This window comes from Stenella coeruleoalba (assembly GCF_951394435.1).
Source record: "Stenella coeruleoalba genome assembly, chromosome: 20".
Taxonomy (NCBI): Eukaryota; Metazoa; Chordata; class Mammalia; order Artiodactyla; family Delphinidae; genus Stenella; species Stenella coeruleoalba.
The window spans coordinates 44,181,067-44,325,245 of record NC_137166.1 but is presented as its reverse complement, the minus strand read 5'-3'; the positions used below and the strand labels follow the sequence as shown (position 1 = coordinate 44,325,245).

Genomic DNA, 144,179 nt, shown 5'->3' with positions numbered 1-144,179 from the left:
GAAAAAGCCAACTTTTAATTTCTTTGATTTTTCTATTTCTATTTCTAGTAAAAAATATCTCTGCTCTAATCTTTACTATATCCATCCTTCTTCTAGCTTTGGGTTTTGTTCTTCATTGTCTCGTTCCTTGAAGTGTAAATCTAGTTTGGGTTTTGTGGGGGTTTTTTTGAGATAGTTCCTCTTTTTTAGGCATTTATTGCTATAAACCTCCCTCTCAGTACTGCTTTCGGTATTTGGTATTTTTGTTTTGTGTTTGTCTTGCGATCGCTTCTAATTTCCATTTTGATTTCTTCTTTGAATCTCTGGTTTTTCAAAAGTGTGTTTTAAAATTTCTACATAGTGAATTTTCCATTTTCCTTCTGTTATTGATTTCTTTTAATCTATTGTCAAAAAGAAAAAACTTACCAAACCATAGTGCAAACATCATGTACAGGAAAGTAACTGAGACAACCTTCTTAACTAAACTGCAGACCTTATGGCAAATTCACCATTTTTTCACTAATGTCCTGTTCTCTGTTCCTGGATTGGCATACAAGTAGGAAGTAATATCTCCTCAGCTGCCTCCAGCCTCTAAAATTTCCTCAGTATTTCCTTGTCCTTCATGACCTCAAATTGTGTTGATTTGGTGTTAAGAAGAAAGGCTTCCTAATGAAAGAATGCCAAAATTCTATGGTGTCCGTTACATCAGTTTTCCTTATCAGCATGTATTTCTGAATGACTAGCCAGGTGTCCCAGTTGATATTCTTACCTCATATAAAGGAACTCGGCTTCCATACCAAATCAAAGGTCTATATATAAATCATGAGATGTATATGCTACACCTAGACTGTCCTTCACCTTCTACTTCATCATTATTTCTTTTTTTTTTTTTTGGCTGCATCAGGTCTTAGTTGCGGCACACGGGATCTTCATTGAGGCATGCGGGATCTTTCATTGAAGCGCACAGGCTTCTCTCTAGTTGTAGTGTGCGGGTTTTCTCTCTCTAGTTGTGGCGCACAGGCTCCAGGGTGCATGGGCTCTGTAGTTGTGGCACGTGGGCTTAGTTGCCCCGCAGCATGTGGGATCTTAGTTCCTTGACTAGGGATCGAACCCGTGTCCCCTGCATTGTAAGGTGGATTCTTTACCACTGGACCACCAGGGAAGTCCCCTGAGTATTTCATTTGCAATTTCCTTTCCATTCCTCAGTGGTAGAGTTACAATTCCACTTTACCTGTGTGTTCTTGTTCATGAACACTTAATCTTTTGGCTTCAGCTGATCTCACTGAGAAGTTAAAATTCAGAGATCCTTGAGATGAGGTTTGCTCCTTTGAAATCACTCTTATTGCTTTTTCTCCTCACACACATCCCCTCCCCAAGCCGCTCACATATTGGGTTGGCCTTCAGAGCATTTCCTCTGTGGTCCTGGTTATGGTTTTCATTCATGACAATTGTTGGGGTCTTAGGGGGATTCAAAGCATGGCTTGGGGTCATGGTTGGTCCAAGGATCCTCAAAGCTGTGTCTGAAGCACACTTGTTCCTCTCCATTGTCTATTCCTTCTAGGATCCCAGTTGGGCATGTAAGGCTTACATTTCTGTACCTCTTGCATGTATTCCTCTTCACTGTGTTCCCATTGCCCCGGTCCAAGGAGGAAGGTGCTAGAAAACTGGTGTGCCTGACCGGCAGGAAGTAATGCCCTCCATGGCCAGATCCCCCACAATCATGCCCAGGTGGTGGTAGTGGTGGGGGGTGGGGTGTGTTGGGGACAGGCGAGGAGGGGGAACTTTGAACATTCTCTTGGAAGGCATTGAAAGAGGCAGGGAACCGTCCCCTGGGGTATGGCGCTAAGTCAGGGGCCTCCTCGGCCCACAACTAGGGGAGGTACTGGTAACAGGGAAAACGGATTTTCGGTGGATACCATCACTTTCACTGGAGACTCAGGGAACTTAATTGCCCCCATCTCACCATATTCCAGCCCTCCCCATTCCACTATCTGACAGCATTCCCACCCACCCCGACCCGAAAGTGCATCCACAGAGGTGCCTGGTGTGTCCTTGTCTAGCCACTGAGGCCAGCCGCCACCACGGTGGCTGTGGTGCTGGTGGTGGTGGCAGCAGCGATTCAGATATGTGAGATCTCGGTAACCTGAGTAGAGGAAGGTGAGCACACCCTCCCTATCTACTCGCCATCCGCCGCCCCTCCCCCGCACTACTCCACCCAGCCTCCCAGAGTTGCACCGACCCTTGAACTGCGCATGTGCGAGCAAGGAGTGCTGTGAGCATCGCAATGACCACCAAGGTTACTAAGCTAGAGTCCTCCAGGCTGTGTGGGAGCAGGATTGCCCTCTGGCAGAGGCCAGGTGCAGGCGCAGGCTGTGAAAGTTTCTCCAGTGGGTGCCAGTGGCCTATGTCCTCCAGTGGGTCCAGCGAATGAATGGAGGGAAGGACAGATATATGGATGGAGGTATAGAAGGATGGATGGATATTTAGGACTCTTGAGAGTGGAGGAAGGCAAGGCCAGGTTGACCAAGGGGATCAGAGGCCTAGCAATGGTAGCGTTTCCTCATGATGGTGTTGAGGGTATACCTGGGACTGTCTTAGAGAGGTACTGCTCTCACAGTCAATGGATTTGGGGTTGACACTACCATCACATTAGTGGGGAATCAGGGATCTTCGTTTCCCCCATCTCACCAGATTTCATCACCCCCTCCCCCATTAGACTCCATTCCCACCCACCCCAATCTGGATTTGGCCATACCCTATTTCCATTTCTTTGGTTTGCTCCATTTTGTCTTTAACCTCATCAAAGAGACTCCACTCCCTGTCCAGACTGAGCATTTCCCTTCTGTGTCTTACCTATGATGAATGTATGTTCTTCCCTCCCTGCACCTTTCAATGAACTGTCTTTCATCATGATCCACATCAAATGAAAGGCACTGCTTTTCCCTTTGGTGTGTGATGAATTTTAGCAGATGTACCGGCGGGGGGTGTACTGCCACCACCAGAACTTTGAACATGGGAGGGGATAGAGCCCAGAAAGCCTTTGAAAGAGCTGATGGTGAAAATCACTGGGGCCTGGAAGAAACTGCTTATTCCTCACTGTGGTTCCTTCAGGAACCATTAGCGACCTTTTCTTATGATCACCATTGTGGAGGTGACGATGGCCTGACACAGAATTTCAGTCAGTGACCCAAGTACCCACCAGTGTACATGTCTGAGCCAGGATTCAGAAACAGCTGTCTTCAAAGTCTGGAGTCCTGGCACATCACCACCAAGCTCTTCTGTCCATCTTAAGACACACCTAAGACTAAGATGCCTTGCCCTGAAATAAACACAGCAGGTCAACCTCCAAACACACTTAGTTCTTACTACAGTGTTGGACTCATATCTTGCCTCCAGATACCCCTGCCCGTCTCCCTTAACACTGGGCCCCCAGACACAGCCAGTTACCATGTGTGCCCACCTCTCCAAATGATGTCCAGGTCACTTCCTGACAGAAATAAGTGGCTGCAACAAGGCCCTGTTTGCCAACTCTGGTCTGGGGAGGAGGACCAAGGGTATCTCTCTGCTGGCTGGTTCAGGCCAGGCCACCCTTCTTCCTCGGCAAAACACAGCCTCACATCACAGCTTGGAGTTTTCCCTCCAGGAGGAGGAATATCCTTGCCAGGACAGAAGGCCAAGAAAGGCTTGCCCAGGGACTTCTCTGGTGGTCCAGTGGTTAAGAGTCTGGGCTCCCAATTCAGGGGGCACGGGTTCAATCCCCAGTCAGGGAACTAAGATCCCGCATGCCGCAGGGAACAGACATAAAACAAACAAACAAAAAAAATTGAGAAAAATATAATAAGCCTGCCCATGTACCTATTTCTCAGCTTTAGCAATTATCAATCTTGTTTCGTCTATTCCCCCACCGACATTTTTCCTGGAATAGTTTAAAGCAAATCCCAGATAACATTTTTAAGATAAATTCTTCCATGTATCTATCTAATATGTAAAAACTTAAAAATACGTAACTAAGAAACCTTAATACACCTAATAAAATGACTTTTTAAATGTTGCATAATCCCTTCCTTTCCTCCCATTTGACACTATTCCCATTCACCATGATCCAGATTTAGGTCCACAGAGGTACCTGGCGTGACTGCGTCTGGCCACCATGTCTAGTCACTGATGCGGTAGAGATCTGGGTAACCTGAGGAGAGGAAGACTGGCGCACCCTCTCTACCTCCCACCATCTCCCTTAAGTCCTCTCTCTCCTCTCCTCCGACAACCCAGCTTGTCAGAATTGAAGCCCACCCTCCCATATGTGGGATGTAAGCCAGATTGCAGCTGGCTTCACAATGATAAGCACTATTGTTGCTATGCACCCAGTCCCCTGTGCTCTGGGCGTGTGCTAGGTGCAGACAAAGGCTGTGTCCTGTGCTCTATTAAGGGCCTGTGACCTGTGTCTTCCAATGGTCCAGCGGATAGATGGAAGGATAAATGATGGATAAATGGAAAGATAGATGAATCGATGGATGTCCTGGGATGTCAGTAACCTGAGGAGAAGGCCAGCACACCTTCCCTACTTCCCACCATATCTTCCTTCTGTCCTCTCTCTCCTCCCTACTGACAACCCACCTTGCCACAGTTGAACCCGCCCTCCAACTGCGCAAAAGGGACCAAGCGCCGCTGGCTTCACAATGACAATCGCCACTGCAATGCGAAGCTCCGATAAGCTCCGATGGAGCGAGAGCGCCGTTTGACGGTTGGCAGGGTTAGTGTTCCGTGCTCTTTTTTTTTTTTTTCCCGTGCTCTTTTAAAGGGCCCGTGGCCTGCGTCTGCCAGTTGTCCAGTGCATAGATGGAGGGATAAATGGATGGATCGATGAATAGAAAGATGGATCGTTGGGCTCCCCAGAGTGGAGGAAAGCCCTGCTTTCCAAGGCTTTCCAGGCTTACCAAGTAGGATTAAAGGGGGTGGAAGAGGTTGGGGCTGGAGAGGAAGAATGGCACTGCGAGAGGCAGGGACCCTTGCCCCGTGTGGCGCCAAGACGTGGGCCTTTTCTGTCCATGTCTAGGAGAGATGCAGCTCTTGAGGGTCAATGAATTTTCGGGCGACAAGGACCAACACTTCAAGCGGGGACTAGGGATCCTCATCGCTTTCTGCCGCAACAGATTTCATTCGCCCCACCCCCCCCCCCCCCCGCCCCGTTCCTTCCATTTGACACCATAACCGCCCACTCCAGTCCGGATCTGGGTCCACAGAGCGTCTCACCCCCAAGTCCAGCCACCACCCTACCTCCCACCACCTCCCCTCTGTCCTCTCCCTGCTACCCTCTGCAAATGAGTTGTTGAAACTCAAGGGTCTTCATCTCTGTCTGCCGATGAGATTGCATCTCCCCTTCTTTTTTCATTTGACTCCATTACCACCCACTTAGATTCAGATTTGGGTCCACAGAGCCTCTCCTCACAAGGTCCAGCCGTCACCGTGGCATCGGCTTCGTGGAAGATGACGGCACAGACTCAGAGATCTGAGATGTCGGTAACCTAAGGAGAGGAAGGCTGGCACACCCTCCCTACTTCCCACCACGTCCCCTCTGTCCTCTCACCCTTACCCTCTGACAAACCAGCTTGCAAGTGTTGAAGCCCGTTCTCCCACTGCGCATGCGCGGGACATGAACGTGGCTGGCCTCACAATGACAAGCAGTTGCTATTGAACTGGTCCACTAGGCTCTGGGGGAGCGTGAGCGCCTTTTGGCTGTTGGCAGGTGCAGGGGAAGGTTGTGTCCGTGCTCTGTTAAGAGCCTGTGGCCTATGTCTTCTAGTGGTCCAGCAGATAGATGGAAGGATAAATGGATGGATGGATAAATGGAAAGATGGATGGATGAATAGATGGATAGATTGTTGAGGCTCCCGCCCAGGCCAGGCTTACCAAGCAGGATGAAAGGGGGTGGGGGAGAGATGTTGAGGGGTGGGGGAGGAAGAACGGCTGGGAGGAGGGGCTTTCAACAGATTCCTGGAAGGTACTGGGAAAGGCAGGGACTCCTGCCCCGTGTGGCACAAAGGCATAGGCCTCCTCTGCGTATGTCTAGGGGAGGTACCGCTCTCAGGGTCAATAGAGTTTTGGGCGACAGGGGCCATCACTTCGAGCGGGGACATGGGGATCTTTTTTTGCCGTCCTCAGTACTAGATTTCATGACAACTCCCCCCCCACACACACTTCCGCCCATCTGACAGCATTCCCACCAACCTGGATCTGGATTTGGGTCTACACAGCATCTCGCCACCAGGTGCTGCTGCCATTGTGGCGGTGGCAATGCCAGCGCAGGCAGCGTCAGAGATGGCGACATAGATACAGAGATCTGGGATGTCGGTAACGTGGGAAGAGGAAGGCTGGCATACATTCCCTACCTCCCACCAACTCCCCTAATTTCTCCTGTCTCCTCTCGCCTCAGACTACCCAGATTGCTAGAGTTGAAGACCGCCTTCCAACCGCTGGTGCCGGGGACAGAAACACAACAAGACCGGTTGCTATGCAACAGGTTGGCTAGGCTCTGGGAGAGCGCCACCGTGGCTTCGTGGAACAGACTCAGAGATCTCGGCAATTGGCAGGCCTAGGCGAAGGCTGTGTCTGGTGCTCTATGAAGGGCCTGTGGCCTATGTCTTCCAGTGGTCCAGGGCACGGATGGATGGATAAATGGAAAGGTGGATGGATCGACGGATGGATGAATAGATGGATGGATTGTTGGGCCTCCTGAGAGTGGAGGAAAGCCAGGTCAGGCTTATCAAGCAGGATTAAAAGAGTGGGGGAATGAAGTTGGGGGGCTGGGGAGGAAGAATGGCGGGGAGAAGGGGCTTTCAACAGATTCCTAGAAGGCACTGGGAGAGGCAGAGTCCCGCGCCCCATTTGGTGCTAGGGCATGGGCATCCTCTGCCCACGTCTAGTGGAGGGAACCACTCTCGAGGTCAACGGATTTTCAGGCGACACGACCATAATTTTGAGCAGGGACTTGGGGATCTTTATCGCCGCCCGCCACACCAGATTTCATCCTCCCTCTCTCCAACCCCAACTGACTTCATTATCATTCATCTAGATCCGGAATTAGGTAGACTTTGCGTCTCGCCACCAGGTCCAGCAGCTACCGCGGTGGCGGCGGCGTCAAACATGGCAGCACATACTCAGAGATCCGGGATATTGGTAACCCAAGGAGAGAAAGGCTGGCACACCCTCCCTACCTCCTATCCTCTCCCTTATGTCCTCTCCCTCTTACTCTCTGACAACCCGGCTTGCCAGGGTTGAAGCCCGCCCTCCCACTGCGCATGCGCGGGACACGATGACAGCTAGCTTCGGAAGGACAGGCACAGTTGTCATTGGAAGGGTAAGCTAGGCTGTCGGGAAGCCGGCGCGCCGTTAGGCTGTTGACAGGGCCAGGTGAAGGCTGTGGCCTGTGCTTTCTCAAGGGCCTGTGGCCTGTGTCTTCTAGTGGTCCAGCGGATAGATGGAAGGATATGGATGGATAGAAAAATGGATGGATAAATGGAAAGTTGGATGGATGAATAGATTTTATGGATTGTTGGGACCCCGGAGAGCGGAGGAAAGCCCGGCCAGGCTAGGCTTACCAAGCAGGATTAAAGGGGGTGGGAGAGAGAGGTTGGGGGAGGGGCTGGGGAGGAAGAATGGCGGGGAGAAGGGGCTTTTAACAGATTCCTAGAAGGCACTGCGAAAGGCAGGACATGGGCTCCCTCTGCCCATGGGGATGTGCTGCCTTTGAGGTCGATGGATTTTCGCCTTACAAGACCATCACTTTTGCACTAATGTCTTTTTTAATTTCTGACCCAGGATCCACTTTGCATTCAGCTGTTATTTCTCCTTAGCCTTTTGCCATCTTCCACATTTCCTCAATCTCTCCTTATCTTTCATGACCTTTATGCATGTTTATTTTGTGTAAGTTGTAGAAAAAATAAAATGAAATTATAATAGAATTCTTTATTGTCATTTAAATCATTTTTTGTCACCAACATATATTTGTTTCTTCTGGGACATGCTATTGTCATATACGTCTCTGTTGACATGCTGTCTTTGTACAGAATTAATTTTTGTTTCGATGCAAAATCCTATTTCAGCTTGCTTCACATATCAATACAATGGGATGAAGCCATGAATTCTTGGTTCTTCTTGGCCTTTTTATTCCTGTTGTCCAGGGATTTCATTTTCAATACGACCATTTTTCATTCTTAGATATATCCAATTGTGTTTAACTCTTTGCTTTTGCTTATTAGCACTTTATCTCATGGCTTCTACTATTTTTCATTAAGCCCATCCTAGGGAATTCCCTGGCAGTCCAGTGGTTAAGACTTGGTGCTTTCACTGCTGGGTTCAATACCTGGTAGGGGAACTAAGACGTGGCAAGGCAAAAAAAAAAGGTCCAATGCAATGGAATTGGTTCAATGTTTGCTCCTTTGAAGGCCATTCTTATTTTTCTGGAAGCTTCTAAGATCTTGTTTTTTGCCTTCAGCAAATTTCCTTTTTACGATCCTAGTTAGCAGTTTTGTTGTTGTTAGTCCTCTTGGGGTTCTAAGTGCATCTTAAAATTGTGCCTTGGTGTCATCTGTCAATTTTGGAATCTCCAAAAAGTCTGAGCTTTCTCTGTCTTGTTACCTTTTAGTATTTCAATTTCAAAAATGTGAGACTTTTACAAGGTACTGTATACCTTGTGCTTGTATTAGGTCTTAATTCTCTATCATTTTCTCCTCATACTCTATTCTGGAATTCATGTCATCTCTTCCACTTGGCTAACATTTTTTCTCTCCCATGTCTAATCTCTGTTCAACCTATCTGTTGAGTCCTTTCTTTCAGTTATTTGAATGTCATGAAAATCCTCATTTGGATAATTTTTCTTCTATAACAGCTTCCTTTGCCAAAACTCAAATCGTTTATATCTTTTTATATACTAGGTGTAGTTACTTTTGTATCCAGGCTGTATGCTTTAAATTAGCTTTATTGTGGTATGACTTGCATAAAATAAAAAAAAATACACTCATTTTTAAGTATGAAGTGTGATGATTTGGGATAAACATAACTGGAAGTGGGGTATGGCCATAATAAAAACTTAAAATGTGGGAGTGGGCAGCCTTTAAGGATCTTTCTTTTTCATTTTGTTAACATACTTAATAACTATGTCAATTTAATTATTATAACCATTTTAAAGATGCAGAAACTGTGGCACAGAAAATTTAAGATGATTCCCATGTGCTCAAATAGTTTGTTTTTTAAAAAATATTTATTTATTTATTTTGGCTGCGCCGGATTTTAGTTGCAGCACACGGGGTCTTCATGCGGCATGTGGGATCTTTAGTTATGGCATGTGGGATCTTTATTTGCAGCACGCAGACTTCTTAGTTGCAGCATGCACATGGGATCTAGTTCCCTAACCAGGGATCGAACCCACGCCCACTGCATTGGGAGCGCGGAGTCTTACCCACTGGACCACGAGGGAAGTCCCTCAAATAGTTTCTTATTTACTGTTTCCTGGGCCCTTGGCCATATGGATGGAACCTGAGAGTGGCCTCTAGCTGCTGAGAGTGGCTGCTGGCTGACAGCCAGCAAGGAAACAGAGATCTCTGTCCTGCAACCATAAGGACTAAATTCTGTCTACAACAAGAATGAGTTTGGAAGTGGGTTTTCCCTCAGACCCTTCAAAATGGGAACTCAGCCTGGCCACCACCTTGATTTCAGCCTTTTTTTTTTTTTTTTTTTTTTTTTTTTGCAGTCCGTACGCGGGCCTCTCATTGTTGCGGTCTCTCCTGTTGCGGAGCACAGGCTCCGGACGCGCAGGCTCAGCGGCCATGGCTCACGGGCCCAGCCGCTCCGCGGCATGTGGAATCTTCCCGGACCGGGGCACGAACCCGTGTCCCCCGCATCGGCAGGCGGACTCTCAACCACTGTGCCACCAGGGAAGCCCCTATTTCAGCCTTTTGATACCCAGAGCAGAGAACCAAGCATGCCATGCCAGACTTCTGACCTACAGAATTGTGAGCTAATATATGGATATGCTCTTGAGCTGTTAAGTTTGTGGTCGGTTATGCAGCAGTAAAAAACAAATACAGCTTTTGGTGGTGGCTTGCCTTCCAGTTAATTAATTATGCCTTGGCTCCCATTTGATCAAAGAGATGCCATTTTTCATTGGTTTGGTCCAATCAGTTATCATCTAATTGTTCCCTAAGATAATTTTGTTTCAGAATCATGTAATTTCATTTTTAAAATTTTAATTTTTTAATTTAAGTATAGTTGATTTACAATGTATTCGTTTCAGGTGTACATCAAAGTAATTCAGTTTTTCATATATATATATATGTATATGTATACACACACACATACATACATATACACTCATATATAGATAGATAGATGTTCTTTTTCAGATTCCTTTCCGATATAGGTTATTACAAGATATTGAATATATTTCCCTGTGCTATACAGTAGATCCTTGTTTATTTTATATATAGTAGTGTATATCTGTTAACCCCAAACTTCTAATTTATCCCTCCCCCTCTTCCCCTTTGGTAACCATAAGATTGTTTTCTATGTCTGTGAGTTGTTTCTGTTTTATAAATACGTTTATTTGTATCATTTTTTTAGATTCCACATATAAGTGATATCATATGATATTTGTCTTTCTCTATCTGACTTACTTCATTTAGCATTGTAATAGGGGCAGGGCGGGCGCACAGCCTAGAGTAGATGGAACTGTTTATACTGACTATTGTTTCTGCAGGGTCTCACTCATGTGGTTCTGTTCCCTTGCATGACTGATTATCTGTGACAGCTGGCTGGTCCCTGTCCCTGAAAACATTATGTGTGGAGGCATAGGCGTAATATAGGTATGCCCTCCCTCAGAGTGTATTCTCATTTGCCCTGCAAGATACTACCCATCAAGCCCACCTCAAACCAAGTTCATAGTGTGAAGTTCCTGAATTGACTGATTCGGGTTGTGAGTCCATAATGTCCCATATCTGATAAACTTCACAAAGGAAAAAAAAAGAATAAAGAAAAAAAGAAACTTACCCCAGGAAAAGCACGCCAGAATTGCTGAGAGTGGATCCCAATCATTAGAATTTTAAAAATCTGGGTGAATTTAAGATGTAGCTAGAATTGACAGCCCCTGGACTTGGGAGATGCGCAGGGTAAAGGAACCAAGTCGTAAAAGAGAAACATATTTAAACTTAAATATTATGTCTAAACATGAGCTTTAGCTGTGGTCACTGGTACATGGCACTGACCATAAGCAAAAGACCAGAATCTACTGTTTTTTTCTTTTTACCTTTTAATATAGAAAAGAAAAATGAAAAGCAAACATACACAAAAATAGAGAGAAAAGATTAATCACCATGTATTCATTACTCAGATCCAACAATTATCAACATTTCCCCAATTTTGTGTTAAGAAAAATTATCAAAGGAAAATATCCTGTGTGCCTTTTCAAAGTCATGCTAGAGCATGGTCTAACAAACCCACCCAAAGTCTAACAAATCATTTTAGAGAAAAGTTCCCTAAACTCAGCACTGTTCACATTTTGGGCCAGATAACTCTTTTTGTGCAAGGTTGTCCTCTGTATGGTGGAAAACATCCCTGGCCTCTATCCACCACATGACAGTAGCACCTCCCCTCCCCCTAAGTCATCTCCAGAGATTGCCTAATGTGCCCAGGGGATTAAAACTGCAACAGTTTGAGAACCCACTGCTCTAGCAGAATGTAACTTTGTTTGATGGGCTTTTTACTACTAATTAGGATGAAGACTATATAGATAAATGTTAACTTGGAGACAGTTGGTACATTTCATATATTTGTCTGTTATAGATGCAAACTGATTCTGTGAAGAGAAGATAACCTTAAAGGTTATGGTTTTACTGCCGTGTAGGACATTAGTTTTGTATCTAACATTGCAATCTTATTCCAAGAGTCTTTACTCCACTGACTAAATACTTACTTACTTTGAACCAAATTTCCAATCCTGCTAGTTCCCTCATTAGTAAGTTAAGTGTATCTCTGAATATCTGTAAGAACTCTAATTTTCAACTTTTTGAAAATTATACTTTGAGACTTGTATCGCCAGTTACCACCAGCACCACCATCCCTGGCTCCAGACAGGACAGGATGGGGTGCAGCCTCAGCTCATGCCAGGCTACTCTCAAGATCTATCTTGATCCAGGGGACAGTCACATCCGTCACATCCTATCTAGATCCGGAACAGTCTTCACTCATGCAAGGGCAGAGCCCTATTCCTACTCAGGTCAGGGCACAGTCCTTTCTGCTCCAGAACAGGGAAGAGCTATGCCTCCTTTTAGGCCACATTTGGGGCCCGGTATCCCTTTAAATGATGACAGTGTAGAGGGCCACCACATCTGGTTCAACAGGCTGAGACCTATCAGCTGAGGGAATAAATAAGAGCTGATGGTCAGTGCAGGCTGGGTTAGCCCAGAGCCTTTAATTTGCCAAACCACAAATCCTTGAAGGCTCCTTTCTCTAATTCCTCTGCCTAGAGGGGGCACTGCCAAAAGCCATAAGTGTTCATGATGGCCTTGCCAGGGTCTCATCTTTCCACAGACTATAGTAAAGTGCTGTCAGTTCTTCTTCCATTCCTCTCTCTTTTCCCTAGACCACACGATCACTCAATACCCTGAACACTCTTTTTCTTCAAAAATTTAAGGTACAATTTACATATAATAAATGCACAAATCATTAAGTGTTTAATTTGATGAGTCTTGACAACTCTTGAAACCACCACCCAAAACAACATATAGAACACTTTCTTCACCCCAGGGAATTCTCTTCAGAGAATTCAACAGTCACTAGAATCAACTGCGTTCTGATTTATAACTCAACAGATTTGTTTTGCCTGTTCTTGAGCTTCACATAAATTGAATCCTACAGTGTATACTCTTTTGTAAACACTCTTCTTTTTCCCATTTTCTCTTTCCTTGTGTACTCCACCCCCCACCAGACCTCAACATCTTGAGTATCCTTTATTTTTATTGGAGACCTCAGTCTTCTCTTTGTTCCCTAATTCAGTGTCTTAAATATACTGAAGTAAAAAACTTAACAATAATGGTAATGATCCTTTACCTTCGTATAAAATAGACATACCTGGCTCAGAGTCCTTCTTTTTTACTTACTAGCTGAGTGATTATGGATTGGACACCTCACCTCTATAGTGCATTTTCTTTAGGATGGTGATGATAACATTGTTCTCATAGTGTTTGTGGACATCTTTAAGGTTGTTCCTTAAATATTTCTAGCTCTCCCCATTCCAAGCTTATGGTAAGATTGTATTTCTATCATGTGGTTGGGTGACTACTCAGTGAGCAGTGAGAGGAAATGATACGTGTCATTTCTGAAACAGAGCATTTAATTCCCAGCATAAGACATTCCAAGGCTCTCTTTCCTTCTGCCTTTATGACTGGTGCTAGAATGAGGGTAGCCCTTGAAGTGAGAAGGCCAGCAACAGGCCAGGCATGTAACGGGCACTCTCTAAACGGTCATTTTTGTTAATTACTATAATCACTTCAAGGCACTGTCACATAAACCACTTGTATTAATTCAAGTGAAGCAAGACTCTTAAACTCTTTGCTAAATTTTAAGTATGTAGCAGAGCCATGGGCCTTTAATTTCTCTATCATGCAGAAGAGGAAATTGCTAATAATCCCCTCTGATTTGAAAGAACAATCTCACAAGTTTAGGAACTTGTTTAAGGAATCCAGAGACGTCAATTATAGCATTTTTACCACAGCATCCAAGTTACCGATTGCTGCATAACAAGTTACTCCCAAACTCAGCAGCTAAAAACAAATATTTAATAGCTTACACATTATATGAAGGTCAAGGATCTGCTAGCTGGGTGGTTCTGAGTCCCTCATGTGGTTGCAGTCATCTTAAGGTTTAACTAGGGTACAGGATCTGCTTTCAAGATGACCCCTTGATACAAGAATGCATCAGTTCCTCCCTGGCTGTTGGCAGGAGATCTCAGTTCCTTGCTACATGGGCCTCTTCATAGGCTATCTCAGTGTCCTCAATGACATGGCAACAAACTTTTCCAGAGTAAGTTATTTGAGAGAAAGAGCATGAGCACCTCCAAGACAGAAGCTGAGGTGTCATTTTAATCTCAGCAGTTATAAGACATCACTTCTACTGTATACTATTAGTCTCACAAATCTGCCTTGGTACAAAGTGGAAGGGGACTACACAAGGGTGTGACTACCAGGAGGTAGGAATTGTTGAGCGTTATTTTACAGGTCAGCTATTATACCACTTGGTAAGACCACCAAATAGAATTTTTTTTAAAAGCTATTTTCATAGGACAAGGCAATCATTTCCAGAGATGTTCCAAAACAATGCCTGTGATGTGCAGAGCACTGCTTTGGATGCATTAAAAACAGGACTCTGGTGAATGCTGTCTCTACCCCACCACTTTGCCTGGGCACTCACCATGCCCATATGCTGATGGCTGGCTTCTTCCCAACTACAGACTCTGCCTCAGATCTGCCCATGAGGCAGGCTGAAAACGCTACAGCTTTAAGGCCCTTACAATAGCCCTCAACATTGAGGAACCAGAGATGACATATAACTATCTCAGCTTCATCAGCCCTTGAGTGGGACAGTTTGGAGGTGATTTCTACACAATCTCCCAGAGTTCCCCACAGGACTGAGCCACCATTGCTCACAGGGGTACTCTGGCTCATGGATGCACTCTGTGTTGGTTTCCATCCCTCCCCTGTCTCACTTACCCATCCTCTACCTGTCAAATAAACTGCTTGCACTCACACCAATATTTCAGGTCGTCTTCTGGAGCGCGAAAATAAAGGAAAACCTCACTCAAATGGAGTTGGGCGGCCTGAAAGGGGAGCTCTCAGGCAGTACCACTCCATGTCAATTACAGGAAAAACTGACCCCAACAGAAGAATCGACAGGAAAGAATCATCAATCACAGGCCTCAACAAGAAGAGATGTGCATTGCTTCTCCTACAAGAAATCCAGTACCCCAGCAACTCAGCCAATGAGAAACTCTCATCGCTCTGAGCTTTCATTTTTCTCCAAAGGACTTTTCTTCAAAACAACTCCTCCCAACTACCTCCTTTTCCTCTATAAAATAACTGTTCCTCTCCTTTGTTTGGTGGACTTGCCTATGATTTTTGCTGTAGCTTGCCCGTCCGGAATTGCAATTCTCTGCTATTCCAGAATGAACCCATTTTCTGGTATTTCATTTTTAATGTCAAAAAGCGTCAATCCACCTAAGATAAAGACTCGGCTTTTGACGTATTCTTTCAGTAGCCGGCTAAGGACCTCCTACTTGCCCTCTCTTGCAGCTCCGCCCCCCTCCGTAAAGTATCGCGGGGGCCTCTGCCTCCCCAACAGAAGAGCCTCTCTTCGCTGTTCTCCAAATTCTAGAGCTAGCCCAGAAAAGGTGTCACCTAGCTTTACAGACGTTCCTCCTGAGAGATGGCCGCGCCCATTGCACGTAAAAAGCGGTATAAACGGACGCGGCCATCTTACCTCACTGCCTGCGCAGCTGGAGACAAAGAAAACTCAATTTCCAGGTCAGGGAGCCTCTATATTGGTCTCAGGAGGTTTGGGCTTTTGAGACGCTAAAATTAGCAGTGAAGTCTGTGTTTAGGGACCCCGGAACACTTGCCTCTCCCCGCCCTAAAATAGCCTAATCGTCTAACAAATGGCCTAGTCATTCGCCGTACGGCACAGATTTAAACATGGCCGGCCCCAGCAAGAGGTTGTCAAGCAGGCGCGGCCATCATACCTGCCATTAAAATTCAGAAACCCAGAATCCTGTTCTCTGGAAGGTTGCCAGGTGGCGGCCGACAGCCTCAAAGTTGCGACTGAGTCTGCGCACGGCCACTCCGGATGGGAAATGCTCATACCGCGGAGAGGCGGCGTGGTGCGGCAGTTTCAGGTTATGGGCGCGGATGCGGGGAAAATGGGAAAGGTCAGTGTGAGAAACAGTCCAAATTCAGGACCTGTGTAGGAGGGCGACCAGACGGCTACGGTGGCCCAACTGGGTCAGTCATGGGAACCCGTAAGGCTCAGAGACTGAGGGTACTGAAGGGTTAAGTGATTGGGCGTCCGAGCCTCTTGGGGGAGGGAGTCTGGGGTGACGGGTTTGTGTGAGTCGGTGTCAGAGTCTGTGAAGAAGATGGATTGGGAGTATATGGGAATCAATAAACGAGGGTTCTTGATTGAGAGAGTGCGTGGGGGTCAGTTTATGGTGGTCTTCAAGGGTCTGAGGCCAAGTGGGTTTCTTCGAAAACACTGATTTGAACGGCATTAGGGCTCAGTGATCAGAAGCCTGAGGGGTCAGTGATTGGAGGTTCTAAGTTCTGTTTGGGTACCTGGAACTGGTAATTGTGGAAACTTCGGGGTTCAGTTCTGAGGGTGGTCAGTGAGGATCAGTGTTTGGAGAAATCTTTAGGCCATCAGTGATGAAGATTTCCTTTAGATCATCGATGGGGGTATCTGAGGGCATCAGTGACTGGACTTTTGTATATCAGGGAATGGGGAATAGAGGGATCAATGTTGGGGGGGAGGTGTCAGTGATTGGGACTGTTAGTAAGTGTAGGGGGAGGTAGGACAGTGGGAGTCCGCGATTGATCCCCAGTCTTTGGGATAGCATTGGAGATCAGTGTGGGTTCGCCATCAGGGATCTGTGTAATTCACTGTTTCACTGTTCGGCAATCAGAATGGATCAGTGAGTTTTGTAGTCACTAAGTGGCCTTTGATGGTCAAGTTTGGCATTCCGGGATATCTGTGACTACAAGGACCTCTGGGAGTTAATAGATTGGAGACACCGCGTGTGTCTGTGATTAGGAGGCTTAATGGGGGTTGGTGTTGAGGCTTGCAAAATGCAGACGTTGGGGATGAGAGAGTCAAGGATTTGAGACTGCAGCCCTGCACAGTGGGAACACACTTCACCCATGTGACATGCCCCAGCTGATGAGCAACCAGTTCCATTCAGTTCGTTAGGGTGAAAGCCCACTTCAAAACTCTTTTTGAAACCTCCCTCTCTGGGAATTCCCTGGCGGTCCAGTGGTTAGGACTGTGTGCTTTCACTATTGAGGGCCCAGGTTCAATCCCTGGTCAGAGAACTAAGATCCTGCAAGCCACGGGGAGCAACCAAAAAAAAAAAAAAAGAAACCTTCTTCTCCCTTTTTTACTGTTCCCCACATGAATGAAAGTGCTTTGAAAGGATCAAGTGTTAGAATTCTCTAAAGTAACATCTTGTTAAAAATGCATATTTCTCCTAATATTTCCTTTAAGGTTCTTTCTGGAAAATGTAATGACGTGTCCATCTGTGACAGCATCCCAAGGGTCAGCCTGGTTTCTGGAAATCTATTCTGACTCCATGGCAGCTAGGATGGATGTAACTTTGCCTGTGGTTAGAAAACGAAGGGTTTACTGAGTAAGTATCTAAACTGATGTAAAAGATTTTGCTGAAGGAGCAAACCTTGAGAGCATTCGGAAAATACTTTTATCTAGGCTTAACTTAAAAATAATGTTCCCACCACACACACACACACACACACACACACACACAGACACACACACAGACACACACACACACACACACAAAGAAAGAAAAAAAAAGTTATTATGTGAGATGATGGAGATGTTAACTAACCCTGTTGTGGTAATCATTTTGCAATGTATACATGTATCATATCAGGGCATTGTACACCTTAAACTTACACAGTGTTATATGTCAATTATATCTCTATAAGGCTGGGGAAAAAAAGATGAATTATGGAAGGAAAAGAAACTGGATCTAGAAGTTACTGTGTTCTAAGAATTTTTTTGCTTCGTTCTGTGTTTTTTAGGCATGGTACGTTTGACCTCTGTGAATCTGTGCCATATAAAATCCTGGTAGAACAATTCAATAAACGTAAAACCACAATAACAAGCGCAAAAACAAAAGTTAAAGCTACTTTTAGAAACTGTTCTTCCCTGAAATTAAAGTCAAACTAATGGTGATTAAGATGGACTGAGACAAAATTACAGATGAAATGCAAATATGATTTTGACCATTAGCTTAATAAAAGGGTGAAATGCTGAAACAGTATTTTAATTGATTTTATAAATATTACGTTCAATCCTTATGTAGTCTTTAGACAAAACACAATGAGTATATCACCTTAAGGAGCAAAGGAAGTTGAGAGTAAGGCAGGTAACATCTTTCAGAAGCCATACATGTCAAGCTTTCATTTTTAGAGCAGACAGTCTCTGAATTTTCCTTCCACAGAATCAAAGATACAGACCACATATGCAAGGGTAAGGAGTTAGGGCATTTTCTTTTTCTTGTAGCTCTTTTCCTTCATCACCTACACTGTGCTCAGTGCCAGGTGTGGGAGCAAATACTTTTTCTTTTTTAAGTTTTTATCATAAATCTTTTATTGAGTTATAAAATGCATAGAAAAATATACATACAGCTCAATGAATTGTCACAAAGAGAACACCCCTGGGTGTTCAGATCACAAAACAATGTTCTAGCACCCTGAAATTCTCATGATACCCCCTCCCAGTTACTACCCTGCCACGGGGAACCATTCTCCTAATTCTAACATTACAGATTAATTTTGTCTGTTCTTGAACTCTAATTAAATGGAATATCTATACCTGATGGGGTGGCAGTATGTGGCTCTATGTGAAACATTTTTTTAAGTTTGAATACAGATTGTTTCATTTTATTTATGCAAGAAACATTTTTCCAGATCGTTTCCAGATCTGGACACAGATACACAGACAGTCAAATGTTCTTATGTTAAGGCTACAGCTCAGTGAATTTTTACATTGCAGAGAACTGTGTAAACACAACGTAGATCACGATATACATCATTTCTAGCATGCCGAAGCCTTCCTTATCAGTCAATACCCACTGCTGCCCCTGGGTCTAATTCAATGGATTAATTTTGCCTGTTTTTGAACTTGACTTAAATGGAATCATAGAAATAATCTGAAGCCAAAACATTCATACAATGTGGAAGTTTTGTCTGAAATTCTGAAACCAGACACACGCCAGGACAAAATTCTGTTCTATAGCCCTGGCTTGGCCATTTGAGATTGCCTGTTTTCTGTTATTCCCTCTGGAATCCAAAAACAAAAACATTTAAGTGAACCCTGCAGTTTGGGGTGAATTTGGAGTCAGGATCCTGTTAATGAATTTGGAGTCAGGATCCTGTTAATCCTGTTAACAAGTTAAGGCTGATTCTTCTTTGTAGGTAATTTGGAGGGGGACCTCAGAGCCCCCTGGTCAAAATCTCTTAGCCTTTGGAGACTGACCATTGGCTGCAGAGACTGAATAAGGCAGCTTGAAAAAGAGCCTGCAGGGAATTCCCTGGCGGTTCAGTGGATAGGACTCGGCACTTTCACTGCCGTGGCCCGGGTTTGATCCCTGGTCAGGAAACTTAAGATACTGCAAGCAGCGGGGCATGGCCAAAAAAAAAAAGCCTCCATGTGGTTTCCTGCCTCCATTTGACAGTAAGTTGTAGACATGATAGCCCTTTTTACCCCTAATGTGAATTTTCTGAGTACAAGAACATTTTCTTATGTGACCACAATATAATTATCAAAAGCAGGGACGTTAACATTGCAACACTATTATTATTTAAAAATTTTTTTTCACATCTTTATTGGAGTATAAATGCTTTACAATGTTGTGTTAGTTTCTGCTGTACAACGAAGTGAACCAGGTATATGTATACAAATATCCCCATATCCCCTCCCTCTCAGGCCTCCCTCCCACCCTCCCTATCCCACCCCTCTAGGTGGTCACAGAGCACCAAGCTGATCTCCCTGTGCTACGCAGCAGCTTCCCACTAGCCATCCATTTTACATTTGATTGTGTATATACATCAATGCTACTCTCTTACTTCACCCCAACTTCCCCTTCCCCCTCTGTGCCCTCAAGTCTGTTCTCTACGTCTGCGTCTTTATTCCTGCCCTGCCACTAGGTTCATCAGTCCTGCTTTTTTAAATTCCATACATATGCATTAGCATACTGTATTTGTTTCTGACTTACTTCACTCTGTATGACAGATTCTAGGTCCATCCATCTCACTCCAAATAACTTGATTTCGTTCCCTTTTCTGGCTGAGTAATATTCCATTGTATATATGTACCACATCGTCTTTATCCAGTCATCTGTTGACGGACATTTAGGTTGCTTCCATGTCCTGGCTATTATAAATAGTGCTGCAGTGAACATTGTGGTACATGTCTCTTTTTGAATTATGGTTTTCTCAGGGTATATGCCCAGTAGTGGGATTGCTGGGTCATATGGTCGTTCTGTTTTTAGTTTTTTAAGGAACCTCCATACTGTTCTCCATAGTGGCTGTACCAGTTTACATTCCCACCAACAGTACAGGAGGGTCCCTTTTTCTCCACACCCTCTCCAGCATTTATCGTTTGTAGATTTTTTGCTGATGGCCATTCTGATACCTTGTTGTGGTTTTGATTTGCATTTCTCTAATGATTAGTGATATTGAACATCTTTTCATGCATTTGTTGGCCATCTGTATGTCTTCTTTGGAGAAATGTCTATTTAGGTCTTCTGCCCATTTTTGGATTGGGTTGTTTGTTTTTGTGATATTGAGCTGCATGAGCTGCTTGTACATTTTGGAGATTAATCCTTTGTCAGTTGCTTCATTTGCAAATATTTTCGCCCTTTCTGAGGGTTGTCTTTTCTTCTTTTTTTAAAGTTTTATATTTTTTTGCGGTACGCAGGCCTCTCACTGCTGTGGTTTCTCCCGTTGCGGAGCACAGGCTCCAGATGCGCAGGCTCAGCGGCCATGGCTCACGGGCCTAGCCGCTCTGTGGCATGTGGGATCTTCCCGGACCGGGACATGAACCCGTGTCCCCTGCATCGGCAGGCAGACTCCCAACCACTGTGCTACCAGGGAAGCCCCCTGTCTTTTCTTCTTGTTTATGGTTTCCCTTGTTGTGCAAAAGCTTTTAAGTTTCATTAGGTCCCATTTGAAACAGTATTATTATTGTTATCATAGTAGCATCAAGTGAAAAAAAAATAAAAAACAAAACACACAACATAAGAGCTGTGAGTTGAGTTTTATTCAGTGTCTTACTGAGAACTATAGCCCAGGAGACAACCTCTCAGCTCTGAGGAATTGCTACGAAGAGGCAAGGGAGAAGCCAGTATGTATATGATTTTTTTTGACTGGGAAATACATGTAGTCAAGCATAAAAAGATTATTGCTAGTCACAAAGAATAGACATCTCAAGTTAATGATTTTAGTGCTTTTCTGTGTATGGAAGAATTTGGGGTGATTGAAATTCTTCCTTAGATATGCATCTTAACTATCTAGGTGCCCTTCTATTGAAAGCACAGAGTGCCTCCTGTCTTTTCCATTCTCAATTTCCCTCAGGGCACACTGTCAGTAGGCACCCACAGTGGCTAATGACTTGATACTTGTAGAACTGGAATGGTGAGCAACATTTTTTGTTTACAGCTGTCTCATCCACAGACCTTATTTAGATTTCTTGAACTGTCCCAATAATGTCCTTTATAACAATTATGTCTTTCTGGTCCAGGAATCTAATCCAGGATTACATGTTGCATTTATTGTCATGTCTCTTTAGAGTCCTTTAATTGGGAATATTTTCTCAGTCACTTTTTGCCTCTTTTGACCTTGATGTTTTGAGGAGTACAAGCTAGTTATTTTTATAGATGTCCTTCAATCGAGTTTTTCTGATTTTCCTTATGAAATATGTACATTTCTGATTGCTAGTTGGAGTTATGGTGTGTCCTCAATGTCCCATATCAGGAGATGCATGATGTTGGTTTGTCATATTGCTGATAATGTTAACTCTGATCATTTGGTTAAGGTTATCCACTGTAACCTTAATAGTGGGTTGTCTACCATAAAGTTATGTTAATAAGTATCTTATGGGGGCATTTTTTGAGACCATGTAAATAACCTCAAACTTTCATTCACTAGTGTTAATATTATCCTTTAATGATTGTTGCCTGAGTCAATCACTACTGTTATGGTTGCCAAACGATGATTTTCTAATTGTATCATTCCCTTATATTGATTAGTTGGAGATTTCCCTTATCCCCCATGTATTTATCAGTATAAATATAATAGTGCATCCTAGTTACATACAAAACAGGAGCTACACATTAGAAACTTACAAGCTGTTTACACTGTTGAGTTAGATCATGAGCCAGAGCTCAAACCTTCTAAATCTCAAAGAAAGCATCTTGGGAGATTGACTAGTTTACAGAGAAAGAGTTGTCAGATCATGTGACAAATAACCCACATAGACAGGAAACCTCTAGGGTCCCACTCTGGCCAGATAGATTTCTAAAGTGCTGTCACAATGAGGGATTTGGGAGCTAGAGAAGGAAAAGAAACAGACTGTCAGAAATGTAGCAGAACTGTCAAAACCTGATGAAATGATCCATACATATTGTAAAACCCAAGTCATGGTTTTGTTGATTCTGTGACAGTATATCATATTGTATTTTTAAAAACTCATGGTGGAAAAGGTCAGATGAGATTATGTGGGATAGTTTCTTCAATTGAGTTATACCAAACTGTGGGTAGTTTTCTGTGGTTTTATTTTCTGTCTTGATTAAATGTTTAATCAAAGAAGTTAGAAGATATATATGAAAAGTGGAAGGAATCATATCATCTCACACCGATCAGAATGGCCATCATCAAAAAATCTAGAAACTCGTGGGTTTGGTTTTGTTTTTTTTCTCAGTTCCCTGGCCAGGGATTGAATCCGCACCCTCAGCTGTGAAAGCCTGGAATCCTAACCACTAGGCCACCAGGGAACTCCCATGGGTTTTGTTAAAGGAGGTAACTTTTGGAAAGCCCCGAAGGATGGGCTTCTTAAAATTACCATTTATCATTCCTGTTTTCACAGATGAGGAAAATGAGGCCCAGTGAAGTGAGTTGTCTGGACTAGATCCCTTCAGTCAGTTAAAGGAATCACTGGCTTCAGACTTCTGTCTGAGTAACTCTCAGGCTCAAGTTCTTTCCAGAAGTTCCCCCTGCCCCAAACCCGGAGCACAGCCATCATTCAGATATGTCTACTGCCCAGTCTTCTGCAGGCTTCTTCCTCTTAGGCCTCAGAAAGTATTTGGGGAGGGTCTGTTTGATGACTCTCACCATGGGCTCTGCTTATCTTCAGGTTTCCTGAGTGCCCTGTACACCTTTGGGTCCCACCACCTCGCTGGACAGCAGGGCTCTCCGTGGGGCCCACAGGACCTTGGACACGTCTACAGAAAGCCCTGTCAGCAGCTGCAGCTGAGGGTGAGTTACTGTTTTTTAAAAATATTTATTTATTATTTGCCACGCCACAGACATGCAGGATCTTAGTTCCCCGACCAGGGATTGAACTCTCACCCCCTGCGTTGGAAGTATGGAGTCTTAACCACTGGAACCCCAGGGAAGTCCCAGAGGATGAGTTACTGTTGAGAAATAGAGCTGTGAGAGCCTAGCAGACCAGGTAAAAGACTCTCTGGTCCAGGAGATGGGAATTTGGGACAAAAATCCCCTTCTGAAGGAGTCACCTAGTATCCAGACCTCTTGCGAGAGCAAAGATTCCTACATAACAGGAAATATCATCATCCCTGAGCCAGAAGTTTAGCAAGACTCAAACTGTTGTCTCTCCTTCTAGGGACCCTCCATGGCTACATGGTGGGAGAAGGGTTGGCCCAAAGATTCAGAGAGACAGGCAGAAGTGAAAGGAGAGGCAGGGAAGGCCATGTTCTCTCATGTGATAGGCATGTTCTCTCAGGGGAAGGGGACATTTGTGCAGCCCAGTGCATTCTGCCATCTTGTAGTGTGGCATGTGGCCAACCCACTCCCTTATTTTTTTCTGGCCCTGTCTGGACTCTTAGCTGCATAGCCATGGAGACCAGGCTAAGGCTGAGTAGCCAAGTCCAGGCAGGTGAGGGAGGGAGCATAGTGGCCCAAAGCTGAATTAACTGCCCCAGGCCTTTCCTGCCAGCTCAATTCCTAATGGACAGTTCAGTTCTCTCAGAGAACCCCGTCCCCTTTTCGAACCCTCCTGTGACTTCCCTCATAATGAAAAAAGGCAGTGGGAAAATGAATGAAATATGTAAACAATGAAATGCATATGTGTTACAGTTACAGATTAGAGTAAGAAACATCTGCCACCCAAATCGAGCCACTGATAATATTTTATTGTATTTCATACCAAAAGTTTTTCTACATATATATTTCTTAAATAACAGGATTGTGGGGTTTTTTTGTTTTTTAAAACTTGAGATGTAACTCACATAGAGAATAACATGTAGCTTTATGAATTTTTCCATATATGCACCTTCATGTACAGCCCAGATCATGATAGAGAATATTTCCATCTCCTCAAAGGCTTCCCCACTTCTCCCAAGCAGTGCCTGCCCAAAGCCATCACTTAGGTCAGGGTTGCCTGTTTCTGAACTTCATATAAATGAAATTGAAACAAGTTGATCATACCTTGTTTTTTAACTGCTTTTTTGACTTACAGGTATAACTTGATTAATATATTATTTAAGCAAAGAAGTATCTGTATTTAACATTCAAGAAAATCACTTTTTATTTCTTCTGTATAAGAGACAGGAATCTAAGTAGTTCATTTTAATACCATTGAGGCAAATTTGTTATATCTTGTGAACAGGATGCTCCTTAACAAAAGACACATAAGGGAGCTTTCTGGGTGATGGAAATGTTCCATATCCTGATTGTGTGGTGATTACATGAGTGAATAATTTGTCAAAACTTATCGAACTGTACAGTTAGAATGGGTTCATTTATTATGTGTAAATTATACCTCAGTAAAGAAAAAACATTTTTAAGACACAGTAAGCTCATTGCTCAGTCTCTTCCACTGCTGATACGATAGTTAAATGACACTTTCACACTCACCATGCTTTATGACTTATGCTTTATGACCTGTACAGTATTTCAGTGCATTTAATGGATATTTATTGTCCATTAAATAAATGATATTTATTGTCCATTAAGAGAAAAGTAAAACATTAACTCACTTAGCACTGTAGTGTTAGGAATTTTTCCATATATGTACCCTCATGTACCCACCACCCAGATCATGATAGAGAATATTTCCTGCACTTTAGAATTATTCTCTTTTTCAAAAGATGATATGTCAGTAGTTCATGAGAAAGAACTTCTGTAAAACAAAGCAAGGAAAATGTATTCATTTGGAAACAATTTTTTCCCTTAAAACTAGTGTCTTCTGCCAATCACTAAACTAATTGGAAGCTGTTCACTTTCCTTAAAAGGAGAAATTCATAATTTTATTTACATTCTTTCAGAGGTTCAGAAGGGCTTCTAGAATTTCCTCCTCTCAGAGAATCTTTATTTTTTCATAGTAACAACTTGAACAGTTCCTCATCAACACTATTGGAATATATAAGTAAAGCAAACAATAATTTTTACCAACATTATTAAGATATTGTATAAAATTCTTCCTAGCTTTTGAATAATTTAGTAGGTCTGGACCTTAGGTGACCTTGAGGCCTCAGTCTTCATCCTGAGGTAGTTTGACCCAATGAACCCTCTGTATTATTAACATTTGGCATGCCTGGGCTATTTTACCAAGAAAGTTTACCTTCACTTGTCCAATTAGGACAAGTATTATCTCAGTTCGAGGATGATAATATTATAGGAATTTCACCTTCAGTGCTAAGCTCACCATGTGGGCAAGCTTAATATTTAGGGACACTGAAGTCCTTTTATACTTATGTGACATTTGGAATAAATCATTTTTAAATTCTCAGGCTTACTTGACACATAAAAGTATAAAATTAAATAAAGTCTGTTCTTCCAGCTGTGACCAGTTCTTCTCAGTCTCCTCTGGTTAATTTTCTTTGATCTCAGAATTGACCAACTGTAAGACTAGGGCAGTCACTGATTAGTGTTGGAGGGATTATTCATGATTATGTAAAGAACCCTCAGGACAGTAATTTGCTAGACGTGTTTTTACAGGAGAGAACATCAGGATAGTCAAATGGTGTGAATGTCACTATACTCAGGAAAAGCTCTTCTCTGTCCTGTAGGAAAATTAGTCTCTTCTTTTTGCAAAGGAGAGATACTAGTTGCTCTGTTTTAAAGGTTGTCCTCCTAGACTGTTTCTCAGTGGGCAAAGCCTGGATCTGGGGGGAGTCAGCTGTGGGGCTGACAAAGTTGGAGTTGTCATCCATCAGGGCCACAACTCAAGAATGCCGATCAGGAGACAAACTCTTGTAGCCCCACAATGGTGGGATGGTTTTCCTGCCCTCAAAGGCGTGAATCAGTTCTGGTGGATGTAAGACTTATTTCATCTGGGCCTTGCCTTTTGCTTTTTGCCTTTCTTTTCCTTTTCTCATTTACTGAGGTATAAAATACATAGAGCAAAATGTACAAATCATAAATATACAACTTGATGAATTTTTAAAATACATATACACACTCATTTAACCACCACTTAGATCAACATTTCCATCACCTTAGAGCTGGGGTTGGCAAACTCTAACTCACTAGCCAAATATGGCCTGCCGTCTGTGTTTGTAATTAGTTTTATTGGAATACAGCCACACTCATTCATTTACATATTATTGTCTATGGTTGCTTTCATGCTACAACAGCAGAATTGAGTAGTTGTGGAAAACTCCATATGACCCCCAAAGCCTAAAATATTTACTGTCTGGTCCTTTAAATGAAAAGTTTGCTGACCTACCTTAGGCTCCTTTCTGCCCCATCTCAGTGACTCATTCCCTTCCCCCATTCTGACTCTGTCACCATATTATTCGTTTTACCCATTCTGGAACTTCCTAGAAATGGAATTATACAGTATATTCTCTCCTATGTTTGACATCTTTCATTTGGCATAATGCCTGTGAGATTTATCCATGTTGTTGCACGGATGTCAGCAGTTCATTCCTTTTTATTATTGAATAGTATTTCATTGTATGGATGCATCACAGTTTATCTCGTTCTCCTGGGCAGTTTGTAGTTTTGACTCACTATGATCAAAGCTGCTATGAACGTTCTTACATTAATACAAGTCTTAGTTGAACAATATTCATGTATTTCTCTAGTATTTCTCTAGTATATATCCAGGAATGGAACTATGTTCAGCTTCAGTAGATATGGCCAAATGGTTTTACAAAATGGTTGAACCAAATTACAGTCCCCTCAGTCATGTGTGAGAGCTCTTGTTGCTTCTGGATGTGGATTTTCAATTCCAGGCTGTAGATTATTGGCAAAGTATATTCAGGCCTATTTATAAGGTTTCTCACTACTGTGAGTGAAAAACTTAAAACATTCTTAATCAATGTTTGGTACAAATTTAGTTCCATATTTCCTAATACGGTGGATGTTTGTTCTCATCTGTTAAAAATTATTTTTTAGGGAATTCCCTGGCGTCCAGTGGTTAGGACTCAGCGCTTTCACTGCAGTGGCCCAGGTTCAATCCCTGGTCAGAGAACTAAGGTCCGGCAAGCTGCACAATGCGGCCGAAAAAAAAATTATTTTTTAATGACAATACTTAATAAACTGGTGGGTGAATAACAAGGTTTAGCCTTTCAGTAATTATTTGTACCACACTTTAAGTAACCATTAGTTTTATTAATGTTACACAGTTATTTTACTTCGCTTTGAGTTTTTTTGTAATATTTTCATTACAGATATGGAAGCCCCTTTTCCAGAATATACTTGGGGCCAGTTATTTAAGTTTTAAGGATTTTGTTTTTTAATAACTTTCAGTTCTTACTTGGTAGCAACTTTCGTTTCCTGGTAAGTCTCCTCTGTGCATCCACATTCTGAATTGAATGGCAACATTTTTTTCTTCTACCCCAGTGATCTAAAGCATGGGTTTTTGTCCAAGATTTACAGGGAATTTGCAAGTTCTAAAACAAGCCTGGTCCCTCACAGCTCTGTTCTCTTTCTCCATCCTCCTCCCCACCCCCCCATCTCTGTCTTCACAGGCCGCAGATCTTTTTCCAAGGACAACAGAAAATGATCGAGTACCAGGTAAGTGTGACATTAATGAGCCAACTTTCGGGACTTCCTTGGCGGTCCAGTGGTTAAGACTCCATGCTTCCAATGCAGGGGGTGAGGGTTCGATCCCTGGTCGGGGAACTAAGATCCCACATGCCGCACGGCGTGGCCAAAAAACAAACAAAATGAGCCTACTTTCCCTTCTTGGGGAAACTGTTCTAGAAAAAAATATATGCATTTCAACCACATATGCCTTGTCATAGGCTGGGTTCTCAGGAAAACAAACTTGGGGATGGAAATTTGCACACAGAAGGTTTACTAGGGAGGCTCTTGGAACACCTGTAAGTCAGTGAAGGAAGCAAGGTGGGCAGAGGGAGTTGTTGAACAGAGGCATCAGTTGATCTTATAAGATGCTCTGGAGCTGGGATGGTCCTCAATGTTGTCCTGAATGGAGGCAAGGAGGCCTTTGTATTCTGAAATCAACCAGTCATTGGTTGTAGGCTGCCCCAGGGAGGGGACATAAACTTGGGTGGGGTCGCTCCCTTTGGCCAAGGGAAATTCTCTAAAGGCTTCACGCCGGCAACAGCCAGCCATCTCCTAGCAGCTGGGAGAAGTACCTCGGTACTGCAGGGAGATTTGGGTGGAATACCACAGCCTCTCTATACACATAGACACAATGGCCAGATACTTATTACGCATACTACTCTACCCTTTTTTCCCAATTAAAATATCCTAGAGATTGTACCATATTAGTACTAAGAACCATGCCTTTTTTTAAAAAATAACGTACATAATGCTCCATCATATGCATGGAATACTTAACCCATCCCCCATATTATGGACATTTCGGTAGTTTCCAAATTTGATATTTTAAGCAATGATGCAAGGAACATTCTTTGTTGGAATGCAGATGTACAAGGGGAGAGTCCAGTGAGAGTCAACTGTGGACTTCCTGGTAGCCCAGCAAAAAGGCAAACACAGCCCATGACTTGCATTGGCCATAAGGAAGAAGTGTATTGTTATTTCCAAGAGAAAACTAGCTTTCCAGGGCACTTCTTTTTTAAGAAGTGTCTTAGACATTGATGTTCCTGTGGTTTTGAACCTTCTCTGGGGCCTCTGGAGGTGGTTTCGTCCACTCTTAGGTTGATGCTGGTGCGTCTGCAAGTGACTCCCACATCCATACCTAAGCTGAGGCGTCCTCTGAGAGCTTCAGACCCCTTTGCCCAACATCTGCACCTGGCTGCCCCAGAGCACTTCAGATTTAATGTGTACAAAGTTGAACTCTTGATTTCTGTCTCCTCTTCCCTGTTTCTCATCTCAGGAGATGGTACCATCCCACCAGGCAAGCCAAGACCCTGAGATTTTCCCTTGACTTCTCCCCACCTTCCACCTCTCACACTCAGTCACCAAGTCTTGCTGATTTTACAGCCTCAGTGTTTCTTCCATCTCTCTCCTCTTCATCCCTGTGTTTGGTGAAAAAGACATGGCCTTTTAGGTGCAGGATTACGTCTTTTCTGCTTTGCTCTGTTCTATTCCCTCCCATTCTGTTTCATCCTATCCTATCCCACTCCACCCCATCCCACCCCATTCCAGTTAGCTCTTTTTGGGAAATACTGCCCAGAACCTGTCGCTGAGCCAGGTCCTGTGCTCTGTGATGAAGCCTGACTGCTGCTCACGCACTACCACAGTACGTTGTTCTGGCATCAGAGAGGGAGTCTAGTTGGTACCTCCTTTGCGTGGGTCTTCGGGTCTCACGTGCCAGCTTCCATGGCCTCCACCCTGGTTTTGGTCCTGCCTTCAGATCCATCTGCCTGGGCCACTACTCAAGTGCTACTGTTGCAGGAAAAAAGAGTGGGGTACGAGAGGGTGGTCACATCCCAGGTCTCAGGTGAGTCCCTGGGATGGCTGTCAAGTGTGGATTCTTGGCTTCACGCAGGAAAGAATTCAAGAGCAAGCCACAGTAAATTGAAAGGAGGTTTATTCAGGGAAAAACACACTCCACAGACAGAGTGTGGGCCATCTCAGAAGGCGAGAAGTGCCAGGGTATGTACGGGGACTGTCAGTTTTTATAGGGGTGGGTAATCTCATAGGCTAGTAAGTGGGCAGATTATTCCAACTATTTTAGGGGAGGGGCAGAGATTACCAGGAATTGGGCCACCACCCACTTTTTGGCCTTTTATGGTCCACCTTGGAACTGTTATGGCACCTATGGGTGTGTCATTTAGCTTGCTGATGTATTACAATAAGGTATACTGAGGCTCAAGGTCTAGTGGAAGTCAGTCATCCACCATCTTGGACCTAGTTGGTTCTAACCAGTTTATGTCGTGTCCTCAATAGCTGTCATTCTTTTAAAGGTTGTGCCCTGCCCCCTTCCTGTCTCACCACCTTAGGACCCAGCATTCTTCAAGGAAACCTACAGCCTGCTGAGAGTGGAGAGTGGCTGCTCTCAGCCCTTTCACCTCTGTGGGGCCCTATCAATGCTTCTTCTCTCCAGCCACTCCCAGAGATAGTGGGCCAGTGCCACTGGCACTGTGCGGTGCACTAGGGCTCTCCATCTCACTGACACCCAGGCACAGGTCCTGGGTGTCCCCCCCCACCTTTTTTTCTGTCCTTTAGAATTGTTTTCCCATTCTTAACAGATTTTTAAATAATGATTTACAATCTTTTTCTACTTAAAATAGGTACTTTTATATTGTGCTGTCATATGCCAGGCAAAGTTTATAAAGGCTTTACACATGTTAACTCATTTAAACCTCATAATATAATAACTAAGAGACACACACTATTATTATCTCCATTTAACAGATGAGAAAACTGAGGCACAGAGAGGTTAAAGAGCTTTCCCAGGGTCGCTCATTTAGTGGCTGAGCCTGTATTTGAACTCGAGCAGTCCTGCCCCAAAGTTCATACTTTTAACTGATCTGCTCCATTGCCTCTTGCGTCTGTCAGTGACTGTAAAGCAGTGGACAGCAGTCCACAAAACCACCCTCACTTCTGACAGCAACTGTAAGTTTAGAGGTTCCCAAGACCCTCGGGTTTGATAATTCGCTAGGAAGACTCACAGAATGTTATATTCACAGTTAGGGTTCATTACAGCAGACGTATATGGATTAGAATCAGCCGAGAAAAGAGACACTTGGGGCAGAGTCCAGGAGAGTTCCACACACAGGACTTCCATGTGTCCTCTCCCAGTGAGTGTGGACAGTGCAAAATTCTCTCAGCAACCATGTGTGACAATACAGAGTATTGCCAACCAGGGAAGCTCACCTAAGCCTTGGTGTCCAGAGTTTCCTTTGGGGGTTGGTAAACTAGACATGACTGACTGCTGACTTCAGTTTCCAGCCCCTCTGGAGGTTGAGCTGATTGATGTCTGTGAGCCAAAGCTTCCCCTCAAAATCATGTTGTTAGACTATCTGGTGTGGCCCAAGGCCCCCAGGTAAACAGAGACACTCTTACCTAGGAGGATGTTACAGGGGCTTAAAGATTAACTTCTAGGAACTGAGGGCAAAGGTCAGACCTCTCCTTGGGCAAGGTTAAATTCTCTACTATACAGTCACTTGAAGATAATATCTTAGGTACTAAAGAAAAAAGTGTTTACTTACAGGAGTAGAAGTTTTTTCCCCACACCAAACAATTCTCCAATTCTATGCAGACCATACAAGTTAGGGGGTCAGTCTTACAAGACTGCCTCCCACTTCAGATGCCTATTTGATAACCCAGGTGGTCACCTGAACTTCTGAGTAGCCAGCTATAAATTGGGGGTTCCCATGACCCCCTCCTCAGTTTTGATAATTTGCTATAACTCACAGAACTCAGGGAAACACTTTACTTACTATTACAGGTTTATTATAAAGGATATTATAGAGGATACAAATGAACAACCAGAAAAAGGTACGTAGGGTAAGGTACAGAAGGGGCCTGAACACAGGAGCTCCTGTCCCCATGGAGTTTGGGGTGCACACTCTCCTGGCTCTGTTCACGAACCTGGAAGCTCTCCAGGGTTTTTATGGAGATTCCATTATTTAGGCAAAATTGATTAAATTATTGGCCTTTGGTGATTAGCTCAATCTCAAATCCCTCTCCCCTCCCCAGAGATTGGGCGGTGTATGGCAACAGGTTCCAACCATCTAATACCTGGGTGGTTCCTCTGGCAACCAGCCCCCATCCTCAAAGAGTTATATCATTAGTATAAACTCTGAGATGATTGACACGGGCTTGTTACTACTAATAAAAGACAATCCTATTATTACTTCTGTCGCTCTGGAAGTTACAAAGGTTTAAGAAGCTCTGCGCCAGGAATCAGGCAAGAAGATCAAATATATATATATATATATCTTTATTTATTTATTATTTTTGGCTGAGTTGGGTCTTCATTGCTGCGCACGGGCTTTTCTCTAGTTGCGGCCAGCGGGGGCTACTCTTCGTTGCGGTGCACAGGCTTCTCATTGTGGTGGCTTCTTTTGCGGAGCACGGGCTCTAGAGCACGGGGGCTTCAGTAGTTGTGCCACGTAGGCTCAGTAGTTGTGGCTCATGGGCTCTAGATCACAGGCGCAGTAGTTGTGGTGCATAGGCTTAGTTGCTCCGCGACATGTGGGATCTTCCCGGACCAGGGATCAAACCTGTGTCCCCTGCATTGTTGGCAGGCGGATTCTTAACTACTGCGCCACCAGGGAAGCCCTAATATATATATATATTTATATATATATATATATATTTCTTAATATATATATTTCTTGATATATCACAATATCACAGATGCCTTCTTAGGTTAGTACCTGTGGGTCCTTCAGCAGCTATCTGGTTCCGGGGCACTGGGCTCTTTGGAGAATTTGTTCTCTGTGCCCTAAACCAGAGGACTGACTGCCCGGACAGTGTAATCTGAGGCTTGCCAGGCTTTGGAGCCTCCTTTCCAAACTTCCTCCTCTGGGTCTCCAGCTGGACTCTTCTGCCATTGGCCTCTTGTGTTTTAGTGTCCCTTGGGGCTCTGGCCTGAGTACTCTGCTCATCCTGTCTCCTTGCTGAGAGAGACCACACTGTGTGACAACTTTAGCTACCACTTCTGTGCTGATGGCTCACACAGCTTTAGCTCTGTTCCTGTTCTTGTTCCTGACATGACTCATGTCCATCCTGCTGCCTGCCGAGTGTCTCCCCCTTTGTGTCCCCAACACACCACGTCCTCTTTACTTTTGCAGTTTTTCTCAGCTGCAATTGAGATTGGTGACCAGTGTCACCCAGTTGCCTTTGAGATACCACAAAGGTAAGGGTGTTACCCTTACGCCTTCTTCACACCCCACAACCAGTTAAGGTACAGGTTCTGCTCTTCTTTACGTTGGTCCTTCTCTATCTCACTGTTTCCGTCTTACTTGTGAGCATCATCTTCCACCTAGGTTAGTACAGAGTCTTTCCTTTCTTCTCGCTCCATGTCACCCACCACATTTCTCTTTCCATCCATTCACTTTCAAACTATCTGTGAGTTCTGTATCTCTTGTAGGCAGTATTACTTTTTTTGTTTTGCAGTACGCGGGCCTCTCACTGTTGTGGCCTCTCCCGTTGCGGAGCACAGGCTCCGGACGCGCAGGCTCAGCGGCCATGGCTCACGGGCCCAGCCGCTCTGCGGTATGTGGTATCTTCCCGGACCGGGACACGAACCCGTGTCCCCTGCACTGGCAGGCGGACTCTCAACCACTGCGCCACCAGGGAAGCCCGGCAGTATTACTTTTTTATCCAGTCTAACAATCTCTGCCTTTTTGGAGTGTTTAATCATGTATTAAATAACCTTATAATTTAATATAGTTTAATGTAATTATTGGTAGGATTGGATCTATATCTTTTTAGCATTTAGTTTTCTATTTGTCCCGTCTGCTTTTGCTTTGTTTCTTTTCTCTTGTGTGTGTGTTTTTGTGCGGATTAACTGAATAGTTTTTAGAATTTTATTTACTTCAATACACCTCTTTGCACTGAGTTTAGTGATTACTCTAGGGAACAATGTCCCTCCTTAACTTTTCACAGTCTGCTTAGAGTTACCATTGTACAGCTTGACACGGAATGTAAGAAGCTCACCACATGCCTTCTAGAGTGTGCTTTCTACACACCCCACTCCCTTGACAGATTTCTCATTGTCTTAAAGTCCATCATTTCATCACTCACAGGCCTCTGTACTCTCTCCTGTAACTGAGTGATTTGCCATCCTTAAAATCACTGTTTGGCCCCCGTGCCTTTGTTCATGCTGCTCCCTCTGCAAGGAAGGCAGTTTTTCCATCTCTGCAGAGAAGATTCAGCTGCACATATCCCTTAGCTCTGAAGCCTAACTAGACCCTGATAATTTTAGTGGACCATTCACTTCTCTGCGTGCCATAGCCCAGATGTCCTGCTGTCACAGCTCTTGCCCTTTCACCCTGAGGGCCTTACATATTGCTCTCCCTGCCAGGCTGTGAGCTCCTTGAGGTCAGGTGCCACCCATGACTGTGTCCCCAGCAACCAGGACTGGGTCAGACACAGTCTTCAGTCAATATGTGTTGACCCAAATATAAATGACAGTGGCTTCCAATCCCATCATATATAGTCCAAAGCCAGGAATATAAAAGGCATCCTAGATAAATGATCATAATAAGCTCTGACCTATGAACATTATAAAAAGTCAGAACCATCCACCTCTGCCTACACTTTCCCCACATGACTCAATGTCATTTCATCTTCAGCAGAGACCTGTGTCATTCAAGGATGTGGTCGTGGGCTTCACTCAAGAGGAGTGGCATAGGCTGAATCCTGCTCAGAGGGCCCTATACCGGGATGTGATGCTGGAGACCTACAGCAACCTCGTCTCAGTGGGTAAGAACAGCTCTGCCACACAATCTAGATTATGCTTGAATGACCACCTTTCCTTTTTCAGTTGCTAAAAGTAACTGAAGTACCTAGAACCTCTGAAGTACCAAATAATTTCTATGTCTCAGACACTGTTTTAGCCACTTTTAAAATATTAGCTCATGTAATCCTCATAAGAGCCTTATGAGGTAGGTACTGTTAGTACCACTATTTTACACATTTGGGAACTGAGGCAGAGAAGGTGAAGTAACTTGCCCAGTGTCACCCATGCAGTACATAGCAGAGCCAGAGCGGGATTTGAACCCCAGCAGTCTGGCTGCACAGTGTGTATTCCTAACCCTTATACTGTGTGCTTCCGTGAGCTTGGCTTGAGTTTCAGTGGTCCTGGATTACTGCTTCCTTTTGAGTTCTGGACAAAGTGTGTGTACAGTCTCCTCCCAAGTACAGTGTCTGTTGTGTAGCCTTTAATGCTGCCTGAGAAGACCAAGGAGCTCAGTCCAAGGCCTGGATCATTTCCCTGGAACAGGTTATGAAGGCACCAAACCATATGTGATCCTCAGGCTGGAGCAGGAAGAAGCACCATGGATTTGTGAGGCATCATGCTCGGGCTGCCACTGTCGGGGTAAGTGTGATAAATCCAGCAAAAGACATACTAAGGGAGGCTGGCACCTTTGGGATTTTGTTCAGGGTCCAGCTTTTAAAAGCCTTAGAGCTTTGAAAGCCGCTGGAGACATTTCTCTGAGAGCTTCAGCCTTCTTGGTGACCCTTCAGCCTCCATACATCCCACCTCCCTGTGTGCTTGCTCCATCTCCTTTTCTCCAGAATCCTTGGCCTCTCTCTTGAGGTTATCAGTACACTTTCTCTTTCACATTCAGGCATTCTTACAAATAAGCTGTGATTCTCTTGTTCTTGCCGATTCCTTCCTATTCTCTATTCTAACAGTTTTTGGGTAAAATGCCCCAGACCTGCCTGCCATACTCAGAGTCTCACTTCCTATCCTTTCCTTAATCCCTTGTTATCCCTGAGTCCCTTAATTTCCTAAGTCACAGACGAGGAAGCAGTGAATTCCAGGAAGTGAACAGGGACAGTTGGGTAGTGAAGGAGACGCCTGAGTTTGGTCTGTCTTAACCACTTCTATTTAATTTTCAGAATAACTGCCCCTCTCCCGTCAGCTCTATAAAATATCTCAACAATAATCCGTGGTATCCTGAGTGTTGGTAACCTACTCTTTAGAATGCCTCTGGACTTCTGCTTCTCCAATAGAGTTATGAGTTTAGCAAGAAGAGTCAGTGCCATCTGTTTCTGGATCTCTTTATGCCATTTGTACTTAGTGTTATAATCACATGATTGAATTAAATATTATATAAACCCCAAAAACATTCAAGTCATTTCATGCTTCTCCCCAAAATAATGTCTTTGAGATTACCACCATCCAGCTTTCACTGGTTGTAGTAGTAGCAGCAATAGCATTAGAATTTCTGGCCAACACTCAGTGTGTGCTCACTTTGTGCCAGGTCTGTTCTCAGTCCTTTACATATATCAACTCATTCAACCCTTACAATACCTGTGAGGTGTTTATTACCAGCCTTTATTGCCCCATTTACAAATGAGCAAACAATCACAGAAAGGTTAAGAAACTTGTCTAAGAACATATAACAAAGTAAGGGACCAAATGGGGATTTGAACCCAGGTGGTCAGGCTCTAGAACCAGTATTCTTTTTTTGTAATTTTTTAGCCATGCCGCGCGGCATGTGGGATCTTAGTTCCCCAACCAGGGATCGAACCCGCTCCCCCTGCAGTGGAAATGCAGAGTCTTAACCACTGGACTGCCAGGGAAGTCCCTAGAACCAGTATTCTTAACCATCACACTCTGATGCCCTCTGAGGTGAATTTTGCTTCATGAAACTGCTCGTCAACCTTCCTGAAACCATTGTAACCTGGCTATCAACTGCTTTTCTTTTCCCTCTTTCAAGAATTTTATATAATAACTGCCAAAAAATAGTATCCAGTCAGCTCTCCTTTCTAAGTTCTCTGTATCCTCTATTTCCCTGGCTGCAGCCCAGCCTTTTCCTTCCAAGGGACTACTGCATTTTCTGTTTTCCAAACTTGATTCTCTTCTCAATGGTGTAACTCCCTAAAGAAGTCATCCGTTCTGAGACCATATGATGCTCACAACCGGCCTCTTTGACATTTTGCCACCTTTTGTCCGCCTTGTACCACCTAGGATCCCCTACCCCCCATTTTACCAGTCTGGATCATCTCCACAGTTATGTCCACTTATTCCTGTTTTTTGTCGAGCAAGAACTGAAGTCATCCTCTTTTTTGCTTGCTATCTCCCCTCCACCCCACATGCACACAAGTGCATGCATATATATACCTCACCTTACTTTTCATTCCAGAGTTTTGCTACCATGAGCTCATTTTGAAGCTTATGTCTCTGTCACCCTAATTGTTCTATACTTATGTGCTAGTTTTGTTGGTTTTCCTTTGAGAAATTACTTTAAATCTTCCTGTCTACTTTTCATTTCCCACTGACATCTCCTAAAATTGGACCCAAATTACCTCATGCCTGAATGTCTTTAAGTTAGGGGTTCTTAATCATTTTTGTGCCATGGAACTCTTAACCATTCTGGTGAAGCCTAATAGACCCCTTTTTTACATATTAAAAAATAATAAAACCCATAAGATTACATGAGATACAAATTACTAAAATACAGTAATTACTAAAATAAAGTTAGAAAATGCAATATCAAAACACTAATGATGTTAGTGATATTAATGATAATAGTAGATATACTTCCTTATTTATATATTAAATTATGAGATCTCCCGTCAGGTCAAATAATTGTCATGATCTCAAAGTAGTGATGATTGTAAACATATTTTGAGAAATCTGTGACAACTATAGTGTGACATGAAAATACCTTATTCACAAACTAGGACAGTTACAGGAGCTAATACTAATGTTTTGTTGTTCACATTCATAATCAAAGGAAATGCTCAGTTGTAGTTAGAACAGATTTCTATATACCAAGTTAAGAGCTCCTACTTTAAATTCTAGTTAGCTTCATTGATTCCTTCTTTTATCTAGTTCATCTTAGAGCCCTTGCCATTTATATTATTACTAACTAGCTCAACATAAACTCTCTGACTGCTGTAACAGTGCTTGTCAAACTCTTAATATGATAACGAAGCATCTGGGCAACTTGTTAAAATACAGATTCTGATTCTGTAGGTTTGGGGGTGGGGCCCAAGATTCTGCATATCTGCCTACATATCAGTTCCCAGATGAGGGTGATGCTGACCATTGAGAACCATGCATTGGGTAACAAGGTGCTTTATGACATTTAAACCCCTTTCCTCTGTAACAGGGATCAGCAAACTTTGGCCTATAGGTCAGCCACCTAATTTTCTGCATAAACTTTTATTGGAACACAGCTGCACCATCCTTACATTTACATACTGGCTGTGTTCTCACCATACAATGCAAGAGTTAAGTAATTGTGACCAAGACCATATATCCCACAAAGCCTAAACTAGTCGCTGGTCCTTTAAGAACATGTTTGCCAACCACTGCTCTATAATATCTTCTCATCTTCAAAATTATTTCTCTCTATCATCTATGACATGTTTCATTACATTTGTGCCAGTTTCTGAATCTTCTATACTCGTATTGGTACCTTTAGTTATGATTCATGCTCTCTATTCATATACTGTGCACCCTTTAAACTTTTAGGGCATTTCTCAAATAGTTTTATTCCAGGTCATAATAACAGATTCATAAGGAAAGGTTTGCTGTACCTTCTCCAGAAAACATTTGGCAAGGTAACGTCCAGAAGAAAAGACGGCAAGACATGCTTTTGAGGCAAGGTACATTCATCAGCAAGAAAACGTTGCCCAAGGAAAGAAGCCATGAATGTAATAAGTTTGGGAAAATATCACATCTGAGCACTGATCTTTTTCCTTCAATTCAAAACCCTAATAACTGGGACTCTTGTGGAAAGAGTGTGAACCATAATTTAGACTTGAATGGTTTTAAGAGAAACTATTCAAAAAAGCAAGATGAGTGCTATGGATATGGGAAATTATTACAACATACAAAGCATGATAGAAGACCTAATGGAGAGAAATTCTGGGAATGCAGTCACTGTGAGAAAGCTTTCAGCCATAACCCAGCACTTATGTATAAACCAGCAGTAACCAATTCTCTTGTGTACAAACGGAAGAGGGTTCCACCTACAGAGAAACCCCATGTCTGTACTGAGTGTGGGAAAGCCTTCTGCTACAAGTCTGAATTCATTAGGCATCAAAGAAGTCACACTGGGGAGAAGCCGTATGGATGCACTGACTGTGGAAAAGCCTTTTCACATAAGTCAACCCTCATTAAACATCAGAGAATACACACTGGGATAAGACCCTTTGAGTGTTTTTTTTGTGGGAAAGCCTTCACCCAGAAGTCACACCGCAGAGAACATCAGAGGACACATACAGGAGAGAGACCGTTTGTGTGCAATGAATGTGGGAAGTCATTTGGTGAGAAGTCATACCTCAATGTACATCAAAAAATACACACAGGAGAAAGACCCTATCGTTGCAGAGAATGTGGAAAATCCTTCAGTCAAAAGTCATGCCTCAATAAACATTGGAGAACTCATACTGGAGAAAAACCCTATGGATGCAACGAATGTGGCAAAGCTTTCTACCAGAAGCCAAACCTCAGCAGACATCAGAAAGTTCATGCTAGGAAGAATGCTTATAGGAATGAAAACCTAAAAATTGTAGAAAAACCTTGAGCAAGATATCCTATTTCATTATATGTGGAGAAATTCATCCTTAGGAGAAACCTCATTGACCTAATAACCATTTATCATAAGGCAAGTCATGCTCCAATTGTGACAGAAAATTTTATACTAAAGATTATAGAAAATATTTTATAAAACATAAACCTGTTCATTCTGGCTTATGAAAGTTTACATGATAACAGAATACAAAATATATGTGAAGAAAATTAGAGGTATATTATGGTATGTCCCACAGTGAGCCACATAATAAGCACTATTTATATTTTAGAAATATAAATGTGAATTTAATAAATTATGAATATCAAGCACATATGTAGAATGCCATTCACCAAACTTTTTCACTCTAAATATCACCATTGTCTTTTGGTGTCTAACAATGCAAAAAACAATAAAAATAATATGGCCAACTATTTTTTTAAAAAGCTTTAACATATTAAACCAGCACATTTTCTCCACCTTTTCTAGCACAACTGGCTTTTTAATCAGGAAGAAAGTAAAGTTGAACCAACAGCACAAACCATACAAAAAAAAAAATTGGAGGCAGACTTAAGATTTAAAGTTTTTAAATAACAATAAAATTCTTGAAAGAAAATGAAAGGAGACTACATGTACAATCTAGGAATTGGGGGAGATTAACTTTACCAACCCAGGACACTCAAAAGCTGTTAAAAAATAAATATTTGACTACATAAAAAGTGCTATCTTTTGCATGGCAAAAGATGCCATCAACAGTCAATAAACAATGATTTGGGGGGAAATAGTTGCAGAGCCAGTCAGAGAAAGAGTGGTCTTCATACTGACAGGAAAAAAATAACCTGATAGCAAAACATGGCAAAGAATGAATAGACAGTTGAGAGAGGAGCAAATCCAAGTGGCTCATGGGCTTATCAAAAAAATGATTAGCCTCAGTAGTTGTTGGAGAATGCAGATTAAAGTTATAATGAGATAACAGTATGCAATCAAGCTGACGAAAAAGAGCAGGAATGCTTTTTGCTGTCAGGCCAAAAGGTGTTCTTAAGACACTGCTGGTAGAAACATAAATTGTTACAGCTCTTTTGAAAAGCAATCTGACATCTATTATAACTTAAAATACTTAAGCCACTTTGTGCAATCTTCTCTTAGAAGTAAAACCCCAATACATAAGGGACATGTACATTTATTGTGAATTGTTCCTAGTGGCAAAAAACACTAGAATCAAAATAGATGTCCATCAGCAGGGAAATTGGAAGAGGGAAGGAACTATAGTATATCCATTCCATAGGATGTTTATATAGCCATTAAGGTGAACAAGTTAAAACTATGCTAGTGGACCTGAATGGAATTCCACAATGTTTCCTTGAGAGAGAAAAGCAAGGTAGAAGTGTGTAAAATGACTCTGTTTTTGTAAATCAGTTACAAAATGCTTCTAGGTGCTTATGAGTGATAAACATGTATCATATATGTTTGTGTAAGATTTTATATGCATGGAGAAAAATATAGAAGAGTATACATTGGGTTCGGGGAAGGTGGGTGATGCAGGTGCATAATGGGGTAGTCAAGAGAAGGAAAATGAAAGCCCCAAAGAAAAATTATGTAAATAACTGAACCAAGTATGATATGTCAAATATGTGATTAAGAAATTTGAGGGGGAAGCTAGAATTCTACTAATTTGTGGAGATATTTGTGGTATATTGTTAAGTGAAAAGAGAAAATTTCAGAATAATGTATATGAATCTATTTTTTTAATTAAAACACGTATATGTGTATTTATGCATGTGTGTGTTTATATGAACAAAGAGAAAAGTGTGGAGGGACAGATATAAAACAAGATATTAACATTGGTTACCCTGGTGGGGAATGGAAATGTAAGTAGTTTTTAAATTTATATATCTTTGTATTGTTTTACTTGTTAACAAACATATATTACTTTTGTAATTTGAGAAACAAAATAAAGGGGGGAAGAGTGTTTTGAAATACATGGCCTTGCAAATGTTTTTATTTTCTGACAAGATGGCACTCTGGCCTGGTCTATTGCCTCTCCCCTGGCTCAGTCCTTGGGATATCACCAGAGTAAAAGAAAATGTGTAGATCTAAAGAGCAAAAGGCAATACTTTGAGAACCCCTCAAGTAGAGATTTTTTAATTTTATTTTGAAATAATTTTTGACTTATAAAAAAGTTGCAAAACAGTTCCCAAATATTCTTCACACAGCTTCCCCTAATGTTAACATCTAATATAACCATAATATAATTATCAAAACCAAGAAATTAACATTGATATAATACTGGTAATTAAACTATAGCCCTTCCCACTGATGTCTTCATCTAGCCCAAGATCCAGTCCAGATCCCACATTGCATTTACCTGTTATTTCTCTTTCGTCTCCTCCAGACTATGATAGCTCCCCAGTCTTTTCTTGTCTTTCATGACTTAGACACTTTTGAACAATACTGGCCAGTTATTTTGTAGAATATCCCTCAATTGGGGTTTGATTAACTGGGTTATGCAGTAATATTACAGAAGTGATGCATCTTCAGTGCATCATATCAGAGGGTACGTGATGGTGATAAATCTTATTGGTGATGTCAACCTTGATCATTTGGTCAAGGTGCTCAATGTCAGATTTCCCCACTCTAAATCTGCCATTTCTGCCTTTGTAGTTAATAAATATCTTGAGCAAGACACTTTGCAGAGAATTTTTTTTAAAAACATATTGGCCCCAGAGATTCTGTTTGATTAGCTCTGGCAGAGGGTTCAAGCATCCTCAGTAATTCTGATGGTCAGACAAGGGTGGAGCTGTGGTATGGATCACACACCTAATCATTAGCCCTGAAACAAAGCATCCTCCTCACAGAACAGATAGTAATGAGAAAAAATTATGACATCTGTTAACACTGGTCTCTAGCTTTGGTAACCTAAGTGTGTTAGTTACCTAGTGCTACCTAACAAATTATCACAAATTTAGTAGCTTAAGCCGACCCACATTTGTTATCTCACAGTTTCTGTCAGTCCAGACACAGCTTAGCTGGGTCCTCTGGTTCGAGTCTCACAAGGCTACAGTCATGGTGTTGCCAAGAACAGTGGTTTCATCTGATCCTCAGCAAGAGAAGGAGCTGCTTCCAAGATCACATGGTTGTTGGCAGAATTCAATTCCTTGTGAATTGTTGGACTGAGGGCCGCCATTTCATGCTGGCTGTGGGCCAGAGGCTATCCTCAGTACCTTGTCACATGGGCATCTCCAAAGTCCAGCTCACAACACAGCAGCTTGCTTCAAATAAGGAGTCTGCTACCAATACAGAAGTTACACTCTTATGTAATATTATCATGCAAGTGACATCCTGTCACGTTTGCTGTATTCTGTTGGTTAGATGCAAGTCACAGTTCCCAGCCACATTCAAGGGGGAGAAATTACACAAGGGGGATTCCTCTTTCCAGACTTCCAGGAGGTAGAAGTCATTGCAGGCCATCTTAGAACCTACCCACCTCACCAGGGAAATAGATTTGAAAAGTAGGAAGGAGTCAGGAAGGCTAGTGCTGGAGCAGAGATCTGAGTGAGCCACAGATTCTGGATGTGCTTGTTGGGAGTTCTTGAACTCTAAATAGAAGTGCATCCTTTACCCACAAGTGCATTCTAAGTGCTTACCGTGAACCAGGCCCTGTTCTTGGCATTGGGGATACATCAAACAGAAAGGGAAACTGATAATTGTCAATGAGCAAAAAGTAAATAGGGAAAGGGTATATAAAATAGTAGGGGCGTCGGGACTTCCCTGGTGGTCCAGTGGTTAAGATTCCGCACTTCCACTGCAGGGGGCGCAGGTTTGATCCCTGGTCAGGGAACTAAGATCCCACATGTCATGTGGCGCAGCCAGAAAACCCAAAAACTAACTAACTAAATAAATTAATTAAATAGTAGGAGTGTTACAGAGCCCACGCTCACTCTGCTTACTGCAGGACAGGCCAGTAAATCAGGAGATGAATTGTTCTGGCAAGGAATAACGACTTTAATTGGAAAGCTAGCAGACCAAGAAGATGGCAGACTAGAGTCTCAAAATACCATCTTCCCTCAGTCCAAATTCGGTCTCCTTTTATACAGAGGAGGGGGAGGGGGAGAGGCCCACTGCGGTGCTGACCAGTGGCTGAGCGGAACTGCTATAGGTCGTGCCTGTGCCTCCCCTATTACAGGAGGGGAGTGAAATTTTAGATACAGTAGCTAAGAAAGGCCTCCAAAGTGACCTCTGCATAGAGACCTGAAAGAAATGAGGGACCTAATAATGCACGTGTCCAAAAACAAAAAAACTATTCCGGGCAGAGGGAACAGCAAATGCAAAGACCCTAAAATAGGCAGTGTGCCTGGAATGTTGGAGACCAGCAAGGAAGGTGTACTCTCTATTGCCGAAAAACAAACTACCCCCAAAATTTACTGACTTAAACCAACAATAAACACTGTCTCACATAGTGACTATGGGTCAGGTTGGAAGCGCCATTGGAGCTGCACTCCCCCTTACTGCGGCTTCTTTCCCCTTGCCCTGCCCTTTCCAAAACCTTTGTCCACCCAGGGCCTCTTTCCCAACCCCATCAAGCCAGAGCCCAAGTGCCTTTTGCACTTATTGGAAGGTACCCCCTTGCCATGGCCTCTTCTGTGTAGGGACCCAGAAGCAGAATGTAAGATGCCTGGCACCTCCTTCAAAATGGTGGCGCCCAGGATGCCCTACCTTAACGCTAATAAAAACTGGTTGCAGGGCGCTGCTATCTTTCTTATGAGCGACAACAGGTTGATTAAGAGGAGACGCTGGCTGTTGTATTGATGCAGAAGTGGCAGCGCCAGAGCTGGAGTCCCTGAAGAAAGGTTGGGAGTAGGTCGGTATCAGTCGCCTATCCTCCCTACAAGCAAAAACTGGGCCAGAAAAAGATTGGGGAATTGCCAGAAATATCCTTGATAATGGTTGCCCCCAGGGAGCCAATGGGCGCAGCTACCTGCTTCACCACCATAGACCCACCTGCAAAGACTGTACACAAATGTCTATAGCAGCTTTATTTGTTATAGCCCAAAACAGGAAATAATCCAGTGTCCATCAATAGATGAATGAATAAACAAAGTATGGTATACAATGGAATGCTACTCAGCAATAAAAAGGAATAACTATTCATACAACAATATGGATGTCTCAAACTAATTATGCTGAGTGAAAGAAGCCAGATTTTTTTTTTTTCCTCCGCAGGGCGCAGCTTGCAGGATCTTAGTTCCCTGACCAGGGATCGAACCTTTGCCCCCAGCAGTGGAAGTGATGAGTCTTAACCACTGGACGGCCAGGGAAGTCCCAAAAAGCGTACATTCTGTATGATTCCGTTTATATGAAACTCTATATAGAAAGCAGATCAGTGGTTGTTTGGGGGATGGAGTTTTGCCCGGTGTGGGAGGGAGAGTTACAAAGTAGCACAGGTAACCTTTTGGGGTGATGGGTATGATCAAATATTGGTTGTGATGGTTATACGTGTGTATGTATATGTTGAAACTTATTACACTGTACACTTTAAATATGTGCAGTTTATTGTGTGTCAATAACATCTCAGTAAGTAACAGGGTAAGAAATAAATCTTTAAAACAATTATTTTACAATGAAATAAACAATTGTTATTTTAATATTTTATTTTAATTTTTAATATCTATATATTTGAATATTCGAAAGTATCCATGCATTTTACATACCTTAATTTGTGTAAAAAACCTGATCTTCAAAAAAAGTCCTATCACACATGTGAAGCATTAATGTGAAAATCGTCCCCCTGAATTTATTTAAAAACCATGTCTGCTTTCAAACTCTAAGTATAACCTATTACTGGCATATTTTAATAGTCTGAGAGGCTTTTTCATCAGGAGCCATCCTGATGTGGGACTTCAGATGCACTGTGTTTTCAGATATGTCTGGTAGGTGGGAAGGAGAGAGTTGGGGCAGGACCAGTTACATAATTTGTGGATCTAGGGCAAAATGAAAACGTGGGGCTTCTTGTTCAAAAATTACGACAAATTTCAAGACAGAAACAGCAGAGTGTTAAACCAAGTGTGGGACATTCTGAGTGTGGGGCTGTCTGCAGCTATACAGGTTGCATGCCCATGAAGCCAGCCCTGGGTAGAGGGGAGTGTCCTGGGTAATCTGTTAAGACCTGAGTGAGTTGCCTTGCCATGGCAGTCACTGTGCGTGTTGATGCTTAAAATTCCCTGGGACTCTTAGTGCAGGAGCAATGGAAGCGGAGGTCCTCCATTGGAAGTCAGTAAAAATGTCTTACACAAGAGTCAGTTCCTCAGAAGTTACCCCAAGATCATCCCATTTGTAACCTCCTTCATGTTCTCTTCCCCTGTTACCCCTCTAACTTTGTATTACGAAAACTTTCAAATATACAGAAAAGTTGGAAGAATTGTCGAGTGAACACTCATATACCACCATTAACATTTTACCCTATTTGTTTTTTTATCTTTCCATCTATCCATTCATCAGTCCATCTCAATTTTTCATTCATTTCCAAGTAAGCTGAAGAAATCGGAATATTTTATAAGTTTACACTTGCTGAATTTAAACAAATGCATGCACTTGTATAACCCAAACCCTTCTGTAAAGCCCTTTTAATCTCAAGAAACTTTTACCTCCTGGTTCTTTATTCACCTTCTCTGTCCTTTCTCCTCAAAACCTTGTTTCCTCTTCTTTCTAACAGACTTTGCAAATCTGTTAAACCCAGAACCAGAAGGAACTCAACAGCTAATCCCCCTTTCTCCCTAGGAAGTGTTAATCATCTCTGAAACAGCAGATTTAGTGCTTTAGAGCTTGGTGAAGAGCCAGACAGTATTTTCAGCTTTGCAGGCCTGACCTTACTGTCTGTCACAACTATTCAACTCTGCCTTTGTAGTGTAAAACCAACCACAGACATTACATAAACAAATGAGCATGGCTGTGTTCTAATAACCTTATTTACAGACACTGAAATTTGTGTTTCATGTAATTTTCACATATCACAAAATATTTATTCTTTTTGATTTTATCTTAACTACTTAAAATTATGAAATCTTGGGCTTCTCTGGCCGTGCAGTGGTTAAGACTCTGCACTTCCACTGCAGGGGGCATGGGTTCAGTCTCTGGTCAGGGAACTAAGATCCCACATGCCGCCAGTGCGGCCAAAAAGGTAAATAAATAAAATAGAATTATGAAATCTATTCTTAGCCATAAAAAACAAAGGGATTTCCCTGGTGGTCCAGTGGTTAAGACCCCATGCTCCCAATGCCAGAGGCCCGGGGTTGATCCCTGGTCAGGGAACTAGATCCTGCGTGCCACAACTAAAGATCCCGTGTGCCACAACTAAGAACTGGCACAGCCAAGTAAATAAATAATATTAAAACAAAACAAAACCAAGCAGCAGGCTGATTTAGTCTGTGGGCTGTAATTTATTAATTCCTGCTTTAGAACCTCACTTCTCCTAAGGTATCCTCAGACTAGCCCTATGGCAATTATTTGAAAGAGATTCTCTGGTCCCACCCCAGACCTCCTGAATCAGAACCTGTATTTTCACTGATTCCTGGATGATTCTTGTTCACATGAAAATTTGAGAAGCACTACCCCATAGCTTGGGTTTGGAGACCAGAATGCCAGAGGTTGAATTCATCCACTCTTACTGGATGAGTGACTGATGGTAAGTTACCATAATTGCAGGTTTAAAAATAGAATTCTACTTATTAGTAATTATGAGACAAATTAACAATTACTGATACAGATTGTGCACCTAAAAAATTGTGAAGGAAAAAACCCTAGCACAATATGGGAAAATGAAAGAGTTGTGAAATGAATGTTATATCTGATTGTTCACTTTATGTGTGGAATAAACTCTTAGAGATATATACTGGCAAAAACTCCTAAATATTTATATACTTTAAAAAGACAAACAAACCTGATCTTACTAACAATTGAAAATATTATAGTGGTACAATTTGTTTTTAATGTGATATTGAATAGAGATAAAGTATAGTGAATACTGAGGTGCACCACCCATCTCTCTCCCTTTCAGGGCCAAAGCACCCATCCCCCTAGCTGCTGGGATTGTTGGCTGCTGACAACTCACAGCTGAGTCCCTCTTCAGCAATTGCAAAGGTACAAACGCCCCACCTCCTTGCCATTTTTCGGGAAATCACTGAGAGCCATCTTAGTTTTAAACCACACCTGAATATCCATTTGGTGTCAAGGAACCCAGGATCCGACACAGATCAACAGGATAAAGAAAGGACATCAGCAAAAGCAATACTACTGCAGTAGTGAAGACGCTCTTGTCTGAAAGCTAAAGAAACCAACTCTGGCTACCTTCAGCAGAAAAGGCAGTTAACCAGAATACTAGGGTAAGGAGTGGGTTGAAGAAAACCCTGGACAACAAGAATTATCTAATAATCAGCTAGGGCTGTTTGGGGAATGCTTGAACCTTCCATATTGTGGCAGCTCCCAGGCTAGGCATGTCTCCCTTCCAGATTTCAGACTGCCAGGAGAGGGAAGGTGACTGGCTGAGCTTGGGGTGAGGGCAGCTCTGGCAGGGTCAGGAAGTAGGGGAAAGGGGAGGTGGTGGACAAGACGTAGTCAAGACTACTTATAGGGTGACCAACTGTCCTGGTTTTCCCAGGACTATCCCGGTTTTAGCACTGAAACACCTGCTTCCCGGGAAACCCCTCCTCAGGACATGCAAAGGTCCCAGTTTTTGCAATGGGTGCAAAGGTTGTGGGTAAAGTAGAAAACTGATATGGTGGCCCCCAAAATAGGAACTGCTGAAAGCAACAGATTTTAGTGTCAAATGATACAGCAGAGATTTTTTTGCCTTCCATACTGCCCCTGACTGCTGATGTTGATGACCATGATTGGTAGTTCACAATAAGGAATCATTCATTGTTGCATCGCTCTGAGTAACGCAACTTAAGTGTATTGTAATTAGGAGCCGTAACTGTCTTTGCCTGTGCCTGTGGATTAACTCATGCTTTGTATCAAGTAGTGCTAGTTTTAACTTCTGACATTGTGAATACTGTGATAATGTTTTCTAAGATTTTAGATAATGAAAAGAATGGTTACGATACCAACACCAGCATAACCCGACCAAAAAAAAGCTAAGTGAATGTGTTCTTTTTTTTTTTTTTTTTTTTTTGCGGTACGTGGGCCTCTCACTGCCGCGGCCTCTCCCATTGCGGAGCACAGGCTCCGGACGCGCAGGCTCAGCGGCCACGGCTTACGGGCCCAGCCGCTCCGCGGCAGGCGGGATCCTCCTGGACCGGGGCACGAACCCGCGTCCCCTGCATCGGCAGGCAGATTCTCAACCACTGCGCCACCAGGGAAGCCCGAATGTGTTCTTTTAATGACAAATGGAAGGACACATGGATTAGGGAGATAAATAACCAAAACAGAGAATACTGAACAATATGGAGAAAATTCAGGATTGAGTATTCGGGAGAAAGGTATGTAAAAGTACACACGGTGGCACTCTCACAAGTCTGGGAAAAGACAGGTAAGTACTTTTAACTTTGTCAAGGTTTTTCAGCTCCCCCAAAGACACCAATAAAAATAGTGGTGGTGAATTGGCTTAGGTATACCAAACACACATCATCATCATTCCTTTGACTGCTCTGTGAAACTAGGTACAGTTCAGGTGCAGTTAATTTTCCGAACTCAGAGCTTGCAGCTAAAACGTCCCATGGGCAAGCTAAAGGGGAAATTTTGACAAGATATGTTGGTCCCTTACAGTCTAAAGCCTATTTTGTCAGATCTTGCCAGCCATCATGATCAGCTTTCTACAGTTTATCAAGTGGTGTGTGGAGTCATGGTAACAAAAATTTCCCCCTAGTTCTTAGGTACTCGAAAAATGGAGTTTCAAATCATCTTCTTGATTTCTATGAAGATTTTAATGAAACCACACCCACACAAACATAAAACGAAAGGGTGTTGATATCTTGTTCAATTAATAACTAGATTTTGTTCATCTATCTGCACATTTGGCAGACAATGTAGATGTAATTTTCGTAAATTCCATTCAGTCCCTAAACTTTTCACCGAAGAAAATAAAAAGATATTAGGGACTTCCCTGGCGGTCCAGTGGTTAAGACTTCACCTTCCAATGCAGGTGGCGTGGGTTTGATCCCTGGTCGGGGAGCTAAGATCCCACATGCCTCGTGGCCAAAAAACCAAAACGGAAAATAGAAGCAATATTGTAACAAAGTCAATAAAGGCTTTAAAAATGGTCCACATCAAAAAATCTTTATAAAAAAAGAAAATTAAAAGATTTCATCTGCAACACTGCAAAAAATGGGGATGTGATTTGCTTATGTGAATACTGAGGCTTTCATAATGAAAGGTTTCGGTTATTTCTCGATTTCTTCAAAACATGCAGAAGCACTTGGTAAGATTTTAAGCTTTAAAGAAATGGACGGAGATGGCCTCCTTAGACATATGTGTACCAGATTGCTATTGATGCTAGCCATAGAAAAGATGTTAAAATGTCTTACTGTAAAATTATATTTTCCAAGTGTGGAACAAGCATGTCCTTCTCTAATTTGGAGAATGAGGATGAGAATGGAGAAAATGATTATAGTAAAACAAAAGTTAAATGCTGTTTCTCCAGAATTGTTTGATGATCTGGTTACATAGAACTTCCTCAATTTCTTGGCTGAAACTGTTAACTTCAACTTCACAAGTTCAAATTACCTTTCTCATTTTCCCTGAGAGGGGTTAACTTAAAGTGACATTCAAACACTGAAGTGCTTAAAAATTGTGGACATTTTAGACATGGATAGCCTCTGATGAATTTATAGATCCAAGACCCAGCAAACAGCTGCTTTACTAACATAAGCCTTTTAGATACAAAGTGGATAGACATTTTTAGAGAGCTGGAAATGAATTCATCCAAATCTAAAAACCTGCTGTTGCTAGTAGATAAAATCATTAAGTATCCCACGCTCATATGCTTTTGTTTAGAAGATATTTGGCTTGCTGTCATCAAATTGGGGTGACACCAGGAACTAGCATAACGTGGGCTTGATAGGAGCAGAGCTCCAAGTCAAAGTGAATTTTGTATGTAGTCAGTTTTACCACTACTGTTCATACAAGAAAAGAAGTATGTCTTGAAGGCCACAGGCAGTTCAGAGAAATATTGACAAAGAAAACAGAGTAAAAACATCCCACTATATCATGAGACAGAAATATTTCCTTTTTCAAATTTAATATAGGTATTATCTTTTTCATTAGGTCTATTGCATTTATGTTCTCCTTTTAAAGTCTTTAACTTGGGGCTTCCCTGGTGGCGCAGTGGTTGAGAGTCCGCCTGCCGATGCAGGGGACACGGGTTCGTGCCCCGCTCTGGGAAGATCCCACATGCCCTGGAGGGGCTGGGCACGTGAGCCATGGCCATTTAGCCTGCATGTCCGGAGCCTGTGCTCCGCAACGGGATTATATACTGTAGACTATACATTAACATAGCCCACAGATTTTAAATATCCAATGGAGAGTTTTTAAAAAGTTAAACTGTTGTATCAGAGGAAAAAAAGAAACATAAAATATTGGGGTTTCTTCCTTGCATAAAGTATGTTTAATTTGTTCTATTAATTACTACTAATTATCACAATTAACTGATTCTATTGTTTTACTCAGACCATTGCATGATTTGCCCCTGCATCCCTCACCCTATCTCTCTCCATCCCTTTATACTGTCTTTTCATTAGAGTACTCACCTGTGTTTTAAATGTTTAACGTTGTCTATTGCTCAACTAGAACATAAGCTATTGAGACCCATCTGTCCTGTTCACTGCTGTGTGCCCCGCTTCTAGAAGTGTCCAGCACTCAGCAGGAACTCAGGCAGTATTTCCTGAATGAATTAAGTGATGTGCACAAGGCCACATTCTGAGCCACAGGAGAAGCCAAGAGTTAACAAGCTCAAGCTCTAGTCCTTTTTCTTGGTATAAATAGGTGTCATGAATCATGCACTCATTTTGTACTCAGAGGAGGTAAGATTTAGTTGTAAAGGGTAGAATAAAATGAGATACAGTTGGGATTTAAAAAGAGCTGCTTATAAGCTCTGGGATCCCAGGGCAGGCCTCAGTTTTTTTTTGGTTTGTTTTTTTTTTTGCGGTACGCAGGCCTCTCACTGTTGTGGTCTCTCCCGTTGCGGAGCACAGGCTCCAGACGCGCAGGCTCAGCAGCCATGGCTCACGGGCCCAGCCGCTCCGCGGCATGTGGGATCTTCCCAGACCGGGGCACGAACCCGTGTCCCCTGCATCGGCAGGCGGACTCTCAATCACTGCGCCACCAGGGAAGCCCAGGCCTCAGTTTTATGGCATGTAAAATGGGGACAATAGACGCCTCCAGAACTGGAGCCCCAGGATGTAACATGGAAGCATCAACCCCTGTCTTATTTATTTTTATTTTTATTTTTTGGCTGTGTTGGGTCTTCGTTGCTGCACGTGGGCTTCCTCTAGTTGCTGCGAGCGGGGACTACTCTTCATTGCGTTGCAGGGGCTTCTCATTGCAGTGGCTTTTCTTGTTGCAGAGCACAGGCTTTAGGTACACGGGCCTCAGCAGTTGTGGCATGTGGGCTCAGTAGTTGTGGCTCGCGGGCTCCCGGTCTTAGTTGCTCTGTGGCATCTTCCTGGACCAGGGCTCGAACAAGTGTCCCCTGCATTGGCAGGTGAATTCTTACCCACTGCACCACCAGGGAAGCCCTCTTCTTTACTAATATGTATATTCAATGCTATAAATTTCCTTCTAAGATCTGCTTTCACTGTATCCCACAAATTTTGATAAGCTGTATTTTTATTTATTTTAAGATATTTTAATATTTCTGAGATTTCTTGGACTTGTGTGATATTTAGAAGTGTGTTGTTTAATCTCCAGGTATTTTGCGGTTTTTCAGCTATCTGTCTGTTGTTAATTTCTAGTTCAGTTCCACTGCGGTGTGAGAGCATACATTTTATTGTTTCTGTTTTTTTAAGTTTGTTAAGGTATGTTTTAAGGCCACAGATGCTTGCTGTGTTTATCTTGGTGAGTGTTCCTTGTAAAATTGAGAAGAATGTGTATTCTACTGTTGTTGGAAGAAGTAGTCTATAGGTATCAATTATATCCAGTTGATTGATGGGGCTAGAAGTCAGCTGTGTCCTTACCGATTTTCCATTATTAAAAAAAGGGTGTTGAAGGAATCCAATCATAATAGTGGATTTATTTATTTCTCCTTGCAGTTCTAAAAGTTTTTGCCTCACATATTTGGATGGTCCATTGTTAGGTAAATATAAAGATTATTACTGTTTTGTTACACCTGTATCATTATGTAATGGCCCTCTTTATCCCTGATAATTTTCCCTGATCTGAAGTCAGCTTCCTCTAAAATTACTACGGCTGCTCCAGCTTTTTTTTTTTTATATATACATGGTCTTCTCAGTCCCTCCCTTCCCCCGACTCAATTTTGAATGAAGACGTGGATTTTGAAAGCTAACACCTTGTACTCTTACTTGGCGTCACTTTGACATTGTTTTGTTTTTGTTTATTTTGCGGTACGCGGGCCTCTCACTGCTGTGGTCTCTCCCGTTGCGGAGCACAGGCTCCGGACGCGCAGGCTCAGCGGCCATGGCTCACGGGCCCAGCCACTCCGCAGCATGTGGGATCCCCCCGGACCGGGGCACGGACCTGCGTCCCATGCATTGGCAGGTGGACTCTCAACCACTGTGCCAACAGGGAAGCCCCCAGCTTTCTTTTGATTAGTGTTAGCATGCTATACTTTTCTCTATTTTTTTTTTAAATCAGGGTTGAAACCTTGCTTCCTTCCTGTTAGGAGGTGCCATGTCATTAATTGAAACAAAACAAAAACAAAACAAGACAGAGCAAACACATTTCTTAATAAGTGCAGTTTGTTAAAGTCCTGTTAAAACATATGGGTCAAGGGGAAGTAAAAATAATCAGAGGATCACTGTAGGAAAAACCTTTAGGTCTGGCACCTGGGAGACCTCTGGAGAGGAGGCAGTGAGAAACTTCATGTTCTGAAAGGAAGGAGCCCCCCAACTCCCTTCTTCCCTCTCACCCGATTAATCCCACCAGAAACCACCAAGATGCCCAGAATAAAAGGTTTCAAGTTCAATAGTCACACTCTCTCCAAATACAAAAGGCAGGTACAATTCAACTCAACACAGAAGGTTTTGTGCAAAGTTACGGGAAACTGAGACATTGTATAAAAAGTTAGGTTAAAGATGATTCTCTGGTTTTGTTTTGTGTGTGTTTTGTTTTGAGGGTGTGGCTCTTCCTCCATCACCTGAACTCAGCAAAGAAATGGTTATCCTGATGAAATATCAACAGCTCACCCACAGTAAAAAGGGACAAATTCTAAAAATTAAAAAAAAAGCATAATTACCAAAAAAATATCTGTCACTTCTTCCTCCTGCTGCATTTTGCTTTTTTAAACTTGTGTGTTTTTAAGTTTTTGATATTTTTTTAAATCCTGAAAAGTAGACAGTAAAACAGCTCCTGGAAGAATTTACAACCAACTGCATGAGAATCTGGGAAGCTGAGGGGCTGGAGCAGGGCTGGGACCAGCGGACAGGAAGGGGCCCTCCCCACAGCCCTGTAGCCTCACTGTACGACCAAGGGAAGGGGCGTCTTTAGCCTAAAAGGAGGAAGGGAGGAAGAGGAAGAGGAGTGGGGTGGGGGGACAAATAAAATAAAAGGTCTGGGCTTCCCTGATGGCGCAGTGGTTGAGAGTCCGCCTGCCAATGCAGGGGACACGGGTTCGTGCCCTGGTCCAGGAAGATCCCACATGCTGCAGAGCGGCTAGGCCCGTGAGCCATGGCCGCTGAGCCTGAGCGTCCAGAGCCTGTGCTCCGCAAAGGGAGAGGCCACAGCAGTGAGAGGCCCGCATACTGCAAAAAAATAAAAAATAAAAGGTCATTGTTGCCTGCTTGAATCCAGAGGAAAATGCCGGCCCTGTGTGTGGTAAGAGCCCCTTGGAGGGGAGGCAGCCCTGGGAGGACCCGTCCCCCAGCACCACATGACCCGGTGGGGTGGACAAGGGGGGCCAAGGTGGGCGCTGGTGGAGGAACCCGGCAGGGGCCTCCAGGACACACTGGCTACTGTGTGCTTGTGCTCCCCTGTGTGTTCCCGGAGTAGCTCCCGTAGTCACAGTTACCGTAGTACGGCGGCCACTGGCCCTGGTTCTGATTGTACTGGTTCCACTCCTGGGCATACTGTTGGTACTGGTTATAGCTGGGCTGAGGGTAGGTCTGTGCGGTGGGGGGCGGCAGAGGGGTGTAAGGGGCTGGGTTGTAGCTGCCGTAGCTCCCATAGGTGTAGGCAGGTGGTGGCGGAGGTGGAGATGGTGGAGCTGTGTAGCCCTGTCTGTAAGCTCCCTGCTTGTAGGGAGGTGGCTGGCTGTAACTCAGCTGTGGAGGGCTGTGGCTGCTGACAGTAGGGGTGCTGGTATTGGCGCTCGAGCCAGGGATGTTGCTGTTCTTAGCGTAGCTGCCAGCACCTGGAGGGTTCCGAGCAGGGCTGTAGCTGGGTGGCGGTGGTGGCTGCGTTGGCGGTGGCTGCTGTGGTGGCGGCTGTTGCTGGGGAGCCCTGTTGTAGCTGCCTCGGGTGTTGGAGTTGTTGTTATCCCGGCTGTTGTTACCCCAGCGGTTCTGGTTGTAGCCACCACCTCCACTGCGGTTGAAACCTCCTCGGTAGCTGCCTCTTCTGCTGCCTCCTCCCCGATTCTGGAAGCCTCCTCGGTTGCCCCCGGGGGGACCCCGGTTGTCATAGTGCTGGAAACGGCCGCCACCCCCACAGCCCCGGAAGCTGCCACCGCCTTGGTTGTCAAAGCGCTTTTCAGGGTGTGGCCCAGCCTTGCGGCCTTCCTCATTGTATTGCCTCACCAGCTTGTCTGCTTCCTCTTGCTGCAGCTCAATGAACAGCACCTCGTCCAGGAAGTCCCCAACATCTGGCAACATGAAGTTGGCTTTCATTTCTAAGACTGCGTGATCTGGGACATCCTTCGCTTCTTCGTCGTTTCGCTTTATCGTTCGGTCTTTTAGGTCCTCTTCAGTGGGACAAATAGCAATAGCTTTGCGCTGGAAGCCTTCAAATGGTCTCATTTTTCGTCTCTGGGCTGACCCATAAACATTTGTCTGATCTAGGATATAGCTGCGTTTCTTTCGGGCAGTGATCTGCATGAGGCGGTTGAGGCACTGGGTGGCCTGCTGGATCAGGACGTCCCAGCGGCCGGCGTAGTTCCTCTGATGGCGTAGGCCCATCACCTGCATCTTATCCATGATGGCATTGGTACCCAGGATGTTGTACTTCTTGGAGGGGTTGGAGGCTGCATGTTTGATGGCCCATGTGGTCTTACCGGTGGCAGGCAGGCCCACCATCATCAGAATCTCACATTCTGCCTTGCTCTTTGGTCCGACAGTGCCCCAGATTCGCTCACTCAGGGGAGGGTGCTGGATGAAGGTGTAGCCTGGGAGGACGTAACAGTAGGGCTCTGCCCTCTGCCCGAAGTTGAACTCCACTGCACAATTCTTCACCAGGACATGAGGGTAGAGGGCCTGACCCCCTAAGGCTCCCTTCTGGATTCGGAAGGCAGTGCCCATCCACTTCCCATTTTTGGTGAAGGAAAGTTCCACATCATTTCCACATTCAAAGTCCTCAAAGCAGCCAATCACATGATTCTCTGCAAACTTGTCTCTGTAGTTTTCAAACCAGCTGTTGATGGACTTCTTCCCAGTGCCTCCATAGCCATAGGAGAAAGGCTCTTTGCCTAGCTGGGTGCTGCAGGAGTCCAGGGACCAACCAATACAGACAACGTGTGGGTCGGGCTCTGTAGATGGAAGGTGCTTCACAGAGATTTCCTCATTGATCTTTATCTCAAAGCACACACGGCCCCTTCTGACCCCATAGCTGGCACAAGCTGCTGACCACAGGTATGCAAAACCTTCAGTTGTGAGTGGGCAGCCACTACTCCGGTCTCAGGCCATCTTGAAGTGGAGGTCGCAGTTATATGTGTCGATGGCAGCAAGGGTGTTGTCAAAGTCATCTTCATCCTCTTCAGTGGGAGGCTGAGGAAAGCGGCCCCTCCTATCCTCCCAGTGCTCGAAACACCCCCGTTCCTGGTTTTCTTCATAAGGCCTCTTGCGACTCTGGAACTGCTGTCTGTCTGGTTTGGGTTGAGATGATTCGGGCGGGAGGAAGCTGGTGGGTGCTTCTTGCTTCATCTCTGTCTTCACTTCTACTGGGCAATAGGGCTGCTGCTGCTGGTCCATTTCCAGCGTTCTCCTCTCGTAGCCTGACTCGTTCTCTTTCTTGATGACCTGCGTCTCATAGAATTGGTTCTGCATGATAATATTGTCCATGACATCTCCTCATTTTTGTGCCCGGGTTGCCCCAGTTCGTCGTCGGCCTCGAGCTCCCGCTCGTCGTCGGGCTCCTCGGCCTCCAGCGCCGCCTGCAGCCGCTCAGCAAGCTCGGCCTTGAGGCCACGAGTGTCCAGGCCGCGGTGCTGCAGCTCCTCGCGAAGTTCGTTCACCTTCAGTCGGCGTACATCCATGGCCCGGGCCCCCGGGGCGGCCCCCAAGCCCAGCCCGGCCTCCCAGGGCTCAGTCCCCCTTAAACCTTTCCTGTCAGGAGGCAAAGGGGGAAAGGGGAGACCCCCACTCCACTCTCTCTATTTTTTAAATTTTATTTTTTACTTTTGGCTGTGTTGGGTCTTTGTTGCTGTGTGTGGGCTTTCTCTGGCTGTGGCGAGTGGGGGCTACTCTTCGTTGCGGTGCGCAGGTTTCTCATTGCAGTGGCTTCTCTCGTTGCGGAGCATGGGCTCTAGGCACCTGGGCTTCAGTAGTTGTGGCACGTGGGCTCAGTAGCTGTGGCACGTGGGCTCAGTAGTTGTGGCATGTGAGCTCTAGAGTGCAGGCTCAATAGCTGTGATGCACGGGCTTAGTTGCTCTGTGTCATGTGGGATCTTCCCAGGCCAGGGCTCGAACACGTGTCCTGCATTGGCAGGCGGATTCTTAACCACTGTGCCACCAGGGAAGCCCCACTTTTCTCTATTTTTGATTTTATCTTTGATATGTAAAGTGGTTATTGATATAATTGGATTAATACCTATCATATTTGTTACTGTTTTCTATTAATTGTCTCTGTTGTTGTTTTGTTTGTTTTTGTTTAAACCTAGACTTCATGTGCTGTGTAAAAGGAACACTGGTAAGACCTTTAGTGATGTGGTGATAAGGTGTAGGGGGAGGGGTTATGTTCTATAGTCCTGTGATTAAGCTTCAGTCTTGGTGAAACTGCCACTGGACTGTGAACTTTGCCAGTGCCTCTCAGTCTACCTCCCTCCCTCAGGTGGGACAGGATGGCTAGAGTGGGCTGGAGCTGAGCATTTCTTTTCCCTCAGGATGGTTAGACACTAATGAAACCTCAGTAGGTTATAGGCTCTGGTACAATAGTTTCTCTTTGCGGCATGCCTTATTAAGAACAGAATGCTTTGAGAATATTTCAAAATAGCGACCTTCCCCCTCTGTCTGCCAGAAACACAATGGAGATTTTTCTCCAGTCTTAGTGAGGACTTGATTGGGCTCCTGGAGGTAAAGCTCATAAAAGTGCAGGGACTTCTTAAAGACTCGGACCCCCTTGGAGCATTTAACTCTCAGATTTGTCCACACTGAGCCTCCTGCAATTTTTCCATTACAGTTTAGGTTTTCCATCTTCTGTACTGGTTCCCACAGAGGTTTCTGCTAATGTGCCTATGCTCTGGTAAGTTGTGATTCTCTGTATCCACCTGTCTGTGGGCAGCAGTTTACCCTGTGACCTTAATTCTCTGATGGATCTATGGAAGAGTTGATTTTCAGTTCATTCTGCTTTTTACTTGTTGTTATAATGGATTGATGACTCCCAAGCTCATTATGGACTAGAAACTGGAAGTCTTATCTCTAGTTGATTTTTTGTAGTGACACGTTTTGATTCCCTCCTCATTTCCTTTTTTGTGTATTCTATAAATATTTTCTTTTTGGTTACCAGAGGGATTACATATAACATCCTAAAGTTACAACAATCTATTTAAAATTGATACCAACTTCAATTGCATACTAAAGCTCTATTCCTTTACAGTTTGCTCCTTCTCTTTATGTTATTGATATCACAAACTGAATCTTTATATATTGTGTATACTTTAACCTAGATTTACAATTATTTTTATGAATTTGTTTTTTAAATCTTGTTTAAAAAATCCCCACATTTTTCAAATCAAAATTACATTAATACTGTTTTTATATTTATCCATGTATTTACCTTTATCAGCGATCTTAATACTTTTGACGGCTTACAGTTGTGTCCGGCATCCTGTAGTGCCTGATATTAGGGAGACGGAAAATACTCCATCCCCAAATTACCTGTAATGATTTCTTTAATTTCATCCTTTGATTCATGATTTTAGCCAAAAAACAAAATAAAAACCCAAACAGTTCCCAAACATATACACTTCCCAAAAATGTTACGAGCGATTAAGAGCAAATAGGATTTCATGTTCAAATTAGTTTGGATCACACTTGGATAAACCACTTAAGTGGGAGTTCTGTCTCTTTTTTTTAACTGCACAGTTAATATGCTGCTGTGCATTACAGGATGTGGGATTATAAGGCTATTGCTAAGATGCAGACATCTTAGCCCGCGTACCGCAATAAAAAAAAAAACATTATAGGCTTTTTATTGCGTACCGCAATAAAAAAACAAAACAAAACATTATAGGCTTTGCAAACCACTTAGTCTGTCACAGGTACTCAACTCTGTTTTAGTGTGAATGCAGCCAAAGACAATATGTAAGTGAATACATGTGGCTCTGTATTAAAAACTTTACTTATGAACAAAGAAATGAATTTCATATAATTTTACAATATATTATTTTTCTTTTCATTTTATTTCAACCACTTAAAAATGTAAAAACCATTCTTAGCTTGCGGGCCATACGAAAACAGGCAATGATGTGAATTAGTTTACTGACCCCTTAGAGTTTGATGGTAAGTTTTTTGTTTGTTTTTTGCGGTACATGGGCCTCTCACTGTTGTGGCCTCTCCCGTTGCGGAACAGAGGCTCCGGACGCGCAGGCTCAGCGGCCATGGCTCACGGGCCTAGCCACTCCGCGGCATGTGGGATCTTCCCGGACCAGGGCACGAACCCGTGTCCCCTGCATCGGCAGGCGGACTCTCAACCACTGCGCCACCAGGGAAGCCCTGATGGTAAGTTTTTATCGAAAGTATTTGATTTCTGAGTTTAGGTAATGGATTCAGATTATGATGAGTATCTGTATTCTTTTAATAGACTGCTAGAATAAATTTTCATGTTTGCAGACTTAGTACTATATGACACTCAAATTATATTTTTTACATCAGGATTATGTGAAACTCACAGAACAAGCTTTTTATCTCATTTGATTTGTAAATTCCTTGAATATTTGATAGATTTTGCCCATAAAATGATCTGGCTTGGTGATCTCTTTAAGTAGAGATTACATCAAAATATTATTTCTCTGTTATTTGGGTCTATTAAGGGTTTACATCTTTTGGAGTTAATTCTGTCATTACATTTTCCTACAAATATCACATATTTTGCTTGATTTCCAGTTATTAGTAAATATATTAATCTCTCTAAACATCATCATGTCCATATATAATTTATGTATTCATCTGTCTTCTATTTTTTCCATCAGAATTAGCAATGCTTGTATCTATATGTATTTTTTCTGACAAATAATTTTACTTTTTCCTTGAAGTATTTTTGCCTTTTATTTTTTACTGATACCTTTTCTTCTATATTTGGATTTGGTTTGCTTTTATTTTTCTAGCATTTTGTCTTGTACATTTAGTTCACTTATTAATAATTTTTTTTTTTGGCTGTTACACGGAGCTTGTGAAATCTTAGTTCCCTGACCAAGGATTGAACCCCAGCCCTTAGCAATGAGAGCATGGACTCCTAACCACTGGACTGCCAGAGAATTCCCTATTAATAATTTCTTCATGTTTTAATATCCACATGCCTATTAGGCTATACATTTTAATCTAAATACAGATCTGGCTGCCTGTCAACCCTCAACATTTTTCTACATAATGTGCTTATTTTCATATATACATAATTCAGGGATCGATTTCCTTCTTAACTAATATTTGGAGGGGTGTTATCAATATTCAGATATTGTTGGCTATCATATTTTTTTTCCCATTCTGGAAAAGAATGTGACCTACATGTGTTCTGCTTTGAGGGGGAAGTGATTATTGATATTTCATGTTTTGCTCTTTTTTGACAAATGTGTTTTCAACTACTATAAATAGGTTTTTTTGATGGGTATGAAATTGTGCAGCATGAAATATGAGGTGTGAATGTAGGCTTATTCACCCATTCTTTGTCTTTGAGTTTTCTTAGGATTTTAATTTTCTTTTTAAACTTCATGCTGAGTAAGGAATGTTGGTGAGATTCTTTTCTACAAACATTATACCCACTGGTCTTTTTTCATTATAAATTCTTTGATATAAATTGAGGTGTGAACATGATGAAACATGGTAAAAGTCCTTTCCACAAATAATAACAGTGAAAATATTACTGCTAACATTGGATAACTATCAGCTAGTTACTATATATTAGTAAGAGTCCCAACCATTTTACACGTAACTCATTTATCCTTACAGCAATCCAAGACACACATCATCAGTATATATTTATACAAAAAAAATTATAAAGCAGCACTTTTTCTACAAGCATTTACTTATTTGGTTGCGTGTGCATGCATGTAAAAAAGTTTTTTTAAAAGGTCTCAAAGGATAGGGCTTCCCTGGTGGCTCAGTGGTTAAGAATCTGCCTGCCAATGCAGGGGACATGGGTTTGAGCCCTGGTCCAGGAAGATCCCACATCCGTGGAGCAACTAAGACCGTGCGCCACAACTACTGAAGCCCGTGCACCTGAAGCCCATGCTCCGCAACAAGAGAAGCGACTGCAATGAGAAGCCCGCATTCCACAATGAAGAGTAGACCCCGCTCACTGCAACCAGAGAAAAAGCCCGAATGCAGCAAAAAAAGCCCAACACAGCCAAAAATAAAATAAATTTTTTTAAAAAGTCTCAAAGGATAAAAACAAATCTGTTAATAGTGATTATGAGGGAATTGGGAGTTATTGGCAATTTTTTATAGGAAGAAAATGTTCATCAGTTATTTCAGCACTGATATTTAATGTTTTTAAGTTTCAAACAAAAAAAGTACTGAAGTTGCATTTAGAAGGCAACTTTTATAACTGCAAAGTTTAAACAGGCACCAAAATGTTTATTGGTAGTTATTTAGCAAAATGATAGTCAACCACAGAAAAGATTATTATGATACCATTAAAAGGAATGATACATAAACATCTATACTTGCTGAAATAGTAGCATGATAAAAGCAGGTTATGGTACAGCATGCATGTCACAATTACACTAAATAAAGCCTGTAAGGATATGTTGTGATAATTTGAAGTAGTCATCTCCGTTTGGTAGGCTTACAAATAATCTTTATTTTTTTCTTGGTGTCTTTTTTTTTTTTTACAATAAGAAAATATTAATTTTACAAAAGGAAAAAAGAATACAGCTGCCTTCAAAAACAAAGTTGTAATTCCACCATGAATTCAAAGATAGCCTATGTAACACAATTTACAGTGTAATTTGGTAGGCCACAGATACAGAAAAGACGGCCCTAAAACATAAGTTAATACAAACTATATAATCAAAGCAGAGAATAATTGGGAAGGAATTATGGAATAAGTAGTTTGGGGATAGAATCTTTTTTGGGGGGAAAAGGGAGTTTAATTTAGACCTTGAATTCACATTTTAAAATACATTTGATTAACTTTATGTATAAAATTACAAATACTTTGAAAAAATAGTGTTAACAGAGTGTAATGGGTTGAAATATGCTGAGATCCTAACACCTGGTATCTGTGAATGTGATCTTACATGGAAATAAGGTCTTTGCACATATAATCAAGTTAAGATGAGGTCCTTAGGGTGATCCCTAATGCAATATGACCAGTGTCCATATGAGAGAAGAGACACAGAGAGAACACAGTGTGGAGATGGAGGCAGAGATTGGAGTAATGCGTCTACAAGCCAAGGTATGTCAAAAATCACTGCTACAAGATGCTAGGAGAAGGGCATGGAACAGATTCTTCCTCAGAGCCCCAGAAGGAACCAACCTTGCCAACAACTTTGATTGTGGTTTTCAAGGCTCAAAAACTGAGAATACGTTTCTGTTGTTTTAAGCCACCTAGTTTTGTGGTACTTGGTACTTTGTTATAGTAGCCCTAGAAAACTACTACAGAGAGGAACTTTGATCATGCATTATCTGGGATTTTTTGTTTATTTTTTGCATTACCTGTTTTAAAATATATTATTATAAAGGTTATCAAAAGGTCTATCATTTATCCAATATGAATTCCTTCATGGTGGATGAGGTCACAGCGACTACCAAAGGCCTTTCCACACTCCTTACAGTCATAAGGGCCTATCATTTATCCAATATGAATTCCTTCATGGCGGATGAGGTCAGAGCGACTACCAAAGGCTTTTCCACATTCCTTGCAGTCATAAGGTTTCTCACCAGTGTGAATTCTTTGATGTCGAGTAAGGTTTGAGCCTTTATTAAAAGCCTTTCCACATTCATTACATTCATATGGTTTTTCATCTGTATGAATTCTCTGATGTTGAATAAGTTCTGAGCTCTGAATAAAGGCCTTTCCACATTCTTTACATTCATAGAGTTTCTTGCCAGCATGAATTCTGTGATGGTTAGTAAGTGTTGAGGCACTACTAAAGGCCTTCTCACATTCCTTACACTTATAAGGTTTCTCACCAGTATGCATCCTGTGGTGCTGAATAAGCCTTGAATGTTGAGTAAAGGCTTTCCCACATTCCTTACATTCATAAGGTTTCTCACCGGTATGAATTCTCAGATGTGGAAAAAGTTGTGAACTCTTAGTAAAGGCTTTTCCACATACTTTACATTCATAGGGTTTTTCACCAGTGTGAATTCTCTGATGATCATTAAGGTTTGAGCAATAATTAAAGGCTTTTCCACATTCCTTACATTCATAGGGTTTCTCACCAGTGTGAATCCTCTGATGTTGAGAAAAATATGAACTACAACTAAAAGCCTTGCCGCATTCTTTACACTCATAGGGTTTTTCACCAGTGTGAATCCTCTGATGTCGAGCAACAAGTGAGCCACGACTAAAGGATTTCCCACACTCCTTACATTCATAGTTTTTTTCAGCAGAATGAATTCTCTGATGTTGAACAAAGTGTGAGTTTTGATTAAAGGCCTTTCCACATATTTTACATTCACAGGGCTTCTCTTCATTAATAGTTTTTTGATGTGGAATAAGAAACGTGGGCTGAATAAAAGTGGGTATGTCTTCATGGGTAAACATCACTTGACTAAAATGTCTCTTCTTTAGAGAGAGTAACTTGGTCTCACACATGGATTCCAGATCTGGAAGAAAATAAAAAGGCATATGCTCATTTTTTCTATGCTGGGAAAGGTTAAACTTCTGAAAAAGAAATGCAAAGATTAAGCTGAAAATATTCGGGAAAGTAAATGCTTAGACAGTTCCCAAATATGGCTAGACAATTTGTAAAATTGATAAGAAAAGCACAGACATTAAGGAGAAGCAACAGAGGAAGTTGAAGAGGGTTAATTAGGGAAATCGATGACTCTATAATCCTGGTGTGGATCAGAATCACCTGCAATTTCAATGAATCCACACTATTCAGGGCCATCCTCCACATTATACAGTGATTCTAATCATATATACATTTATATAAGCATATACTCACACACAGAGCGTCATACTATATGTTTTGTTATTTGCGGATAACTGTCATACCTATAGGACTACTGAGGAATAAATGTGTTGAAATGTATAAATGGGGGTGGGAGAGGGTCAGCAACTCTAAGCAAAGGGTATGTTGTTGGCAAATTCACACTGGGGGACAGCCCTCAACAAGTCTAGGGTGCTGAATGAAACTGGTGAGAATGGAGGACACGTAAATTTCTTCTGTGAATAGAGCCTCATGTATGTTGGGGATTCACTGAAAATAGTTTGCCTTGGAATTCTGTGATGCTGATGCTGGGAAAGAGAAATGGAATCTTCAAGTCATGGCAGTTACTAAGAAGGGAGGAACCTTGAGTGTTAGAAAGAAGAGAATAAGAATGAAACATTCTCTGTGAGAAAATAGGAACTCCATGTCAACATTTTCTGCCGCTCTGCATATGTCTGCTAATTACCATGAAAACACTATAAGTATTGATTTGGGGCTTACAAATAAATCTTAGGGAGTAAGTGAATTCATAAATAATCTGTGAGTAATGAGGGTCAACTGTATTTTTAATAAAAGGGGGGCATAATTTCTGTTAAAAATGGCAGACAGTATATGTAAATTTACCAATTCTTGTTCACGAATCCACAGGAAAATTATAATAAAAGCTTAACAAGGGGAAAGGAAAACCCCACTAGGACAAAAGATACTGGAGAAGAAACAGTAGCTATAAAACTTGGAAACTGGAAAGCCAATGGGTGAGTGATAAGTGACTGCAGACTGGAGAATATCAAATTGAGCCAACAGTGGGTAAATTCCACAGTACTGATTCATGGTGCAAATCCCTACAAATGCATAAGAACTGGAGGCATCAGGCACTTCTAATAGTGGAGTGCAGAGAACAGTAAAAGCTGAAGGATGAATTCAAAGACTGTATCTCCTCCCCATCCCACAGGACAGGATGATTATAGTTGTTCATTCTCACAGAAAACTAGAAATCTAGAAAAATGGAACCAGAGAAAATCTGGACTCAGGAACATCCAGCATAGCTGTGGGCATGGGTACTGAACTGAGAAGAAAGAATTAACAGAAAATATACATACTTGTGATACAAAAAATACATCTGGTCTTTGTTTCCAGTTCCTGGCAGAGCTTCAAAAACCACTGGAACTTCAAAAACCACTAGACCGTCTTTTGTTATTCACAACAAGTGCCTTTTGATCATACCTGAATTTATGATAAGGAGGTGATTCACAATGAACCCTTAGTTTCAAGGGATGGGACTGGTCATCACTCCCCACATAATGACACCCCCAGTAAAAAACTTGGCAAGGATTGGGGGAAGCTTCCTGGTTGGTGAACATATCTATGTACCAGGAGAGTACAATGTCAATAACACAAAGTGTGGGTAGTGAGAAGTAAAAGTGATTTTGTATGTGATTGAAGTTAAATTGTTATCAACTTAAAACATACTGTTATATTTTTGAAAGCCCAATGATAACCACAAAGAAGATACCTTATAGAGATTACAGAAAAGAAAAATAAAAAGGATTCAAAGCATATCAATACAAAAAAATCAAAGAAACAAAAGGAAGGCAGCAAGAGAGGAAAAGCGGGACAAAAGAACTACAAAAAGAACAGAAAACAACGAACAAAACGCCAATAGTAAATCCTTCAATAATAACTTTAAATGTAAATGGATTAAACTCTCAAATCAAAAGAGACTGGCTGAATGGAGAAAACAACAATATCCAATTATATGATGTCCTCCAGAGACCCACTTTAGATTTAAGAACACAGATAATGGCTGAAAGTGAAGGGATGGGAAAAGATAATCCATGCAAATGGTAACCTAAAGAGAGCAAGGGTGGCTATACTTACATCAGATAAAATAGACTTTAAGGTAAAACAGACTTTAAGCTAAAGCTGTCACAGAAAACAAACAAGGATATTATACAATGATAAAACGGTCAATTCACCAGGAAGCTATAACAATTATAAACATACCTGCACCCAATATAAGAGCACTTAAGTATATTAAGCAAACATTGTCAAAACTGAAGGGAGACATAGACAAAAATACAATAGCAGGATACTTCAATAGCCTACTTTCAATAATAGATAGAACAATCAGACAGTAAATCAAGAAAGAAAAGTGACTTGAACAATACCATAGGGCAAATGAACCTAAATGACATATATAGAATATTCCATTCAACAGCAGCAGAATATATTCTTATCAAGCATACACAGAACATTCTCTAGGATAGATGACATGTTAGTTCACAAAATAAGTCTTAAGAAATTTAAGATGGAAATCATATCAAGTATCTTTTCTGACTACAATGGAACAAAACTAGAAATCAACAGCAAAAGGAAAACTGGAAAATTCACAAATATGTGGAAATTAAAAACACACTTTTGAACAACCAATGGCCCAAAGAATTAGAAAATATCTTTAGACAAACAAAAACACTTATGGGATGCAGAAAAAGCAGTATGAAAATGGAATTTTATAGTTCCTACATTGAAAAAGAAGAATTGCAAATATACAACCTAACTTTACATTTCAAGGAACAAACTAAACCCAAAGTTAGCAGAAGGAAGGAAATAATAAAGATTAGGGCAGAGATAAATGAAATAGAGAGTAGAAAAACAACAGAAAAGATCAATGGAACTAATAGTTGGTTTATTGAAAAGATAAATTGACAAACTTTTAGCTAGATTAAGAAAAAAAAAGAGAGGAGACTCAAATAAAATCAGAAATAAAAGAGACATTATAACTGATGTAACAGAAATAAAAACTGTCGTAAGAGAATACTATGAACAATTATACACCAAGAAACTGGATAAACTGGAGGAAATGGAAAAATTCCTAGAAACATACAACCTACCAAGACTGAATCATGGAGAAATAGAAAGTCATGAAGAAACAGAAAGTCTAAATAGAAAGTCTATAACTAGTAAGGAGACTGAATTAGTGATAAAAAGCCTAGGCTCTTCTTTGCTGGGAGGTTCACTAGTGAATTCTACCACACATTATGCCAATCCTTCTCAAACTCTTCCGAAAAAACTGAAGAGCAGGGAAGACTTCCAAACTCATTTTATGAAGCCAGAATTACCCTCAGACCAAACCCAGACAAGGAAGTCACAGAAAAGAAAATTACAGGCCAACATCCCTGATGAATATAAATGCAAAAATTCTCAACAGCACACTAAAAGGATCATACATCATGACCAACTACGATTTATCTGTAGGATGCAAAGATGGTTCAACATACAAAAATCAATGTGATATACCACATTAACAGAATAAAGGATAAAAATCACACAATCATCTCAATAGATAAGAAGCATTTCATAAAATTCAACATCCTTTCATGATTAAAAACTCTCAACAAACTTAGAAGTAAAATTGTCCCTGTTTGAAAATGACATAGAAAAAACCCTAAAGGCTCCACATAAAAACTGTCAGAAGTAAACAAATTTAGTTTTCAGTTGCAGGATACAAAACTACAGTGTTTCTATACAATAACAATAAACAATCTGAAAGGAAATCAGGAAAACAATTCCATTTATAATAGCATCAAAAGGAATTAAATACTTAGGAATAAACTTAACTAGGGAGATGAAAGACTTGTACAGTGAAAACTATAAAACATTGAAGAAATTAAAGATGATACTAAATGGAAAGCGATCGCGTGCTTGTGGACTGGAAGAGTTCCTACTGTTAAAATGTAATCTACAGATTCAACGCAATCCCTATAAAAATCCCAATGGCATTTTTTACAGAAATATTAATAGAAAAAAAATTGGAAGAGCTAAAAATAATCTTTAGGAAGTGTAAGAAAGCTAAAGGTATCACACTTTGATTTCAAAGTATACAACAAAGCTACAGCAGTTAAAACAGTATGGTACTGGCATAAAGACAACCACATAAACCAATGAAACAGAATATGCTAAGCATGTTTTAAAGATTTATTTAACTCATTAATGAGAGGGCCAGGGGAATGATCAAGCTAGGTCCAATTATCTAGGAGAGATTGAGTTCATATGGTACCCTAAAGAATGCAGGAATAACATCACTAAGTTGGATACAAAAACGAGTTACTGTGTTATAGGATAATAAAACCATACCCTTCAGCTACCTTTTCCACCAGACGAATCATTCACAACTTATCAATCTTTTTAAATTTAACATCTAATTTTAAGAGAACCTGGTCCCTAATGAGTAGTAAATAGTAAGTGAGACAATGATACATTTCCCAAGATAATTAAATAATCCTCGAATGGACCCGATAGATGATACACTGGTATGACATTTGAAAGACATGAAGTATTTATCCTTTTGCATTATTTTCAATTTTAGATATATACCCCAAAGTGGGGCATATGTATACCTGTTTAAGTAGTACCAGATGGCTGTAGAGAAAGGCAACACCACTGTATACTTTCACCAAAAGTGCATAAGAATTTCTTTGTCCCCACCCACAGTTGTCATTACCCAGCTTTCTACTTTCCTAGCCAAATAAGGGAAGTGATATTTCATTATTGCCTTCATTTGCATTTCTAATTATTAATAAGTATGAACATCTGGTAGGCTTATTAGCATTTTAGTCTTGTTAACTTTTATTGGTATTTTTATTGGGGTCACTAACTTCTTCCTCTTAATTAGCAAGTATCTTCTAGTCTACTGTGCATTAAATTTATCTATTGTGTCCTTCATTTAGCAGAAATCCTTAATTCTGATGTATTTCCAGTTCATGTTTTTGCTGTATGGTTTGTACTTTTAGAGTTTTATTTATTTATTTATTTTTAACAATATTTACTTAAAAGAAAAAGGGAAAAAGAAAAGCTTCAAAACCAGAGTGTGATGCCCTGTTAAGTATGTCTAATATGCATTCAAAGTACTGGAAAGCAATTTTACCAAAGGGCAATGTCACTAGGACATGTGGACCGTAATTACAAAAGAAACTTTGAAACATAAATGTGCCCATGGAAAAGAATAAAGAGAGGGAACAACGGCAAGGACACAGAACAATGAGCAGGTGCTTTGAGAGTAAGGCTCTAAGAAATGACTTGGACATTGGCCCAGGGCTGAGGTGGATATCTGGCCAACAGTCTGGGTTCCGAAGGGTAAGACTACAATTAGCAGGATTAGAGAAGGCACTGCTTCAACCTCCAAACAAGTCTCTAGTTCTCATTCCCAAGTAGATATGCTTTCCGGATTTCAACAAGGTCTCCTTGGGAGGATTAGCTCTCCGCTGTGTAGTAACGATACAGAATACCTAAGAGAACATGGCCTATGATGGGGAAGATCCAATACGACCAGCAGCTTTTGCGCGTGTTGCTTTTTGGAGGGTCCTTGCTACCACTTCCACGTTTCTTTGTTTTTAAAATATTTATTTATTTTGGCTGCACCGGGTCTTAGTTGCAGCACATGGGATCTTTAGTTATGGTATGCATGAGGGCTTCTTAGTTGCAGCACATGGACTCTTAGTTGAGGCATCCATGTGGGATCTAGTTCCCCAACCAGAGATTGAACCCGGGCCCCCTGCATTGGAAGCACAGAGTCTTACCCACTGGAGCACCAGGGAAGTCCCCCACTTCCAGGTTTAATGTAATTCAGAGGCACATCACCAATACAGTACTGCTTGAGCACTTCTCTGGCCTCAGACGAGCGGCCTACATCTTCAAAGCTTTCAGTTGCGTCTCCACGAGCTTGTTCCAGCAGAACCTCTTCTCCACCAGGATGCTCGCTAAGGAGGCAGGTGACATCACAGACTTGCCCGTGGATCACCAGCCATATCTCCTTCAGGGAGTTGCGCTTTGCCACCTTCTCCAATCGGTAAAAGGTAACTGAGGTCTTGACCCCCTTGCCCTTTCCCATTGCTGCCGCTTGCTTCCACAGTCGCCATTGGGCCTAAGCTCTTCTCCACCGCTATCCAGGTTTCCGCTGACAACTTCCTTGAGGTAGACTTTGTGCTCCTACTTTTGGAGTTTAAGGTAAGTTATCTTTCTTTGTCTATTTTTCACAAAGATTTTCTCTTTAAAAAGTTTAAATATTAAAAAATTTCCTTTTTAAACAATAGTTTTACCTTTCACGTTATATATTTAATACTATTTAATTAATTATAAAAAAGTGGAAAAAGAATAAACAGAGATCATGTGGAAAAGTATGGGGTCAAGGAAAGATAGAGAAGGGAGTGAGTAAGCAAGTTGGTAGGGAGGAAAAGCAATAAGTGAGACACAGGGAAATAAAAACAAAAAAAGCAAAAATACTCCAGAGGCTAAGTAAACCTTTGATCTGAAAAATAAGGTGATATTAGATATTAAAAAATACAAGCCAAAGAAATAAAGACACTCGTACTGGCATTATACCATAACAAGACAATAGAGTGCTGAGAAAGACTCATATATGCGAATTTATTATCCAATAAAGATGGCACCAGAAATCAATGAAGAAAGCTCAATTCTTTTACAGATGATAGAGAGGAAAATGATTCAATTTATGGAGGAAAAAAATTCTGGATCCCTGCTTATAAAATATTTAAGGCTAGCTGAGACCTATGGAGGGCAAGGAAGGAGATTCACAAACTCTTGCCTAGGTTCCTAGAGCTTTGTTGAATCCAGAATTCTCTCTCAATGGAGGCATGGTCTAATTCTATCACTATCTCGATAGGTTACATCTACTTCCAAGGATCCAACAATTAATTTCTATTGAATCAATACCACTTCTGTATTTTTTGACTGTTTTATAACTTTTTTCTGAGCTTCCTATTTGTTCTTCTTGTTTGCTGAATTCTACTTTGTAGAAATTATTTACAGAAATGTTCTAGCTCCCACATTAAACAATGAATTTCTTAATAAGTCTACATATTTTTTAAACTATGTAGCACCTAGCAGACTACTTGCACAAATTAAAAAAATCAAACTTTTTTAGAAGACTGTTCCAAAATGTTAATTCTCCAGAAACTGATGTATAACTTTATTTTAACCTTAATCAAAATGTCAGCAGTTATTTTTACGTGTGTGTGAATATTAATAAGCTGATTCTAAAATTTATATAAGGACTTCCCTGGTGGCACAGTGGTTAAGAATTCGCCTGCCAATGCAGGGGACATGGGTTTGAGCCCTGGTCTGGGAAGATCCCACATGCCGCAGAGATACTAAGCCCGTGTGCCACAACTACTGAGCCTGCGCTCTACAGCCCGTAAGCCAGAGATACTGAAGCCCGTGTACCTGGAGCCTGTGCTCTGCAACAAGAGAAGCCACCACAATGAGGAGCCCGTGCACAGCAACAAAGACACAACGCAGCCAGAAATTTAAAAATAAATTTATGAAAAATAATTATAATAAAATAAATTAAATTTATATGAAAATTATCAAGAAGAAGCAGGAGAGCTTGCTCTGCCAAATAAGCCTTATTATAGACTACAGTCCTATTATAGTGTGGTATTGGGACAAAGGTAGACAAGCCAATGGAACAGAATAAAGTTCAGAGACAGACTCACAGATATGGCAACACATGATTTATGACAAAGGTAGCATTATAGAGAAAGGGAAAAAGTCTTTTCAGTAAACATTGCCTGGTCAATTGGATATTTACATGGAAAAATAATGAAATTTGACCCCTACCTCATACTATAAACAAATATCAGCTCCAGGAAATTGGAGATCTAAATGTAAAAGGTAAAACAAAAAAGCTACTAGAATATAACACAGGAAGCATCTTCATGACCTTGGGGTAGGCAATGAGTCCTACACAGAACACAAAAAGCAACAACTATAAAGGAAAAGATAGATAAGCCTGACTACTTAAAATTAATAAAATCAAAAGACAGCACTAAAAGGATAAGAAAGTAAGCTATAAGGTGATAGATGATATTTACAAAGACCCATATACAGAATATACAAAAAACTCCCTCAAATCACTAAGAAAAATTAAGACAACCTAATGAATAGAAGCAAGAAACTTAAACGGGCAAGTCACAGAACACACACACACACATACACCTGCAGAATGTCTAAAATTAAAAGGTCTAGCAATATCAAGAACTGGCAAGGGCTTCCCTGGTGGTGCAGTGGTTAAGAATCCACCTGCTAATGCAGGGAACACAGGTTCGAGCCCTGTTCCGGAAGGATCCCACATGCCACGGAGCAACTAAGCCCGTGGGCCACAACTACTGAGCCTGCTCTCTGGAGCCTGAGAGCCACAACTGCTGAGGTCCACACGCCTAGAGCCTGTGCTCCGCAACAAGAGAAGCCACTGCATTGAGAAGCCCATGCACTGCAACAAAGAGTAGCCACCGCTTGCAGCAACTAGAGAAAGCCCACACGCAGCAACGAAGACCCAATGCAGCCATAAATAAATAAATAAAATTAAAAAAAAAAAGAACTGGCAAGAATGCAGAGGAATAGCAACTTTCACACTGCTAGTGGAAGTATAAATTGGTATAACCACTTTGGAAAACTGGCATTATCTTTTAAAATTGAACCAACACATATCCTATTACCAGTAATTCCACTCCTGGGTATACACCCAAAAGAAATGTGTACATATATGCACCAAAGGAATGTTCACATAGCTAAAAACTGGAAAACAACCCAACGGTCAATAGTAGAAAGGACTTATTTATAATAATTAGCAATATATAATACACACTATAAAATATATTCATAGAATGGAATACAGCATAGCACTGAGAATGAACATCAGCTATATGCAATAACATGGGTGATGTGTCCCATAAACATAAAGTTGAGAAAAGACAAAGGCAAAAGTATAAATACTGTATGATTCCACTTATATTCAGCTCAGAAATAGGCAAAATTATTTCACGGAGTTAGAAGTCAAGAGGAGGACAAAGAGGCTAGTGATTGGGAAAGGGCAGAAAGGATTCTAAGGTGCTAGTAATTTTCTATTACTTGTCTGAAGTGGTGGTTACATGGATGCATTCACTTGTAATTCTTCACACTATACAATCACTCATGTAGTTTCCATATGTATGTTATATCTGAATTTTTTTTAATGGAAAAAAAATCAAATGTTTGATAAATGAAACAATGAATTACTATCCAGGACAACCTGGTTAATGAAGTTAACAAATACTTAGAAAGTCAATAAAATGAAAACCAGTATTGAAACACATACACACAACACACACACACTTCTTAGGGTGGGAATATCTACTGTTAATACAAGTCTAAATGCAGCAGATCCTATGAAGGAATGAAATCTAAAGGGTGGGTAGAATAACTCTTAGAAATGACAAAGGAAGGTACTTGCTACATTGGACTGGGAATAAAGTATAAGAGAAAAAAAGCAAGATACCTCTTTTATGGAAGACGGCTTGGGTTTTTGAGGGGAGTTTTCTAATAACATCTTATATAGGTAATACCTCCTCAGGCTCTGCTCCTGCTCTATCACCTCTCACTTACCTGAACAAAGGCCTCTCGTCAGCTCTCTGTCAACCATCCAGGGCTCTTTTCCTTGTTCCAATAAGGAGATCACAGTTGGCTTAGAACTGGAAAGTCCTGATCACAAGAAAAGACATGGGACATGGTTATGCTGTTGGTGTCCCAGAAATCAGATCCGGTCCCTTGGTGATCAAGAAACAGATGCCCCTACAGGGAAGGACCAGAGAAAGATGAAGATGAAGCTTCAGCCACAGCCCAGTGGAGTTGCCCATTTCCAACTCTTGCATTCCATTCCAACTCAACCATTCCTTGGGGAACAGAGTGCAGAAATTTTGCTGGTTACTTGAAATGTGTAATTCACAATGGAGAAAGGACACATTCCCAAGGGCAGACTCTGAATTTGGGGGGATAGTTATCCTTACCCACTGAAACCAGGTTGCTGAAATTCTCCAACATCACTTCTTTGTATAAATTCATCTGACCAGAGTCCAGGCACTCCCATTCCTCCTGAGAGAAGTTTATAGACACATCCCTGAACATCACTGACCCCTGAAACAACAAACATGCTTTCACAATGGAAAGAGAGAAGAAAAAGATGATAGTAGATGAAGTGGTAGAGGGCTCTACATAAAAGGACAGAGATTATTAATCAAATCGAAGGAGCTGGAATCGATTAAATCAATATAAGACATATCTCCTATATACAGAGGGGTATGTCTAGGAATGTGCAAACAGAGTGGACTTTTCCAATGAGATGAAATAGCAAGCATGCAGTTCAGTGCCTGGCCACAGTAAAGTCTGCATAAATGAGAATTCCTTCCCATGTTCTCTTTAAGCCCCAAGAGAGGGAAAAATGTGATGGACTTAAAAAAAAAACACCTTATATTTTGGAGTAAAATTTCAGAATATCAGGAAAAAACAGAACTTTCTAAAAGCTTCTGTGGATCACATAAAAAATTTCAGGAATCAGAATGGCAATGGATTTCTCAACAGCACCATTTAAAACAAGAAAATGAAGTGATTCCTTTAATATTACAAAAGACAACAAATTCTGGCCGAGAATTCCACACACAGCCAAAGCTAGTATGAAGATTATATACAAAGCAAGACTAAATACCAAAATTGGTTTGCAATAGTAAGTCATGCTTTTCCACTAAAAGGGGACGGAAGGGTGGTAATCCACGAGATAAGCTAAATTCTTAGAAGAATTCCTTGATCGGAAATTATGGCTTTGCATTTTGTTGTTCTATTTCCTGAAAATAACTTGGAGATGCTCCTGATTTGTCCACCTACTGCTTTGATTCCTTGGATACCACTCATTCTTTCACTTTAAGCACAAACAAGTAATTGTTGCAGACGTCTCTGTATTTCGCAGCTGCCCTCTTGTAAGGCGCACTTTTCCCAAATAAAACAATTTTTAAAACCCATTTAAAAAAAAAAGAAAGATTAAATACCAAGTTAGTGTGACGATTAAATCAAGACAATTCTAGGGACTTCCGTGGCGATCCAGTGGTTAAGACTCCACACTTCCAATGTAGGGGGCGTGGGCTCGATCCCCGGTTGGGGAACTAAGATCCCACAAGTCATGTGGTGCGGCAAAAAAAAAAAAAAGACAATTGTAGAACCATACAGAATGAATGTTAAATTATCTCCTGTCTAGTTTTTCTTAGGAAGCTACTGGCCTAAGTGTTCCATCAAAACTAGAGAGTAAATTAAGAAAATGAAAAGTATTATACTCTGAAACTAGAAAACTAACATGAGAATGGTGAACTAAGTCCAGTATAATTGTAAAAGGCAAGTCCCCGAACAATATCTAGACCTAGAGAGCAGACCTAGAGAGCAACACCTAGAATAGGAGGATAGAGGACTATAGTAAAGAAACTGACTACTGAGCGAAGAGGAGTTCAGATTAAAGAAACAAAGCAGCTTAGTAGGTCCCCCTTTTCACACTGTAAGCTTCTAGCTTGGAGCAAACCTGAGCTCAGAGAAAAGGCTTTAAATGAAATTTGCACATTATTATACTCAACTAGAGGTTGTAATTAGTAAAATGAGACTGATCTTGTGACTGAAAACAACCAAAGAATACCAAAGAGTGATCAAAACAATTATAGGGACTACACAAGCTTTTATTCAGGGCAACAAAAACATTAGCCATAGAGTTGAGAGTGGAAATTATAGGGGAAAGAAAATCCTTTTGCTTGCTCCCTATGGAAACCTGCTTATTTCAGTGTTGGTTATAAGTTGATTTGATGTTCCAGGTACACAGTCATAGCATCTGCAGAAAGTAATAATCTTACACTCTCTTTTCTAATTTTTAACCTAATTTTTCCTCTTGTCTAAGTGCTTTGGTTAATATCTACAGAACAATGTTAAATAACATTGGTAATGCTGTATACCCTTGTCTTTTTCTGATTTTACCTGGAATGTTTCAGATATTTCCTGATTAAACATTAGGTTAGCTTCTAAGAACAAAATTCATTTTATTCCTTTTAAAATTTATTTTCCACTACAGTATACTACCTCCCTAGAGTTACTCCCATTAATATTGGGCAATAATCTTCATTACAGAGATGGTGAGTGTAATTAGAGGTTGATGGGGGAGGGGAACCAGATGCTCTGTTTGGGCTTCGGCAAAGGAGAATGGATTAGGAAAGACTCAGCCCTTTTCCGAAGAAATTCAGATAGAAAGGCCTTACACTGAACAGACTTGGGGAGACTGATTCTCATCCTGGTTTTCTTTGGCTCTGTACCAAACACACATTTTTAAAATTGAGAGTTCCAAATTTAGTTTCAGCTCCCAATTTATACCTTCAGAAAACACAATCCCTATTCTGAGTCCTCTACCTTGGTACACTCTAATTTTCAGATATGAGAATCATAAAGTGAACTGAGAGCCTTATGATTTGGTGAGCTCCCCAAGATTAGAAGTGTTGAAACATAACTGAATAAAGACATTTTTTTCTACCAGTTAGAGGAAGAACCCCAAAACTCTAGCTACCTGCCATGCCCTCCACTCCTGTCCTGAAACAAGGCAAAGTTCTTTTGCCTAATATTGCTTTGATTTTAGCTACAAGTATTAACTCTAAAAACCAAAAAGAGAGTAAGAGACCAAAAAAAAAAAGGGGAGAAATTATAACCTATGTATAATTAGAGCCTAAGAAGAAGAGAGAGAATGAGGCAGGGCAATCTTTTAAGATGGCTGAGGATATTCCTGAATACCTATCCACAAATTAAAAAAGCTTAACAAATTCCAAGCAGATAAATAAAAAGAAATGCACATTTAGGCACATCATACTTGAGTTACAGAAAGCCAAAAACAGAGTGACAGTCTTAAAAAGAGCCAGAGGAAGAAAAGTCAAATTACCTCAAATGAGGAGCTAGAATAATTAAAAATAGGTTAAGTAAATAAACGGGATTATCGCTTTAAATACAAATATAGAATATTTACATAACCTTGGGACAGGGAAGGATTTCCTAAATAAGATACAAAAAGATACCACCAAGGGAAAAAAAATTGATAAAAAATTAGGGGGACTTCCCTGGTGGTGCAGTGGTTAAAAACCCACCTGCCAATGCAGTAGACACGGTTCGAGCCTTGGTCCAGGAAGATCCCACATGCTGCAGAGCAACTAAGCCTGTGCACCACAACTACTGAGCCTGCGCACCACAACTACCGAAGCCTGTATGCCCTAGAGCCCACGCTGTTAACTACTGAAGCCCGCGCGCCTAGAGCCCGTGCTCTGCAACGAGAGAAGCCACAACAATGAGAAGCTGTGCACCGCAATAAAGACTCAACGCAGCCAAAAATAAAAAAATATATAATAAAAAAGTCAGATTTTATTCGTAAAACTACCTTAAGGGAAGTGATAAAACAATCCAGATAATAGAAAAATATAATCAATAAAGGATCCATATCCAGAAAATATAAAGAATTCCCATGAATCAATAAGAGATAATCCAGGGACTTCCCTGGTGGTGCAGTGGCTAAGAATCCCCCTGCCAATGCAGGGGACACAGGTTCCTGGTCCGGAAACATCCCACATGCCACGGAGCAACTAAGCCCATGAGCCACAATTACTGAGGCCTGAGTTCTAGAGCTCTAGAGCCTGCGAGCCAGAATTACTGAGCCCACATGCCACAACTACTGAAGCCTGCCCGCTTAGAGTCTGTGCTCTGTAACAAAGAGAAGCCACCGCAATGAGAAGCCCGTGCACCACAACGAAGAGTAGCTCTCTGCAACTAGAGAAAGCCTGTGCGCAGCAATGAAGACCCAACAGAGCCAAAAATAAAATAAATAAATAATTTATATATTTAAAAAAAAGATAATCCAAGAGCAAAATAAAAGATTTCAACAGGTGTGTCACAAAAGAAGAAACCCTGATAACCAATAACCAATAAACATATGAAGTGCTGTTCAATCTCATTATTAATCATAGAAATCGCAACTCAAACCTACATGTATCTGTGTATATGTGTGTTTGTACAAATAAATATTTTAAATAAGTGTTGAAAGATTTCATGTCTGACACAGCTCATCTGATGAATAAACCATAACTCATTCACAAAAAAAAGTGTATCTTTGAAAAATGGTATTTACAAAGATCATTTGACAACACAGGAGAATGATAGTTTTTAGTGAAAATGTAGGATATAAAATGATAAATGAAGCATAATCTGATTTCGGAAAAATAATGAAAATACACCAAAATGTTAACACTAGTTATTTGAGTGGCCTCATTTCATTTTTTCTTGGTAATCTGTGTTTTTAAAATCTCTAAAATAATCATGCTTTTATTTTAAAGTCATAATAAATATTGCATTTAAAAAGAAGAAAATTTGGGACTTCCCTAGCGGTCCAGTGGTTGGGACTTCGCCTTCCAACGTAGGGGGTGCGGGTTCGACCCCTGGTGGGGAAGCTGGGATGCCACATGCCTTGCAGCCAAAAAACCAAAGCATAAAACAGAAGAATATTGTAGCAAATTCAATAAAGACTTTGAAAATGGCCCACATCAAAAAAAAAATCTAAAAAAATTAAAAATATAAAAATAAAAAGAAGAAAACATGGCAAACTGAAGTGGAGCCATTTTCCAAATAAGTAAACATTAGGTATATGGGAGTTATTGTGCTTCAGTAGCAGGCTCAACTATCCTTTTCTCCAGTGGGAAAATTACAGGAACCTATAATCAAACGCATCTTTATTAAGCATTAACTTTCAGAAGAACGAAAAAAAAGAGGAAACCCCAACATACCCTGAAAACTGCTTGTATAAGTTCAGCATGCATTGTTTCCTTCTCTTCTGCGCCTCACCTGGAGAAGGATAGAACTTGGAAAGTAGAAAGTCATCGTAAGACACCAGGTTCTTCTTGTTGCTCAAACTGGTCAGGTCACAGGTCAGCCCCATCCCCATCCCCCAGCACAAAAGCGAATGAGATCAGAGAAATGGGGCGTCCCTTCCAATCCCAGTGTCTCAGGAGAAAGCTGAGGTTACTGCTGTTGAGGTCAATAATCTAATAAAACCTCACAGAGATTTCCTAAGGACAGAGTTCTGGAGTAACAATCGCACAGCTGACAGGAGCCTCATACCCATACACACAGTGCCACATACCTTAAGCAGTCATTCTTAAAACAAGGGAACACGCACTCCACATCCGCACACAGAGCCAAACATGGTATCACAGATACAATCGCAAATTCAACACGGAATACATACACTCGCACAGTCGCAGGTACTCCAGTGTCGCGGGGTCACAAGCACACACCACCATAGGGGGACACAGTCACAATTCCACAATGATAGGCATCCTATATCTGCACACGGGTCGCATAACCTCCCGCTTCTCACGCCGCTCCGCCCGCACAGGCCCAAGTACCGAGCTCCATATCGGCCTCCGGTCTCCTCAACTTAGGCCCTTCGGGTCCCCGGGGGTCCGAACCTGCAGAGCTGAACCAGTTCCCCCAGGGGCCCACGATCTCACCTCAAGGATCTAACGCTCCCGCCAGGCGTGATGAAAAGTTCGAGTTCCCGCGAGAAAAGCGACGGGCTGCCGAGCCCTCTGGGAAATGTGGTCCACAGCGAGCCCCACGGCCGATTCCTCTCAGCGCCCTCGCTGCGTCCACCCGAAATGACTGCTCCTGCAACTTTCAGAGTTTAGCCAGGTCTCAGAGTTGCAGTTCGCGGTAACTCGGCACGCTCGGGCTCAGCCACCAGAACAGACCTCACACAGGAAACTCCGGCTCCCTCTGGCCGGAAGTTGAGTCGGGTCGTGAGGGCTTCTGGGAGGTGTTGTGTAGTGGAACTTCCGTTGGGAGGCGGGCGCGGAGGGTTGGTTCGGCATTACCGGCACCTGGCCCGGGCCGTCGTGCGTGTCACCTTCACCCAGCCTCCCAGAAACTGCGCGCTAGATGCGCACTCGGGCGTTTCCGGCAGGTGACGCTACCGCGTCCCCGGAGCGGGACTTGAAGGAGAGCCTCAAGCAATCTGGGCTGAACCAGCGCGCGCTGCTGACGGGGCGGAGCCTTTAAGGAGGCCCCGGGGATCTGGAGTAGTGGCAGTGCAGAGTGCTCGGGGTGGGAGTACGCTCCTGGAGCGTGGCTGGAGTTGTTAGAACAAGAAACTGGTGGAGAGTTAGTGTGTGTGTGATTATGATGGTCTGTGAGGTTGTGATCCTGTGTGTATGTGATTGTGATGATGCGACAGTGATGGGGGTGTGGTTGTGTTGAGTGTGGTGGAGTAATTGTGATGGGATATTTTTGTCATGGTGATGTTTGTAATTGTCTGTGATTTATGATAACGTGTGTGGTGTTGTCTCTGGTTGTCAGGTAGATGTGCAGTGTGTGTGAGTGTGGAGGTGTTTGCAATTGTGATATGTGTAGTGGTTCTTGTCTTACCACATTTGACTTTTGTGTAGCCTTTGGTATAGTTGGTAACTGCTTGAAAAAATTTTCTGTATTTGGTTTCACGTGGTCTTTCCTCCCCACTGGCTACTCTTTCTTAGTCCCCTTTGCTGCCCTTTTTTCCCCCCAGCCGTTCTTGGCCCGGTTCTGTTGCTCTCCAGTTTCCCTTGGTGATCTTTTCCAGTTTTATTATTTAATCTTCCTGTGTCTTCTGTTATTATATGTATTAGTTATTGTAATCATAATAATGCTGCCTAACAAACCACTCTTAAACTCAGTGGCATGAAACAGCAAACATTTATTTTCCTGTTCACAGGTTTGCAGGTTCTGTGTTCAGCTTATCTAGGCTGGGCTTGCCTGGGTGGCTGGACTGCAGAATCGATTCAAACCTGCTCCACGTGTGTTCTTTCTGCAGCTCAGCCTAAAAGGACAGTGGTTACCAGGACGTGTTCTTCTCCTGGTGGATCACCAGAGTGCAAGACTGATCATAAAAACACCCTTAAAAACCTCTGCTCCCAAGTATACTAATATTAGGTTAGCCAGAGCTATTCAGGTGCCTAAGTGTAACATTAATTACACGCAGTCAGAAGGCAAGGCAAAGTTAAATGGCAAAAAGTGTGAATATGTAATCCTCTTAGAAGGGGGTGAAACATTGGGACCAAGATTCCAATCTACGACATTAAGAAACATGCCTCTTTATCCTGGTGAATGTCTTTTGGTCCATGTTCTCTTTTGTCTGATAATATTGCTTTTCGTGTTTTGTTATTGTATTTTCCAGGAATTTCATTTTACAACCCCTTCCCTTTATGTCTTTATACTTCAGGTCTGTCTCTTGTTAAGAGCATATTGCTGGGCTTTTCCTCTTTTTATCCTGTTTGACTGTTATTTTAATAGGTGAGTTTAATTCATTTACATTTATTGTGATTGCTGATAAAAATTTGTTTTATGTTCTATTATGCCTTCTTTTTTATTGTGCAGGTTTACCTTATCCCCATTTCTTTCTCCAATGCTTTGGTTTCTTATCCTTGAATTTTTAAAAAATTAATTAATTAATTAATTTTTGGCTGTGTTGGGTCTTTGTTTCTGCGCGTGGGCTTTCTCTAGTTGTGGTGAGCGGGGGCTGCTCTTTGTTGTGTGGTGCGCGGGCTTCTCATTGCAGTGGCTTCTCTTGTCTCAGAGAACGGGCTCTAGGGCATGCGGGCTTCAGTAGTTTTGGCTTGTGGGCTGTAGAGCGCAGGCTCAGTAGTTGTGGTGCATGGGCCTAGTTGCTCCGTGACGTGTGGGATCTTCCTGGACCAGGGCTCGAACCCGTGTCTCCTGCATTGTCAGGCAGATTCTTAACCACTGTGCCACCAGTGAAGCCCTCTTATCCTTGAATTTTTAACATGCATGTTTAACAAAACCCTAACTTAAGATTTTAGAACACTTGCCAACTCCAAACTACCCACCCATTTCTATGTTATTCTTATCTGATATTTTGCTTTCTTCTAATTTTAATTACCCCAAATTAGTATTTATTCATTTGCTCAATATGTACAGCTGACCTTTGAACAACGTGGGGGTCTGATTCCCTCCTCACCCCTTACCTTACAGTCAAAAATCTAAGTAGAACTTTACAGTTGGCCCTCTGTATCCTAGGTTCTGCACCTGCAGATTCAACCAACCTCAAATCGTGTAGTAGTACTGTAGTATGTATTTACTGAAAAAGAAATCTGCCTGTAAGTGGACCCACGCTGTTCAAACCCATATTGTTCAAGGGTACACTCTATGTGTGTGTATTTTTTTAATTGTGGTAAAATAGAGATAACATCACATGACATAAAATTTGCTATCATAATATCTGTACCCCTATGTTCATTGCAACAATATTCACAATAGCCAAGATATGGAAACATCTATCCATTAACAGATGAGTGGGTAGAGAAAATGTGGCATATATGTACATTGGAATATTATTCAGCCTTAAGAAAGAAGGAAATCCTGCCATTTGTGACAACATGGATGAACCTTTAGGACATTATGCTAAATGAAATAAGCCAGTTACAGGACAAATACTACATGATTCTTTTACATGAGGTATTGAAAATAATCAGACTCAAAGAAGCAGAGAGTAGAATGGTGGTTGCCAGGGGCTGGGAGAGAGGGAAATGGGGAATTGTTTTCCAGTGGGTACAAAGTTTCTGTTATGTAAGATGAATAAGTTCTAGAGCCCTGTACAACATAGTATCTATATTAACAAAGTGGTATTATGCACTTTAAAATACGTTGAGAGTAGATCTCGTGTTAGCTGTTCTTACTGGAAAAAAACCACAAAACACAAGGAAGTTTTTGGAGGTGATGGATATGTTTAGTACCTTGGTTATGGTACTGGTATTAACAGATGTATGCATATATCCAAACTGATCAGGATATATACATTAGATTTGTGCAGTTTTTTGTGTATCAGATATACCTCAATAAAGGCAAAAAAAATACACAAAAATTTTACCATCTTACCAACCATTTTTAAGTGTTCAGTTCAGTGGCATTACATCCATCATGGTTGTGCCACCATCACCATCTGTTTATCCATAGAACTCTTTTTACCTTGCAAAACAAACTGTACCCATTAAACAATAACTCCGCATTCCTTCAGTCCCCCAGCTCCAGACAACCACCATTCTACTTTCTGCCCCTATGAATTTGACTTTACCTCATTATGTACTCTGTGTACCAGATCTTACAGTATTTGTCCTTTTGTGACTGGTTTATTTAACGTAGCATAATGTCCTCAAGGTTCATCCATGTTAAAGCATGTGTCAGAATTTTCTTCCTTGTTAAGGCTGAATAATATTTCATTGATTGTATATACCACATTTTGTTTATCCATTTATCTGTCAATGGACAATTAGATTGTTTCTTTTGACTATTGCAAATAATGCTGCTACAAACGTGTGTACAAATACCTGTTTGCTTTCAGTTCTTTTAGGTATATATCCACAAGTGGAATTTATGGATCATATAGTAATTCTATTCTTAATTTTTTGACTGCCATACTGTTTTCCCTAGTGGGTATACCAGTTTATCAACATATTTTTTGGGCACCTACTATCAGTGGCAAAAAGACAAAAATAAATCCCTGTTTTCATGTATTTTATATGAGGGGGTGGAAAGACAATATGCATGATAAATTATATAATTTATTAGTGATAATTGCCATTCAAAAAAAAATAGAAACTGTGTGAGGGACAGTAGGAGTATATCCCAAGCATAACACTTCTCAAAATTTATTATAATTGAATGTTTTCTGTTTTATTATTTCTTTTCTGTCATTCAGAGTAAGGATTAGTCTACTCTCTTGTGTATCATTTTTTTCACCATAGATGATAAATTAATGTCATGTGACAATGTCACTGTGACATGAGTATAATTCTCATTTCAAATGATGAGTATGGGAACTCTGGGTTACAACTCTTGTTTATCTCAGTTGTCAAGATAGATAGGAAATGGAATAGCTGGACTTTTAATGCACCTCTCTTTCACACTAGATCTGGGGTTGATGAAAATCTGAATGTTTTTTGACTCAGCTTTATATCTGTTACTGCATCAGGCCTACATCTTTATGCTCACAAAAGATATTTGAGGAGCAGATATTATGTGAACATCACTATTGTATTCACTTTGTTTCTAGACTCTTGGTGTTTCTATTGGTTCAACCTGAGTTGCTGAGTCTTTGAGTTTTCTTCCAGACTCCTGCTGTCTCAGCATCTCTGGTCAGTGACTCCAGGGACTGTGAATTACAAGCAAGGAAGCTAATTGTTTGGGACTGTATTAATTATCTATTACTGTGTAATAAGGTACCTCAAAATTTAGTGGCTTAAACAACAATAAACATATTAAACAACAATAAACATTTATTATCTCAGTTTTTGGGGAGTGGAGAGTGACTTAGCTGGGTATTCTGGCTCAGATATTTCATGAAGTTTCAGTCAATTGCTGGCAGGGCTGCAGTCATCAGAAGGCTAATGGGGACAGGAGGATTTGCTTCCAAGATGGCTGGCAAATTGGTGTTGGCTGCTGGCACAAGCCTCTTCCTAAGGCTTGTTGAGTGTCTTCGTGGCATGGTGGCTGGCTTCCTTCAAAGTGCGTGATTCAAAAATGTGCAAGACAGAAACCATATCTTTTATGATCTAACCTTGGAAGTCACACTGTCATTTCTGCAAGATCCTATTGGTTATGCAGGTCAACTCTATTCAGTGTGGGAGGGGTGTATGAAAGACATGAATACCAGAAGACAATGATCATTGGGGGCCACCTTGGAGGCTGGTTCCCATAGGGATCCAGTGAGAAGACATCAGGTAAATTGGATTTATATCATAAGCCCACAGGTCCTGGCTCCACAAAGATAAGACAGATCTGTGATGTGAGGATAAAGAACAGTGAAGAGCAGGTATCTATCATGGAAGGAGACCTCCTGATCTGAGACCTTCCCTCGAAGCTGGGGAGTCCTGAGATAGAGTGGACCCTGGAATTGCTAGACGTGCACCCTATCTTAACCCCTCTGTTTAGAGTGGGAAAGGCCTGAATGACATCTCAACCTTCAGAGATCAGCAGTAGCTGTGTGACAATGGAGCATTTGACCCAGATGATGGAAGGGACAGGTGAGGTGGCTCAGAGATGGGCAGAGTTTAGGAGAGAGTCTGTAAAAAGAGTTAGGAAGTTCAGTACTCCTACCAAGAAAGTTCACAAGTTATTGACTGTGTTGACGTTTGTTTTTTATTCACTTGACAACTGTTTTTTAAAACAAATTTTTAATATAATTCCTATTTTTCTTATATGCATTTAGATTTTTTAAAAAGTGCTGTTAAATATATAATTGTAAACAAATGTTTCCTGTTCCATTCCTTCCCATACCCTGTTCCCACTACCCATAGGCAATTACTTGGAACATTTTTTTCTGGATATTCTGGTATTCATCTTTGCTTTCCTGAATAACATCCTCATACTGCTAATGTTTGATTTCAGTTTTAGATATTTCCTATTGACTTTTGACAGTAGAAATGAAGATTTATCTCTCTTTTCTATCTAACCCCTTCCTCATCACCCTCACCCCACCCTGACTCCCACCCACTCTTCTCCTTGCCCTTCTTTCTAATATGGTGTTTTGTTCGAGGTTGAAGGTTGACCAAATGTCAGCATCTGTATGCATTTTCTTTTGAGCTAGTCAGTTTTCCCAGCAAGAAGTCCTAGATTGTTTGAGGAGTATAAGCCAGGATTCCTGCTTTTGGGAGGCAAAGAAAGGAAAAAAGTTGAGGAGAACACTTCATCTTTCAATCTGACAGCTTTTACTTAATTCCCTTATTTTCTCTACATTGCTTCAACCCCACCTTGTATGTAGTTCCCTGTTTTTCAGCCCCACCCCAAACTCCTGCCTGTAAAAGTACCTAATACCTCCATTCCTGAGCCTTTCAAGTGTTCTGCCGTGGTTTCCCCACCCTCGCTTAAGCTTCATCTTTCTCTAAGTTAGAAACCAGTCATTTGCTCTCTATCTTTCAGAATTTTGTTGACATCTCTTTCCCGCTAAAATCTTCTGTATTCTTTGTCCTTGTGAGATTGTTTCTTTCGTTTTGGTTGTGTTTCAGAGAGAGCAGAAATAAATGCAAGTATTCAGTCTTCCATTTTTAACCTGAAGGCCCTGAATTTTTTAGGGTAAAAAATAAGTCAATTAAGTTATTTTAAAATGTCTTTAGAATTATAACTGCATTTCATTCCATCATACGAATGTTCCACAATGCCTGTAACCTGTCTCTGATTAAAGTTTTTTCCAAATTCTTTACAGTGCTTCATAAATAATTTAATCCTTAAATCTTTGTGGTATTTATTATTATGTACTTAAAAAATCTCCTATTAGGAATAAAATAGCAGGAAACTAGGGAAATAGATTCATTGGGCACCCTAGACTTAGCCCTCCAGAAATTCCCATAGAACTCTATATGATTAAATTACAAGCCATCTATGTACATTTCAGTGTCTCTGTAGCCTGGTGGTGGTTAATATTTCTCAAAGCTCTGAGGATCATTATAGGTGATCTTACAGCTGATGCTGAAGATTTCTCTAGTCCTTTATCTGGGGCTCTGAAGTAAACAGATTTTTATTTCTCTTTCCTCAGCTTGGTGTTCTCCAGATTCTGCCCTTTTCAAGGAAGAAGAGGATATGACCAGTTCTCTTGTACGTTGTGTTTTTTTTTAAATTTATTTATTTTTGGCTGCGTTGGATCTTCGTTGCTGTGTGCAGGCTTTTTCTAGTTGCAGCGAGCAGGGGCTATTCTTCGTTGTGGTGCACGGGCTTCTCATTGCAGTGGCTTCTCTTGTTGTGTAGCACAGCCTCTAGGCATGCAGGCTTCAGTAGTTGCAGCACACAGGCTCAGTAGTTGTGGTGCACGGGCTTAGTTGCTCCACGGCATGTGGGATCCTCCCGGACCAGGGCTCCAACCCGTCTCCCCTGCATTGGCAGGCAGATTCTTAACCACTGTGCCACCATGGAAGTCCCTTCTTGTATGTTTTAAGCATTTATTTGTTTCCTGCATTATTTTACAATGCAGTTGCAGTGGGTTACCTTAACCTACCAGTAAGTTGGAAAAAACTAAATCAAAAATCAAGGTGAGGAAAAATACAGCTAGAAGGTCAGAACCTGGGGAAATTTGACATGTGGCTATGCAGAAACAGGTCCATACAGGATTATAAAACTTAAGTTCAAATTAGAGGGACTTCCGTGGCAGTCCAGTGGTTAAGACTTTGCCTACCAATGCAGGGGGTGAGGGTTCAATCCCTGGTCAGGGAGCTGAGATCCCACATTTCTCACGGCCAAAATACCAAAACATAAAACAGAAGTAATATTGTAACAAATTTACTAAAGACTTTAAAAATGGTCCACATAAAAAAAAAATCTTAAAAAAATTTTTTTTGGAATACGATCTGGAGAAGCAAAAGCAAACTGAGACATAAAGTTCATCCCATAACTTGCACTACTTATGAGGAAAAAGCTTATAATTCAGGACAGAAAAAAGCTTTTCATTGGCACTTAGGTCAAAAAGAAATCCAAAATAATTCCATAATTCTTACGATTTTAAGCTCAGTTTATTAAAAGTCCTTCTTGGCCATAGATTAAAAACTAGAATTATTGGGAAGAGTAAATCGAGTACTTCTTTCAAACGATCCTCCATATATATTTCTTTCAGTTGAGACTTTTTAAGTTGAGCTAAAATATATACTAAAATTCTGTGGCAGAATTTTTTATAGTTCTGGTATCTATAACTCTCCACGTCTTTTTTTATGGTCTCAAAATATACAGTATTCTTCATCTTCTTACAAAATGACTCACTTTCCTCTGCTGTTGATTCTTTTCATTTCCAGCACTGGAATCCCTCACACTCCTGTATTTTAAATATTTTCCACTACCTCTTTTTCCTCAGCTCATATCTTTTCCATCCTGAAACACACACACATTTCTATTGACCACATGATTGTGTGGCTTATCCAGTTATTTCTCCTTTTGGCAGAGTGGTTTTCTGGGCCTAGATAGACTTGGGTTCAAATCTTGCCTCAGTGAGAGTAAGTGCATGATTATGGGCAAGTTTCTTAATCTCTTTGTCCTTAGTTACATCATCTGTAAATGGGGATAATAATAATACTTACCCCATAGGAATATTGGGAGGGTTAAATGCACATAGTAAGTGCCCCATAAATGATAAATATTGTTAATAATTATTAGCTATATAAATCTTTCTACCTGAAAAGGTCTTTGAATGTGTTTGCTGTATTCATTGACCTACTTTTTTAGTTTAACATATGAAACTGATAAGATAAAAGAGTAGATGCCTCATTTGTGTTCACAAAATTAATCCTTCTCTTCAATGAAACTACCATAAACACTGTAATAAGGCAAAACTGGGAACAGTTTTTGTAATACATATGCAGAAATATACTAACAATTCTTAAAAACCAACAATTAAGAAAATAGAAAATTAGGTGGAGAACATGAGCAAGCAGTTGGAAAAAATGGAAGTGGCAATAAATATTTTAAAATAAAAATGTCACAAAGAAACAGACTATTCAGATTTGTAGATACATTTTTTAGGTGTATTTTGAATTAGTGGGTAATGACCATCTTTTATGAGAGGATTCCAAATAATTAGTTCACATGTGAATTTTCCTTATAAAGTAAAAAGCTGGAGATAAGGAGTTGTGATCTACAAATAGGACACTCTGTTAGCTTTCAAAAACTTCATTCAGTTCCTTTCAGACACCAGAGCCAGACATCTTGGTCTGGACTATCAAACAGAAATGGACTGCCTATGTTTCTGGGCATTCATTCTAGAATATGGATGTAAATATATTACACGGCAGCTTTTATTTATATTTGAATAGACTACACAGCAGCTAGAAAAATCTTCTACAGCAATAAGTATAATAGCTTTATTGAGTACCTATTATGTGCCAGGTATATTGTGCTATAAGCTTAACGTAGCTTATTTCATGTAATCGTTATCAGAAGTTTGTAAAGTAGATATTTTCATTTTTATAGAGAAAGGAAGTGAAGCACAGAGATTAAGAAACTTACATAAATTCATGCATCAAGTGTGCAGTAAAGCCAGGGTTCAAACCCATACAACCTGACTCTAGGACCACACTCTTATGATACTGTACAAATGGAAATCCACTCATGAGTGAAGAAATGCAAATTTTGCCAATTGACTGTTCATATTATTTGTCCATTTTATGCCGTTAGTCCTTTTTCTACTTGAAATTAAGGGATTTTAAGAATGCCTGCTTCAGCATTAGGATTTATGCAGATATCTTCTTCTAATTTGTCACTTATATGTTATCGTGTATCTTTTGTTGTATATAAACTTTAAATTTGGGTAGTTTCATCTAGCATATGATAAGTTTGTGCATACAGTAATAATTCAGTCAAAATTAATATGCAACATTAATTTTTATTGTTGTTGTTAAACTTGGGAAACATTTATTTTTACTTTCCCGTATCAGCAATCATGGATATAAGTGGTTAAATCTTGTATCTCCTCAGGAAGACATAGCACTGTTGAGTGACTATTACATCCCATGGAGAACTTCAGTCTTTGGTCACAGCATTAAGAGCTCCTGGTTTTGGTCCCATAAGCCCTCTTTGAAATGACATATGCAACATTAATGTTTAATAGTCTTCTTTCATGAGTTTCTAATGTTGGTATTTTATAAGATATCTTTCCAATTATTATGTTATAGTTTCTTTTCAAAGATTTGCTTTTCATATTTAGTTTTTGATCCAACTGGAATTCAATTTTGTAATTGGTCCAAGGTAGGAATTTGCTGATAATTATATCAGTAAAATTATTTTTGCATGTAGGCAACCAGTGTTCCAATACCATTTGTTAAATAGATCTTTACTTTGTGATGCCACCTTTATAATATACATGCTTAATTGTTTCTAGGCTCTTTGTTCTGTTTCTTTAATCTGTTTGTCTACATCTATACCAGTACTATGCTCTGTGTGTGTGTGTGTGTGTGTGTGCGTGTGTGTGTGTATGTGTTTACATTGTCTTAAATACTTTAACTTTATAATAACCCTGTTTGCTTGGCAGGCATTTCCCCACTTCCCACTACACAAATGTTCTAGTTTTAAAAAATTTCCTCAGCTACTTTGGGACCTCTATGCTTTCATTTGAATTTTAGAATCAGTTTATCTAGCTCTAAGGAAAAAACGCTGTTGGGATTTTAATTGGAATTGCAAAGAATTGTAGACTACAGACCTTCCTGACTTACATCCTGATAAAACCATTATAATTTGAAAATATCATAAATTGAAAATACATTTAATACACCTAACCTACCAAACATCATAGCTTAGTTTAGCCTACCTTAAATATGCTCAGAACACTTACATTAGCCTTCAGTCATCTAGCACAAAGCCTATTTGATAATGAAGTGTTGAATATCTCATGTGATTTATTGACTACTGTACTGAAAGCGAAAAACAGAACAGTTGAATGAATATAGAATGGTTGTAAGGGTGTATTGGTTGTTTACCTATGACATCACATGGCTGACTGGGAGCTATGGCTTGCTGCCACTGCCTGGCATCACCAGAGAGTATCATACCACATAAAGCTAGCCTGAGAAAAGATCAAAATTTAAAATTCAAGGTATCTATGTTTTCTGTGTGTATCACTTTTGCACCATTGTAAAGTCGAAAATTCATAAGTCAAACTGCCTTAGGTTGGGGACTGTCTGTAATTGGAGAAGAATTGAGTGAAACATTTTTTTCTGTCTATCAGAAAGATGTTTCAATTTAAGGAAATCCATTAATATAATTTATCAAATTCAAAAAAATATATAATCAGGGCTTCCCTGGTGGCACAGTGGTTGAGAGTCCGCCTGCCGATGCAGGGGACATGGGTTCGTGCCCCGGTCCGGGAAGATCCCACATGTCGCGGAGCAGCTGGGCCCGTGAGCCATGGCCGCTGAGCCTGCACGTCCGGAGCCTGTGCTCCGCGACGGGAGAGGCCACAACAGTGAGAGGCCAGCATACCGCAAAAAAAAAAAAAAAAAAAAAAAAGTATATATATATATATATATATATATATATATATATATATATAATCAGCTTCACAAAGCTACTAATTTTTTTAAAATCAGAATTTGAGATTTTTTAAAGAGGATCTATTTATAAAATAGAAGTAAAAGGATACTTCCTTAACATGATATTTAAAAAATTATTCTACAAAAAAAAATAAATTATTCTACACACATACTAAGCTAAAGGCCAGAACCATGTTTCCTGCAGGAAATGATACATATTCCTACTAAAATCAGGAACATAACCAGATTACTCATGGTACCACATTTATTTACTATAATTCTATATGCATATAGAAAAGAAAAAAAAGATAAACATTGGGAAGGTGCATACAAAATTATATCTAGGTGATACAATTATGTATGTGGGCAGTTGAAGAGGAAACCAGAGAATTCAATACAGTATGGACACAAAATTAATATACAGAAATCAACAACATTTCTATATACAAACCACCAACCAGTTCAAAAGTAAAATGGAAGGTGGGAATCCCTGGTGGTCCAGTGGTTAGGACTCGGTGCTTTCACTGCCATGGCCCAGGTTCAATCCCTGGTCGGGGAACTAAGATACTGCAAACCTCACGATGCAGCCAAAAAAAATTAAAATTAAAAAATAAATAAAATGGAAGAAAAATGTTAAGAGTAGAAACAAAATCCTAAAGGAAAAAAAAATTGTATCTGATGTATATGGGAGAAAGAAACCTTTAAAGCATTACTGAGACCTAAAAGAGGATTTGAATAAATTTTTAATACATACTTTTTTTGGAAAAGATCATCATTATTAAATCAATATAAATTCTCTTTAATCTTGAGATTTATTGGAATCTCACATATTCTAAATATTATTTTTAAGGCAAGTCTATTCAAGCTGACTGTAGAAGACATTTGAAAAATAAGTGTGTAAAATATCCAAGAAAAAATATGAAAAATGTGTGTTATGCTCTAAGTTTTAAAAAGAATATTCGTTTAATGTTTGTGTAACTTTAAGGAAAAAAATCTTTTACAAAAAGTTGCCAGTCAGAAAGAAAAAAGTTGCCAGTCAGCATATATACCATAGAACTGACGTGTAATTATCTTTATGCCTTCACTGTAAACTGTTATTTTTTAAAAAAAGACTTATCATATTAAGTATCTTAAAAATAAAGGAGAGGAAACTGCTGTGATACCAGCAGGACCTCTGGAAATGTTAAGACTTCCTTCCAGGGCCCAGGAGATACTCATCTTTTTCTTGGTTCTGTCTGACAGGAGGAGGAATAAAATTTAATGACAAGAAATGTGAATTTGTGTTTTTTAACAATCCTCTTTGTTCCTTGCTCCTAATATGGAATTCTTGACATATGTATGTAAAGAGAGTCAACATCTTAGGAAAATACACTATTTGTTCTGAAGCACTGATTCATCATTTTATATAGTTAGAAATTAACCCATATTTACTTTTGTTACTTGTTTTATAATTTTTGTCAGGAGTACAGTTTTTTTTTTTGTATGAAATTTATGCTAATTTACTAGTTAGTGGGAAAGATGTTTTAATGCTAATTTACTAGCACTAGTAGAAAATATATTTTCTTTGTTGTTCTTCCTTATTTTTTTTAGTGGTTCATATTCCATAGGGGTTATCTATTCCTGAAACATTTATTGAAAGGTTATTGGGTGCCAACCTCAGTTCTGAGTGCTTCACAGTTTTTGGCCTCATTTAGTCCTCATAACAGCCCTTGGAGGAAAATGCCACTTTACAGATGAGGCTCAAATTTGGCTATTTGTCGAGTTTAGTTTAAAAAAACACTTTTTTGTTTTTGGCTGCGCCGCGAGGCTTGTGGGATCTTAGTTCCCAACCAGGGATTGAACCCGAGCCATGGCAGTGAAAGTGCCGAGTCCTAACCACTGGACTGGCAGGGAATTCCCACATGATTAAATTTTGAAGCCAGGATTTGAACTCATGATGTCAGACTCTACAGCCTGTTAACCAGTAAAAATATCTAAATCCACCTCCATTTTGAGAGCCTAATTCTTTGAAAAATTTTCAATCAGGTATCTCTTCAGCTTTTCTGCTGCTTTTATGAGACCTTTATTCTCATGCAGGTTGACTATGTGGGCTTTGGGCTCTGCTTTGGGCTGCAGATCACCTGGCCCTGACTCAGGCTGTGGCATGGGCTCACATCTCCTCCACGTGTGTTCATTCAGGTGAAAGAGCAGCAGCTTTCTGGGGCAGGCTCTTCACTTGCCAGATCACTGGAGTACATGAACCAAGTCAAGGGTGTGTTTAAAAACAAAATTCAACTGATTACATTTTGAAGATCTTATTGGCTTTATTCAATGATTCATGAGTCAGGGAACATCCAATCTAGCAGATACATAGGAACTCTGAGGAGCTGTACCAAGTCAAAGATTTTTATAGGCAGAAGGGAGTGGGAATAAGGAAGTTATAGTAGCAAAAAGTGGATTGGTTCTGGCCAGGTTACTTTCCTTTAGGGGATGATAGGGTCTATCAGGCAGATTACCTCACTAATGCTGATCAGGTGATTCCTGCTTGACTAGTTTAAGATTTTATTTCTAGGAGAGGCTGAAACTGTAGGTAAGTCTCAGTTTGGTGACATGAGGCTTAGCATAAGTGACTCCATTTTGGGCCTGTTGTCTTGTTTTTAACAGGTGTAAGTGCATTTCAGGCCTCTACTCACATCATGTTTACTGACATTCCTTTAGCTCTAACAAATGGCTCACTCAAGGCCCACACTGGGGGATGGGACATTAGCTAGAGACACAAATGAATATTTGTGGAATAATAATCAAGTTAATCAGTAATATTTTCTGATGGAACTATTTTTATTGGAATTTTTTTAAAACTTGAAATACACTGGAACAGTCTCACAACCTAAGAAAACTTTGTTGACATATAAGTCACATACCATAAAATTGACACATTTAAAGTATATAATGCAATGGTTTTTAGTATATTTATGAGTTGCCATTACCACAATCAATGTTAGAACATTTCATCACCCTAAAAAGGAACTCTGTACCCATGAGCTATCACTTCCCATTTCCCCCCAAGTCTCCTTTGTACTTTCTGTTTCTATGGATTTGCCTATTCTGGACATTCATATAAATGGAATCATATAGTATATGGTCCTTTGTGACTGTCTTCTTTCACTCAGCATAATGTTTTCAAGGCTCATCCATTTTGTAGCTTGTATCAGTACTTTGTTTCTTTTTATTTCCAAACAGTATTCTCTTGTATGAATATGACATATTTTTTAATAAATGTATTTATTTATTTCTATTTTATTTTTTTGGCTGTGTTGGGTCTTCGTTGTGGCAAGTGGGGCTACTCTTTGTTGCGGTGTGTGGGCTTCCCATTGCAGTGGTTTCTGTTGCAGAGCATGGGCTCTAGGCACGTGGGCTTCCGTAACTGTGGCGCAGGGGCTCAGTAGTTGTTGCTCACGGGCTCTAGAGCTTAGGCTCAGTAGTTGCGGCGCATGGCTTAGTTGCTCCACAGCATGTGAGATCTTCCTGGACCAGGGCTCAAACCCATGTCCCCTGCATTGGCAGGCAGATTCTTAACCACTGCACCACTAGGAAAGTCCTGAATATGACATTTTATTTATCTTTTTATCAGTTAATGGACATTTGAATTATTTCCACTTTTTGGCTATTATGAATAATGTAGCTAAGAACATTTGTGTACAAGTTTTTATGTGGACATATATTTTTAGTTCTCATTATATGTAGTGGAAATGTACAGTGGTAACTGTACATTTAACCTTTTAAGGAACTGCGCCACTGTTTTACACAACAGTTGTACAATCTTATGTTTCCACCAGCAGTGGATGAGAATTCTAGTCTTTCCACATCCTCATCACACTTATTTTATCTGTCCTTTTGATTATAGCCATCTAGTGGTTGTGAAGTGATATTTCATTGTGACTTTAATTTACGTGTACCTGGTAATTAGTGATGTTGAACATCTTTTCATGTGCTTATTGGCCATTTGTATATCTTCTTTGAAGAAATGTTTATTTAGATCCTTTGCCCTTTTTTTTTTTTTTTTCGCGGTACGCGGGCCTCTCACTATTGTGGCCTCTCCCGTTGCGGAGCACAGGCTCCGGATGCGTAGGCTCAGCGGCCATGGCTTACGGGCCTCAGCCACTCCACGGCATGTGGGATCTTCCCGGACCAGGGCACGAACCCGTGTCCCCTGCATCCGCAGGTGGACTCTCAACCACTGTGCCACCAGGGAAGCCCTTTGCCCATTTTTTAATTGATTTGTCTTTTTATTGAATTGTAAGAGGTCTTCATATATATTCTAGATATGTTTCTTATCTGGTATATGATCTGTAAATATTTTCTCCCAGCCTGTGTGTTGTCTTTTCACTTTCTTGATGATGTCCTTGAAAGCACAAGATTTTTACATTTTTCTGATGTCCATTTTTATTTAATTTTCTTTTTTTGCTTGTGCTTTTGGTGTCATATATAAAAAAACCATTGCCTATCCACAGTTACAATTTACCCTTTTTTTCCATTATTTTTTCCTTTTCACATAGTCATAATATCTCAATTTTATTTCAACTCCAAGTTGTTTTTTTTCCATTTGTGTTATTAGGTTTTCTTTTATTCTGGTTCCTTGGCAATATATATAGCTTTTGGATTAGATCTTCATTCTCCATCCCTCATGCTTGTATCATCTCTCAACATTTTCATCTCTGGTGTGTGGGGCTGGGTCCTGGGCCCCCTGGTGGACAGGGTCATGTCAGGGGTGGCTGTAGGCTCAGAGAATCTTAAGGCAGCCTGCTTGCTGATGGATGGGTCTGTGTCCCTGCCTGGCTAATTGGTGGGCCTGAGGAGTCAGAGTACTTTTGCCTACAAACTGGTGGGCGGGGTGGAGCTGAGTCCTAAGGCTAATAAGCTAGAGAGAAGATTCCAAAATGGCACTTGCCAGCACCAGCATCCATGTGGTTGAACGAACTCTCCAAAGTGGCTGCTGCCAGTTTCTGTGTCCCCAGGGTGAGCTCAAGTTGCCTCCTGCCTCTCCAGAAGACTCTCCAAGGTCAGCAGTGAGGTCTGAACCAGGCTCCTTTCAAATTCCTGCTGCTCTCCTGAGTCCCAGAGCATGTGAGATTTTGTGTACGCCCTCTAAGAGTGGAGTCTCTATTTCCTACAATCCTCTGGATCTCCTGAAAGTAAGCCCCACTGGCCTTCAAAGCCAAATGCTCTGGGGGCTTGTCTTCCCCTGTGCAGGATCCTCAGGCTCTAGAGCCCGATGTGGGGCTCAGACCCCTTGCTCCCTGTGGAAAACCTCTGCAATTGTAATTATTCTCCCATTTGTGTGTTTCCCATCCAGGAGTATGGGTCTTGACGATACGTTGACTCTACCACTCCTACCCATCTTGTTGTGGTTCGTTCTCTTTATAGGTTCCAGTCTTTCTCATCAACAGTTGCTCCGTAAATAGTTGTAATTTTGGTGTGCCCATGAGAGGATGTGAGCTCAGGGTCTTCCTACTCCATCGTCTTGAGCAGTATTTTATTTTTTCTGATGCTATTGTAAATGGGATTGTTTTCCTTGATTTCATTTTTGGATGTTCACTGCAAATGTCTAGTTATACAATTGGTTTTTTACTATTGATCTTATATTCTGCAACCTTGCTGAAGTTGTTTATTAGTTCTAATAAAATTTTAGTGGATTTCTTATGTTTTCTGAAAATCATGTCATCTGAAAATAGAGATATTTGTATTTTCTCCTTCCCAATCTGGATACCTTTTATTTTCTTGCCTAATTGCTCTGTTTAGAACCTTCACTGCAATGTTAATAGAAATGGTAAGAATATACATCCTTGTCTTGTTCCTGACCATAAGGGGAAAGCATCTAGTCTTTCACTTTTAGTATGATGTTAGCTGTGGGGTGTTTGTAGATGTCTTATAACACGTTGAGGAAGTTCCTCTTTTTTGCTAGTATGTTGAGTGTTTTTCCCATGAAAAGGTATTGAGTTTTGTCAAGTGCTTTTTCTGCATCTGTTGAGATGATCATATGGATTTGTTCTTTATTCTATCGGCATCGAGTATTACATTAGTTTATTTTCAGATGTTAAATCAGTATTGCATTCCTGGTATAAATCCCACTTGGTGATGGCACATAATCCTTTATATATTTGTTTGTTTGTTTGTTTGTTTTGCAGTACGCGGGCCTCTCACCATTGTGGCCTCTCCCGTTGCGGAGCACAGGCTCTGGACGCACAGGTTCAGTGGCCATGGCTCATGGGCCCAGCCGCTCCGCGGCATGTGGGATCTTCCTGGACCAGGGCACGAACCCATGTCCCCTGCATTGGCAGGCGGACTCTCAACCACTGCGCTACCAGGGAAGCCCTGTTTGTTTTTAAAGAGCAATTTCAGGTTCATGGCAAAGTTGAGAGGAAGGTACAGGGATTCCCCATATACCCTTTGCCCCCACACATGCATAGCCTCCCCCATTATCAGCATCCCCCATCAGGGTGGTACATTGTTATAATTGATGGACCTATACTGACACATCATAATCACCCAAAGTCTAATAGTTTACATTGAGGCTCACTCTTGGTGTTGTATAATCTATGGATTTGGACAAATGTATATACATGTGTCTGTCATTATAGTATCATACAGAGTGTTTTCACTGACCTAAAAATCCTCTCTGCTCTGTCTAGTCATTGCTCTCCTCTCCTCCAGCCCCTGGTATCCACTAATCTTTTTACTGTCTCTATAGTTTTGCCTTTTCCAGAATGTCATATAGTGGAATCATACTGTACAATAGTCTTTTCAAGTCAGCTTCTTTCACTTAGTTATATGCATTTAATGTTCCTCCATGTGTTTTCCTGGCTTGATAGCACATTCCTTTTTAGCATTGAGTAATATTCCTTTATCTGGATGTACCACAATTTATTTATCCATTCACCTACTAAGGGACATCTTGATTGCTTCCAGGTGTTGGCAATTATGAATTAAAGCTGTTATAAACATCTGTGTTCTCTTTTTATATATTGTTAGATTAAATTTGTTAGTATTTTGTTGTGGATTTTTACCTCTGTATTAATAAGAGATAGTGGTCGGTAGTTTTCTTTTTCTTTTTTTTTTTTTTTTTTTGTCTTTGGTATATCAGGGTAATACTGGCCTCATAGAAGGAGCATTCACTCCTCTTCTATTTTGGGAGATTTTGTGAAGTATTGATATTAACTGTTCTTTGGTGTTTGGTAGAATTTACCAGTGAAGCCATCTAGCCCTGAGCTTTTTTTTGTGGGTAGTTTTTTGATTACTAATTGAATCTCTTTACTTGATACAGGTTTATTCAGATTTTCTTTTTTTCTGTCCTTGAGCAGTTTCATTACTTTGTGTCTTTCTAGGAATTTGTCCATTTCATCTAAATCATCTAATTTGTTACCATACTGTTCTTCATAATATTTCACTATAATCCTTTTTAATCCTGTAAGGTTAGTAGTAATGTCTCCTCTTTCATTTCTGAGTTTAATGTTTTGAGCATTCTCTCTTTTTCTTGGTCAACTTAAAGGTTTGTCAATTTTGTTGATCTTTTCAGGGAACCAACTTTTGGCCTTATCGATTCTTTCTATTATTTTTCTGTTCTCTATTTTATTGATTTCCTTTTTTAAATATTCATTTATTTATTTGGCTGTGTCAGTTCTTGGTTGCGGCACATGGGCTCTTTGTTGTGGCACACAGGCTCCAGAGCACGTGGACCCTGTTGTTGTGGCACATGGGCTGTAGTTGCAGCATGTGGGCTCACTAGTTGTGGGTGCGGGCTCAGTAGTTGTGACACGCAGGCTCATTTGCCCCGCAGCATGTGGGAGCTTAGCTCCCTGACCAGGGATCAAACCCATGTCCCCTGCATTGGAAGGTGGATTCTTAACCACTGGACCACCAGGGAAGTCCCCAGTTTTTGTATTAAAGTCTATTTTGTCTAATATTAGTATATTCACTCCAGTTTTTTATGGTTATTTTTTGCATGATATATTTTTTCCCGTCAATTTATTTCAGTTGACTTTTATGTTTGAACCTAAAGTATGTCTCCTATAGACGGCATATAGTTTGATCTTGTTTTTCTATCCAGTCTGACAGTCTCTGCCTTTTTGATTGTTCAATCCATTTACCACTAATGTTGACACTAAATTATGTCTGCCATTTTCCTTTCTCTTCTCCATGTCTCATGTCTTTTTTTTTACATTAAAAAAGGCACTCCTCATGTATTTAATTTAATTTAATTTATTTGTTAACATCTTTATTGGAGTATAATTGCTTTACAATGTTGTGTTAGTTTCTGCTGTATAACAAAGTGAATCAGCTATATGTATACATATATCCCCATATCCCCTCCCTCTTGTGCCTCCCTCCCTCCCACCCTCCCTATCCCACCCCTCTAGGTGGTCACAAAGCACTGAGCTGATCTCCCTGTGCTATGCAGCTGCTTCCCACTAGCTGTCTGTTTTACATTTGGTAGTGTATATATGCCCATGCTACTCTCTCACTTCATCCCAGCTTACCCTTCCCCCTCCCTGTGTCCTCAAGTCCATTCTCTACGTCTGAATCTTTATTCCTGTCCTGCCCCTAGGTTCATCAGAACTTTTTTTTTTTTTTTTTTAGATTCCATATATGTGTTAGCATACAGCATTTGTTTTTCTCTTTCGGACTTACTTCACTCTGTATGACAGACTCTAGGTCCATCCACCTCACTACAAATAACTCAGTTTCATTTCTTTTTATGGCTGAGTAATATTCCATTGTATATATATGCCACATCTTCTTTATCCGTTCATCTGTTGATGGACATTTAGGTTGCTTCCATGTCCTGGCTATTGTAAATAGTAAAATTTTTTGTTCTAATTCTTTGAAGAATGCCATTGGTATTTTGATAGGGCTTGTATTGAATCTGTAGATTGTTTCGGGTAGTATAGTCTTTTCACAATATTGATTCTTCCAATCCAAGAACATGGTATATTTCTCCATCTGTTTATGTCATCTTTGATTTCTTTCATCAGTGTCTTATAGTTTTCTGAACACAAATCTTTCACCTCCTTAGGCAGGTTTATTCCTAGGTTTTATTCTTTTGTTGCAATCGTGAATGGGATTGTTTCCTTAATTTCTCTTTCTGATTTTTCATTGTTGGTGTATAGAAATGCCAGCGATTTCTGTGCCTTAATTTTGCATCCTGCATCCTTACCAAATTCATTGATTAGTTCTAGTAGTTTTCTGGTGGCATCTTTAGGATTTTCTATGTATAGTATCATGTCATTGGCAAACAGTGACAGTCTTACTTCTTTTTTTCCAATTTGTATTTCTTTCATTTCTTTTTCTTCTCTGATTGCTGTGGATAGGACTTCCAAAACTATGTTGAATAAGAGTGGCGAGAATGGACATCCTTGTCTTCTTCCTGATCTTAGTGGAAATGCTTTCAGTTTTTCACCATTGGGTATGATGCTTGCTGTGGGTTTGTCATATATGGGTAGGTTCCCTCTATGCCCACTCTCTGGAGAGTTTTTATCATAAATCGATGTTGAATTTTGTCAAAAGCTTTTTCTGCGTCTATTGAGATGATCATATGGTTTTTATTCCTTAATTTGTTAATGTGGTATATCACATTGATTGATTTACGTATATTGAAGAATCCTTGCATCCCTGGGATAAATCCCACTTGATCATGGTGTATGGTCCTTTTAATGTACTGTTGGATTCTGTTTGCTAGTATTTTGTTGAGGATTTTTGCATCTATGTTCATCAGGGATATTGGTCTATAATTTTCTTTTTTTGTGATATCTTTTTCTGGTTTTGGTATCAGGGTGATGGTGGCTTTGCAGAATGAATTTGGGAGTGTTCCTTCCTCTGCAATTTTTGGAAGAGTTTGAGAAGGATGGGTGTTAGCTCTTCTCTAAATGTTTGATAGAATTCGCCTGTGAAGCCATCTGGTTCTGGACTTTTATTTGTTGGAAGATTTTTAATTACGGTTTCAATTTCATTACTTGTGATAGGTCTGTTTATGTTTTCTAATTCTTCCTGGCTCAGTCTTGGAAAATTGTGCCTTTCCAAGAATTTGTCCATTTCTTCATGGTTGTCCATTTTATTGGCATATGGTTGTTTGTAGTTGTCTCTTATAATCCTTTGTATTTCTGCAGTTTCAATTGTGATTTCTCCTTTTTCATTTCCAATTTTATTGATTTGCGTCCTCTCCCTTTTTTTCTTGATGAGTCTGGCTAAGGGTTTATCAATTTTGTTTATCTTCTCAAAGAACCAGCTTTTAGTTTTATTGATCTTTGCTATTTTCTTCATTTCTATTTCATTTATTTCTGCTCTGATCTTTATGATTTCTTTCCTTCTACTGATTTTGGGTTTCGTTTGTTCTTCTTTCTCTAGTTATTTTAAGTGTAGGGTTAGATTGTTTATTTGAGATTTTTCTTGTTTCTTGAGGCGAGATTGTATTGCTGTAAACTTCCCTCTTAGAACTGCTTTTGCATCCCATAGGTGTTGGGTTGCTGTGTTTTCATTGTCATTTATTTCTATGTATTTTTAAAATATTTTCTTTGATTTCTTCAGTGATCTCTTGATTATCTAGTAGTGCACTGTTTAGCCTCCATGTATTTGTGTTTTTTACAGTTTTTTTTTCTGTAATTGATTTCCAATCTCATAACATTGTGGTCAGAAAAGATGCTTGGTACGATTTCAATTTTCTTAAATTTTCTGAGGCTTGATTTGTGACCCAAGATGTGATCTATCCTGGAGAGTGTTCCATGTGCACTTGAGAAGAAATTGTATTCTGCTACTTTTGGGTGGAATGTTCTATAAATATCAGTTAGATCTATCTGGTCTGTTGTGTCATTTAAAGCTTGTGTTTCCTTACTTATTTTGTGTTTGGATGATCTGTCCATTGGTGTAAGTGGGGTATTAAAGTCCCCTATTATTATTGTGTTACTGTCAACTTCACCTTTCATAGTTGTTAGCATTTGCCTTATGTATTGAGGTTCTCCTGTGTTGTGCGTAAACATTTATAATTGTTGTATCTTCCTCTTGGATTGATCCTTTGATCATTATGTAGTGTCCCTCCTTATCTCTTGTAACAGTCTTTATTTTAAAGTCTATTTTATCTGATAAGAGTATTGCTACTCCAGCTTTCTTTTGATGTGCATTTGCATGGAGTATCTTTTTCCATCCCTTCACATGCAGTCTATATGTATCCCTAGGTCTGAAGTGGGTCTCTTGTAGACAGCATATATATGGGTATTGTTTTTGTATCCATTCAGCCAGTCTGTGTCTTTTGGTTAGGTCATGTAGTCCATTTACATTCAAGGTTATTATCAATATGTATATTCCTATTACTGTTTTCTTAATTGTTTTGGGTTTGTTTTTGTCAGTCTGTTTCTTCTCTTGTGTTTCCCACTTAGAGAAGTTCCTTTAGCATTTGTTGTAAACCTGGTTTGTTGGTGCTGAATTCTCTTAGCTTTTGCTTGTCTGAAAAGCTTTTGACTTCTCCCTCGAATCTGAATGAGATCCTTGCTGGGTAGAGTAATCTTGGTTGTAGGTTTTTCTCTTTCATCACGTTAAGTATATCCTGTCATTCCCTTCTGGCCTGTAGAGTTTCTGCTGAAAAATCAGCTGATAACCTTATGGGGATTCCTTTGTGTGTTATTTTTTGTTTTTCCCTTGCTGCTTTTAATATTTTTTCTTTGAATTTCATTTTTGTTAGTTTGATTAAGATGTGTCTTGGTGTGTTTTTCCTAGGGTTTATCCCGTATGGAACTCTCTGTGCTTCCTATACTTGGGTGACTATTTCTTTTCCCATGTGAGGGAAGTTTTCAACTATAATCTCTTCAAATATTTTCTCAGACCCTTTCTTTTTCTCTTCTTCTTCTGGGACCCCTATAATTCGAATGCTGGTGTGTTTATTGTTGTCCCAGAGGTCTCTGAGATTGTCTTCAATTCTTTTCATTCTTTTTTCTTTATTCTGCTCCTCGGCAGTTATTTCCACCATTTTGTCTTCCAGCTCACTTATTTGTTCTTCTGCCTTAGTTATTCTATTATTAATTCCTTCTAGTGTATTTTTCACTTCAGTTATTGTGTTGTTCATCTCTGTTTGTTCTTTAGTTCTTCTAGATCTTTGTTAAACATTTCTTGTATTTTCTCAATCCATGCCTCCATTCTATTTCTGAGATTCTGGATCATCTTTACTCTCATTACTCTGAATTCTTTTTCAGGTAGATGGCCTATTTCCTCTTCACTTATTTGGTCTTGTAGCTTGCTCCTTCATCTGTGACATCTTTTTTTGCTGTCTCTTTTTTTTTTCTTTTTTATGAGTGGGATATTATTCCTGTGTTACTGGTTGTTTGGCCTGAGGCTTCCAACACTGGAGTTTGTAGGTTATTGGGTACAGCTGGGTCTTGGTGCTGAGATGAGGAACTCTGTGAGACCTCACTGCGTTGAATATTCCCTGGGGTCTGAGGTTCTCTGTTATTCCAGTGGTTCAGACTCAGAGCTCCCACTGCAGGAGCTACAGCCTGACCCCGTGCTCATGAACCAATATCCTGAAAGCCACCTGGGGCAGCAAAAAAAAAAAAAAAAAGAACAATAGCAAAGTAAAAAATAAAATTAGACTAGGAAACTAACAGATATGTTAGGAAGAATATAAAATTTTAAATATAGATGTATAAACAACCGGAAGGTACATCTGTACCACAATAATAAAAAAGAGGAGGGAAAAGAAATAGATAAAAAAGGAGGGGGAGAAAGGCCTTGGCTGTGGAGGGCAGGGCCTAAGCAAGGGTGAGGTTTGGGTGGTTGGTGCGGCAAATGCTCAGGACCCACAGGGCTGGAAAAGGCCCTGGGGGCTGTGGGGGGTGAGGCTTAGGCTCAAGGAACAGAAGAGGCCCAGGTGTGCCCCCCACCCCTGGTCTCAGAGGGCAGCAGACTCTCTTGTGGGAATATTTTTGGGATTCTGAGACTTCCTGCTGACTTGGAGAAGTATAATATGATGGATAAAATCATGGGCTCTGCAGCTACACTGCTTGGGCTGGAATCTCAGCTCTACCACATAGTAGCTTTATGACCCTAGGAAAGTTAACTCTTAGTGCTGGTTTCCTTACCTTTCAAATGGATAATAACAGTAGCTACTTCATAACCTTATTAGGGGAATTTTGGATGTTAATATATCTAAAGAAATTCTAACAATGCTTGGCATATAAGTACTCAATAGATGACAGTGATGATGATATTGATGGTAGTAATGATCATAGAGATAGTTTCTGAGAAACATTAATTGTGATTCAGCTTTGGGTAATTTCCATTTGTATTTCCCATTTTTCTATCTTATTTATACTGTTTCTTGAATATTCTCCCAAATATGGGATATATATTTCTTTCTTAGAGCCTTTGCAGGTAAAGATTTTTCCTTATTTGGATACTGAGGTTTTTAAATGGAGAGGAAGAGTTGGTTTCTGTGATCAAGTAACATTCTTTTCTAAAAATTTATCATTTGTTTTTTAGTTTCTGTCACACCACTCTCATAGTTTTGATTCTCATCCCACGACTGTAAATATAAGCAAGAAACAAAAACCTAAGACCCTTTCATTGATGCTTATTGGTTGATTCTGACCTTGGCCCTTTACCTACCATGTATGTTCTTTTTTTTTGAATTTTATTTTATTATTTTTTTAATACAGCAGGTTCTTATTAGTTATCTCTTTTATGCATATTAATGTATATATGTCAATCCCAATCTCCCAATTAATCCCACCACCAACAACAACACAACTCTGCCCCCAATTTCCCCCCTTGGTGTCCATACGTTTGTTCTCTACATCTGTGTCTCTATTCCAGCTTTGCACACAGGTTCATCTGTACCATTTTTCTAGGTTCCACATATATGCGTTAATATATGATATTTGTTTTTCTCTTTCTGACTTACTTCACTCTGTATGACAGTCTCTAGATCCATCCACGTCTCAACAAATGACCCAGTTTCCTTCCTTTTTATGGCTGAGTAATATTCCATTATATATATGTACCATATCTTCTTTATCCATTCATCTGTCGATGGGCATTTAGGTTGCTTCCATGATCTGGCTATCGTAAATAGTGCTGCAGTGAACATTGGGGTGCATGTGTCTTTTTGAATTATGGTTTTCTCTGGGTATATGCTCAGTAGTGGGATTGCTGGATCATATGGTAATTCTATTTTTAGTTTTTTAAGGAACCTCCATACTTTCTCCATAGTGGCTGTATCAATTTACATTCCCACCAACAGTGCAAGAGGGTCCCTATTCTCCACACCCTCTCCAGCATTTGTTGTTTGTAGATTTTCTGATGATGCCCACTCTAACTGGTGTGAGGTGATACCTCATTGTAGTTTTGATTTGCATTTCTTTAATTAGTGATGTTGGCAGCTTTTCATGTGTTTCTTGGCCATCTGTGTGTCTTCTTTGGAGAAATGTCTATTTAGGTCTTCTGCCCATTTTTGGATTGGGTTGTTTGTTTTTTTAATATTGAGCTGCATGAGCTGTTTATATATTTTGGAGATTAGTCCTGTGTCCATTGATTCATTTGCAAATATTTTCTCCCATTCTGAGGGTTGTCTTTTCGTCTTGTTTACAGTTTCCTTCACTGTGCAAAAGCTTTTAAGTTTCATTAGGCCCCATTTGTTTATTTTTGTTTTCATTTCCATTACTCTAGGAGGTGGGTCAAAAAAGATCTTGCTGTGATTTATGCCAAAGCGTGTTCTTCCTATGTTTTCCTCTGAGAGTTTTACAGTGTCCAGTTTACATTTAGGTCTTTAATCCATTTTGACTTTATTTTTGTGTATGGTTTTAGGGAGTGTTCAAATTTCATTCTTTTACATGTAGCTGTCCAGTTTTCCCAGCACCACTTATTGAAAGGCTGTCTTTTCTCCATTGAATATCATTGCCTCCTATGTCATAAATTAGTTGACCATAGGTGCATCGGTTTATCTCTGGGCTTTCTATCCTGTTCCATTGGTCTATATTTCTGTTTTTGTGCCAGTACCATATTGTCTTGATCACTGTAGCTTTGTAGTATAGTCTGCAGTCAGGGAGTCTGATTCCTCCAGCTCTGTTTTTTTCCCTCTAGATTGCTTTGGCTATTCCGGGTCTTTTGTGTCTCCATACAAATTTTAAGATTTTTTTTCTAGTTTTGTAAAAAATGCCATTGGTAGTTTGATAGTGATTGCATTGAATCTGTAGATTGCTTTGGGTAGTATAGTCATTTTCACAATGTTGATTCTTCCAATCCAAGAACATGGTATATTTCTCCATCTGTGTCATCTTTGATTTCTTTTATCAGTGTCTTATGGTTTTCTGAGTACAGGTCTTTTACCTCCTTAGGTAGGTTTATTCCAGGTATTTTACTCTTTTTGTAGCAATGGGATTGTTTCCTTAATTTCTCTTTCTGATCATTTGTTGTTAGTATATATGAATGAAAGACATTTCTGTGCATTCATTTTGTATGCAGCAACTTTACCAGATTCATTGATTAGCTCTAGTAGTGTTCTGGTGGCATCTTTAGGATTATCTATGCATAGTATCATGTCATCTGCAAATAGTGACAGTTTTATTTCTTTTCCAATTTGTATTCCTTTTATTTCTTTTTCTTCTCTGATCGCCATGGCTAAGACTTCCAAAACTATATTGAATAATAGTGGCAAGAATGGACATCCTTGTCTTGTTCCTGATCTTAGAGGACATACTTTCAGTTTTTCACCATTGAGAATGATGTTTGCTGTGGGTTTGTTGTATATGGCCTTTATTATGTTGAGATAGGTTCCCTCTATGCCCACTTTCTGGACAGTTTTTATCATAAATTGGTGTTGAATTTTGTCAAAAACTTTTCCTGCATCTGTTGAAATGATCATATGGTTTTTATTCTTCAATTTGTTAATATGGTGTATCACATTGATTGATTTGTGTATATTGAAGAATCCTTGCATCCCTGGGATAAAACCCACTTGATCATGGTGTATTTTCCTTTTAATGTGCTGTTGGATTCTGTTTGCTATCATTTTGTTGAGGATTTTTGCATCTAATTTCATCTGTTATATTGGTCTGTAATTTTCATTTTTGGAGTATCTTTGTCTGGTTTTGGTATCTGGGTGATGGTGGCCTCATAGAATGAGTTTGGGAGTGTTCCTCTGCAATTTTTTGGAAGAGTTTGAGAAGGATGGGTGTTAGCTCTTCTCTGAATGTTCGATAGAATTCACCTGTGAAGCCATCTGATCCTGCACTTTTGTTTGTTGGGAGATTTTTAATCACAGTTTCAATTCCATTACTGGTGATTGGTCTGTTCATATTTTCTATTTCTTCCTGGTTCAGTCTTGGAAGGTAACACCTTTCTAAGAATTTGTCCATTGCTCATGTTGTCCATTTTATTGGCACAGAGTTGCTTGTCGTAGTCTCTTATGATGCTTTGTATTTCTGTGGTGTCCATTGTAACTTCTCCTTTTTCATTTCTAACTCTGTTGATTTGAGTCTGCTCTTTCTTTTTCTTGATGAGTCTGGCTAAAGGTTTATCAATTTTGTTTATCTTCTCAATGAACCAGCTTTTCGTTTTATTTAGCTTTGCTATTGTTTTGTTTCTATTTCATTTATTTCTGCTCTGATCTTTATGATTTCTTTCCTTCGTCTAAGTTTGAGTTTTGTTTGTTCTTCTTTCTCTTGTTCTTTTAGGTGTAAGGTTAGATTGTTTATTTGAGATTTTTTTTGTTTCTTGAGGTAGGATTCTATTGCTATAAACTTCCCTCTTAGAACTACTTTTGCTGCATTCCATCAGTTTTGGATCATCGTGTATTCGTTGTCATTTTGTCTCTAGCTATTTGTTAATTTCATCTTTGATTTTTTCAGTAATCTCTTGGTTACTTAGTAACGTATTGTTTACCTTTCATGTGTTTGTGTTTTTTCCTTTTTTCCTTGTAATTTATTTCTAATTTCATAGTGTTGTGGTCAGAAAAGATGCTTGATGTGATATCAATTTTCTTAAATATACCGAGGCTTGATTTGTGACCTAAGATGTGATCTATCCTGTAGAATGTTCCATGTGCACTTGAGAAGAAAGTATAATCTGCAGCTTTTGAATGGAATGTCCTATAAATATGAATTAAATCTATCTGGTCTATTATGTCACTTAAAGCTTGTGTTTCCTTATGAATTTTCTGTCTGGATGATCTGTCCATTGGTGTAAGTGAGAGTTAAAGTCCCCCACTATTATTGTGTCACTCTTGATTTCCTCTTTTATGGCTGTTAGCATTTGCCTTATGTATTTAGGTGCTCCTATGTTGGGTGCATATATATTTATAATTGTTATGTCTTCTTCTTGTATTGCTCCCTTGATCGTTATGTAATGTCCTTCCTTGTCTCTTGTAACATCCTTTATTTTAAAGTCTATTTATCTGATATGAGTATTGCTACTCCAGCTTTCTTTTGATTCCTATTTGCATGGAATATCTTTTTCCATCCCCTCACTTTCAGTCTCTATGTGTCCCTAGGTCTGAAGTGGGTCTCTTGTAGACAGCATATATATGGGTCTTGTTTTTGTATCCATTCAGCAAGCCCATGTCTTTTGGTTGGAGCATTTAATTCATTTACGTTTAGTGTAATTATTGATATCTTTGTTCCTATTACCATTTTCTTAATTGTTATGCATTTGTTTTTGTAGGTCTTTTTTTTTTTTTTTTTTTTTTTGCCATACACAGGCGTCTCATTGTTGTGGCCTCTCCCATTGAGGAGCACAGGCTCCAGACATGCAGGCTCAGTGGCCATGGCTCACGGGCCTAGCCGCTCCATGGCATGTGGGATCTTCCCAGACTGGGGCACGAACCTGTGTCCCCTGCATAGGCAGGCGGACTCTCAACCACTGCACCACCAGTGAAGCCCTGTAGGTCCTTTTCTTCTCTTGTGATTTCCACTTAGAGAAGTTCCTTTAGCATTTGTTGTAGAGCTGGTTTGGTGGTGCTGAATTCTCTTATCTTTTGCTTGTCTGTAAAGCTTTTGATTTCTCCATTGAATCTGAATGAGATCCTTGCTGGATAGAGTAATCTTGGTTGTAGATTCTTCCCTTTTATCACTTTTAATATATCATGTCACTGCCTTCTGCCTTGCAGAGTTTCTGCTGAAAAATCAGCTGTTAACCTTATGGTAGTTCCCTTGTATGTTATTTGTCATTTTTCCCTTGTTGCTTTTAATAATGTTTCTTTGTCTTTAATTTTTGTCAATTTAATTACTATGTGTCTTGGTGTGTTTCTCCTTGCATTTATCCTGCCTGGGACTCTGCACTTCCTGGACTTGGGTGGCTATTTCCTTTCCCATGTTAGGGATGTTTTCATCTATAATCTCTTCAAATATATTCTTGGGTCCTTTCTCTCTTTCTTTTCCTTCTGGGACCCCTCTAATGTGAATGTTTTTGCATTTAATGTTGTCCCAGAGGTCTCTTAAGCTGTCTTCATTTCTTTTCATTATTTTTTTCTTTTTTCTTCACATCTTTATTGGAGTATAAATGCTTTACAATGTTGTGTTAGTTTCTGCTGTATAACAAAGTGAATCAGCTATATGTATACATATATCCCCATATCCCCACCCTCTTGAGCCTCCCTTCCACCCTCCCTATCCCATCCCTCTGGGTCGTCACAAAGCACTGAGCTGATCTCCTTGTGCTATGCAGCTGCTTCTCTCTAGCCATCCGTTTTACATTTGGTAGTGTATATATGTCAATGCTACTCTCACGCTTCATCCCAGCTTTCCCTCTCTGCCATGCCCTCAAGTCTATTCTCTACATGTGCATCTTTATTCCTGACCTGCCACTAGGTTCATCAGTACTGCTCTTTAAAATTCCGTATATATGCATTAGCATACAGTATTTGTTTTTCTCTTTCTGACTTACTTCACTCTGTATGACAGATTCTAGGTCCATCCACCTCACTACAGATAACTCAATTTTGTTCCTTTATATGGCTGAGTAATAATCTATTTCATTCTTTTTTCTTTATTCTGTTCTGCAGCAGTGAATTCCACCATTCTCTCTTCCAGTTCACTTATCCATTCTTCTGCCTCCGTTATTCTGCTATTCATTTCTTCTAGTGTATTTTTCTTTTCAGTTATTGTATTGTTCATCTCTGTTTTTTGGTTCTTTAATTCTTCTAGGTCTTTGTTAAACATTTCTTGCATCTTCTCCATTTTTGCCTCCATTCTTTTTCTGAGGTTTTGGATCATCTTCATTATCATTATTCTGAATTCTTTTTAATGGAAGATTGCCTATCTCCACTTCATTTAGTTGTTTTTCTGGTGTTTTATCTTGTTCCTTCATCTGGTACATAGTCCTCTACCTTTTCATTTTGTCTATCTTTCCGTGAATGTGGTTTTTTTTCCACAGGCTGCAGGATTGTAGTTCTTTTTGCTTCTGCTGTCTGCCCTCTGGTGGATGAGTCTATATAAGAGGCTTGTGTAAGCTTCCTCATGGGAGAGACTGGTAGTAGGTAGAGCTGGTGTTGCTCTGGTGGCCAGAGCTCAGTAAAACTTTAATCCACTTGTCTGCTGATAGGTAGGGCTGAGTTCCCTCCCTGTTGGTTGTTTGGCCTGAGGTGACCCAGCACTGGAGGCTACATGTTCTTTGGTGGGGCTAATGGTGGACTCCGGGAGGGCTCCTGCCAAGGAGTACTTCCCAGAACTTCTGCTGCCAGTGTCCTTGTCCCCGTGGTGAGCCACAGCCACCCCCTGCCTCTGCAGGAGACCCTCCAACACTAGCAGGTAGGTCTGGTTCTCCTATGGGGTCACTGATCCTTCCCCCTGGGTCCTGATGTGCACACTGGTTTGTGTGTGCTCTCCAGGAGTGGAGTCTCTGTTTCCCCCAGTCCTGTCTATTTCCTGCAATCAAATCCTGCCAGCCTTCAAAGTCTGCCTCTCTGGGAATTCCCCCTCCTGTTGCCAGACCCCCAGGTTGGCAATCATGACATGGGGCTCAGAACCCTCACTCCAGTGGATGGTATAATTGTGAGTCACCCACCCAGCGGTTATAGTATTTGATTTTATTGTGATTGCACCCCTCCTACCATTTCATTGCAGCTTCTCCTTTGTCTTTAGATGTGGGGCATCTTTTTTGGTGAGTTCTAGTGTCTTCCTGTCAATGATTTTCAGCAGTTAGTTGTGATTCCAGCGCTCTTGCAAGAGGGAGTGAGCACACGTCCTTCTACTCCACCATCTTGAACCAATCTACCATATATGTTCTTTACAACCACTCATATCCTTCTGCCATGGATTCAGCTCCCAATTTTCAGTTGATGGCTAACAAATTCTCATCTCCTTTCTTCATACCTCCAGCTGCATAGTGGACATTTCCATCTGGAAGTCCTAGAAATATCAAATTTTGCATGTTCAAATTTTCATACCTCTCCTCCTTCCTCCAACTTTATTTCTCCTCCTTCCCCACTATTTCCAAGTCCTCTTTCTTACTAGATTACATAATTGCTTGGACAGGTTCTAAGCCAGTTACGTATGAATCATGTCTATGTCATCTCTGTCACAGCCTAGTATAAATCAGTGACCACTGTTTCCAGCTTCCTGAATAATAGATAATGAATTCATCAGTTTGCTGATTCAGTAATTAACATACTTCTACAGGATATTTCTATTACGGTATATTTTTTCCATATAGTATAAATACAAAATTACATAAATATGCAAGCCTGATATATGGTATCTGATCAGCTAAATGGGTTCTTAGATGTTTTGACCACAGTGTTTAGTTTTGATGACTTCAAATTGTCTTTTTACAGGGAACAGTAACATTTAAGGATGTGGCTGTGGACCTCACCCAGGAGGAATGGCAGCAAATGAAACCTGCTCAGAGGGACTTGTACCGTGATGTGATGCTGGAGAACTATAGCAACCTAGTCACAGTGGGTAAGGGTAACTTTGCAATTTTACACAGAATTCTTTTCTATCTTTGAAATCTGTGACGACTTCAACTTGCCAGATGTCTTTAACTAGCCTTCCCTTTCTTCATTTCATTGTATGTGCTTGTCTTTAGGGTAAAGGCTAATTACTTTGTCTCACTGTGGAAGTTCCTCCATCCTCATCTTTCATAGGCCCTCAAGTCCCCAGGACTCAACCCAAGGTCTGGATGGTTGTCTCCAGCATTAATATCCAAGTCCTTTGTTGTCTTTCATAATAGGCTGCGAAGTCACCAAACCAGATGTGATCTTCAAGTTGGAGCAGGAAGAGGAACCATGGGTGATAGAAGAAGAAATGCTTGGGAGGCCCTGTCCAGGTGAATAAGTGAAAATGCAGGTCTGGATGAGAAAGACACATGACAGTTGTTCAGGGGGTTGATACCATTTCACATTTTCCAAGATTTGCTTAAGTCTTCTACAGTGACAAAAGGTATGAATGCCTTGGATTATGGTGACACTTCCAAATACTGTATTGGAGCTATCTTCCTTTTTTCAAATTTTAGATACCAAAACTTCCCTAGTTCATTTACAGCGTTACTTTCAGGATTAGTGTCCCTCTCTATGATCCTTAAGCTCTCTCTTTGCTTTGTGTTCATAGGGTTTTTTCTTATGTATTCAGTATTTGGTGGATGTATAGTATTTTAAAAACACATTTGTTTCAGAGTTAGATTCCTTTTCTTTCTATTTTGAAAAGCCTCAGATTTGTTTTGTAACAATACTCACACTTTCCATTGTACTTCACAACTCTCACAATCCCACATAGGTTTAAAAGTTTCTGGCTTACAAACTGTTACCTCCTTCCTGCTTATTTACACCTTTCATTCCTTTAATTTTTTTGAAATATAATGTATGCACACTTAGTTAAAAAATATAAACAGTCCAAAAGATAACATTTAAAAGTGAGTGTCTCTTAACCTTGACACTCAGTCCCTTTCTTTTCCCAGTTGAGTACACTTTTTTTTTAGAGTTGTGCTGGCTATTCTTTTTTTTGTTTTGTTAATTTTATTTACTTATTTGTGTCTGCATTGGGTCTTTGTTGCTGCACGTGGGCTTTCTCTAGTTGCAGCGAGCAGGGGCTACTCTTCATTATGGTGCACGGGCTTCTCATTGCGGTTGCTTCTTGTTGCAGAGCACGGGCTCTAGGTGCATGGGCTTCAGTGGTCGTGGCACACAGTCTCAGTAGTTGTGGCTCGTGGGCTCTAGAGCACAGGCTCAGTAGTTGTGGTGCATGGGCTTAGTTGCTCTGCAGCATGTGGGATCTTCCCAGACCAGGGCTCGAACCAGTGTCCCCTGCATCGGCAGGCGGATTCTTAACCACTGTGCCACCACAGAGGCCCTGTGCTGTCTATTCTTGATTGTTTATTTCACCATAAGAATTTTACATTCAACTATCTCTTTCCAGAGAAAAACGTGTTGAATTTTTTGGTGGGAATGTGTTAGAAGCATAAATTAACTTTCGGAGTGCTGACATCTTTATAACGTCGAGGTTTTCTATCCAAGAACATGTTCTCTGTCTTTGTTCAGATCTATCTATTTTTATGTCCTTCAGAAATCCAAGGTTTCCTTTATACCTTTTGTAAATTTCTTACTAAGTTTATACCTAAGTAACAGACAAGAGAAAAAAATCAGTACTAGAAGAATTGGAAAGGGCCCTGTAAAACCATCTTTATTTATAGATGATAAGATTATATCCCTTAAAACACAAAAGAATCAACTGCAACAAATAGTAAGAGAATCCAGTGATATGGTAGGGTATCAAATTAACAAATAAAAATCAGTAGTTTTCATGTATACTTCAACAACCGAGTAGAAGATATAAGGAAAAGGAAACCACATTTATAGTCATAACAATATAGATAAAATACTATTCTGGGAATGGGCTCATGGAGCTTATAATTTAGTGGGAACTGGAGTCCCTGAGGTTTTGCAAACAAGCAAATATCTTTTTTTAAAAACCTTTATATTTAGTTGATAGTTGGCTGTGTATATAATTCTTGAGCCATACTGTCTTTCCTAGAGGTTTTGTAGACAGTTCCCTGAAGACTTTAGATAGTCCTCTGCTGCCTCTTGGCTTTGAATTTTTGCTTGGAGAAATCTGAAGCCTGATTGTTTTCCCTCATAGGTGACTTGATTTATTTGCCTAGATGCCCATAGGTTTGTTTTTCTTGAAAGCTTTAGAACTTTATGAGGCTTATTGATCAGTCAGTATCAGTTTTTCCTGTAAGCTTGTATATTCATGTTTTTTGATTCTTGTAGTGTGGTATAGATCTGAATACTGGTTCCTTTTATAACTACATTCCTCATCTTTTTTTTTTTTTTTTTTTTTTTTTGCCGTACGCGGGCCTCTCGCTATTGTGGCCTCTCCCATTGCGGAGCACAGGCTCCGGATGCGCAGACTCAGCGGCCATGGCTCATGGGCCCAGCCGCTCCGCGGCATGTGGGATCTTCCCAGACTGGGGCACGAACCCGTGTACCCTGCATCGGCAGGCAGACTCTCAACCACTGCGCCACCAGGGAAGCCCCATTCCTCATCTTTGAATAAGGTTATTTCCTGCTGGACCCACTATTTACAGAAAGAGAGTGCTGGAGATTGTCTAGAAAAATACTCTTGAGCTAGTAGGAAGCCTCTGTTGCTCTGTTGACTTCCTCTGTCATACAAGTTTTGGTGTTAAGAGTTGGTTTGCCCTTTACTTCTGAATCAGAGATGATTAATTGCATGCTTCCTCTAGCACTCAGTATCTCTTCTACCCTCCTATGCCAGCATCCTGCTTATACAAGAATAATGGCTATTTGCATCTCCTTGTATAGCTCTGCCTTCCCTACCATTTGACAGGGCCAGAAGACCATTATGTTCCTGCCACCATGTAGTCTTAACACTTCTGGATTCCACTGTTGTAAAAAATGACTCATTCATTCGGTCCACAGGGTGTTCCATCTGTTTTGGAGAACTCTGTTCACCATGCTTTCTGTCTAAGATAAGAAAGAACAGCCAGTGTCTGGGTTTCTTCCCTACCTGGTTCAGTGTACCCTCTGGTCTTTCCTTATACTCTGGAATTGGAGTTTAGCTGTCTTTTAGTTTTATTGAGGATATATTTTCTTTTTTGTTTCTTCTTCATGTTTGCAGAGAGGAGAGGACACAGAGGTGTTTAATTCCACCATATTGAAACAGGAATTCCTCTTCTATATTTGATCCTGTGGATCACCCTTCCTGGAAATGTCTTCTTTTCTCTAAAGGATTCTGATTTCTCCTCAGTTCCTGTTTATTTTTTCTTATTCCTTTATGAACTGTGTTTTACATGACTCCTTTTCTCCAGCCCTTACTGAGCATTCCAAAATAGTTCTAAATTACATATAGACTCCTTTTTCCTTTATGTACCTTCATGATATAGATGTATTCATGCCTTCAAATCAGTATATAACTCCAGGCTTTAAATTAATCCTCTGTTTTTAAAGCCCCACTCTTACCCCTGCCTTTTAAGTACCTAAATCCTCCAAGTTTTGAGCTTTTCTAGTGTTTTGTTGTCAAATCACTTTGTTGTTGGACGTTTGCATCTTCATAGCTCAAAACTTGAATTTCTTAGCTAAGCTATCAGTTGACAGTTTTCTTACCCTTTTGCCTTCCAGTATTTTGTTGAAATGTCTTGTTTACCCTTATTTTTACTCCTATTTCCTTTGTTCTTATGGGTTTAAATCTTTGTTTTTTACTGTCATTTCAATGGAATTTTAAGAAGTGGGAGAAATAAACATATACATTCGATCTGTTTTGTTTAACCACAAGTGTTAATTTTATCCTCTAGTCATTTGACTTGCTATCCAGTCATTTATGTGTTTGCCCTTTCATCTTAATTATTCTATTCATTTTACTGATATCTGCATTGTATGTTTTTTAAATCAATCAGAGCAGCTTGGGCCTATTAATGGCAGTTTTCTCTCCATAATATTATCTATAGGAGTTAACTTCTCAAATCTTAGAAACTAGGGACATTTGCACTTTGGATTTCTTTCATATTGGGAGACTAGAGCCAATATCAAAGATCAACCCCACTTTGACAAATTTCTGAAATGTTATCAATAATGCAGTAGGAGAAAAATTCAAAAGTTATAATTTTTGGTCCTCCATTTTAGAAGTTTGGGAAGATGATGAACAGATCAAGGAGCAGCAGGAAACACTTGTGAGGAAAGTCACATCCATCTCCAAGAAAACTCTAATTAAGGAAAATGTCATTGAATGTAAAAAAGTTGCAAAAGTATTTCCTCTGGGCTCAGACATTGTTACTTCAAGACAAAACTTCTATGAATATGACTCATTTGATAAGGGTTTTGAACATAATTTAGACTTACTTAGTTATGAGAAAGGCTGTATAAGAGAGAAAAATTATGAGTGTAATAAGTATGGGAAACCATTTTACCATTGCGCATCACATGTTGTATCCCCCTTTAAGTGTAATCAGTGTGGACAAGACTTTAATCATAAATTTGACCTCATCAGACATGAGAGAATTCATGCTGGAGAGAAACTGTATGAATGTAAGGAATGTGGAAAAGCTTTCAGTAGGAAGGAAAATCTTATTACACATCAAAAAATTCATACTGGGGAAAAACCATATAAGTGTAATGAATGTGGAAAAGCTTTCATTCAAATGTCAAACCTTATTAGACACCAGAGAATTCATACTGGAGAAAAACCTTATGCATGTAAGGATTGTTGGAAGGCCTTCAGTCAGAAATCAAATCTCATTGAACATGAGAGAATTCATACTGGAGAAAAACCCTATGAATGTAAGGAATGTGGAAAAGCCTTTAGCCAGAAGCAAAATCTTATTGAGCATGAGAAAATTCATACTGGCGAGAAACCTTATGCATGTAATGAATGTGGTAGAGCTTTTTCTCGAATGTCATCTGTTAATCTGCATATGAGAAGTCACACAGGGGAGAAACCCTATAAATGTAATAAATGTGGAAAAGCCTTCTCTCAATGCTCAGTATTTATTATACATATGAGAAGTCATACAGGGGAGAAACCCTATGTATGCAGTGAATGTGGGAAAGCCTTCTCTCAAAGTTCATCCCTTACTGTACATATGAGAAATCATACAGCTGAGAAACCCTATGAATGTAATGAATGTGGAAAAGCCTTCAGCCGGAAAGAAAATCTCATTACACATCAAAAAATTCATACTGGAGAGAAACCTTATGAATGTAATGAATGTGGGAAAGCTTTTATTCAGATGTCAAACCTCATCCGACACCAGAGAATTCATACTGGTGAAAAACCCTATGCATGTACAGTATGTGGGAAAGCCTTTAGTCAGAAATCAAATCTCACTGAACATGAGAAAATTCATACTGGCGAGAAACCCTATCATTGTAATCAATGTGGAAAAGCTTTCAGTCAGAGACAAAATCTCCTTGAACATGAAAAAATTCATACTGGAGAGAAACCATTTAAATGTAATGAATGCGGTAAAGCCTTCTCTCGAATCTCATCCCTTACTCTTCACGTTAGAAGTCATACAGGGGAGAAACCGTATGAATGTAATAAATGTGGAAAAGCCTTCTCTCAATGCTCATTACTTATAATACATATGAGAATTCACACCGGTGAGAAACCTTTTGAATGTAATGAATGCGGGAAAGCATTCTCTCAAAGAGCATCCCTTTCTATACATAAGAGAGGTCATACAGGTGAGAAACGCCGAGTGTACTAAATGAATAAAGGCCTTCTCTTAAATTCAATCCATGCTTTACTTAACTTTAAAATATCTTGGCATAGTCTCAAAAAATGAAAAAGATCTTTATGAAAAAATTGTAAAGCTTTGTTGAAGGGCAAAAGACTTGAATAAATGGAGAGAAATACGATGGATGTAGATGGAAAAACCCAATATCATAAAATGTCTTTTCTCCCCAAATTAATCTATGGACCTAATATAGTTCCAAACATCTAACAAGAATTTTCTAGGGTCTTTACCAAATGATTCTAAAATCCATATGAAATAAAAGTCTATGGATTGCTGAGACAATATTGAATAAGAACAGAGAGGACACACCTTCTACCATATACTACATGTATTATGAAGTTATGGTCATATAATAGTGTGTGGTATTAGAACATTAATGGATAAGTAAAAAGGATTTACAGAATAGAATGTCTAGAAGTAAATGAATGAATATATGCAAACTTGTTATATATATATTAGACATGACATCGTGAATCAGTAGAAGAATGACGAGCTAGTCAATAAATACAGTTGGGAGTATTTGACTCTCCATATTGGGGAAAATAAAATTACATACAACCTTACAACGTATAAAGAAAAAGAATTCTAAAGAATTTGAACACTGAAATGTGAAAAGCCAAACTCTGAACTTCTTGAAAGGAAATAACAGGATATTGTCTATGACTTTGAGGCAGGGAAATATTTTTTAAAAGGACCCTGCCATTCCACTTCTGGATATACATCCTAAAGAAATTCATAAATATGAATAAAATATATATATATATATATCTGAATTGAAAACAACATATATATTGAAGGGATAATGGATGAATAAAATGTGACATATTCAAATAATGGAATGGTATACAGCAGTTAAAAGAAATGAGCTTGGTCTGTATTGTGTAACATGGTTGTTATCTAAAATAATGTTGAGTGAAAAAAAAAATCAAGATCCAGATGAAACATACCATATAATAACATTCATGTAAATTGGAGTGAAATCATTCACAAAGAATAGAATTGTTTTTATTATTGAAATATGTATGTAAAACTATTTTAAATGGATTAAAAAGGACACATACCAAATTATTGATAGTGTTGTCTCTGGCAGGAGATTAGGATTGAGGGTGTTGGTCAAAGGGGGCTTTTAGCTTTACTTGTAATTTTTATGCCTTAAAAAAAGATGAGTAGCATATAAAATAAATCTTAAAAGTTAATGATACACAATGGTGATATGGATGTCTTATCTTAATAGTGTTTTTGTACTTATTTCTCAGGATTTATGGGCTAGGGGAAGCCTATACCCAGAGAATAAAATGTTACAATGGATTCATATGCCCTATCAGGTGCTGAACTATTTTTTGAAAAATATTTCCAGAAAAGTAGTAATTAAAAGTGATAGTTCTGTTTACTATATAACATGAAATTAATGTGCTTTATCAATCCCATGATGCTTTCCCCCCCCACATTTTCACATTCTGAATTTAGAACTCAGTTTTCAACCAAGTATATCTTAGATTCAAGGAAGTATATAATTATTTATTAAAAATTTGAAAATCAGAGAGCAGTGTGACAAATCAAATGTGATTTTATTTACTATTTTAGGGCATCATCAAGGTCTAATGATACCTACTCTTTTAATGTGTCTTGCTGACGTCTTTTGAATTTTCTGGTCGATTTACGATCCCAGGATTTTTTTTTGATGGCAGGTGTCATTTACAGGCCTGCAATTATTTTGAATATTAAGTGACCATTAGCGCTGGGTTTAAAGCTGCTGTTGTGTGAAACGGCCAGAAGGCGGCAGCATTTCTCCTTACCAAATCTGGTTACTAGGGCAACAGAGCCATAATGGAAGTTGTGCTGTAAGTTATAAATTAGGACGGAAAGTGCCAGGAAAAGCCCCTTAAGATTATGTCTCATTACTTCTTGTTCGTTTTTTAATTTAATTTTTTATCACAGCCAAATCTGATTACAATGTTTTGTTTGTTCTAGGTGTGCAAGATGTGGTTCTTTACTATTTTAGGGCGTCATCAAGGTCTAATGATCCCTATTCTCTCAATGTGTCTTGCATTATTTGGCAACTGACTTGTTGGATTCATAGCTAATAAGTTAGTAATATGCTTAGAGTTATTGTGGAGAAAAAAAGATTTTCCTGAGAAATTAACTCTACAATATTAGTCTTGCACTGTAAGTTTCCATACAACCAGCATAGGCATTAATATCATTGTTAATTATTACAATATTTTGAAACAAGAAAGCCTTTTATAGGCCATTTTTAAATATTTATTTATTTATTTATTTACTTGGCTGCATCGGGTCTTAGTTGCGACACACAGGATCTTCATTGAGGCATGTGGGATCTTTTGTTGCAGTGAGCAGGCTCCAGAGCACATGGGCTCTCTAGTTGTGGCACGTGGGGTCTCTAGTTGTGGCACACAGGCTCTAGAGTGCGTGCTTAGTAGTTGCGGTGCACGCCTTGTGGGATCTTAGTTCCCCGACAAGGGATTGAACCGAACCCACGTCCCCTGCATTGGAAGGCAGATTCTTAACCACTGGACCACCAGTCCCAAGAAAGACTTTTATTTTCTTGAGGTGGCCATAAGCAATTATGTAAAATTGCTTCACTCTTCTACAACCCTTGTTTTATGTACCTATCTAGTTTTGGTTGGAAGCAGTGGTGGTCTAAGACCCTGAGCAGTAATAAGAGTTTCGCTCAAAGGATCTCATTCTCTGTAACAATACATGAATCACCCCTTCAGGTAATTTTTTTTTTTAATTATACCACCTCTACAATATTACTTGACATGCAGGAAACCATTAGTGCCTTTTTAAAAACATGATTAGGATTGGCGATGTCGTTCAAAAGGAATCTTTAGCTTTGAATGTTTGAATGTCAGCCACATTTATTTTAAAGCTGATTTCACAAAACTAAATCTTTCTCAAACTAAATTTATGAAGTACAAGCATGAGTAATGTCAATTTTACTTTTATTAGCTATTTCTGAAGACTGACAGTGACTTGTAATTAGCAGGTGCTGATTTTTATGAAATCCATTTACCAAAACTTAAGTATCTAAATGAGTGTTGTAATTTCATAATCTCTTCTTTCATAGATTTTGTGCTAAGTCCAATTTTGCCAGCACACTTTTTTGTAGACTTCTTTTTTTAAAAAAATAGTTTTCAAAGTTCATGTGTTATATACATAACAAGATCTGTATATTTTTAGTTGCAAAACTTTTTTTTTTGGTCTAAACTGTCATTTTTCACTCTGATTTTCTTCTTTTTAAAAATAATTAATTAATTAATTTTTATTTTTGGCTGCGTTGGGTCTTTGTTGCTGCGTGCCAGCTTTCTCTAGTTGGGGCAAGCAGGGGCTACTCTTCATTGCAGTGCACAGGCTTCTTATTGTGGTGGTTCTCTTGCTGCAGAGCATGGGCTCTAGGCGCACGGGCTTCAGTAGTTGTGGCACATGGGCTCAGTAGTTGTGGCTCGCAGGCTCTAGAGTACAGGCTCAGTAGTTGTGGCACACAGGCTTAGTTGCTCCACAGCATGTGGGATCTTCCTGGACCTGGGCTCGAACCTGTGTCCCCTGCATTGGCAGGTGCATTCTTAACCACTGTGCCACCAGGGAAGTCTCCTGATTTTCTCCTTCATGTTTTTTATTTTCATTTTTGTTTGTTCGTTTTTTGCTGCATCATGCAGCTTGTGAGATCTTAGTTCCCCGGCAGTGAAAGCACAGAGTCCTAACCACTGGACTGCCAGGGAATTCCCAATTCTTCATGTTTCTTTATTTGGCTCATATCTCATTTAAATCTTCTGCCCCTTTACATAGCTTTGGAGTCAACAGAAAATTGTAAAATTTCACCTGCAGTCCATAAGGACTACCTTAGGGGCCTCTTTTAGCCTCTCCCACTAAGAGTGGCTGTGCTTATTGGGTGAGATAAAGTGCCTGAGAGTAAACCTGAATCTCAAGTCTAGGAAGGCTGTTCTGCTGACTATATGTCAACAAGAAAGTGATCTGGTCTCTAAGTTTTTCCGTGTCCTAAGGAATAGAAATAAGGTCTAAGTGACTGAGATAACATCTGAAAAAAAATCATTAATCAAATTATGATAAATCCCTCTCCACTTGGACGCATGTGAACTGCTGCCTGGAGAATTTCCATTCTAGGTTTCAGACTTGATTTGAAGTTTGCTGATATGAAAGATGAGGAAAAGAGAGATAAAGGATAGCTCTTACATTTTTGTGGAGAGCAACAGCTGGATGGTCACCATTTGCTAAAAATGCAGCAGACTAGGGAGAAACATTTTGGGGTAAAGATTGGAGGATGGAATCGAGTTCTATTGTGGACATTCTTTTACCTTGTATCTGCCAGAAGCAGACCTTAAGATGAGGATTCCTATGCAAGTGGTTTATTAAGGAAGTTCTCCCAGTAAGAATGGTAAGGGCATGAAGAAGCAGGACAGTAAAGTGGAAGTTAAGGGTGTGATCTCAGCTGTAGTCCTGCCATGGGTCGTTTCAGCCCAATCACTAAGGAAACTCTAGAATGTAAGTTATGCCTTAGACTTGTCAAGATTCCCCCCTCATTGTACTGCCAGCTGCTGAGGATCTTGACTGCTGACAACTCACAACTAAATTCTTCTATAGGAGTTGCTCTTGCACAAAGAGAGCTGGGTCGTGCACGGTTAACACTGCCTCCCCAAGGGCAATTTACAGCAAGTCCAAAGAGTCAATCCAGTCCTAGAGCTCCCCAACAGATTGCAACCCTATCACAGATCAACTTAACCTTCCACCCAATCTGCTTCCTCTCAGATTCTGTTTCCCAGGCAACCTGACTTAAGATAGGCAGACATTTTACAACAGCAAGTCTCAAACTGAAATAAAAATTTTAAATTCATTTAAAAATGAATAAACTCATCACATGTTAACATGATAACATTTTATGAATAGTAATTATTTTCCAAAACAAAAATAATGAGAGTGGCATTATTATATAATTTTTAGATACCTTTAATAATTTAATGGAAAACAGCTGGTTTCTCCTATCTGCCTTCATTCTGTAGCAATGTCACATGTTATATAGACTGGGAGACTCTACACTCATGAGAGAATGAAAGTGAAAAAGGAAAATAAAGTCTTGGAATTACTATGGAAATATTTTGACCTAAGGGACCCCTAGGGATTCTCCAACCACTCTTTAAGAACTGCTGTTTTGACATCTGCCCTGGTTTCTTCAAAAACTCCTTGTTAATGAACTAAAAAGTTGTGAAGGGAGGGGAACTGAGGAGAGGTGTTGGCATGCTATTTAAATATATAAGTGGTCCTAGATAGAGGATTTGAGAAACAAGAATAGTGGGCAAAGAAAATGTTAAAATGTGAATAAATAGAACAAATATTGACAGTGGAACAGAATAGCAGAATTGACTTATGGCATTAAAAACGACAGTGAAATTACTGGAAAACACTGGCATATGATTCACAGGATTGGTGTGGGTTTGATTTAAAGTATTTTAGGTCCCTTTATTGTTAAAGCTAATGTTTTGAGATACAGATTTAGAATGTAAGAGACCTCAAATAACAGTGCCTTAAAATAAAATTAAAAACTGATTTTTTTTATCCTTACTTCAGTAGTCTGAAGTTAGGTAGTACAGAACTGGTACGACTTCTCTTCCTTGTTTTCCAACACTCCTAGGGTGGTGACCTTATTCACACAGCCCAAGATGGCACACTGTCATATTCACATCCCAAGGAACCAAGTGGAAAAGGGAGCAGAGAGGCACATCAGTTTACTCTAAGGACAGGTATCTAAAGTTGGAGACATTACTTTCCTTCACATTTTACTGGCTAGCACTTAGTAACAAGAACAGAAATAGCTGCAGAGCCAGCTGGGAAATTACAAAGACATAACATCCAGCACTGATGATTATGCAAGTAAGTGAATGGTAATGATGTGAAATATATGACTCTTTTGGAAATTAAAGTTTTCATACTGATTAAAAAATTCAGGATTTCTGGTTTCAGCTCTGACATTTAAGGAGCTTGGAAGTCATTGCTCCCATCCTTACAACAAGGAAGAAAAAAACCTGAACAAACTGAAAGTCAATGACTTCCCCCCGCTTCTGAACTCTGGGAACCAACAATTATTACTATTATTTTTTTAAGATTTTTTTTTTTTTTTTTTGTGGTACGCGGGCCTCTCACTGTTGTGGCCTCTCCCGTTTTGGAGTACAGGCTCCGGACGCGCAGGCTCAGTGGCCATGGGTCACGGGCCCAGCCGCTCCGTGGCATGTGGGATCTTCCTGGACCAGGGCATGAACCCGTGTCCCCTGCATTGGCAGGTGGACTCTCAACCACTGCGCCACCAGGGAAGCCCTAAAGATTTTTTTTAAGGGAAGTTTTCAGTTAACAGGAAAACTGAGGGGAAGGTACAGTGACTTCCCATATGCCCCCTGCCCCCACACATGCCTAGCCACCCCATTACTAACATCCCCCACCAGAGTGGTACATTTGTTACATTTGATGGACCTACTTTGACACATCATAATCACCCAAAGTTCATAGTTAACATCAGGGTTCACTCTTGGTGGTGTACATTCTATGGGTTTGGACAAATGTATCCACATATATCCACCATTATAGTATCATACAGAATATTTTCACTGCCCTTAAAATCCTTTCTGCTATTCATTCCTCCCTCACCCCAACCCTTGGCAACCACTGATCTTTTTGTCTGCATAGTCTTGCCTTTTTCATATAGTTGGAATCATATAGTATGTAGCCTTTTCAGATTGGTTTCTTTTACTTAATAATATGCATTTAAAGTTCCTCCATGTCTTTTCATGGCTTAATAGCTTATTTCTTTTCAGCACTGAATTGTCCGGATATGCCACAGTTTATTCATTCACCTGCTGAAGGACATCTTGGTTGCTTCCAGGCTTAGGCATGTATGGATAAAGCTGCTGTAAACATCCGTGTGCAGGTTTTTGTGCAGACAGAAGTGTTCATCTCTTTTGGGTAAATATCAATACCAAGGAGTGTGATTGCTGGAATATTTGATTAGAGTATGTTTAGTTTTATAAGAAACTGCCAAACTCTCCTCCAAAGTGGCTGTATTGGCTTCCCTGGTGGCACAGTGGTTAAGAATCCTCCTGCCAATTCAGGGGACACGGGTTCAATCCCTGGTCCAGGAAGATCCCACATGACATGGAGCAACTAAGCCCGTGTGCCACAACTACTGAGCCTGTGCCCTAGAGCCTGCGAGCCACAACTACCGAAGCCCATACACCTAGAGCCCGTGCTTTGCAACAGGAGAAGCCACTGCAGTGAGAGGCCCAAGCACTGCAACAAAGAGTAGCCCCTGCTCACTGCAACTAGAGAAAGCCTGTGCACAGCAACACAGCCAAAAATAAATAAATAAATAAATTCATTAAAAAAAAAAGTGGCTGTATCATTTTGCATCCCAACAATGAATGAGAGTTCCTGTTGCTCCACATCCTTGTCAGCATTTGGTGTTGTCAACTTTCCAAATTTTGGCCATTCTAATAGGTATGTATAGTTGGTATCTCATGGTTGTTTTAATATTAATTTCCCTGCTGACATATGATATGGAGAATTTTTTTAATTTTATTGAAGTATAGTTGATTTACAGTGTTGTGTTCATTTCTACTATACAGCAAAGTGACTCAGTTATATATATATATATTGCTTTTCATATTCTTTTCCATTACAGTTTGTCACAGGATGTTGAATATAGTTGTCTGTGCTATACAGTAGGACCTTGTTGTTTATCCATTCTATATATAATAGTTTGCCTCTGCTAATCCCAAACTCCCATTCCTTCCTTCCCCTACCTCTCCTCCCCCTTGGCAACCACAAGTCTGTTCTCTATATCTGTGAGTCTGTTTTTGTTTTGTAGATGTCGATTTGAATCATATTTTAGATTCCACATATAAGTGATATCATATGGTATTTGTCTTTCTCTTTCTGACTTACTTCATAAAAACAATGACTTTTCTTAAACCCATCAGAGAATTGAGGTCACAGGGGAAACCACCACTCTGAATTGTGGAGAGATGGAAAATTATAGATAACAACCAAAATCAGCTTACCCGGAGCAAAAGCCACAGGAGCCACAAACTGTTAAGAACACTTAAATGATAGTTTTGATGAATTGCTGAAGGGTGAGTGTGGATTAGCTTGAGTGTGAGAAGCTCTGGTGGCCCAGCCTTAGGGAACCCCCACACTTTCATGTGTTTTATCTCTTGAGAACCCACCAGGTTCTCAAGGTAAAGATCTAAGAAACACCCTCCCCTCATTTTTGGGACTAGGAAAGGGCAGCCTTTTTGAAATACACTTAGAGTGTTCTACATAATAAATTCCTGCTCTCCTAGGCAAATGGTGTTACCAGAGCCCTATCTCCTGGAGGGAAGGGCAGCTAGCCAGTGCCAGCCCCCTTTAACCTTCCTGTCTCACTGAAACGGAGAAGGGAAAAAAAGGCTGAAAAATACTTCCAAAATATTATAAGAGTATAGAATGCTTCCCCTCCCCCACACCTTAGCACCACATTGATAGGGCTCCTGTATAATAACAGTAGATTGCAATGGAAAGAGCCACAGGATACAGACTTGATTTAAGAAGGAGATCTTAGGGAAACCCAAAGACAACAGAGGAGGAAGAAACGATGACACCAGAGAAAACTGAAGCCTCTATCACTTACAGCTGTAGCAAACATTAAACATGGTCCAGCTACTGGCCAGATTTACATAAAATCTCACACTAAGGTATATTACTTCCCTTTATATTACCCAATACATCATATCCAGTTTTCAACAAACAATTACAAGCTATGCTAAAAGGCAAGAAAAAACTGAAGTGATGATGCAAGCATTAGAACCAGGCTCAGATATGACACAGGTTTTGGAATTATCAGGTAGGAAATTCAAAATAACTGTGATTAATATGCTAAAGGACTCTAAGGGAAAATGTAGGCACTATGCAAGACAGTTGGGTAGTGTAAGAAAAGAGATGAAAACTCTAAGAAAAGATCAAAAGAGAATGCTAGAAATCAAAAAATGCCTTTGATAAGTTCATCAGTAGAATGAATATGGTCAAAGAATCAATGAGCTTGGAGCTATGTCAGTAGAAATTTGCCAAACTGAAATGTAAAGAGAAAAAACTGGTTTAAAAACAACTCCAAAACAAAACAAAACAAAACGCCAGAACAAAATATCCAAGAACTTTGGGTAAATAACAAAAGTGTTACATACATGTAATTAAGATGCCAGAAGGAGGAGAAAAAGATAAAGGAGAAATACTTGAAATAATAATGGAGGAGAGTTTTCCAAAATTAATAACACAAAATGACAGATCCAGGAGGCTCAGGAAACACCAAGCAGGTGAAATACCAAGAAATCTACACATATGTACAGTTGATCCTTGAACAATGCAGGGATTAGGGGTGCTGACCCTCAGAACAGTCAAAAATCCACATACTGCTATCTCTGTCTCAAAAACAAAGGAATTGATAAATGACTCACCCAAGGACAGGAGGCTGAAACAGTTTGGATAGAATCAGGACTCAAACCCTAGTTCTTTTGATCCTACGTATTGTGATTTCTAATTGAACACAAACCTCTCCCCACACATAAAGATCTGTAAAATGAAAATATACGTACTGTATTTATTGAAAGTAATCCATGTATAAGTGTACCCGCGCAGTTCAAACCCGTGTTTTTCAAGCAGCAACTGTATATCATATTGAAACTGGAGAAAACCAAAGACAAAGAGAAAAATCTTGAAAGAAGCTAGGTTTTGTGGTGGGGGGAACACCTGAAGTCTGGAGAACAAGGATAAGAATTACATTGGGCTTCTCTCTAGAAACCATGTAAGCATGAAGAGAATGGAGTGAAATATGTAAAGTGTTGGGGAAAAAACCCCTAGCATTCTATAAAGCTATAGTAAATGGTATGGTAAAAGCTATAGTAAAATGGTATGGTGCTGGCACAAAAACAGACACATAGATAAATGGAACAAAATAGAGAGCCCAGAAGTAAACCCACACATATCTGGTCAATTAATCTATGACATAGGAGGCAAGAGTATACAATGAAGAGACAGCCTCTTCCATAAGTGATGTTGGGAAAACTGGACAGCTACATGTAAAAGGATGAAATTAGAACATTTTCTCACACCATATACAAAAATAAACTCAAAATTAATCAAAGACCTACTGTAAGACCTGAAATCATAATACTCCTAGAAAAAAACATAGTACACTCTTTACAGGTCTTAGCAATTTTTTTTTTTTTGGATCTGTCTCCTTAGGCAAGGGAAACAAGAGCAAAAATAAATCAAACTTAAAAGCTTTTGCACAGCTAATGAAACCATCAACAAAACGAAAAAAGCAACTTACTGAATGGGAGAAGATATTTGCAAATGATATGTCTGATAAGAGGTTAATATCCAAAATATATTAGGAACTCATACAGCTCAGTAGCAAAAACAAACAAACAACCTGATTTAATAATGGCCAAAGGACCTGAATAGGCATTTTTCCAAGAAGACATATGGATGACCAACAGACACATGAAAAGATGTGCAACATTACTAATCATCAAGGAAATGCAAGTCAAAACCATTGTGAGATATTACTTCACACCTGTCAGAATGGCAACTGTCAAAAAGACAAGAAATAAAAAGTGTTGGCGGGGATGTGGAGAAGAGGGAACACTAGTACATTATTAGTGGGAGTGTAAATTGGTATAGCCACTATGGAAAACAGTATGGAGGTTCCTCAAAACATTAAAAATAGAACTACAATATGATCCAGCAATTCCACTCCTAGTTATATATCCAAAGAAAATGAAAACACTGATTCAAAGATACATGCATTCCGATATTCACTGCAGCATTATTTACAACAGAACAAGGAAAATTATCAGGGGAAAAGAGGGCATCAAATAATCATAAAGAGATCAATTGCTCAAGAAGTCATAATAATCATTAAAGTGTATAGACCTAAGAGCAGAGCATCAAAATGCATGAGGCAAAAACTGATTGAACTATATTCATAATAGCCAAAAGGTAGAAATAATGAAAATGTCCACTACCAGATGAATGGATAAACAAAATATGCAGGGGCTTCTCTGGTGGGGCAGTGGTTGAGAATCCGCCTGCCAATGCAGGGGATACGGGTTCAATTCCTGGTCTGGGAAGATCCCACATGCCCTGGAGGTACTAACCCCGTGTGCCACAACTACTGAGCCTGTGCTCTAGAGCCCATGAGCCACAACTACTGAGCCTGCATGCCACAACTACTGAAGCCTGCATGCCTAGAACCCGTGATCCACAACGAGAGAAGCCACTGCAATGAGAAACCCACACACCACAACAAAGAATAGCCCCCGCTCGCCGCAACTAGAGAAAGCCCGCGCGCAGCAACAAAGACCCAACACACTGCAAAACAAATAAAATAAATAAGCTTTTTTTTAAATGCTGTATCCATTTAACAGAATATTATTTGGCCATAAAAAGGAATGAAGTACTGATACATGTTACAGTATAGATGAACCTCAAAAACATTATGCTACATGAAAGAAGCCAGAAGCAAAAGACCACATATTATATGATTATTCCATTTATGTGAATTATACAGAATAGGCAAATCCATAGAAACAGAAAGCAGATTAATGGTTTCCAGGGACACTGGGGAACGAGGGATTGGGGAGTGACTTGTTAATGGGCATGGGGTTTCCATTTGGGTTGATGAAAATTTTCTGGAATTAGTGGTGACAATTGCACACCGCTGTTAATGCACTAAATGCCACTGAATTGTACACTTTTTAAATGGATAAAATGTGAATTTTATCATCATATAAATGACTGATAGAACCGTAAGGAGACTACTACACCCCACTTTCAGTAATTGATAAGTCCATGAGGCAGAAAATCAGTAAGGACATAGTTGAACTGAATAGCAGCATTGATCAGCTGAATTTAATTGATGCTTATAGACTGTTTCATCCAAAAACAGCTGAGTACACATTCTTCTCAACTCAGTTCAAACATTCACCAAAATAGACCACATTCTGGCCATAAAACACACCTAACACATTTTGAAGACTAGAAATCATATAAAGTATGGCCTCAGGCCACAATGAGAAATAAACTAGAAATCAGTAATAAAAAGCTGAAAAAAATCACAAAATGTTTGGAGATTAAACAACAGATTTATAAATAACACATGGGTTAAACAATTATCAAGAGAAATTCAAATATGTTTTCAACCAAATGAAAATACAATTTATCAAAATTGTGGAGTGCAGTCAAATGAGTACTTGGAGAGAAATTATAGCCTTGAAGTACTATATTAGAAAAGAAGAAATATCTAAAATCAATAACTTAAGCTCCCACCTTAGCAAATGAGATAAAGAGGAGCAATTTAAACCTAAATCAAGCAGAAAGAAAGCAATAATAAAAACTAGAAATCATTGAAATTGAAAACAGGAAATTAATGGAGAAAATCAGTGGAAACAAAAGCTAATTCTTTGAAAAGATAATAAATTGATAAAACCCTAATGAGTCTAACCAAGAAAAAAGATGACAAAACTATAAATCTCTTAGAAGAAAAAGTTAGGGGACAACTGACATTGGATTGGTAATGATTTCTTGGCTATGACACCAAAAGCACAGACAATGAAAGAAAAAGTAGATATATTGGACTTAATCAAAATAAAAAACTGTGCATAAAAGTATACTATCAAGAGAGCAAAAAGACAACTCACAGAATGGGACAAAAATCATATTTCTAATAAGTGATTAACATCCAGAATATATCAAGAATTCCTAACAACAAATAACAATCAAGTTCAAAAATTGGCAAGTGCCTTTTATAGACATTTTTCCAGTGAAGATACACAGATGGCTAACAAGCACATGAAAAGATACTCAACTTCAATTGTCATTATGAAAATGAAAAATCAAGACCATAATGAGATATGACGCCACACCCATTAGGATGACTATTATTTTAAAAATGGAAAATAATAAGCTTTGGCAAGGATGTGAAGAAATTGGAACCCTTGTGAATTGTTGGTGGGAAAGTAAAATAGTGCAACTGCTGAGGAAAACTGTTTGGCATTTCTTCAAAAAAGTTAAACTTAGAGGGCTTCCCTGGTGGCGCAGTGGTTGAGAGTCCGCCTGCCAATGCAGGGGACACGGATTCGTGCCCCGGTCCGGGAAGATCCCACATGCCGCAGAGCGGCTGGGCCCGTGAGCCATGGCCGCTGAGCCTGCGCGTCCGGAGCCTGTGCTCTGCAACGGGAGAGGCCACAACAGTGAGAGGCCCACGTACCGCAAAAAAAAAAAAAAAAAAAAAAAAGTTAAACTTAGAATTACCATATGATTCTGTATTTCCACACCTAAGTACATATCCAAAAGAATTGAAAGCAGGAATTCAAATTGATATTTGTAAACCAATGTTCATAACAGCATATTGACAATAGCCCCAAAATGGCCATCAGTGGACGAATGGGTAACCAAAATGTGGTATATATATACAATAGAATATTATTCAGCCATGCAAAAGAATGAAATTCTGATATACACTACAATATAGATGTAACTTGAAGACAGTGGTGACTTTTGTCCTGAAAAACAGTTACCTTGGCTGGATTATTTTTTAATAAGAATCTTGATAGATGGAATTTTTTTGATATTTATTTTATTTATTTGGTTGCACTGGGTCTTAGTTGCAGCAGGTGGGCTTCTTAGTTGTGGCTCACTGGCTCCTTAGTTGCAGCTCACCAGCTTCTTAGTTGTGGCAGTCAGGCCCCTTAGTTGTGGCTCATGGGCTCCTTAGTTGTGGCATGCAAACTCTCAGTTTGGGCATGCATGTGGAATCTAGTTCCCTGACCAGGGATCGAACCCAGGCCCCTTGCATTGGGAGCATGGAGTCTTAACCACTGCACCACCAGGGAATCCCTTGGCTGGATTTAAAATACAATCTGTCTCCCCTGAATAAGCAGTAACTGAAATATCTGCTCCATTTTTCCAGTCTTCTAGTTGTTGATTTCCCTAGGCTCTTTGAAGTTTCCTTTTACTTGTAAGTTTCAGGCATCAGTCAAAGATTTGGGCAGAATTTGTATGTAGATCTTGAGTCTCTTTCTCTGTAGCTCCCTCCTTACTGGAATTTAACTATTCATTATTAAACCATTTCATGAAACTTCAAACGTCATCCTCCAACTTCTCAAGCCAGTATGATTGTGGCTTTCTACTTGTGTTCAGCTACCTCGTGCCACAGAGGCTGTAAAGTGCTCTTAGGTGATAATCTATATAAATGTTAATGTGTCACAGTGCACTTTTTGTTTTTCAAGGTTCAACTCCCCTTCAATTTTTGCCTACTTTTATTTGTTCCCCAATGCCTTCACATTGTGTGTGTGTGTGTGTGTGTGTGTGTGTGTGTAAAAACATAGTCCAGAGTTTATAGTTATTATCTTTGTGTGGATTAGTCTGAAATAAGCAAGTCTGCCACTACTGAAAGTGGAACTAGACAATGACATTTGAGCAAAGAACTGAAGGAGGTGTGGGAATGAGTCATGGAAAATTTTGAATAAAGAACATTTAGCTTTAGGGAACAGAAATTTCAAAGACCCTGCAGAGAGCATACGTGATATGTTCAAGGAATGGTAAGAAGCAGGACATTATGGTCAGAGAAAAGAGAGGTAAGAAGGGACTAGTAAGTGATGAAGTTTAGAAAGAGATTGAAGGCCAGATTAAGTTGTGTCTTGAAGATGAGTCTAGGAAGGGATTGGCTTTTGTTTTGTAAGGAGTGGGAAACCATTGGAAGGCCATAAGTAGAGGACTAACACAATATGACTTATGTTTTAAAGGGATTGTCTTATAGGACCTATTAATATTAGAGGGCAGAGGAGCTAATGTAGAACCAGAGATACAAATTGAGAGGCTCAAGGTAATAAGGGCTTGGATCTGCATGATAATGGTTGATGTATTGAGAAGTAGTCAGTTTTTTGAGGTATTTTCAAGGTAGAGCTATAAAGATTGGCTGATAGATTTGGTGTGGCTCATTAGAGAAAGAGAAAAATCAAGATGATGCCCAGATTTTTGGCCTGATCAACTTAAAAGATGCAATTTCTATCTGTTGACATGGAAAAGCTACAGGACAAGCTTGTTTGAGGGTCTGGATGGACAGGTTGTTAGGGAGAGGCCTAGATTTCCAAGCACAGAAGTCTACTAGACAACTAGATATGTGGATCTGGAATCCAGGAGGGACGTCTGACTAGAGATATACTTTCATGGGTTGTTAGAACATTAATTGTGTTTAAAGCTATGAGACTGGATGACAAGAGATCTAAGGACTGATCTTTGGGGGGAACTCTATCATTTAGAGGGCAGAGAAACGAAAAGCAAGCAGCATAGGAGATAAGAAAGTGGAGCCAGGGAGTTAGAACAAAAACCTAGGGAAGAAAATGTACTGGGAGCAAAGTGAAGAAAGAGTTTTTAAAAGGAGGGAATGATGAACTTTATCAAATTTTGCTAATTGGCCAAGTAAAAAGAAGACTGAGGGAAAAAAAAAAAAGACTGAGGGACTTCCCTGGTGGTGCAGTGGTTAAGACTCTGCGCTCCCAATGCAGGGGGCCCGGATTCGATCCCTGGTCAGGGAACTAGATCCCACACTCATGCTGCAACTAAGAGTTCACATGCCACAACTAAGGAGCCCTCAAGCTACAACTAAAGGAGCCCGCCTGCCTCAACTAAGACCTTGTGCAACCAAATAAATAAATAAATATTTTTTAAAAAGAAGAAGATGGGATACTGACCACTGAATTCTTTAGCAACAGTAAAGTTATTGGTGACCATGACAAGATTAGTTTCAGTAAAGTGGTGGTAAGTAAAACTCTGAAAGTAGTTAGAATATGTAGTTAAAATGACTATAGTGATGGGAGATTTTACAGTCTCTCTAATTGACTGATCAAGCAGACAAAATGTTTTTAGGCTTATAGATAATCTAAGCAGCACACTTAACAAATTTGACCTGCTGGACGTATCTAGAGCATGCATCTGACAACTTCAGAATATACATTCTTTCCAAGCAAACATGGAACATTTGTAGAAGTTGACCATAAAGAAACTATCAAGCAAATATCAGTAGATTAATATCTTAAGCTGCAATCTCATCACAATGCAGTTAAACCAGATATCAGTTACAAAAAGCCTGGAATCTTTCAGTATATCAGAAAGCAAGAAAGTTATCAGATTACTGGGGTCATTTCAAAGGACACAGGAGCCAACTTGAAGGGACTCTCACTGGCCAAAGATGATTTTAACAAGGAAAAGATTAATGACTACAGAGGACTGAAATATAACAATTTGTGAAAATCCATAGGATCAAATTATGCTGGAAAAATAGCAAGAAATCAAAACTTATTTTTCACCAGTGGCTGGTGCACCAACTCCTTATATTGAAAATGTGATAATTAAAGAGTTCTCTGTATGAACTGTATTTCGTAGTACACAAATAGTCCTAATAGTGATTGCAAATAGCTAAGTAGGTTAAAAAGAAAAATCTGTACAGAGTAATTCTAGTTAATAAGTCTAATAAGTATGCTAGAAAAAAAGTATGCTAGAATTTAAAAAATCAACATTTTATAACCTTAAATGATTCAAGCAATCATCATCAATCTATGCTAAAACCCTAAATAAATGGTTGATTGAGAAGTGGATATTTTTAGGATTCCAAAGTGTCACCCTATGTAAAAGGCAACTTAACTTTAAAGTGGAAAGATCACTGGTCAAACTCAGACTCAAAGTAGGACAAGTAAATACTAGGATTGGTGTTATACAATACAAAGACAGGGCCAGTAATGTTTCATTGGAATCTAATTGAACATTTAACTTATAATTTACATAAAGAGTAGAGGAAAATTAAGTAATGCCAAAAAGAAGCAATCAGGCAAATCCCAAATGTTGCATATTCTGTTGGACAATTGATCTATTCAGTTTCAGTAAGTCAATGGCATGAAAACAAAGGAACATTCTAGATTAAAAGAGACTTGAACCTCAAAATTCAGACAATTTAAATCCAATAAAAGTAAACCAAATTTTAAAATAAATAAATAGACTTGAGAGACATAACAGCCAAACACAATGTGTAGAGTCTGTTTGGATCCTTTTTTTTTTTAAATTTATTTTTGGCTGCATTGGGTTTTCGTTGCTGTGCGCGGGCTTTCTAGTTGCGGCGAGCGGGGGCTACTCTTTGTCGCGGTGCATGGGCTTCTCATTGCAGTGGCTTCTCTTGTTGCAGAGCATGGGTTCTAGGCACACAGTCTTCAGTAGTTGTGGCACGCGGGCTCTAGAGCGCAGGCTCAGTAGTCGTGGCGCATGGGCTTAGTTGCTCTGCGGCATGTGGGATCTTCCTGGACCAGGGATCGAACCCGCGTCCCCCGCATTGGCAGACGGATTCTTAACCACTCTGCCACCAGGGAAGTCCATGTTTGGATCCTTTTTTGATGAAACCAGTGGCAAAAGGAGTATAGTGGTATTTTATTGCAGTACCTTTTTGTATATTATTGGCCATTTAGATTTGCTAAATGCCTGTTGTAGTCTATTGCCCATATATTTATTGAATTGTTCATCTTTATTAATTTGTAGATATATATTCTGGATATGTATCCTTTGTCAGATGTACACATTATCTTCTTCCAGTGGCTTGGTTTTTGACTCTCTTAATGATATCCCTTAATGAACAGAATTTCTTAAATTTGAGTGACATCAATATTTTTTCTTTTATGATTAGTGCTTTCTGTGTCCAATTTTAAAAATCTTTGCCTATAGGAGTATCATAGATATATTTCCCTTTAGTTTATTCTAGAGGCCTTAATGTTTTATCTTCCACACATAAGTGTATTATCAATTTTGAATTATTATGTATAGTTTGAATTAAGGATCAAGGTTTATTTTTTTTCCTCACATGAATATCCAATTGATCAAGCACTATGAATTGAAAAGACCATTCTTTACCCATTGAATTTCAATGGCTTCTTTTTCATAAATCAGGTATCTAAATATGCTCAGTCTGTTTCTGGACTTTCTATTCTGTTCTATTGATCTATTTATTTATCCTTGCACCAAACCACAGTCTTATTGGCTGTGACTTTAGCACAAGTCTTGGTAGATGGTAATTAAGTCCTTCAGCTTCTTCATATTTTCTTGGTTATAATAGAGCCTTTGCATTTCCATATCATTTTGGAATTAGCCTGCCAATTTCCACAAAAATTGTGCTGAGATATTGATTTAGACTACATTGAATTTATAGATCAATTTGAATGAAAATTGACATAGTAACAACAATCTTGCAGTCAATGAACATGGTATATCTGGGCCACCATTCAATCAGTATAGATGGAGACAGCCTGTCAGGCCAGTGAGGAAAGAAGGGACAGTTGAATCAAAGGAGCAGGAAATAATTGGCTTTTTATTTGGCAAAAGATGAAGTTCGGCCTTCAATAATACACAAGATCAACTCCATAAAGATGAAGGATTTTCATGTTAAACATAAAACTTTAAAACACTGGTTAAAAAAATATAGTTGCGTGTCTTTTAGACATTGGGGTAGGGAAATATTTCTTAAATAAAACACCAAAGAGTTGATTAACAAAGAAAGAATTAATGTATTTGGCCATTTTAAGTGGTCATTCATCAAATGATATCTTAAACCAAAAAAACAAGTTATAAATTAGGAAAAGACATTTGCCATACACATAGCTGACAAAGAATTGATATCAAGAAAACCCTCTACAAATCAAGGAGAAAAGCAAAACAACCCAGTAGGAATATTGACAGGAAACATAAGCATTTCAAGAAAAAAATATATGAGATCAATAAATACATTATGAGATGTTCAATGTAATTAGGAGTAGAGGAAATGCAAGTTCAAAACCACAGCAAAATATTATTTAACACCCATTGGATCAGCAAAAGTTAGAGTCTAACAATAATGTATCAATCCAGGCCTTGCAGGAAATAGGTAGTCATTCAAATTGGGTGCATTGAGTAGAGGTAATTAAAGGAACTATTTATAAAAATGTGGATAGAGTGTAGAGAAACCACAGTATCCTGAGGCAGAGATCCATTATCACCCTAAACCTGAGAGGTGTCCGGGAAAAAGAGTACCAGAACCCCCAAATAGAGAGGGCCATGTGGAGAGGGAATGTTTGTCAAGACCTGAGAACTTTAGTTGAGGGTCACAGCCAACATCATGCTTCTGCAGGGAAGGAATGGGGAAGGGATAAATGCCTCATCCACTTTCCTTTCTCCCTCTGATCTCCTGGTAGGGCTCCCATTGAAGGAATGCAATTAGAGAAAACAAGTTACAACTGGTCGAAGGTAGTGCATTATCTCAATAGATTGTTCACGGTCAGTTACAGATCGCACTCCTCATTCTACTCTTCCCCCCCTTCTCACTACTGCACTTGACTAGTCTTAAAAAAAAGTTACAAATTAGGAAAATATATTTGCTATACACATAACTGACATTGATGCCAGTCAGCCTCTCCTGCACAGAATAGGGTGAAAAATGATAGAGAATTGATCAGGGGAGGCAAAAGAAAGCTATTCAGTACAAATCCCAAATGTTGGAGACGATGTGTTTCCAAGTTCTGTCATTCGTTGCTGGTAGTAACATAAATTAGTGAGCCAGTTGTGAAGAGTTTGGCAGTTTAGTTTAGTTTTTTTTTTTTTTTTTTTTTTTTTTTGCCGTACACGGGCCTCTCACTGTTGTGGCCTCTCCCGTTGCGGAGCACAGGCTCCAGATGCGCAGGCTCCGGATGCGCAGGCTCAGCGGCCATGGCTCACGGGCCCAGCAGCCGCTCCGCGGCATGTGGGATCTTCCCGGACCGGAGCACGAACCCGTGTGCCCTGCATCGGCAGGCGGACTCTCAACCACTGCGCCACCAGGGAAGCCCGGCAGTTCAGTTTTTATCTTCTATGGTTGAACATTTACATGCCCAGGAACTGTACTCCTAGGAGTATACCCAAGATAAGCTGTTACACATGTACACCAGGAGACACGCACAAGAATGTTCATCACTGCACCATTCTCAATAGCCAAAACATAGAAACAACCCAGATGTCCATCAACAGGAAAAAGTGCTTTACTCTCACAGTTGACTACTTATTAGATAGCAGTCAAAGTGAATGAACTGCAATGACACAACAGTACAGAAAGTCTTAGTGATATAATAATATTAGAAGAAAAAGTAAATTCCAAAGATTACATATAATGAAGTAGCTTTTATTAATCAAGTAAAAAATAATTAATAATATACTTTTTAGCAAAACATATGCAGTAAAACTGCATAAAAGCAAACGAAGGGACTGATGAACACAGGATTCAGGATGGTGATTACCAGGAGAGGAAGGGGGTTGGAGAGAGTTAACATATAGTTACATATAGGCTATTATCGAGGTTATATTTATTATGCTGGGTGGTGGGTTCATGAGTGCTTATAACATTATTTAAAATAACAAACTTCATTGATCAGTTTAGAATGAATTACCATGTTGTAACGAGTGAGTCTGAGATCTTAGTGACAAACAGCAAAGAATTATTTCTCACTCATATTCATGTCCATTGTAAGTTGGCAGCTGGTCTGTTCCATGTTATCTTTATTCCAAGACCTAGACTGCAGAAGCAGCACTTATATAAAATGTGGCAGTCTCATGGCAGAGGGGAAAGAGAGATGGTGAAACGAAGCAACTACTCTTAAAGCTCCTGCTCTGAACTGGCACATGTCACTTTCACACATTACCAAGCCTGATATCAATGGGCAGGAAGTATAATCCTCTTCTAAGGAGGGGCCCAGAGAAAAGTGGTAAAAAGTATGGTATAATATCAAAGTCTACCACACTAGCCAACTAAAAAACCTAATGTGGGCCCTGAATGGACAAAGGCTGTTATTAATATAACTATGTGCACCTGAGGTAAAAATATCAGACAGGGACTTCCCTGGTGGCGCAGCGGTTAAGAATCTGCCTGCCAATGCAGGGAACATGGGCTTGAGCCTTAGTCCGGGAAGATCCCACATGTCGCGGAGCAACTAAGCCCGTGCATGACAACTACTGAACCTGCGCTCTAGAGCCCACGAGCCACAACTACTGAGCCTGCAAGCCACAACTACTGAAGTCCGCGTACCCAGAGCCCATGCTCTGCAACAAGAGAAGCCACCGCAAGGAGAAGCCCACGCACCTCAACGAAGAGTAGCCCCTGCTCACTGCAACTAGAGAAAGCCTGCACGCAGCAACGAAGATCCAACGCAGCCATAAATAAATAAATAAATTGAAAAATATATATATATCAGACAAAACCCAGCAAAACCAAAGACAAAGTTAGGAGACATGGATCTGGTATCTACATTTCTTCTCAGTAGAATTACATTCCTTACAATTCTGAAGTCCAAATAATGTCTTCAAAATTGACAGAAAGACTTCAAAAAGAAGCATCTCTGAAAAAAAATAAATAACCACCTACTTCCCAAGCCTGTGATTAAGATATAATGTCTGTAAAGTCGAAGTTTTCAGATGAAATTCTGATGGAAGTTAGTTGCCTTATGATTTTCAAAGGATTTGTTGGAAGTCTCTATTTCCATTGGACTGTGTCTCAAGAATTACTAGGAATGGTGTGTAAGTGTTTTGCTAAAGTAAGAAGGAGGGGTACTTGATTTATTTAATCATGTTTCATTGGCCTTTCTCTTTGGATTTAGTGCAATGGGCTTCAAACTTTGCCCAAAGGTACCCGAGATTTTGGTTCGTTTTGTTTGTGGGAAAATTGGATGGTTTTGGGTCCTATAGAGGAAATGGGTTCAAGAAGATCTCTAATAAGAGAGAATTCCATGTCCTATTGATCTTCACTGGGCCTAGTGAAAAGTCCTTTCACCAGGAGTTGAATGGGAACTGGGTGTGTTGAACCAAGTTGAAATGTAGAAGGCAGAGGCCAAGATCCTTGGGGTAGAAGATTATTTCCAACTCAGAAGTGTGGGAATAAGGGAGACAAAATACAGAGGGGAGAGAGGAAATGAAGAAAGAGTCACTGCTACTTTAAGATTGCAATAAACTTAAAGGACTTATGAAGGCTTCAGTACACTTAAAATCAAATAAATGCAGTAAAAAAACCCCACATGTAGCCTACATTAAAATTATTTTTATGTAGCTCAATAGAATTGTGTTGAATATTAAACCTGTCAAATTGAATTTTAGAGACATTTGACTATACATGGTAATTTTTATATCATAGTTCTCATGTTTTAAAGCCTACACATAGGTCTGAAATATTTGTAGGCCCTAGAATAGTCCACAGGGGTCAGGTGGTTTGCCCATCATTACTTCATCCTTTACTCTATCCCTGACCCATGTCTCTAAAACTTCCCCACCTACTTCCTTAATGACTAAAAGGTCTTTTAATGTCTTTTTTCCACTCTTTCACTTTTAAAAAATTGAGGTATAATTCACATATAATAAAATATAAAAATATTAAGTATGCATCATGTGTATATAACTGTGTGTCCCTCACCCAGATCAAGAAACAGCATATTTTCCATATCCTCAGAAAGTTCCCTTGGCTCCTTCCCAGACAACAGCTACCATCCTCTTCTGAGGTAATCACTCTTCTGACCTCCATTTCCATAGATTAGTTTTGCTTGCTTTAGAACTCCATATAAGTGGAATCATACAATGTCTTTGGTATCTGCTTCATTTGCTCAGATGTGAGATTCATCTATGTTGTTTTGTGTAGCAGTTTCTTTCTTTTCATTGCTGAGTAAGTGTACCACAGTTTGTTTATCAAATCCCCGTTGGTGAATAGTTGGGTTGTTTCCAGTTTGGGACTATTACAGATAAAGCTACCATGAACATTTGTATACAAGTCTTTGTATAGATCTATGCTTCCATTTCTCTTGGATAAATACCTAGGAGTGGATTGACTGGGTTCTATAGAAGGTATATGTATGAAGATTCTTAATTTTTGATACTGTTAATTCAGTCTCAGTAGTTTCATTTTCTTAGCTTGGCAACCCATGGAAATATTAGCCAGAGTGGCAATTTCGACTGATAATTTTGGACCAACAGATAGAGGTGAACATCAGCTGCACCAGGCTTTGGGCAGAGCGCCAGTGGAAAAGCCAAGGCAAAGCTTCAGCAGCTGTTTCTGGGGCATAATTAATGACTGTTTTAGTGTTCCCAGATAACCAGCTGCTAGTTCTTCTCTAACTAAATTTGACAACCAAGAGCAACATGAGCAGCCATTTTATGCAATGCTCCCGGTAGAGTCTCTGTTAAATGAACTTGGCAGAGAGCTATACTATGACTGCTGCCCCATCCCAAAGTTGTTTCAAGCCACATGAATTTAAATTGGCCTCAACCTTCGTGAAATTTTACTTTCTTGTTGCATGTTGGACAATACCTTTCTAAGATCTCCTGGTGTCTAGCGTGCAGGCGTGGTTTCTGCTGTCTGGGAGTTCCTTCAAGGGACAAATACTGAAGGCACAGAGTAAGTCATAAGTGTTATTTAAAATATGAGGCACTCAAACTGATCTGATCTTTAAATAAAAACAGTGAAGTGAAGGTAGACATAAGAGGTGGTTGAGCTTGCAGCAGAAGACAATTAAGGTATGTCCCATGGGCTGACTGATGCCCCCAGTGTCAGAGGTAGAAGAGGGGTACCTCTGAATAAAAGAATTTATCTTTTGCACTCTCTTAATTAGGACCCTAGTTTGGTCTTTAGTTATTTGGGGACATACAAATGTTACAGGAGGGAGATTACAGCTGGCCTTGAAATTTTCATTAAGGATATAAATGAGATTTTATTTCTTTGGTCATATTGACTAGAATACAGAAAACTATTAGCTCTCTGTTCAAAAAAACACTAAGTAAATATCCCATCCCATCCTTTGTCTTTTAAAGTAGTGCTTCTCAAATTGTGGTGAAAGACAAAATCTTTTTCCTTATTTAAAATTTTCAAACTGTTGTGGACCAAGACTTTTGGAAAATATAATAAACATAAATTTAATGAAAAATAAAAAAGACATACATAACACAGCCCCAATTTTTTTCATTTTTAGATTCAACAAACAAAATTAGATTTTCATAAATATAATCAGAACAAACATAACAGGGAAAAAAATAATATTAAACACTTCACATTGTTCATTAAAGTGTGCATAGGGGTGATACAAAATTACTGTTATACTCATAGCTTTTGTAGTTCCATAATCCTAACCAAAGAAAATATGAAGGAAATAGCAATTCTCCATACTGTGTCTATACACACACTTTGAATGAACACTGTGCATAACACGTTTTTCAGTTTCTGTGACAAATGAGCTATTTAAATTGTTGAATAGGAACTTACCTCTTCTGTGCTACCCAGTTGCCATCTGCCTGTCACTATTACCTCTATCCACAGTCCTCAGAGTGTACACTCTTTCATCTACCCTGGTAATAAATGCTTCATCCAAAGCATCACCAGCGTCTGCCACTTCCAGGAGAGTCTCACCTTGGCCCTTCCTCACAGGTTTTACCAGGGGTTACTCTCAGGAGTGATGATTTCTGTTTCTAAGGCCATGTCCTCTTATTTCCCTCCAAAGAATCTGATTTGCAGGTATCTCTAGTTCTAACAGTGTGATTTTTGCCCAAGTCTTAAGCTCAGAAACATTGTCTCTTTACCCAGAATCTTCACTCTGGGCCCAAGTTTGTATCTTTCCTGCAAGAAACCAGTTCTCTTCTGGTGGGTGCTTGATGTTTGACAGACATAATAGACAGTCTCAGCCCACCTTTACTTTGCTGATTTCCATTACAGATTTTGGAGGAATTCAGTATTTTATTTTCTAACCTACCTTGTGACTAAGGGCAACCATGTGCCATAAATCTGGCCAGTGATATATAAGCAGATATATTTGGGGGTCAGGGGGTCAGCATTTTCTTTCTTAATAGAAGGGGAACAGTTATCTAGCAAAGTCTTTCCCCTTAATTTTTGCCAACAGCAGAGACCAACCTTGAGTCCCTGATAAGGCACCATTCCCTGTGAGGACTAGCCTGGTAGAAGGTCGATTACATTAGACATTTCCATCATGGATGAGGCAGAGATTCATCCTCACAAGTATAGACACATATTATCTTAGATTTCCTTTCCCTCCCTTTAATGCTTCTGCCAGCATCACTAACCACAAACTCATAGAATGCTTTATCTACCATTATGGCATCCTGCACAAATTTTTGTCTGAACAAGAAACTCATTTCACAGCAAAGGAAGTGCAGCAGTGCATTAATGCCCTGGGAATTAACTGGTCTTATCACATGCTGTATCACCTGGAATCAGCTTGCCCCGTTGAAAAATGGAATGGCTTACTGAAGATTCAGTTACAGAACCAGTTGGAGACATCACCCTGAACGGTTGGAGTTCTGTTTTACAGGATGCAGTATATATTTTGAATTGGAGACCATTATGGCCTACCCTATAGGCAAAACACATGCTCCAGAAATGAAGGAGTGAAGTGGGAGTAGCTTCTCTCACTATGACACCTAATAACCCACTCATGGAATTTGAGCTTTGCTGCTGTGGAGAGAATAGTTCCCAAGAGGGCAATTCTTCCACCTGGAGACACACCAATGGCACTTGGTCTATGGAATTGGAAGATGAGACTTACCTCTTGAACATTTTGGGCTCCTTATACCACTGTACCAACGGGGGAAAAAAGTTAATCTGCTGGCTGGAATGATTGACCCTAATTACCAAGGAGAAATCAGGTTACTGTTATACAATGGAGGTAAAGAGGGACATATCTGGACATCTCTGGCATTCCTCTTAGTACTTCTATGCCTCAAAGTAAAAATTAATGGAAAATGTAGGTAATAAAAAGAAAAAAATACAGAATGATTGAGGACACTGAATCTTCAGGAATGAAGGTTTGGGTAAATCTACCAGGTAAAGAATCTAGAACATCTGAGGTATGGAAATACAGAATGGATTGTTGAAGAAGGAAGTCATAGACATCAACTATGACCTCATATCTAGTTAGACATGAGGACTGTAGTAGCTTTACATATTTTCTCTTTGCTTGTTGTATTAGTTTATTTGTATGTA

At 40.1% G+C, this 144,179-nt stretch overlaps 4 protein-coding genes and 1 pseudogene across 15 annotated transcripts; 2 read left to right on the top strand and 3 right to left on the bottom strand.

Moving 5' to 3' along the window:
* Positions 1-15,889: 15,889 nt before the first annotated feature.
* ZNF793 (zinc finger protein 793) lies at positions 15,890-40,972 on the top strand. 4 transcript variants are annotated; one of them, XM_079907290.1, is made up of 7 exons: positions 15,890-15,946; positions 17,275-17,416; positions 23,167-23,288; positions 27,971-28,016; positions 34,685-34,811; positions 35,332-35,427; positions 38,616-40,972. In XM_079907290.1, the coding sequence occupies exons 4-7, from the start codon at positions 28,002-28,004 to the stop codon at positions 39,596-39,598; spliced, it is 1,221 nt and encodes a 406-aa protein (XP_079763416.1). In that variant the 5' UTR covers positions 15,890-15,946; positions 17,275-17,416; positions 23,167-23,288; positions 27,971-28,001; the 3' UTR covers positions 39,599-40,972. The 4 variants fall into 4 exon arrangements, with proteins under 4 accessions (XP_079763416.1, XP_079763414.1, XP_079763417.1 ...); XM_079907288.1 differs by having other exon boundaries at positions 34,682-34,811; XM_079907289.1 differs by lacking the exon at positions 15,890-15,946 and adding an exon at positions 16,043-16,056 and having other exon boundaries at positions 34,682-34,811.
* Positions 40,973-54,693: 13,721 nt separating this feature from the next.
* On the bottom strand, positions 54,694-57,160 carry LOC307179236 (heterogeneous nuclear ribonucleoprotein U-like protein 1; the record flags this gene model as incomplete). The annotated part of the gene is given in 3 exon segments (XM_079908125.1): positions 54,694-56,571; positions 56,575-56,960; positions 56,963-57,160. Coding segments are annotated over 3 exon segments (2,451 nt in total). The 5' UTR covers positions 57,150-57,160.
* Positions 57,161-61,894: 4,734 nt separating this feature from the next.
* On the bottom strand, positions 61,895-80,071 carry ZNF829 (zinc finger protein 829). Of its 5 annotated transcripts, none has more exons than XM_079906288.1 (5): positions 79,823-80,071; positions 79,097-79,170; positions 74,270-74,396; positions 73,869-73,964; positions 61,895-64,101 (listed from the first exon to the last, which is right to left on the bottom strand). In XM_079906288.1, exons 2-5 carry the CDS (start codon positions 79,127-79,129, stop codon positions 63,122-63,124), a joined length of 1,236 nt encoding a protein of 411 aa, XP_079762414.1. In that variant the 5' UTR covers positions 79,130-79,170; positions 79,823-80,071; the 3' UTR covers positions 61,895-63,121. The 5 variants fall into 5 exon arrangements, with proteins under 5 accessions (XP_079762414.1, XP_079762415.1, XP_079762416.1 ...); XM_079906289.1 differs by having other exon boundaries at positions 79,097-79,154; positions 79,823-79,952; XM_079906290.1 differs by having other exon boundaries at positions 79,718-79,828.
* LOC307178642 (cytochrome b5 type B-like) lies at positions 69,545-70,345 on the bottom strand (annotated as a pseudogene). Its single transcript has 2 exons — positions 70,019-70,345; positions 69,545-69,795 (listed from the first exon to the last, which is right to left on the bottom strand). The product of its transcript is annotated as a cytochrome b5 type B-like (transcript).
* An 82-nt stretch (positions 80,072-80,153) lies between the features above and the next one.
* Positions 80,154-125,459, top strand: ZNF568 (zinc finger protein 568). Of its 4 annotated transcripts, XM_079906284.1 has the most exons (10): positions 80,154-80,274; positions 81,565-81,635; positions 85,102-85,170; positions 85,290-85,381; positions 86,890-86,948; positions 112,140-112,266; positions 112,538-112,633; positions 116,442-119,379; positions 123,723-123,831; positions 124,897-125,459. In XM_079906284.1, the coding sequence occupies exons 4-8, from the start codon at positions 85,306-85,308 to the stop codon at positions 118,022-118,024; spliced, it is 1,941 nt and encodes a 646-aa protein (XP_079762410.1). In that variant the 5' UTR covers positions 80,154-80,274; positions 81,565-81,635; positions 85,102-85,170; positions 85,290-85,305; the 3' UTR covers positions 118,025-119,379; positions 123,723-123,831; positions 124,897-125,459. The 4 variants fall into 4 exon arrangements, with proteins under 4 accessions (XP_079762410.1, XP_079762413.1, XP_079762412.1 ...); XM_079906286.1 differs by lacking the exon at positions 80,154-80,274 and adding an exon at positions 84,412-84,493 and having other exon boundaries at positions 81,562-81,635; positions 85,102-85,381; XM_079906287.1 differs by lacking the exons at positions 85,102-85,170; positions 85,290-85,381.
* The last annotated feature ends 18,720 nt before the right edge of the window (positions 125,460-144,179 follow it).

Bases quoted from the DNA above. Each gene is read 5' to 3' on its own strand.
- ZNF793 (XM_079907288.1), top strand. The intron at 34,812-35,331 runs GTAAGAACAGCT...TCCCTGGAACAG, and splicing joins CAGCAACCTCGTCTCAGTGG to GTTATGAAGGCACCAAACCA. The intron at 35,428-38,615 runs GTAAGTGTGATA...TACCTTCTCCAG, and splicing joins CTCGGGCTGCCACTGTCGGG to AAAACATTTGGCAAGGTAAC.
- ZNF568 (XM_079906284.1), top strand. From the start codon at position 85,306: ATGACATCTCAACCTTCAGAGATCAGCAGTAGCTGTGTGACAATGGAG. The intron at 85,382-86,889 runs GTGAGGTGGCTC...CTCTTTCCTCAG, and splicing joins CCAGATGATGGAAGGGACAG to CTTGGTGTTCTCCAGATTCT. The intron at 112,267-112,537 runs GTAAGGGTAACT...CTTTCATAATAG, and splicing joins TAGCAACCTAGTCACAGTGG to GCTGCGAAGTCACCAAACCA.
- ZNF829 (XM_079906288.1), bottom strand. From the start codon at position 79,129: ATGCATGCTGAACTTATACAAGCAGTTTTCAGG. The intron at 74,397-79,096 runs GTATGTTGGGGT...TTGTTGTTTCAG, and splicing joins TTATACAAGCAGTTTTCAGG to GGGTCAGTGATGTTCAGGGA. The intron at 64,102-73,868 runs GTAAGTGAGAGG...ATTTTCTTCCAG, and splicing joins GACGAGAGGCCTTTGTTCAG to ATCTGGAATCCATGTGTGAG.